Source organism: Macrotis lagotis, chromosome 4, assembly GCF_037893015.1.
Source record: "Macrotis lagotis isolate mMagLag1 chromosome 4, bilby.v1.9.chrom.fasta, whole genome shotgun sequence".
NCBI classification, from domain to species: Eukaryota; Metazoa; Chordata; class Mammalia; order Peramelemorphia; family Peramelidae; genus Macrotis; species Macrotis lagotis.
This window is the reverse complement of record NC_133661.1, coordinates 73,988,522-74,092,558: the sequence shown is the minus strand read 5'-3', so window position 1 is coordinate 74,092,558 and position 104,037 is coordinate 73,988,522. Positions and strand designations below refer to the sequence as shown.

Genomic DNA, 104,037 nt, shown 5'->3' with positions numbered 1-104,037 from the left:
TTTCTTGTTAAACACCCTCCCCCCAAAAAAGAAAAAAAAAGCAAGAAAAGTAAAAAAGGTATGCTTCAACCTCTTCAGTTCTCTGGATATGGTTATCATTTTTTCATTACAAGTCCTTTAGCATTGCTTTAAATAATGAGATTCTTTTTTTTTTTTTTTTTTTAGGTTTTTGCAAGGCAAATGGGGTTAAGTGGCTTGCCCAAGGCCACACAGCTAGGTAATTATTAAGTGTCTGAGACAGGATTTGAACCCAGGTACTCCTGACTCCAGGGCCAGTGCTTTATCCACTGCACCACCTAGCCACCCCTTGCCTTAAATAATGATATGGCTCAGAATAGCCAAGTCATTTGCAGTTGATCATTGTGATATTGCTATTATTGTGTATAATGTTCTCTTGGTTCTGCTCGCTTCATTTTGCTTAGTACTGAAAAGTCTTCTCAAGTTTTTCTGAAATCATCTTGCTTGTCATTTCTTATAGTATAATAGCAATCCATCACAATCATATAATACAATTTGTTCTGCCATTCCCCAGTGGGTGGGCATTCCATCAATTTCCAATTCTTTGCCACCATTAACAGCTACTTACAAATATTTTTGTACTTAAACATCCTTTTACTTTTTTTTTATCTCAGGGATAAAGACCTATTAGTGGTATATGGGATCAAAAAGTAGACAAAATTTAATACCTCTTGGGTGTAGTTCCAAATTACTCTCTAGAATGGTTGACTTAGTTCACAGTTCTACTAATAGTACATTAGTATCCCAATTTTTCCACATCCTCTTCAACATTTTGTCATTTTTCTTTTCTGTCATATTAGCCAATCTGATAGGTGTGAAGTGATATTACAGAGTTGTTCTAATTTTCATTTTTCTAATCAGAAGAGCATTTTTATATGACTATAGATGTGTTTGACATTTTTTATCAATTACTTTAGTAAAAGCAGAGATGGTAAGCATCAAATTTACAGATGACACCAATCCAGGAGGGAGAGCTAACACAGTGAATGATAGAATCAGTATCCAAAACAGTCTTGACATATTAGAGCATTGACTGAATCTAATAAGATAAATTTTAATAGTGATAAATGTTATTTTACATTTGAGTACAGAGAATCTATTTCACATGAAAATCATTTTAGATGAGACATAGTGAGATAGTGGTTATTCCAAAAAAGAGCTAAGGGTTCTAGTAGAATCCATAATATAATATGGTGACTGAAAAAGCTAATGAGATCTTGGATTGCAGTAGGAGGAGCCTAACTCCCAGGGGAAAACAAAGGTGATTCCTTCCAGTGGACTCTACCCTCATCAGATCTCATTTGGAGTACTGTGTTCATCTCTGGGTGCCATACTTCAAGAAAGACATTAAGAAGTTGGCCAGCATCTAGGAGGCTAACAAGGATGGAGTCTTGAGTCCACCAGGCATGGTTTTTTTTTTAAATAGCATTTTATATTTTTCTAATTACATATAAGGATTGTTTTCAACATTCATTTTTGTAGATTTTGAGTTCGAAATTTTTCTTTTTCTCCCTCCTTCCCTCCTCCCTCCTAAGACAGTAATCTGATATAGGTTATGCAAATACAATCATGTTACACATATTTCTACACTAGTCAAATCATGAAAATCATGTGAAGAATTGTCTTTGATCACTGCATTACTGAGAAAAGAGCTATCAGAGCTAAGTTTATCATAGCTGATCGTCACACAATGTTGCTGTTACTATTCACGACATTCTCCTGGTTCTGTTCACTTTATTCAACATCAATTCATGTGATCCTTTTCAGGTTTTTCTGAAATCTACGTGCTTATCATTTCTTATAGAACAATGGTATTCCATTACATTCTGTGAGAATGTGGAGAAAGGATCAGACTCATTCTGTTTGGCCTCTGAAGGCTGAAAGTGAAGAATGGATGGAAATTGCAAAAACAACCCCCCCCCCCAACACCTATGTAGGTTTCATGTCAAGGAGAACTTCCTAACAATTAGAACTTTAACAAAGTGGAATTTACTGTTTTAAGAGGTGGCAGGTTTCCCTTCCTAAAGTCTTTAAAAGAGACTTAACCATTTGTTAGGTAAAGTTAGTGGGTATTGCTTTAGATGGCTCCTGAGGATCCTTGCAGCGAGGAATGTACTGCTAAATACTGAACAACCAGCTTGTGGGGAGAGGAGTAAAACATGACTTGTCTTTAGGATAATCATTAACATATTTTTCCATCACCTTCTTAGGTCTGGATAGTCAACCAACTATAAATCAAACTACGATGGGTATCATTTGCTAATTTATGAGATCTAAATGCTTATATAATTTAACAATCAGCTCTCAAAAGATAGTTCAAACTAAGGGGCAGCTAGGTGGCGTAGTGGATAAAGCACCGGCCTTGGAGTCAGGAGTACCTGAGTTCAAATCAGGTCTCAGACACTTAATAATTACCTAGCTGTGTGGCCTTGGGCAAGCCACTTAACCCCATTTGCCTTGCAAAAACCTAAGTCAGTTCAAACTGACTCCAGAATATTCTTGTTCCTAGGTTTCAAATATGTGATTCCATGATCTAGATCAATTTATTCATTTTACTGATGAGGAAACAGAGTATCAAGGGGAAGAGTAACTATCAAAAATATACAGAAACTAGGACCAAGACTGAAAATGAGATCCTTCAACTCCAAATGCAGTCATATTACAATTATTCCATAAGGCATTCCTATGTTAGATATAATTTTTTTTTTTAAAATATTGTTTTAGTGGGCAACTAGGTGACGCAGTGAATAGAGCATCGGCCCTGGAGTCAGGAGTACCTGAGTTCAAATCTGACCTCAGACACTTTATAATTACCTAGCTGTGTGATATTGGGCAAGTCACTTAACTCCATTGCCTTGCAAACCCTTCCCCCAAAATATTGCTTTAAATATTGTTAGAAATCAAACAATTTTAGGTACATTAAGGATATTATCATTTAAAGTTAACCTTTTATTAATCCTTTGTCTATGTAGATTTTTATTTGAGTTTTCTCTATGTCTTCTAAATTAGATCCATAATCACTTAAAAGAATTCAGTTGTTAACTGTACTAGAAAAAAGATGAGTGGACAATAATAACTCATTATTTATATAATGCTTCAAAGTTTGCAAAATGCATTATGTGTGTATTTCATTTTAATCTAACAAAAAATCTGAGAGTTTTATTATTATCCCCATTTTATTGATAAGAAAACTGAGGCTGAGAGAGGTTGAATGAATTACCATGCATTCTTGAGGTGGGATTTGAACACAGTCTTCCTAACTCCAGTTTTAATGCTCTATCCTTACCTTACTTCCTAGCTACCACTAAATGGTGATATGATGAAAAAAATGAAAAAGATCTTCTGCCCAAATTATATAGTTGAATGACAACTCATAGTGTAGAACAATCAGAATATCTCTCTTTGACCAACATGTATCTTGGGCGTAAAATTGGACAAGATGAACATAACTGGTTGTATTTACATTGGAAAGGTTGCACGGTGATCTTAAGGACCACCACCTTCAACCCACCCTATGTTCTCCAATCCCCTCAAAATTCTTCCTGAACCCATCTTTTAAAAATCCATCTGCTTTAGGTGAGATTCTATGTCTTTGAGTCATAACATCAGCATCTGAATAAAGGTTTACAGGGCTAAGAAGAAGGGCAAGGTAAGTGTGATATGAGTTGTACTATATTACTAACCATTTGTTTTCACAAATGAAATGGTGCAAAGGATATCAGCAGAGAGATCTATGAACAGAAAGGAAGATAGGTTAAAAATGAAGAAAAAAATTAGTTTCAGCTCTTATACTTCCTTGGTGTCCACACATTGAGAAGAAATCCAACACATTAGGTGAGGCTGGGTGTCTTCTTCTTTCCAGCTTAGTCCTCAAATTATCCTCATAATAATATTTCAGATTATCCTCACAAAAGAATTCAAATACACATCTACGTTTGTTCTCTTAGGGAATATCTATGGGATAATAGGGATCAAATTTGCCCCAGATGAGCGAACATGGATGGAGTATTGTTGGAAGAAACACTCACATTGGGGAGATTCTAGGTCCACATAAGATTTCTGAAGTTAAGGCAAACTTATTGGATAGACCTATTTTGGAGGGAATTTCTAACTGAAGTTATATAAGTAGTCCCCACTTCACATTTTAAAGTCCTAATCATTGAATACTGCATATTAAATACTGTATTTTACTTCTTACCACCTCCCCATCCCATTCAATGGCTACCCTAATGTTTCAGTAGGCATAAGCAGGTTCTTTTACACATAATGAGGATATTATTTTAAGATGTAGTTTCCTGGAACATGTCGATTCTAAAAGTGGGAACCACTTATGTCAGCAAGTTGAGTCTTATGAGACAGCCTTTCAGTCCTTTGTATTCCATATACATAAGCCCACTTTAAAAAAAAATCAATAATAGCCATAAAGGACTCGGAGATGTCTGCCCCCACCCTTCTTTAAATCACTGGGGATTTTTCCAACTTTTTGTTTATATGACTCTGGCATTAGTCCCTGCCTGCCAGATGAAAGATGAGGGGTGGGTTCAATATTCATTTGGGATTGTGTCAGCTATAGCAATGAGTAAATCAAACCCTGGTCTGGGATCCAAGTCAGGAGCTATTGGTTGCTACAAATTCAAGCAATCTTGACAATCATTAATTAAAAAGCTTCAACAGAACAATGAGCCTTCTGGTTGCTTCTTATCCCCCATCCATGATTGATTTTTAAAGTAGTTAGTAATCAAAGGAAGGAAAATGTTCCAGGGGTTGCATATTCTATGGCTTAAAGAAAAAACAACTCAGTACCCAGAAGTATCCTTTAGGTATTCAAATAATGTTTCAAAAAATTAAATATTAAGCAGAAGGAAAGGGCAGTCACTTCCAATTGCCTAATGTATTTGACCAGAAAATAATTAATTTGAAGTCTCTTGGGGGCCTTTAAACAAAATCTAAAATGAAACGATACTTTACTGGCATCTTTCACCTCCAGGAAGGATGCTGTCATCTAAGGCAAACCACACAATTTCTGCTCAAGGCTTAGTCTCTCCCTCTGGGCTGGCAGCAAGCTCAGAGGCTAGTCTTACAGCCTGCTTTACTCTATTCCTAAGGGCATATATGGTTCATGCTTCTAAATAGCCCAAGAAACCTCATTATCTAATGTGTTAAAATGATGACCCTTATAATTGGAGATTTGCATTATCCTTTGAGAATTATGTCCCTTAGTCTAGATAGAATTCTGAACTATATAGATTTTATTGCTTCTAGGAGAAAGTATATATTCTTCAGTCTGGCATTTAGATCCTCTATTATTTGGTTCCCTCCATCACTTTCATTATTATTTCATATTTGCTTACTCCATTGCAATCAAGTTGACCTTCTAGTTGTTCCTAGTACATGACCCATAAAACTCAATTTCCCACTACTATACCTTTGTAGAAGTAGTCATATCTGAGGAGCCACTTTTTATGAAACCTGATGTCTATTTCTTCTGGGTGCCCCTGCCAGATATTAACTCTGTTTCCCTCTTTAAATTATTTTTGAATTGTAAAAATAATTATCTTTTTTTTATTCATATTAGTTAGTTTTACTTTCTTAGGAGCTTCTTCGTGCTCTAAGATGGAAACTCCATTATCTTTACCAAGAAAAACCCAAATGGGGTCATGAAGAGTAGGATATGACCAAAAAGACTGAAAAACAACAAATGGTGCAGTGGGTAGAGCACTGGACCTAGAGTCAGGAAGACATCTTTCCGAGTTCAAATCTGGCTTCAATCGCTTACTTTCTGTGTGACCTCTGTCAAGTCACTTAAACCTATTTGCCTCAATTTCCTCATCTGTAAAAAGAGATAGAGAAGGAAATGCCAGCCTACTCCAGTCTTTTTTTTTTTAGGTTTCTGCAAGGCAAATGGGGCTAAGTGGCTTGCCCAAGGCCACATAGCTAGGTAATTATTAAATGTCCGAGGTCTGATTTGAACCCAGGTACTCCTGACTCCAAGGCCAGTGCTTTATCCACTACGCCACCTAGCTGCCCCCTACTCCAGTCTTTTTAACAAGAAAACCCCAATGGAGTCATGAAGAATTGGACATGATTAAAATGACTGAACAACAAAATTATTTGAGTAAAAAGTTCCAGGTTGTGTCTGCTGTTACACTTCTCTTGAGACCATAGGTTCTTTTTCTAGGTCATGGTTCTTAACTTTTTTGTAATATGGATTTCTATGGCAGTTCAGTAAAGTTTAGGAACCCTAATAATATTTTTAGATGCATAAAATAAAATACACATAATTACAAGAAAACTAATTGTGCTGAAATACAGTTAGCAAAATCAAATGCAAAAATGCCTTCACATGAAACCTATCATATGATAGTATCATAGATTTAGATAAAATCATAGATAAAAAAAATCAAGTTCATGGACTTGAGGTTAAGAATACCTAGCCTAGAACCTCTCATGGTACTCTATCTGCTGCGCTATTAAGCTGCTTCTGTATGCTAAATCTTAAGTGGCATTTCCATTCATTGGAGTTTATAGTTCAACTTACTCTTAATTTATTTCATTTTTTATTTTCATATTCATTCTTAAAGTTTTTGAATTCCAAACTTTTTCTGTCTCTCCCCCAAACCTCCATTGAGAAGGCAAGCAATATGACATTAATTATACATGTGAAGTTATGTAAAACGTATTTCCATATTATCCATGTTTGAAAAAATCAAGAAAAATAAAGTAAAAAAAGTATGCTTTGGTCTGTACTGAGAGTTTATCAGTTCTCTCTCTGGAGATGGATTGCATTTTTTCATTCTGAATGCTTTAGAATTGTCTTGGATCATTTTCTTATTCAAGGTAGTTAAGTTTTTCACAACTGAAGTTTTGCTATTACTGTGTACAGTATTCTCCTGATCTAGGTTACTTCCCTTTGTGTTAATTTATACACATCTTCCCAGATTTTTTTGAAACCATCCTGTCCATCATTTCTTAAAGCAAAATAACATTCCATCATAATCTTATACTATAACTTGTTTAGCCATTCCCCAATTGATAAACCTTCCCTCAATGTCCAATTCTTTGCCAAAACAAAAAGAATTGCTACAAATATTTTTGTACAAATAAGTTCCTTTTTCTTTCCTTGTTCTTTTTTGGATACAGACATAGTAGTATTTGGATCAAAGTCTATGCACATTTTGATTGCCCTTTTGACCTGGTTCCAAATTGTTCTTCAGAATAGTTGGACCAATTCACAACTCCACCAACAATGCACCAGTATCTCAGTTTTTACATATCCCCTACCAACATTTGTCATTTTCCTTTTCTGTTGTGTTAGGTAATGTGAAAGGTATGAAGTAGTACCTCAGAGTTATTTTAATTTGCATTTTTCTAACAATAGTGATTTAGAGCATTTTTTTTTCATGTGACTCTCGATATCAGCTTACCCTTTCAGAAAGGCAAAAGTACTATATTTTGCCCCTGTGGTTATGGTATTATTTTTTAAGGTACTATTTTACTTCCTTGGGTTGCTTTCACAATGACTCATACATCTTGTAAATTAGAATGCAGATGCAAACAAGCCATGGTGTTCTCAAAACACAGGAAAGGGGACAATAATTCATCAATGCAAAGAGGCACCTTGCATTGTCCACTTTTCCATATCAGAAGTGATTTTTCCTCAAAGATAGAAAATCATGGCTCACATGAAGATTACATCCTTTTCTTATCCAAAGCACGTAAACTGTTTATATCCTGTTTTACTTTTGGGGAAAACAACCTCAAAGTATGGAAAGCGAATGAATAGTACAGGTGAGACTCATTTCAGATTTTGACTCCTCCTTTCAGTTTTTTATTCAAATATACCTCTAATGATAAAGCAATAGGAAACAAATAATATTTTGAATAGAGAAAACTGGTTTCTATACTTTCTATAGGAAAATTTAGTGCTACTTTTTTTTTCCAGTAAGATCTTGAGCAAGTAATTTTAAATGAAAGGATTGGATTCATTTGTATCTGAGATTCTTTCCAGTTCTAGGTCCTATGAATTCTTTAGTTAGTATCTCTCACTGTAGAAAGTAATATACTTCAGGAGATGACAGTGCCAAATATTCATTTATCTGCACTTTAAAGGGGTGTGCGTGTCTGTGTGTTTGTGTGTGTGTATGTTGTGAGGAAGAGAGATGTTGATGCCACCATGGCATAAGACTAGTGACTAGATACACTCAACAAAAGCTAACCCCAGCAGTTTTTAAAAGAAGCAAAATGTTACACTGTAAATTATCAATTAATAACTTAATATTAATTAATAGTAGTTTAGGCAGGAAAAAGGTATAAAGATAGGAGATTAAGGGGAACAAAAGATAACTTCCTGGCTTTACAATTTTGCCCAGAGATAGTCCTGACTATGCCACTTAATCGTTCTATATACCACTTCTGGTATGCATATCCTATGTTTTTCAGTATCGGCCAGATTCACATGTAGAATACATATACTGAAAGTGTATGTAATTTAGAACTGAAATGACCATGTGATAATGTACTCTAGCATCTTTAGTTTAAAGCTTAGGAATCTGAGGCTCAAAGTATTCCAATGGTCTTCCTTTGGTCATAGATGTAATAAATAGCAGAACCAGGCTTCAAAGTCAAATCTTGATTCCAGATCCATTAAGTTTTCCAGGAGAACTTGCTATATGCATATATTTGCATACACAGAGAGCCTTTTGATTCCTAGCCTTTTGGATATTTGGTCTGTGATATGATTTATTTTTATAGCATGTATCAACTATATTATGATATTACTTTATGGAGTTTTAAAATTTATATTAAAGAGAATGAAAGTTATCTTTTTGAAAATTCAATGATATCTTTTGATATATGTATGCATATATATGTATTTATATGTGAATGTGTATAAATATATTTTTAGAGAGGGGAGAGAGAGAGAGAGAGAGAGAGAGAGAGAGAGAGTTCTTATTGCAAATTCAGAAGTGAAAAGTCACTGCTGTAATCACTAGAATTATGCAGAACTAAAGGTTGTGTAATATGAAAAGGGCCTCAGAATTGGGGTTAATAACCTGGGTTCTATTCCAACTTTTGCCTACATAAAAGTGGTTGGACACATCACTTCTTTGAACTTTAGCTTCTTTGTCAAATGGTAACAACAACAAAAACAACAATGAGGATGATGCTTGCACCATTTAATTCAGAGCTTTCTTGATTATCAAATGAGATAATACAGATAAGAGTGCTTTGTAACCTTATCATACTATCTAAATGCAAGCAGCTGGCTGTTAAAGCACTGCTTGAGCTGTCCACGGTCCTGAAAGTTAAATTGTACTTTAGTGCACATTTAGGTAAGGGAGATATATACCTAGAACAACAACAGTGTCCACCCCAATTTTATCTCAGCTTTCATTCTTGCTAGGAGCCCTCCAAAGTGTGATGTAACAAAGTTCTCTTGGCCCATTACTGCGTCTGCAGTTTACTTGCTTGTCCAACTCACGGTAATACAATTTGGGATATATTCATTGTAAGGGAAGAGGAAGAAGAGGAGGAGGAGCAGGACGAAAGAGAAGAATAAAAAAGAAAAATCAGGAGAAGGAAATAGACATAGACATTTTAATAAGTAATAGTAATGAGATTTTATCTTTAAAATTGATTGGAATGGGGCAGCTAGGTGGTGCAGTGGATAGAGTACTGGCCCTGGAGTCAGGAGTACCTGAGTTCAAATCCGGCCTTGGACATTTAATAATTACCTAGCTATGTGGCCTTGAAAAAACCACTTAACCCCATTGCCTAGCAAAAAAAAAATTGATTGGAATCAAATGATATTGTTTACATAAGTATTATATACAGATACTGTCACCCTACCTCCCCTCCCCCTTTCATGTCTATTATGGAGACTGTTACCTTACTCCATCGTTGGATGATTTTGGAAACATGAATTCTTCTGTGAATAAGTAACTCATCATAACTCATTCAATTTAAGGTTGCCAAACTGTTTTCCCTGCATCAGTCCTATAAGGTAGGCAATGAAAGTATTATCATCCTTACCTTTCAAATTGAAACTGAGAAGTCATAGGATCAAAAATCAATCAATGAGCATTTATTAAGTCCTTACTTTATGCCAGGCATTGTATAGTTCTAGAGTTAGAAGTGACCCTGGAGGTCATCTAGTTCAATCTCTTCAGTTTACAGATGAAGAAACTAAAGTTTAGAGAGAAGTGACCTCTCCAAAGCCACACAGGTAACAAGCGGCAGAGTTGGATTTTGAACTAAATCCTCTACCTCTAGTTATCTAGTGCTCTAGTGCTCTTTCTACTTCAGCATACTCTCTTATCTATAATCACAAAGCTAGAAAGAGTAAAAACTGGAACACAAACTCACATATAGCTAACAGAAGTGAAAATACTCTTGAAGTATAGGAATTCAAGTGGAATTATTTATGCTATTTGTGGACTAACAATTTACATAATCATGAATGGAAGACAGTTTGAATCTGCTCCTTTTAAATATTCCTTTGATTTGTAGTATTAGCTTGAATAGAAATCCCCTTCAGAATGCAAAGAGAGCTTTTATGTTTGCACAAGAATAACAGTATCAGATTGATAAAAGAAGTTTATCAAGTCCTTTGTGCCCTCATTGGAGAGCATAAATGGCTGGGACTGATCTTCATAGAAAATGCTCTGTAAAATCAACATGGCACCAAATGTCAAAAACTCTGAATTAGATATCTTTTTAGAGAAGCATTTTGATTTATGGCAGAGTTTAGATATATTCCTTATCCCCGTTACAAAAGCTGGGGATATGTTGGAGACTTTTATTCCCCCAAATTGAACAATTAGAAATTTTTGGTAAAACCTACAAGTTGCAATATCTCAGTTTCTTTATGAAATTCATCAATGTAAAACCAAAGTGGTATTGATTATTGCAATAAGACAGTTATCTCCAGCCCACATACTTCTGTACTAGACAAAAAAACCTTCTCCAGTTCCCATCATGAAATTACCTGTCTCTTCTGTACACTGGGAGGCAATTATATTTTGGGGGTTTCTAAGTTACTGTGCTTGCAGTTGCTTGAAGATAGTTTAAAGAAAGAATGAGGATTAATAAGATGCCAGGAAACCAGGTTTCTCAGCTTTATCTCTGTCATCATGCAGGAGGCAGGCAGGCCAAGTAGCATTTTCGTTCATAACTGCTAAACTCACTAGAGTAGCAAGTAAGGGAGAAGAGACTAGGATGACCTAACAGTAGAAGTTTGAAGGCAATTAATGAGTATCCAGTCATGTGGCTGATCTGATGGTTGCCCTATGGCCTGATGGGAACCAGAATATTTAATAACTATTTTAATAACTATTCCTTCCAGGAAGTATAGGTCTGGAAAAATGACCAACAATAACCCCCATCTTGTTAGCCTCCAAATCTAGGGCTGCATGTTTCCTTTTAAGCTTTCTTTATGTTTTTCTTAACCCTGCAACTTCACCCTCATGGCAGCAGAGTCCCCTGGGATCTGTCTAGCTGGTGATCTCATCTCTGTCCTTGAAGTGATATTCTGTCTGCTAGGAAAGCTATACACAGTCTCTGCTGTGTGTTTCCATCTGAACCTCAAAGGAATAAAAAATTCCATTCCTGGCTGAACAATCCTTGTTAAATGATGTTAGCTATGCCAATCTTAGTCCTAAGAATGAAGGAGGGAACTGTGATTCTTGTACCCTTGAAGAGCAGAAAGAACATTCTCTTCCTATGCTCCTTGACTCCTCTCCAATTTTTGTCCCCTACAGTTATGGACATCTTACTCAGGAAAGAGTCATAGAATTGTAGATAGAGAGTTGAAAAGGACTTTAGAAATCATTGAGTCCAAAGTTCTTGTTTTTTCAGCTATCCAGCATTTTTCTATGCTATCACTCAACCTCAAGAAATATAGTGCTGTCAGGACCTCATTTTAACCATCCAAACTAATAGGTAAAGGCAACTTGACATAGGGAAAAGAATAGTAGATGGAAGCCCATGAACCTGGATTCAGCTTCTGATTATGTTACTTACTACCTGTGTGAAATGGGTCAAGGAACCTGCTCTCTCTGGTCATCTCTTCTGTACAATGGGAACTCTGGATTCAATAACCTCTAGGACTTTTTCCAACTCTGAGTCCTAGAATTTCTTATTTTAAAAAGCTCCCTTGATAATCATAACCCATTTCTAGGATAGAAATTGTGATTTTTTTTTTTCAAAACCTGAGGAGGGAGGACTAGAACTGCTACTAGTTCAGGAAATGGGTGACCCTAAGGGAATATTCCTGAAATGTGAAAAACATTTTCAGAAAGCCTGAGCAAACAAAAATAGGATTCCTCTTATTACTTTTCTTCATTCTGTGTTTCAGCCAAAGTGGTCTTTGTGGCATTCCATCTCCTCTTTGTTTTTTTATAGGTCATACCCTAAGCCTATTCTGCTGTCTCTCCTCAGCCTTATCTCTTGGATATTCTCACTCCCTTTGAAGCTTAGCTGAAGTGCTATCTTTACAAGAGGCATTTACTGAACCTTCCAATTCTTAATGCTTCCCTCCCTCCATTATTTTTTATGTTTATTTTTTATACATATATTCATCTTGCTTCTTCCTAGGAGAATGCAAACTCTTGAGGGCATAGAATATGTTGTTTTTGTCTCTGTTCCCTGATGCCTTGAAAAGTACCTGGCATATAATTGTTGTTCATTGGATTGAAGTAAGTTGATGCTTCCTTTGTATCACCACCAATCTGATGCCAACTCAGGAAAAAAGAGTAAACATGATTATAAGACTGTTAGGGGTGTTTTCTTAGCATCAGTCCTATGTGATGGATTTGTCTGTTCTTCCCTAAGACTGATCCTGAGTTATAAAACTAAGGAGTTGTGATGATACATCTGACTACATCTGACCCCCATAACTTGCTTGGTTGCATCTATATATTCTTCTCTCAATTCTTAATCTGTTTTATGGAAAAATCTTGCAAAACTTATCAAGGAGGGGAAAGGAAATCCAAAATGTTAACAAAAACAAACAGAAAACCAAAACTGGGGCGGCTAGGTGACACAGTGGATAAAACACCAGCCCTGGAGTCAGTAGTACCTGGGTTCAAATCCGGTCTCAGACACTTAATAATGACCTAGCTGTGTGGCCTTGGGCAAGCCACTTAACCCCATTTGCCTTGCAAAAAAAACCCTAAAAAAACCCCTAAAAACCCAAAAATTAAATCATGACTTCATATAGGTAGAAGAGTTCTATAAAGTCTGCTTCAAAAGTGTCCATTAAGAGAATGAATGCCTATATACACACACGTGTGTGTGTGTGTGTGTGTGTGTGTGTGTGTGTGTGTATAATACTTTTATATATAAATGAACAAATAAATAAATGACCAACAGCTCCAAACTCCTCCATCTTCAGAACAAAAGTTGACAGTGAAAGCTGCCTAGTAATTGCTGGAGGAGCCAGTGGGGGCCTGGCATCTGAAAGCTCTTTAGCTTTGAGACACAACATGATGTTGATTAGTGCAAAGCCAGTCCCCTTTCAGTAATTATAATCAGACACTGCCTCTGGGGCTTCAAAAGCTTCATTAAAGGGACCCTCCAAAGGGAGCCGGGAAACATAGGCATGGGAGAAGTTAGACAGATTGAGAATACTTCCTTTGGAGGACAAGGCTGACATGGTTATTTGCTTTCAAATAATGACAAGGGGCTTAAAATGTATCCATCCTAAATTTCCTAGGACAGATTTATCCTCCTGGGAAGGATATCCTAACAGCTGGAAGCAAGTCTTGGTTTTCTGTACACAGAAATCTTGAGAATGTGGGGATGAATCCTTGGAGTAGAAATGGTGAGAATTAATTCATTCATAATAATAGCTAAAATTTCTATAGCTCTTGACAAAGTCAGCTTGAAATGGTGGACAGAGAACTCATCTTGATACCAGACTTCAAGTCCTGGCTCTGATTTATACTGGCTATGTGACCCTAGTCACTTGGGTTTTCAGTGCTTTAGGCAGTTCTCCAAAATCAGAAGTTTCAGAGAAGGTGCTGACCTGCATTACTGGAGGGAATTCCTCACAGGGAGCTCTGTATTACTGATGAAATCACAGGTCTAGTCTTTATCCCTGGACAATTTACAGAACATCTATTTCCTGACTTGTTTGATGTTTCCAGCTCCATAATATCAAGTACTATTGTCAACATTTTACAGATGAGGGGAAAAAAGCTCTAAGAGGATGAATGACTTGGCCCAAATACAGACTAGTAAATGGCAGATATAAACCAATGTCTTCAGACTTTTCAATCCCAGCTATTTTTCTACTGTTCCACCTTAAGGTGAACTCAAGAGAAGTCACAAGGATTTATGGCAACATCAAGGAAGGACACAATCACGTATTAAGAATCTGTTTTGATCCAAATCCTGTGCTAAATACCATAAATATTATTTCATTTGATCCTCACAACAACTCTGGAAGATTGGTGCTATTATCATTTTCATTTTATAGCTGTAGAACCTGATGCAAACAGATTAAGTAACTTGACCAGGATCATGGAACTAGTAAGGATCTGAGCTTGCCTTTGATCTCAGGTCTTCCTGACTTCAGGTCCAATGGATAGACCATTGGATATCTTGCTGCCTAGCTAGGGAAGAAGATAGTAGAATTCTGCAGTTGGAAGTCTATCAGGAAGAGCAAGAAGGTTATGTTTCCTTTACAGACCAATCAGCCCAAGATCCCAAACTTTGTCCATTCTTTTCTCAGGCACATTACACCTGCTATTGTTATGATCTGGATATGCACATTCTCACCACTATCTTTTAGCAGCATTTTGTATATTATCATCATTTTGTTGGTAGAAGAATGTGTATCTTTCAGCCACTGGGAGGCCTAATTGAGTTGAAAGCAAGAGGCAGGCACACAGGGGGAAATCAGGAGGAGGCATAGCCAGGGGTCAGGTACTGAGGAACACAGCTAGCTAAGTGGCTGTCATCCACTGCTTGACCTAATTCTATTTTGTAGAATTGTAGGCAGTAATTGTGTTAGCTCTAGGGTGGATGCATGCCCCAAGATGGATGGCTTCTTTCATTGAAACTGACACGGAAAAGACTGGGACCATCTTGGGGTATGAGAGAGACTGTGACAGATATAATAGACTTGCCTAGAGAATGTAAGGGAAAAGCTTGCTTTCAGGGTAAGGAGTGGAGAAGAAAGCCTTTTTATGAAAAGCATTTTGGGATTTGGAGAGAGTTGGATTCATCCCTGAGAATGTAGAATCCCAGAATTTCAGAGTTGAATCTCCAAGGCCATCTACTCCAATTCACACATGTCCAGAATTCCCCAAAAAGTAGCTATTCAGTTTTCAGTTGAAGTTTTCTATTAAAGGATAACCTACTATTTCTTTAGGGAGCTCACTCTATTCTTGGGGTTTATGGGACATTCAAGGAGGACTAGCATCTGAGGGCTTGCTGAGTCCTTTACAGGGCTGTCCTTTGATGTCCTTCTTATACCCAACTCTCACCTGTGGCTCCAAGAAGTTGTAGCATGCTTGGTGGTTCCATTCCAATTAAACTGATGAGCTAAACCAGGTTGAGGGTAACTGACAGGCATCAAATTCATGAGTGATTTATGGGAGTGTTTACCCAAGCATGTGAAGACTTCCTTGGTGGAATGGGTGGTTGAGAACAATTTGCTCTAATGAACATCAAAGTGGCTAAAGCAGGTGCTGTGGTGCCTTTAGAATATGAAAGATATGGAAGATGCCAAGGCCACCCACTGCATCTAGAGTCATCACCAGTCATCTTGACTTTTGTCCTGCCACTGAACTTAAATTATTCTGGAAGAGAGAGTGAGGCCAACAACTTTGTGCAACTCTGCCTCACTTAAATCTGACTCATACCCAAGTTAAGATATCACCCCATGATGTCACTGTTACTTTCTAAAAAATGAACAAATAACAATCACTCTGACAAAACTCTAATTATTAAAAAAGCTTTTTAGATACTCTACATCTCAACAGAGCCTAAGATCATATTAGTTTTTTTGTTTGATGTGTTATATTGCCTTAAATTGAACTGTTAGTTTACTAAAATATCCATATCTTTTCCATACAAATTGTTTTTCATCCCCACTCCCCATATACACACATTCTTAAAAGGATGGGGTTGATTTTTGAGCCCAAGTGTGGGATCCTATGTTTCTCTCTATTGAATTTCATTTTTACAAAGTGCACCTCATCATTTTATCACATCTGAGGTCTTTGGAGCTCTGACTCTTTTATCTGATGTTTTAGCTCACCCTCCCATCTTTGTATCATCAGTGGACTTCATAAGTAGCTGTCTTCTTCTCTTCATTCAAGTCATTGATAAGAATTAAGTTCATAGTATGACCTCAGAGACCAACTTCTAGTCCCAAAGCATAAATCCTATCAAAAATATTTTCAGCAAATGAGTTTTTATTCAGCCTCTGCTTAAATATATCTAGTTGGGAGAGGAGAGGAATTCACCACCTCACAAGGTAGACTTTTAGGCTTTTGGACAGCTCTCTTTAGGAAATTTCTTTCTCCCAGGAACTTCCAGTCATCTGTCCCATATCTCTTCTCTTTGACTAATCAGAATAGGTGCAGTTTCTCCTCCATTTAACATTTCTTTGAATATTTGGAAACAGGTGTCTTATCTCCTCCAAGGAAGGAAACAAGTATGCATTATAATGTGTATTATGTGCCTGAGACTGTGCTAAGCCCTTTATTAAGATTATCTCATTTGAGACTCACAACAACCCTAAGAGATAGGTGCTATTATTATCCACATCTTAAAATCCAGGAAACCGAAGAAGAGAAAACTAGCTAGGGTCACACAACTATTGAGCAACTCAGGTATGGATTCCTAACTTCAGACCTACTGAACCAGTTAGCTACCTCCAGTCTTCTCTTCTCCAGGATATATGTAATAAATATTATGTAGCATTTACCTCAAGAATTTCGTGAGAGCAATGGCTCAAATGTTATGCCCATTTTGTAGTTGAGAAAATTGAGCCCCTAAAAGAGTCAAGTTCAAACTGATGCTATGGCTCCAAAAGAGACTTTCTGATTTCAAGGTCGCCAAACCACCCTTTAACTGTTAGTTAAAGGTAATGATGACATTTTTATAGGAGAGAAATTAAATAATCTAAACTTTTAATTGTCCTAAATGTTCTGTTTTAATCAGCAAAATTAACCTGATGCATCAGTTAAATTAGAAAGCATGATCTCATTCCCTGCAGGAGCCAACAGCAGTTGATCCATTTACTCTGTTTCCTGGGCTTTTTCTCTATCTCTCTTCTCTATTATTAAGAACACTTTCGGGAAATGGAATCTTTTTTTTTTTTTTTTTAACCATTGAAACCTAGCCAGACAGTTTCCCAGAGAATTTCATTAAATTTTCTAAATTGCATGGTCCAAATGATGACTTCTGCCCTTCTTGTCCTCTCTAGCTTTCACATTACTGTCAGGACAATGGGTGGTCCAATGCTGAGATAATATCATCAGATTTCTTTTGCACTTAAGAATCCTGAGCTTGTTAAACACTTGAATTTAGGTCAAGTAAGCTTCTAGGGCTAAACTAGGCAGTTTCTATCTGATGAAGGCAAAATGCTATCTTCCCTTCTAAATGGATTTTGCCTGAAAAAAAAATGAAGCTAAGTCTTATTGAAATTAGGTATTAGTTATTATTAGTTAACTTTAAACTTTAAAAATGTGAACCTCTGATTTTCATCTGCATAGGAAATTCTCATTGTCCAAACTCCTTCTGCTGAAGCACGCAGTAATTTAGTCTAGTTTGGGGCCCTAAGAGTTTAAGTGACTTGTCCAGGGTCTCAGAGTTAGCAGTATCCACATTTTAAAGGGAGCACTTGAACCAAGACTTCTATTATTTCAAGACTGATCCTCTATTTACTAGATTAGGTTTTCTTTGTCACATAAATGCTGAAAAATCTACACTGTAACTGTCACTTCACATGACACTTGAAGCCATCTTTGCCTTAACATCATCCAGTTTGGAAATGAGGGGCAATGTGGCACAGCGAGTAGTCAACAAATTGGATCCATAACTTCAGGATAAGGATTGGTTCTCAAGAGACAGGTTAACCAAAATGCATTGTCAAAAAAACTGTAAATGCACTGTGCTGATGATTAGACTATGGAGAGAAAGTTAGCTATACATGTTGTCACCAATTTATTGCCAGAAATCAAATATTGGTGTTGCTGGAGCACCATAGTATCTGACATGGGAGGAAACTATATCCAAAAGATTAAGGTCTCCCACAGCAATCAGAAGTTCTTTGTCTTATCAAATCAGGGCAAAAGGTGGGTAAAATGGTTCTGGAGAAGGCAGTAAAAAGGATGTCTTTGCACAACATTCCCTTTACTATAATAAACATTATTGTACAAGTCATACCATTATTCACTAGATGTCATGGTCTTCTTTGACACTGAAGGATGACAACAAGAAGCAGCAGTCAGGAAGGCCTGAATTCAAATTCTGACACTAATAGGTGTGTGAATATGTACAAATCATGATATCAAGAATTTTCTAAGTGAGTATGTTACAAATGAATTACTGATCTGTAAATGTGGAGATTATTTCCATACCACAAGTTTCCCATAATGATGATCTTGACCAAATGTGAAAAAAAAACAGAGCTGAAGGAACTGTGTTTTGTTTGATATTTCTGGGAATCTGTCTTTTAAACTTTCAGCTTTATTCAGTAACTTTCCCAAATTCTCTGATGGGAACCATTCTTGAAAACATTTCTAGTTGTTACTGATTCATTCTTGCTTTATCTTCTTTTATGAATCATCTAAATGATTCCTATGCCCTCTTCTGAGGGTTTGGGCTTTGATGATAAATCCCTTTAAGACCCATCTGTTTCCTGGAGCCTGCAGACAGAGAGGGCAACCTTATCTCTCAACACTTGGAATTTACCAGAATATCTAACTCCACTAGCTTACACTCATAAATAATTGTGGGAGACAAATTCTCAATGTGTAATGAGCAATCTTAATGTTTAGGTTTCTTTGATGAAAAGAATTGCTAATAGCCAATATTTAAATCACTTCCCTGTCTGATAGGTAGAACATACATTAATACTTCCATTCTAATCAGGAAATCCTAAAGGAGTCAATGTGGTAGAATGGAACACTGACCTAGGAGCTAGTTAGATCTGGTTGAATTCAAGTCTCACCTGTGAGACTTATTGTGTGGGACCCTAGACAAGATACTTCTTGATACCTCATGATTCTCAATGATAAACTAAAGAACAGATGCTGACTTTCTTTAGGGTGGGGTAGCAGAACTCTCCATCTAGGAGTTCCATTTATCAGTATAATCCAAAATCCAGTTCCTATCCATTGTTTGGTGAGGACACAGACTCTTGACAGGTTAAGTGATTTGCTCTGTGGTCACACAGCCAAGAAATGGGATTCAAAACAGAACATGGATAGACATGTGGTGAAGAGTTGGCAGGTAAAGCAGAACTGAGTCTCAGTTACCTCTGTTTGCATGGATTGAGTCCAGACACCTGGATCCCTGTGGTGAGGGGGTGGCAGGTGAGGCAGAACTGAGCCTCAGATACCTCTGATAATGATAGGTTGAGGCCACACACCTGGCTGCCAGTGGTGAGGGAGGTGGCAGGTGAGAAAGAGCTGAGCCTTACCTCTGATTGTGATGGGTTGAACCTAGGAGTATGGACTCAACCCATCCGCTTCGGAGGTGAAGCTCAGCTCTGCCTCACCTGCCACCTCCTCATATGTCCCTGCTAAAGACTACTAGGAATGGTACTGAGGCCTTAGCTCCCCTCATTTCTCAAATTCTTCCAAATGTTTGGAGAATTCCTGTGCTGGTCTCTGGTTGCTACAATGTGATTTCTCCAAATAAATAAAAGTCAATTGGTGTAAACTGTCCTGGGAACAAGCATTTGAAGGTGAAAGGTCGATAGCAAATTTGTGAATGAATTTCATTTGTCACTAGTAAGTGAAACAGGATTTTTCTCCATCCCAGAGAATAAGCCAAATCATTGATTTCCCCTTTCATCTTCCCCAACCCCAACCAAGAATCAGTCATCTCTTTACATCCCATTTGTAGTTCATTTACTTTCCTGAAGTTCTAATGTCAACAATTTAAACCTGGTTTGTCTTTTTAATGCTGTCCAATTTTGTAGCTGGGACAGCTAAGTGGTGCAGTGAATAGAGGATACAGAGTGAAGTCTGAAGTCAGGAAGACTCCTCCTCCTGAGTTCAAATATGCTTTAGGCACTTACTCTGTGACCCTAGGCAAGTCACTTAGCCCTGTTTACCTCAGTTTCCTCATCTGTAAAAAGAGCTGGAGAAGGAAATGACAAATAATTCTATTATCTTTGCCAAGAAAATCTCAAATTGGGGAGGCTAGGTGGCACAGTGGATAGAGCACCAGCCCTGGAGTCAGGAGTACCCGAGTTCAAATCCGACCTCAGACACTTAATAATCACCTAGCTGTGTGGCCTTGGGCAAGCCACTTAACCCCATTGCCTTGCAAAAAAAAAATCTCAAATGGGGTCAATGAAGAGTCAGACATAACTGAAAACACCTGAACAACAAAACCTATTTTCGTTCTGCTTTATGCCTCCTTATGGGACAAACCTAATAAAGGACATATACTGAAAAAACCTCAAACCTTTTTCTGTGCATACCTGTGCCAAAAATGTATTGTGCAATTCATTCTTCTTTTTTAGGTTTTTTTTTTTTAACAAGGCAATGGAGTTAAGTGACTTGCCCAGGGCCACACAACTAGGTTAATTATTAAGTGTCGGAGTTTGGATTTGAACTCGGGTTCTCCTGACTCCAGGGCTGGTGCTCTATCCACTGAGCCACCTAGCTGCCCCACAATTCATTCTTTCATGAAAATCTTGATTTTACAGTTCAACAATCCAATATAATATCTCTGTCGATATCTATACATCTATTGATCTATCTGTCCACTGATTTATCAATCTTAGATAGCTCTATCTAAGCTTCTGGCTGACTATCTCATGAACCTCAGCCTGCCAGGCCTTTCTCTCCTCCACTATATCTTAGAGTCTGACAAGTTCATATTCATTGTTTCCAAGACACTATCTATCCATCTTATTCTCTGCCGTTTCCTTCTCCTTTTGCCTTCAGTCTTTCCCAATACCAAGGTCTATTTGTTCAAGTATGGGTCTTCTCATTTTGTGGCCAAAGTATTTAAGTTTCAACTTAAGTTTTTGTTCTTTCAGAAGTGAATAATCTGAATTAATTTCTGGCACAGTAAGAGTGTGTGCTCCAGTCCATTTTATTCCCTGCCTCCCCTTCTTTTGCCTTCAGTCTTTCCCAACATCAAGGTCTATTTGTTCAAGTATGGGTCTTCTTATTTTGTGGCCAAAGTATTTAAGCTTGTTTGTTCTTTTAGTGAATAATCCGAATTTCTTGGGACAGTGAGAGTGTGTGTGCACGTTTACATTGAGGATCATAGAGTTAAAGCTGTGATGGCTGAGGAAAAGGAGGTGCCATGATTTCATCCCTCCCCCTTGTATTTCCAAAGCGATAGATGATGTCCTTGGAGGATCAGCAAGAAAGCTCAGCCGCACACCATCTCCAGATAATGGTCTTTTTTCCTTTGTGACTAGAAACGCTTTGACGCCAAGGGGTGATTCATTAGCGCTTTCCCTGGTGGTTTATTCCTGGGCCGGCCCTCAAAGCTTCCCATCTAGGTCGGCCTTTTCAGTGCTCAAGAGTCGCTCCCAGGCCTCGTTAGTACAGCTTCTGGCGCCCTAGGGTCACGGGCAGCTTCGGTGGGTGCTCCTGGGTTGGGGTGCGGACGATGATGCTCCGACGGCAGGGCCCGTTGAGGAGTCGCCTGCCGGGACGGCAGAGCGGAGGAGGGTGGAGGCCGGCCCCGGGGATGGAGGCCTTCTGGCCCGCCTGGCCCGGCCCGCCCGGCCCGGCCCGCCTGGCCCAGATGCCCGGGAGCTCGCCCCTTCCCGCCCATCTCTCCCTGGAGCGGGAGGAGGGGCGGGTCCTCCGACGCGGCCCATTGTGACGCCACGACGCCGAGAGCACCCGGAGAGCCGGCTCTGCCCGGGCCGGAGCTGCCCGCCGCTCCCAGAGATTGGCAATGGCCACGTGACCCAGGTACCTCTCCCTCTCCCGGACTACGCCCCCCCCCCAGCTCCCGGGCCCCCGCAGCCCCCCGCGCCCGGCCCGGCCGCTGCCATCCCCCGGGGCTGAACCCCAATGTGCCGCCGTCCCCGCTGCCGCTGCGCATCAGCCGGCCTGGTGGCGCGCCTCTTCCCCCGGCTCTGGGGGAGCCCCTGTGGGGGGCCCCAGGCGGGAGGAGGAGAGGGGGGCCAAGGCTTGGAGGACCCGCGGTCAGCTCGGCCCGGCGCCTTCAAGTCACCCCCCCCCCCCATCTTCCATCCCCGCCCCCCGTCCCTGTGGACACAGCTTCCTTCTCCGGTGGCTTTGGGAAGGTCACTCTCCCCCACCCCCCAACTTCGAAGCCTGGGGAAAGGCAGGGTGGGCGGGTGGGCAGCAGGGGCTCTGCGCGCCTGGCGCCGGAGGAGGATGCCCCTACCCCTAGAAGGCTGCTGCATGAAGACAGGGCAGGTTACGTCCACCGGCTCCTCGGCTAGGGGAGCCGATAGCCTCGAGGGGCCCTTCCAGAAGGGACGCTTGGAGGCCTGAAGAAGGGAGGAAGGAGAGAGCCCACACATCCCTGTTAGGCTTGGCGCGGGGAGGCTTTTGACCCTCCCCTTTGATCCTCCCCCCCACCCCCAAGCTGTATTTACTAAGTTTTCTTTTGATGGTTCCCCTTTCCCAAAGGACCAGAGGCGGAGTTAGCTCGGGTTCTGGGTCAGGCTCTTGCAACAGGATCCCGAAAATGTATCGAGGTCAGATCTGGAGGGCAAGGAAAGGCGGAGTCATCTATTAGCATACTGAATAAGGGATTGGCTGAGACCTTGGGAAGCTTCTGGGAGATGGAGAAAATTCAAATAAGCATGAACCCCAAAGAGTGCATGTGGAACATCCTGGGCTCCTCCTCGTATACCCTCAGACAGTTATTTCCCATAAACACCCAGCCAGCCAGTCACTCGTCCGAGGCTAACCTTGAGCTCTGCCATGTGCCATCCTTTCCAGTAGTAGTGATATCTTCTTTCTGGTGAAGCACAAGAGACTTTTCTTGGGCTAAGCAGAAAAGCCCTCTTGTTTTGGTGCCAGATCTCCCCTCCACCTGCTTCTCCAGCAGAATCAAGGAATCTGGAAATGTAGAACAAAACAGAATAGCTCGTTTCTGGATAAAGAAAACACAACAAACCATCCATTTAACAAAAATCAGTTCAGTATGGATAAGGTCCAAGGGAAGACATCATTCTTATTCTCTAAGAGCTAGCTATAGTTGCACTCATAGGATCACAGAACTGGGACTTAAATGGTCCTTAAAGACTGTCCAGATCAAAAACCCTCATTTTACAGATACTGCCTCAGGTGGTTGTGGTTTGTCCAAGTGTCAAAAGTGAGATTTGAACCCAGTTCTTCAGACTCCTATGTCAGTGTACTCTCTACTGGAGTAACTTTCCTCCCTGAAACAATACAATTGGCCTTCCTAAAATTCAGATCTGACCCAGTCGCTTTCCCTTTTTTCCCACCTTTCATTCCTCCCTCCAATGGCTTCTATTACCTCCCAAATCCAATATAAAATTTTCTGGCTTTTAAAACTTTTAATAATTTGATCCCTTTCTATTGTTCTTTCCAGTCTTCTTTAGCTTTACTCATCTTACGAACCCTTTCACTACCCCTCCTACAAAAGGTTCAATCCCCTTACTTGTGGCATTGCTCTTGGCTGTACCCCATGCATAGAATTCTCTTCCTTTTTATCTTTTTTTCCTGATGATTTCACTTTTCTTCAAATTTCAGTTAAAAAATCCAACCTTCTGCAAGAAGTCTTTTCAGATCCACTTTATTCCAGTGCCTTCCCAAATTCATCTTGTCTGTATTTTGTTTATACACAGTTGTTTGCAGGTTTTCTTCCATATTAGAATATGAACTACTTGAGGACAGGAACTGTTTTTAATCTTTTTTTTTCTATCCTCCTACTTAACATATAGTAGGTGCTTAATAAATTCTTTTTGATTTGATTGGGCTGATACTGACACAATTGTTCCACCTTGTGAGATGTTTCACTACTGCCAATCTCCTTGCTCATAAACCTTCTCAGTCTCCCCAATTGTTTATCAAAATAAAGTTTCTTCATTTGTTTTTCACAAACCTATTTGACAACACATTCTTTTGTTTTTAAGCAAGCAATGAATATTATTTTTCTTTTGAACCTTTTAAAATCAGGACCCCAAAATATACTTCCTATATTTCATTTTATACAAACACTAGGCAAACTGAGCTCTTTCCTGCCCCAGCTTAGGTCTTCCACATTCCTGTATTGACAAATTTGTTCTTAACTCCCCTGTTTTGGAAGGCTCTCCTCTCTCTAGCCAGACTTTACCCTTCTTTTACAGTTTGGAGACAGTTGTCTCTTCTTCCCTTCTCATGGGATCTTCCCAGACTTCTCATTCATAGCAAATCCTTCTTTTTGAACTCATAGTTTATTTATGACAACAACACGTAAATATAGTACAATCCACAGTGTTAAAAGTCATTAAAAATCTAGCTAGCATATTTTGGATGGCTGTATCACTTAACTAAATTGTCCCTATTTAACTTCCATGCTTGTCCAAATCTCAGTCTCTACATGTCCCTGGGTCCTAGCGATATATCCTACAGACCAGTTCTCTCATGAAACAAATTTAGACATTTTTCTATGACCTTGGCTTCCTTTTAATTTTATTTGAAGCTTTACTGATAACTGTTTTTCCTTTAGTCATTTCCTTTTATATATTCCCTACATTTCTCCTGCCTGTGGCAGTCTTTGTAACAAAAACAAACTAATTAACCATAGCAATAACCAGTATCCATTGTTTTCCATTCTCCATTCCAGCAACTGAGTGGAGAGAAGCATATTTCATCATTTGTCTTCCAGGACTAATACTTTTGTTGTTGTTGTTCAGACATGTCTTATTTTTCATGACCTTATTTGGGGTTTTCTTGGCAAAGATACTGGAGTGGTTTGTTTCCTTCTCCAACTCATTTTACAGATGAGGAAGCTAAGGTAAATAGGGTTAAGTGATTTGCCAGGCTCACACAGCTAAAAAATATCTGAAGTCAGATTTGAACTCAGGAAGATGAGACTTCCTGACTCCAGATCTGACACCCTATCCACTGTGCCATCTTGGCTACTCTTAGAACTAATGTGGACCAAAAGATTTAATCTGGGTTCAAGTGACTATTAGCCAGGTCTTCATCTGCAATATTATGCTCATTGTGTGTAATGTCTGACCTCTTGGTTCTGCTTTCTTTGCTCTCTATCAATCAGCTCATACAATACCTCTAGTATTTCACTGAATTCCTCATATACTTTGTTTCTGACAGCACAATAACATCTCATTATATTTGGAGATTGTAATTTGTTCAGCTATTCCCTACTCTTTCTCACTTTAAATGTAACATTCCTAAAGTTACTCCTTCTTTGACCCTCCACCATTAAATGCCTCTAATCTTTTGAGAATGATAGTCTTTTAATATACTTGTCTTGGGTCTGGAAAACTAATAGATAACAGAATCTATGGAATACTCTGGAATCCTCAGGATTTTCTGGATTTAGCCAATCTGCTGAAGAAGAAGCTTAGTCTCAGTCTAAACCAGTCAGGGCAACTCAGTAGATAGAGGCCAGTCTTGCCAGACCTGATACATACTAAGTGTGGACCCTGGGCAGCAAATCACTTAACCTTGTTTGCGTCAGTTTCCTCATCTATAAAATGGACAGAAAAAAATGGCAAACCCCTCTAGGATCTTTGCTAAGAAACCCCAAAAGGGTTCACAAAGAGTTGAATACAACTGAAAAACAGCTAAACAACAGCAAACACTTTGAATAACTTTGAATATCTCTCAAGCCTAGCACATAGTGGAATATACAGTAGATAATAAATATTTATTGAATTGAAAATCAACTAATCAATAAATATTTATTAAATGTCTCCTATGTGCCAGACACTATCCAAGCACTGGGGATATACAGAGTCAAAAGATAGTCCCTGTTCTTAAAGAGCTTATAATTGAGATAGGAAAGGGGAAACCTAAATTTGCAGGTCATCCTTAGGATCCATTCACATCTAGGTCTCTGTTTTGTGTCGGAAAAATTCATATGATGTTATGTGGATATGCCTGTCTCTTCCATTGATTCAGGCTCTGTTTCCTTAAGTATTGGCTTCTAAATTGCACCCACCAGTCAAGTCAATAAGGAGGTTCCTGGGGAATAGTACAGAGAATTACCTCCAGATATTCCCTACTCCTAGTTACCTTGGGAAAGTCACTTAATTTCTCTATAAAATGAAGGGACAGGGTGGGACTAGATGACTTTAAGGTTCCTTCTAGGTCTATGATCCTATGATCTTTCGTGTCAATCTAGTTGTGGAGAGAAGACATTTACACACATGTTTGACTAGTCAAGATAAGGTGCCAAATGAGTGGTTTACAGGGCAAATGCTCTGGGAGTTCTGACAGGGATGTGATAGTAGCATTTCAAGATCTATAAAGATTTCTGGATTCAAATTCTGTCTTTGTCACTTAGCAACTTATGTTGCTCATAGGGACCTAGGATTTCAATGGCATAGGGAAGACCCTTTATGAGGAATCAACCTCCATCAATACAGGTCTTCAACTTTTCTTCTATATGGCATTTCAGAGACTGCTTAGAGCAATGGAAGCTCACACAAATTCCTTGCAATTGCAGGATATGGGGCTTGAATCCAGGGAAGACCTAAGTCTTCTTGGCTTCAAAGTTGGCTTCTTGTATCATTTCTGTGTCATTTGAGTCATATTCAAATAGTATTCCCTGCAGCCCTATATTGACTTAGAAAACCACAAATAATCATTATCTATGTTATATTATATTGTATTCAACATTTTACAAATACATTTAGTCACTATTTTGAGACCTCTGCTCCAACACAAGTTATTCAGTGATATGCCCTGATCATACTTCTCTGTAAAATGGGGTTGATAATATTTATAGCAGTTAAAAGAGATCATGTAAGTGAAGAACTTTGCAAACCTTAAAATGCCAAGGAAATGTCACTTGTTAGTGTTATTAACCTTGTGATGGGAAGTAGGAGGGAGAGAATTCAGAACTAAAAATAAATAAAGTTGAATTTTTAGAAAACCCTATAAAACAGATTCTATTGCCATCTACATTTTTTTTAGATTTTTTCAAGGCAATGGGGTTAAGTGGCTTGCCCAAGACCACACGGCTAGATAATTATTAAGTATCTGAGGTTGGATTTGAACTCAGGTACCCCTGACTCCAAGGCCAGTGCTCTATTCACTGCGCCACCTAGCTGCCCCACCATCTACATTTTACAGACAAGCAAACTGATGTCCATAGAGGTTAAGAAATTTGTTCAGGATCACAAAGCTAGTGATTAAGGTGGAATTTGAACTCCATCTTCTAACTCTTGAGTCCAGCTTCCTCTTATTCCCTCTATATAATGAATAAAACAATGCTTTGTAGAAATAGAAGTGATCTATGTTCTCAGGGGCAGCTAGGAAGTTAGGAAGACCTGAGTAACCTCAGACATTTACTAGCTGTGTGATCCTAGTCAAGTCACTTCACTCTGATTGCCTCAAAAATTATTTTATTTTTAAATTAAAAAATGGTAAAGTGAATCCAAGATAGGTCAGATTGGGAGAAAGGATATTTCAGGGAGAGTTGTAATCTGACATATCCTCCTCCTTCCATCCCCAGAGACCAGTTAAAGGAGTTGGGGGTCTTTGATAAAGTTCTTCTTATCTCAAGGTTACATCTAGAGGAAACTTTGACATCTGGCACTTGTTTTCTAGTCAGAGAGGTTAATTTATTGTTGGGAGGGATGGTTGGCTGACTGGGTGATTCAACCCAATGGTACCATATGGCAGCAAGAACAGGCAAAAGTGATGATACCTTTTGGGTTGCTCTCTGTCTCTATCTGTCTCTGTCTCCCTCTGCCTCTTTGTATCTCTGCCTCTGTCTCTTTCTGTCTCTCTCTCTGTCTGCCTCTGTCTCTCTCTCTCTGTCTCTGTCTGTCTCTCTCTCCCCACCTTACCTCTAGCCCTCTCCTCTCTCCTCTTCTGTCTCTCCCCATCTCATTGTGTTTCTCTTATCTCTCTTAGTCCTCTCTTTCTTCCTCTACCCATCTTCCAAAGCCCTTTTAAAAATCTGAGCCAGAGCAGAGTCCTGGAGGGGAGCCTGGCCTTGTGAAGCCTGGATGACCCCTGCTCAGTACACAGAATCTCCTGCTGAGTTTGTGAAGGTGAATGCCCCAGAACTGTGTGATTCCCTGGTTTGCTGCAGGTGCCAGCTGAGGTCATTCTCTAGTTGATATGTTTTCAAAACAAAATGTTCCCACAGCTGACATTTATGGTAGTCAACTCTTTTCTGAGCTCAAAGATCTATCCTCTGATTCTCCCAGAGCTTGGAGAGCTACTTTTGCCTGAACAGGCTGATATTTCAGCTAGTTTTTCCTTGTCTATAGTTGGAATGCTTGGATCCCATCCCTGGGTCATGATTCTTATCAAAGGGAAATTCTAGAACTTCTAGGTATTGAGGCTTTTGAGGCTCCAAAGCTAGTCCTTGTTTTGGGGTATGATAGACCTTTCATTTGAATGACATTATATATTTTTCAAAATTCTTTTATCTCCATTCTCTCCTTTGATCTGTCCACCATTCCTGAGAAGTAGGTATTATAATCTCCATTTTCCAGATGAAGAAACTGAGGCCCACAGAAATCCAGAACTTATTTGCTTTTTGTTTGTTTTTTTTTAGAAAGAGTTTGAGTATTAGTTGTACTAGAAGGCATCAAAGGTTAGAGTCAGTTCTAGAACCTACTTCTGACTTTGAATCCAAAATTCTTTCCTTTTTCCTGTTTGTGACCCCTTTGGGCAGCTAACCCTGTAGAGCTGCTTGGCGTCTCTTCTTTCTGTTGCCTTTTTATATACACATGTTCTCTGCCCAGTTGTACTGCAAGGTCTGTGAAGTCAGTTTTTTTTTTTTTACACTCTCCAAATCTCCCATAGCATTTTACATGAACACGGCAAGTTCTCAATAAATGAATGGGTGAGTCCATCATTGAGCTGATGTAGTCAGCTCTATATTGATGTCTGTGTGTTTGGGTGTTTAGAGTGTATGTATGTATGTTTAGAACCCATGAAAAAAGAGGACTTGGTCAGTCACCAGAAGGTTTTACAGCAAGAGGACTGAATGGCCTCCTTACTGGACTGTGCCCTGGCTCCATGCTTGGTGACTTAGTCTCTTTCATTTTGGGCTCTGATTGACTCTGGCCTTTCCTTCCCTTTTCTCCAGGCGTGCCATCCATTGCTATTCGGATCTCGTCCTCCCCTGCATGAGAAGACATTCCTGTCTGTTCCCAGGGGATCCAGGACGTCCTGGACTCTGGCCCTGCTGACCTCTGAGTTTTTGACAACTGCTCAGCCTCATGTAAGTAAGGAGGGCAGAAAATACCCTTGCCTGTCTTCTGTCATTCCTTTCTAGGTCCCGTTCTTCCCAGAATGTCTTTATGAGGACATTCAACATTTGTTTCTGGTGATCAGCCCTTTTCTTGCATGTTTGGTTTGGGCAGGAATTAGATGGGATCACACATCTCAACCGGAGCCCACGGATAAAGCAAGGTCCCAATGAAGCAACTAACAACTCAACATTTGAGCCAAAGAAGAAACAGGGTGTACCCCGAGAGACATATGGGCATGGAAACCCTAGGGGAAGCCAACAAGCAGGCAGAGATGGTAACTAAGGAAGAAGTAAGAGGCTGGAGGCAGAATGGAAGGCAATGGTTCTTAGGAACTTAGGACTTGAGAGTTGGAAGGACCTTTAGATGTACTGGAGTCTGACCCTCTCATTTTACAGATGATGAAACTGAGGTACAGTATGTTAAGTGCTTTGCCCAGAGTCACAAAAATAGAGAGTAACAGAGATGATTTTTGAACTCATTTATTCATTCATTCAAACATTCTGACTTGGTCGTAAGGGTAGGCAAGAGATTACATTATGGCTCAACGGTCAAGGGGATGCAACAGGAAACACATTTTTAAGATATTTGTTTCTTAAAAAATAAATGCACATTTCTTTTAAAATTAAAACATTCTGCTCTCCATGGCTTGTAGGAATTTATTTTGTGATAAAATCACGGGCTTAAAATTAAAGGCTTGAAAATTTCAAACCTTGTCTTGACTCTAGGAAAAGAGCAAAGGCTGGGGTAATTGTGAACACTATACCTTTCAGAGAGTAGAGGCTCAGGAAATGCCTATCTTAGGTAATAATGAATGACAGTTGTTCATTAGGATTTCATTGACATTGTTTGCTTCTTTACCTGTAGAAAAGAGAAAACACCAACTGCTATTATTCAGTATAATTATAAAGCACCTACTGTATATAGGGCACAGTCTGAGAGGTCCTCAGTGAATTGGAATTGTACTGTTATTGGGAAAGTGCTTTTCTTCTTCAGACTCATCTATACCTAACTTCATGAATACAGGCAGAGTGGTGAAGTGATTCTAGCATTAGACCTGAAGTCGGGAGGGCTTGTGCCAGACTCAGATATGTATGACTCTGGACAAGTCAGTTCTAAGTTCTATAATCCTGGGAAAGGAGGACAATATGAGCATAAACATGGAGGTAGGAATAAGGATGTCACAGAATGACACAACAAGGAGACAACTTAGGCTGGAGCAAAGGTTTTATACATACATACATGCATGTAGGTGCCTAATAAATGCATGTGAAGTTGAACTAGTACTTTTCTCTGTAAATTGTCCATCTGGGGCATTCTCAATCCCTCTTTTCTCTGGGTTTATAGTATATCTCCTCTTGAGTTTATAGTATATCTCCTCTTGAGATATTGTTGAAGGAATTCACAGATCACACACACATATAGATAGATGGATATAGATGCATATATATATGTATATATACATATATATATATATACATATATATATATATATGGAAAGAGAGGCAGACTTGAGCATATTAGCATTCCATTCTGGAAATTCTAGGTAGAGCCAATATCTCTTATACTTTGACTTAGGGCTGTGAGTGTTATATTACTGGGGAGTCCCTGTGCCCTAGCTGTAGAACCTATTGCTATCTCCACCCCACTCCACCCCCAAGCTCTTTAAATTTGTTTGTGCCTCAGAAATAGTCATGGGCCTCCCCTCCACTAACATAAAGCTTCCATTTATAGTCTAGCTTCAGCATCTCCTGAGATGTTTTCTATTATGTAATCTCTATCATCCACTAGCTCTAGATATTTTTCTTAGGCTACATCTCAATTGGTAGCACCTATATCAAAATCTTTCCTCTTTGTTTTCCTTTCAATGAGGGTGGGAATGGGAGTGGGGGTTCATTTGTCTCTAGATCGCTAGGGTCATGGACTCTACAAGGATAGGGAAATTCAGAGCCAGTTTTGAGTTTAGCTGACTAGGGTGGTAGGATTTGTTTTCCCACCTAAATAGATGGGGTTATGTAAGCAGGGTGCCAGGTCCCTTTTCAAATCCTAGAATCAGAAACTGTCCACTCTTTAATTATTAACCCTGTTGGATTTTGAAAGTACAGGCTTGAGCCTGGGGCTGGGCAGAGTTGCTGACCATAAATGGACACTCATCCTGAACCCACCCCTGGGGTTTCCTTGGCAACAAATTGTAAAGCAGGGCTAAAGGAAGTTCTGTTAAGGGAAGGGCCCCTAAAGATGTCTTTGTAGTAACGGGGCTTTCTTCTTTGTTTGAAGCAGTTAAGCCCATAAGCTTCTGGGATGATCCTCTGCATCCGGGAGTGTTGTCTGTAGGGATGAGTAGAGAGTGTGTTTGTGTGTGTTTGTGTGTGTGTGTGTGTGTGTGTGTGTGTGTGTGTGTTTGTGCAACATTAGTAAAACAGTTAATCACAAGTCAGTGGCCAACTGTCTTCTACTGTCATCATTTTCTCCCATTATTTATTACTCCCGCTGTGCTCTGGATACTGGGTGGGGGTGGGGTGGGATGGGGGTGGAGCTCCCAGACTTCCCTGGACCTGCAAAGCTTTACCTATGGACCTCATAATCACTGCTTTCCTTCAAGGCAGTATCACCTGTTCCCTGTCCTTTAAGTCCTTTCCAATTAATGCAACAGCCCTCCTCCCCCATGCTAATGACGTTATATTTACTTTCTAGGCATTTTTTTATTCCCTGGTAGAATATATAGAGTCCCTGCTGTTTTTCTCTAGTAGAATATAAACTTCTTTTAAAAAAAATTGAAAAAGATTTGATTTATTTTGAGTTTTACAATCCCCCCTGCCATTCTTGCTTCCCTCCCCACAAGAAATTCTTGTGAATGAAATTGTGAATTGAATTGAAATACTTCCCTAAAAATGAAAAATCCCTTGATTCTCCCCAGATTGCTGGGAATCTTGATTCTCTTGCATCCTTAGACTATTATCTTGTTTTCTCTTTCTCTTCATAGTCAGACCTTTAGAAATAATAGTCAGTGTTTAATGTATTCATTTCTTCAATGCCTTCCAATCTGACTTCAGTCCTCACCTTCCTACTGAAAATGCTTTCTCAAAGGTTACTTAGCCATCAAATCCAGAGCTGTTTTCAGAGAAGGTTGATTGCCATTGTGGAAAGAGTGCCAGTTATGAATCCAACTCAAAACCCACCTCAGACACCTACTATGTGACCTTGGCCAAGTCTCTTAACTTCACCTTCTATATTCTACCCTTTGGTGAAAGTCCCTTCTTCCATGCTCATCTAACCCCAACCTTTTTTGGCTGACCCTACATCCAGACTATAAAATGAGGAGAGAGGAGGGATGGAGTTTGGATCAGATGTCCTCTGACTTCCCTTCCAGTTATAGATGCATAATCCTATGACTTCAAAGGTCATATGGTTTGATCCATATGATTGTGCATCCCCTTTGAGACATATCTGACAGATAGTTATCTAGAATTTGCTTAAAGACATCCAGGGATGGGGGGAATTCACCACCTTTCCTTGGACAACTCATTCCACTCTGGGAATACTCATTACTGGGAAGACTTTCATCCACTGTTCCTAGTTCTGCCTTCTTGGGCAAAGCCGTATAAGTCTATTAGTTTTATATAACTGTCTTTCTAATACAGGAAGACATCCTATGGCTTCTCTGTAGACAAACGTCTCCACCCAGTTCCACTGACTGTTCTTTATATGGCATAGTTTCCAGTACCCTTCATATCTTGGTCATTCCACTCCACACATTTTCTCATTCAACAGTGTTCTTCCTAAAAGCTGAGCATCATTCTTCAAGTGTGGTTGGACTAGGGCAGAGTGAAGATGAGTTATCACTTAGCTTATTCTGTTTTCATCTCTTTCATTACCATGTTACACTATTAACTCATATTGAGTTGGATTTGCATTAAACCCTCTCTCCTCCAGTTCTTATTTCATCTTGTATTTATAAAATTTATTTTTCTTAATCTCCTAAGTATTGTATTTATCTCCACTGAATTTTATCTTAATAAATTTTGCTCACTGTTCTGATCTAGCCTGTTTAGATTTTTTGAATCCTATCCATGTCAGTCAGTTTGTTGGTTTCAAGCTTTGTGTCATCTGCAGATTTGATTAGCATGCCATCTAGTCTTCATCTGTCACTAATAAAAATGTAGAAATAGCATAAGGCCAAGTGCAGATTGATGGGGTTTTCTCCCACATGCCTTCCTCCAGGTTGATAAGACCCTCATTAACCCTTGTCAAGATTTGCAGGAATCTCCTATATTTTCTCCCTGATTTTCTCCCAGAGTTTGGAGGTTCTACTTTGACTAGCCGATTCTTTATATTGCCATCATAGCAGTCTTCTTAACACATCAGTGGGGTCGGAACACAGCCTTGTTCAAAAACCTTCAGAGACTTCTTACAGCCTTAAAAAATCTGTCTTATTAGGGTATTCAAGATTTTGACTCTCTTCCAACCTAATTTTGTAGCACTTTCCATACATCCTATATTTCAGTTGATTTTTAAAGATTTTAAAATATAAGAATATTTACTGAGAAGATATAGCAAAACCAGAAATGCCAAATATATCCTCTCTATGATGGACACCCTCTCAGTCTGAACCCAGGAAATGCAGACTCATTCATTCATTCATTCATTCATTTGTTTGTTTGTTTGTTTAAGTTTTTGAAAGGCAATGGGGTTAAGTGGCTTGCTCAAGACCACACAGCTAGGTAATTATTAAGTGTTGGAGGCTGGATTTGAACTCAGGCACTCCTGACTTCAGGGCCGGTGCTCTAGCCACTGCACCACCTAGCTGCCCTATTTATTTATTTTTAAATTTTATTTATTTATTTTTGAATTTTACAAATTTTCCCTTAATCTTGTTTCTCTCCCCCCACTCCCCACAGAAGGCAGTCTATTAGTCTTTACATTGTTTCCATGCTATACATTGATATAAATTGAATGTGTTGAGAGAGAAATCATATCTTAAGGGAAAAAAATAAAATATAAGAGATAGCAAAATTACACAAGATAACATTTTTTTAAATTAAAGGTAATAGTCTCTGGTCTTTGTTTAAACTGCACAATTCTTTCTCTGGATACAGATGGTATTCTTTATTGCAGATACCCCAAAATTGTGCCTCAATGTTGCACTAATGGAATGAACAAGTCCATTAAGGTTGATCATCACTCCCATGTTGCTGTTAGGGTGTACAATGTTCTTCTGGTTCTGCTTGTATCACTCAGCATCAGTTCATGCAAATCCCTCTAGGCTTCTCTGAATTCCCATTCCTCCTGGTTTCTAATTGGATAATAGAGTTCCATAACATTCATATCCCACATTTTGTTCAGCCATTCCCCAATTGATGGATATTCACTTGATTTCCAAATCTTTGCCACCACAAACAGGGCTGCTATGAATTTTTTTGTACAAGTGATGTTTTTTACCTTTTTTCATGATCACTTCAGGGTATCGACCCAGCAGTAGTATTTCTGGTTCAAAAGGTATGCACATTTTTGGCCATAATTCCAAATTGCTCTCCAGAAAAGTCAGATGAATTCACAGCTCCACCAACAATGCATTGGTTAGACTCAAGTTTAAATTAGTAGTTACTCAACTTTCTTCTGAACTAGGCCTAACCAATGATAGAAGTCACTTTCTAACTGGTAGAACTCAGTATGTTGGCTGAAGGGTAGGGCCAGTCCCAGTTGCTTCTCGACTCTGCTGGATCAGGATCAGCTAGCTACAGGTGTTTTCCTGAACTTAAAGTTCAGGACCACAACCAAGTTTTACAGATGAGGAAACTGAGGCAAATATGATTAAGTGATTTTTTCTAGGATTACACAACTAGTGAGGGTATGAGGTTGGATATGTTGTATATAGTGTCCCCATCTTTGGAATTGTTTGTTTTTTTCAGTCAGGTCCAACTCTTCATGATACTACTTGGAGTTTTCTTGGCAAAGATACTGGAGAAGTTTGCCATTTCCTTCTCCAGTTAATTTTACAGATGAGGAAACTGAGGCAAAGAGTGATATGACTTGCCCTGCATTTGAACTCAGGAAAATGGTTCTTCCTGAATTCAGATTCAGCACTCTCATCTAATGAACTACTACCTAATAGGACAGTTGGATGGTTTTAGAACTGGTTGAATTGATCAGAACCAAAGAGTCTCTGTTACCCTGGGGATTTGTGTTTATCCATTTGCTGTTTGACATTTTTCATCAGTGACTTGGATAAAAGCAAAAATGGCATCTTTTTGAAATCTGTGAATGACACAAAGCTAGGAGGGAAAACCAATGTGCTGAAAAGGCAGAATCAGAATCTCAAAATATTTTGACAGATAGAACACTGGACTGAATCGAATATATTCCAGTACAATCAATCTCAATGTAAAGACTCAAACTTGGGGGGGGGGTGGAGCCAAGATGACGACATGAAGGGATTGAGCCTTAGGAGCTCTCTGATAAAAACTCATAAACTAAGGACTCTAATTAAACTTTTGAGAGACAGAACCCACAAAGGGACCCAGTGAGGCAGTTCTCCTACTCAAGGTAACCTGGAAAAGAGCAGAAAGGCTCTGCTCCCCGGGCGGAGGGGTGGCCGCCAGAGCCCACCAGAGCGAAAGAACTTTAGCCTCCTGGAGGCAGCCCCAGGGCGCTGGGAGCTGTGGCTCACAGCAGCGGGGGAGTCTCCTGAGCTGCACCCCGGGGAGCACCGGGCACAAAGTGGGGGAACAGCTGGGGACCTCTACCAGAGCGAGCATGGGGAGCCCAGCCCTCAGGGCACACAGCAAGCAGCCCAGACCCTGAAACAGAAGCAGGTGGAGCCCGTAAGCAGGAGCCCCCAGGGCATGAGCCCATTGAGCTGAGGGAGGGGAGTGAAGAGAGAGAGACTGCAGAGCTCTGTCCTCTGCCCCTGGAACAGGACTCTGGGGCTCTGACCACATTCAGATCCTGATCCCAGTCTAGCCCCCCCCATAGAACAACAGGGCCCCCCCACCTCAGCCCCGTGGCAGAGGGGGGCGCTTATGGTCATTCACAGACCAGGAGGGAGGACAGAGCCTCACACACTGAGACCCTTGTGGGAGTGTCTCAAAAGCTCAGGAAGCACCCCAAAAAAACAGGCTTAGGCTGGGAAAATGAGCAAGCAAAGAAACGAGAGGAAGACCATTGAGAAATATTTTTACAAATGAGCCCAAGAAGGATCAAAATATTCAGTCTGAAGATGAGGAAGCACAAGCTCCTGCATCTAAAGAAAAACAGAAGAAAGAAAAACAGAAATTGGGCTCAGGCTATGACAGAGCTCAAAAAAGATTTTGAAAATCAAATGAGGGAGTTGGAAGGAAAACTGGGAAAAGAAAGGAGAGAGATGCAGGAAAAACATGAAAATGAAGTCAGCAGCTTAGTCAAGGAAATCCAAAAAAATGCTGAAGAAAATAGCATGCTAAAAACAGCTTAGGTCAAATGGATAAAACAGTTCAAAAAGTCATTGAGGAGAAGAATGCTTTAAAAAGCAAAATTGGCCAGATGGAAAAAGAGATAAGAAAACTCTCTGAGGAGAACAAATCCTTCAGACAAAGAATAGAATTCAGGGAGATTGATGAATTTACCAGAAATCAGGAATCAGTAGTTCAAAACCAAAAAAATGAAAAATTAGAAGAAAATGTGAAATATCTCATTGAAAAAACAACTGATATGGAAAACAGACTTAGGAAAGATAATTTAAAAATTATTAGAATACCTGAAAGTCATGATCAGGAAAAGAGCCTTGACATTATTTTCAAAGAATTACTACAGGAAAATTGCCCTGATATTCTAGAAGCAGAGGGCAAAATAGAAATGGAGAGAATCCACCAATCCCCCCGAGAAAGAGATCCCAAAAAACCAACCCCCAGGAATATTATAGCCAAGTTCCAGAACTCCCAAGTCAAAGAGAAAATATTACAAGCAGCCAGAAGGACACAGTTCAAATATCGTGGAGCTGCAGTCAGGATCACACAGGACTTAGCAGCAACTACATTGGAAGCTCGTAGGGCTTGGAATACAATATACCAGAAGGCAAAAGAGCTTAGAATGCAGCCAAGAATGAACTACCCAGCAAGGCTGAATGTCCTCTTCCAGGGGAAAAGATGGACTTTCAATGAACCAGGGGAATTTCAAATGTTCCTTTTGGAATGGCCAGAGCTGAACAGAAGGTTTGATCTTCAGATACAGGACTCAGGTGAAGCATGGAGATTGGAGGAGAGGGTGGGAAATATGAGGGACTTAATGAGGATGAACTGCATGTATAGAAAAATGATACTGATAATATTCATATGAACCATCTCAGTTAGTAGAGCAGGTAGAGGGAGCTTTTATAGTTGAAGCACAGGAGAAAGCTGAATTCGAAGATAAAATATGGTGTAAAAATGGAGTCAATAGGAAAAAAAGGGAAATGGAATGGGAGAAAGACAAAGGAGAGGGGGAATAGTCCAAGATATTTCACATAATAAGATTTTTTTTATTACAATGAGCTATTGCAATGATATGGAAGGGGGGAGACAAGGGGGAATGAGGGAAACTTTGCTCTCATCAGAAATGGCTAGAAGAGGAAACAGCAAATATACTTAATGGGGTATAGACATCTGGAGTAAGAAGGAGGGGGGGAGCAGGGGGAAGGGGTGGGGATGTGAATAAAGGAGGAGAGGATGGACCATGGGGGAAGAGTGGTCAGATATAACACATTTTCTTTTTTACTTCTTGCAAGGGGCTGGGATTGGATGGCCTGCCCAGGACCATAGGGCCAGGTGGATTCTGGGCCTAAGGGGTGGTGTGGGGGCTCAGGGCTTCTTGGCCCCAGGACCAGGGGTCTGTCTGCTGTGCCACTCAGCGACCCTACAGCAGAGTCAGAGTGAAAGGAGAGAGAAAATATAGTACATGGTAGTGGAGAAATAAGAAAGGAGGGAGTTGTGATCAACAATGGCAAGGTTGGAAAAATGTGGAAGTAACTTTTGTGATGGACTTACCATAAAGAATGTGATCCACCCATGACAGAGTTATTGGTGTTGGAACAAAAACTGAAGCACATTTTTTGTTATTATTATTTGGGGGAGGGTGCAGGGCAAGTGGGGCTGGGTGGCCTGCCTGGGGCCACATAGCAGGGTGATCTTTGTGTGTCTGGGGCCGGATTCGGACCCAGGTGCTCCTGGCTCAAGGGCCAATGCTCTGTCTGCCACCCAGCCACCCCTACTATTATTACTATTTTATTTTATTTTGGGTCTTTTGTTTTTTTCTTCTTTTTGGTTTTTGCAGGGCAGTGGGGATCGGGTGGCTTGCATGTCACATGGCTGGGTGATTATTGGGTTTATGAGGCTAGATATGGACTCAGGTGCTCGTGGCTCCAGGGCTGGTGCTTCATCCATTATGCCACCTGGCCATACCTACAATTATTACTATTATTTTTTTAATTTTAATTTTTTTCTCTCCCCTTTACTTTTTTCACCCAAGCAAGTCTATCTATATTCATGGGGGGAGGGGTATTTTGTTTACTTGTAAACAAGAATATTTTATTAATGTAAAAGAAACATTTGTACAAAATGAGAATAAAAATAAATTTTTAAAAAAAGACTCAAACTTGAGTTCAAAAAATTGACTTCACAAATGAAATATGAAGGAGGTATACATAGACACCACTTAGTCCAAAAAAGATGGGAGGGTTTTAGTGGATTGCAAATTTAGTGGTGTGACATAACACTTAAAAAAGCATATATGATCTTGGACTTCATTAGGAAAGGCAGAACTTCCAGGGATAAGGGAGTGTCCATTTTATTTTCCTCTGCTCTGGTCAGACCACTTTTTTTGGGCACCACAGTTTAAGAAGGATGTAAGCTAAAGAGCATCCAGCATGGTAAGGAACTCAAATCCATGTTCTATGAGGACTGGTTGAATTCTGAATGTTCAATGAAGAGAAAAAAAGACTTGGGAGTGGAAATAGATATGTAGTCATCTGAAAAAGCTGTCTTATGTGAAGCAGAAATTGTGTCAGAACTGGAATCTGTGGGTGGAAGTTGCAAAGAAGTAAATTTAGGTGGGATAGAAGAAAAAGGTTTAATATGTTTTTTACTTTTTTGATATTCTGTACTTAAACACCAATTATAAGTTCTTTGAGGATGAGGATTGCCTTTTATATTCTCTTTTTGTATCCTTAGCACTTTTGTACACAGTAGGCACTTAATAAATATTTATTGATTGACCAATTAGCATGAGAATTTCTATGTACAAAGACTAGATAAAGGAAATTTCATAGGAAACCTTGGATTTTTACTATAAACAGTTTACTTTTTAAAAAAGTAAAAATTCAGTGTGCTAATTTTAAAACCATCTAACTTATTGGTATTGCCTTCTGAAGTTCCCTCTATTCTTTTCTATGTGTCTTTTGGTACTTCACCACTTTCCAATAACTTCTCTTCTCCCCAAATCCTTATCCCAAATTTAAAAAATCCATAAAATAACAGCAAAAAAAAGCAAACAAAAACTCTTCCCTTGATTAAATAACCCTCTTTACAGTAAAACAAAACTACACACATCAACTGTTCCTGAAAAAGAATCTTTGATTCATTATTTCACATCCATCATCTCTTTGTAGAAGGCAGGCAACACTTTTCCTTGTAGGTTCTCGAGAGTTAAGGTTTGTCATTGCATCAATCAGAGTTCTTTTAAAATAGGAAAATCTTGCTAATAAGAAGCAAGGAGATGCCAAGGAAAGGATGAGTCCCCTCAGGAGTTGTAGCAGATACACCCTCAATGAAAATATTCAGTTGGAGGCAAGAAGATTCACCTGTTGAGTGTATTGTAGTAGTCTTATTCTTTTAGTTATTTTTTTAATTAACCAGATTTTGATGTCCCCCCCACTTTAACTCCATTTTATCCAATGGAAAGGGGGTTTCTTTTTCAAATATGATTTGTAGAAGCTTTCTGAAGTCCCTTCAAACTCAGAAGGGCAGCCAAGGAGCACAGTGGCTAGAGCACCAGGTCTAGAGTCAGGAAGATTCACCTTCTTGAGTTCAAATTTGGCCTCAGACACTAGCTGTGTGGTCCTGGGCAAGTCACTTAAATTTGTTTGCCTTAGTCTCCTCATCTGTAAAGTGAGTTGGAGAAGGAAACAGCAAACCACTCCAGCATTTCTACCAAGTAAGCTCATGGATAATCATACAACATGACTGAAACAACTGGAGAATTCCAACTCAGAAGTTCTTTGACTCTGAGATTCTTAGAAATGTCAGCTCTTATTGCTCACAGGTTGCTCATAGGTTGCTCATAGATCCAGTCCTGGTCTCACTCTCCTATTCCACAGTCTTACAATACCAGCTGCCTTTTAGACACCCCAAAGCAGATGCCCATAGTCATCCCAAACTCATGCTTTTTGGCTTGGTCTGTCTTTTTCATTCTAACTTGTATTCATGTATGTGTTCCATCACCCTATTAAATTTAAGGAGCTGTCATTTTTCATCCCTAGAGCATAGCCCGTAACACAGGAGAAGTAATGACTTGATGGGTGAAATAGCATGTAAAAAGAGCTTAGAAAACTAGTAATAAAGAGTTTCAAAAATGTAAGAAAATTACTTCCCTCCCCCACGTAATGAATGGTATAAGTTCAGATTGTAAATGTTCTGGGAATTCAAGGAAAGGCAGATTACCAAGGAATAGTGTTCAAGGAAGGCATTACGGCAAAGACAGAGAGGACAAGAGCACAAGATATGGTTGGGAGCAATATAGATTACTTAATCAACCAATCACCCGGAATGGAAATAGGATTATGCCCAGCTTTCTTCGGGGGATAGTCAATTCAATTTAGCAGATTGATTTTTTTTAAAAGATAATCTGGCCAGGCTTTGCCTTATTGGTTTTGGTAGCAGGGTTAGAAGGGTTCTGTTTCCAATAAGGATAGAACAGGATGGAATAATAAATTACATCATGGGGGATTTTGGCTAGGTATATGGAGAAGTATTTTATGGTAACTCATAGACTCAGAGAATCATCAATTTAGGATTGCAAGGAGATAGATGGAAGTAGAAGAGATTCTAGGAGCATTTCACACATTTTTGTCATCTTACAGCACTTAAAAATGTGAGAGAGAATCTCAACTGTCTGAGGCAGTTGAAGTGTGTCTGAAAGGAGGATGGATGAGATGACATTTCAGAGGTTTCCAAAAGTCTAGAATAATAACAACTTGAAATAATATTTGTAAAGAGTAGACATCATCTAAATATTATTTATTGTCATCATTATGTCTACTATGTGCAAAGTCCCTCATTAGATGCTAGGGAAGATCCAAAGAGAGATAAGACAGCTTCTGAGCCCTTGTAATAATTATAGCCTGCCTCTGACACTTTCTGTTTGTATGAGCACTTTGACAAGATTCTTCACCTCCCTAGGCCTCAGTTTCTTTATTTGTTAAATGAAAGGATTGAACTCAGTGGCCTGTGATCTAGATCTGGGATTCTTTGAATTGTCACTTAAATATCTGTATGACCCAACTAGCTGTGGGGAACCCAGCAGGGTTCTGTTCTAGGTCCTCTTTTCTTTTTGTTCTGTGCCATCATCCCTTGAGTGATCTCAGAAGCTGCCTTAGGTTAAATAATTATTTCTATGGAGATTGCTAACAGATCCAGTCCTGGTCTCTCTCAAATACTACAGTCTTACAATACCAGCTGCATTTTAGACACTCCAAAATAGGTGCCCATAGACATCCCAAACTCAACAGATATATCCAGAACAGAAACCATTTTCTCTTTCAGTCCCTGCCTCCCTTCTTTAGAACTTTCCTATTTATTGTTAAGGCTACCACTATTTTACTAGTCCATCAGGTTAGTCACCTTGGTGTCTTCTTCCATTCCTCATTTCCATTTACCCAACTATCAAATCCAGTGCAAAATTTTGTTTATGCTGTTATAAGATCTCTGGTATACATTTCCTCTTCTCCCAGCCTCCACCATAGTTGAGGTCCTCCTTGCCTCTCACCTGTAATATTGCAATAGCCTACTAATTGGCCTCCCTGTCTCAATTGTCTCCCTGCATTAATTTCCTTTGACACTTGGCCACTAAGTGATTTTCCTTAAATATATGTATACACACACACAAATACACACTAAATATGTAAAAGATCTATGATATGGATGATATATATATATATATATGTATATATATATATATATAGTTAGTTAAATTTTCCCAATTATTTAACTATTTCCCAATTCAGAGTGTTTTTATTAGAGCATCAATTTGCCCTAAATAGTAAATTTCAGTGTCTCCCCTTTCCCCAGGATCAAATGCAAAGTCTTCTGTTTGGACCTAGAAAGAAAGCTCTTCTTAACCTGGCCCTTTCCTATACTTCTTTTTCCTTATACTTCTTTCCTTTCCCCACACTCTGTGATCAGTTTGCTGTTTCTCCCTTTGATGGCAACCCCTGATGTAGATCCCTCTCTCTGGTCTCCATGCCCTCTCCTCTGCCCCCTTAGTTTCTGTCAAGACTCAGTTCAACACCTATTTTCTGCAAGAGTTTCCCAATTTCCCAATCTGCATTTAACAACTTTGTATATATTTGCATTTATTGATTTAATTTTTGTATTGTATATATGTATACTTGTAGTTTCTCCAAATAGAAGCTTAACTTCTTGTGGTCAGATATTGCTTCTGTCTTTGTACTGAATTTGTTGACAAGGTATTGATTCAGAGCCATATTGTTCAGTCACCAGGTTGGAGGGCAACTGAATTCTATGGTATTTTTTTCCATTCCCAGGATGAATCAACTGAAGACCCTGGCTAGTAGGCTTCGACCTCAGGCCACCCAGCTTCTGGTGAGGCTCAGTGTCCCACAGCGAGGTATGTCCTCCAGGCCACCTGAGACTTTCCTAAGTGGTGCCAACAACAACTATGTGGAGGAAATGTACTATGCATGGCTGGAAAACCCAGAGAAGGTGCACAAGGTTGGTGAACCCAAAAGATTCTGGAAATGTACCATGCTGCCTCCCTTTTTCCCTCCAGGGGAAGTGTTGAGCTTTACATGGAAGAGGATCTGGGTCGGGGGCGGTGGTCTTGCTGTGCCTGTATATGTTCCTCTCTTCTCAAAGAATCTGATCACTAGGGTGTTTGTGGGAGACCTTGATTCTAGTCCATTTCTGCCAATGACTTGCAGTGTGACCTTGGGTGATTTGCTTAATTTCTCTGCATCTTGGTTGACTCTGTGAAGAAGTCTGTTATGTCCCAAACCTACATAACTATCTCCATTTTAGGAGCACAAATAGTTTGTTAAAGTGTTTTTTGGGAACGTGCCATTTGCATAGGTAGGGTAGATATTTGATCCATACAGTGATTTAAAGGAAGCTTTCCTAACCCAGAATATTTCCCTTACTCTTTTATTAGTTATAGACCTGAAATATTTACCATAAGTGTTTTATTTAATTGCATATCCTAGCTGTGGGATCTGGGGTATCTGCTCCCTTCTCTCAACTTCTTTCTCTATAGAACTTGGAGGCTAGATTATATGACTTCATATTTCCTTTAGCTCCAAATCCAATGATAATGTTTTAGGAGCCTCCTGGTATTTTGGGCAAGAATTCTTGGTTTAGAAATCACCAAATAAAGTGATATTTGATTTATAAAAGTGACTAGTTGACAACTCTCTTAACCTGTGACCACCACTGATGCATAAAGTCCTATGGTCAACAATGTCAATATCAGATTTTCTATTTCCATTTTATTTCCTTTTCCATTCCTATTTTCCTATTCCATTCTATTTCCATTCCACATGTCTCACCAACATGGCCCAACTAGGAATCTGAGGGAAGACCCCAGGTTGAGATCACAAATAAATGCTAGGAGAGTGTTTTTTTTTTTAATTGTAGAACAAAAGTCATCCAGCAAGTGTTTCTTGAATGATTAAAAACTCAATATACAGAATAATATTCTGAAAAAATAGTTATGTTGTGATCTATTAAAAAAAACAACAGTCCACCAACACGAAAGCCTTTAAGACAAAAAACAGTGAAGAGATATAATCTTAGAAGAAAAACCAGCATTCATAATTAGGTTCCATATCATTTATCAGTTCCTCCCATCATCTCTGGGATAAAAAGATAGCATGGATTTTACTTCCCATGTTAGAATTGAAGCTATGACTCAGAGGAAAATGCCATTCACAGGAAACAGTTGTGTTGGCAAGCTGGAAAGTACTGAGAAGTAAAGTAGGCAACCTATGAGAGAGAGAGAGAGAGAGAGAGAGAGAGAGAGAGAGAGAGAGAGAGAGAGGTCTCCCAGTAGATATTACTTTCCAAGGTCTAGACTGAGAAGTCGTCTTCCTTCCTTCTTGTCTTTTTGCTCTTCCCCAAACATACCTCTCCATTTCTCATTTCTGTGCCTTTTTATATCCCCCATGACTGAGACTCCCACCACTCTTACACTCCCTAGTTTCTTTCAAAACTAGAGACCATTTCCTACAGATCTTTGTTGACCACTTCAGATATTAGTGGTCCCTCCCAAGTTAACTCATATAGATTTTGCGTATGTCTTGTATATAATTATATATCTGGCATGCCTCTCCCTATAGAATGTAAGCTCCTAGAGGGCTTGCACTGTTTCAGTTTTGTCTTGGTATCCCTACTAACTAGTACAGATCTCTGCTGATGCTGAGCTGGGCCAGATTCAAGGAATAGTGAGGGATGTCCTTTTTGAGGACAAAGGATTAGATTTACTCTAATGGTCTGTGGTTGGCATAGAAAGTTAAGGGGAGTTTGGCAGTAAAGGCATAAATTGCAACCTCAACCAGGATTATTATGTCCAGGATGTTTGCTTTTTTTAAAATTTTGTTTTTACAAGGCAATGGAGTTAAGTGACTTGCCGAAGGTCACACAGCCAGGCAATTATTAAGTGTCTGAGGTGGGATTTGAACTCAGGTCCTCCTGACTCCAGGGCAAGTACTCTATCCACTGCACCATGTAGCTGCCCCCATCCTTCATTCTTGAAGAAGACCAAGACAACAGGGATGCCATGACAAGCACATGATTTGGATTTGAGTGAGGGAGATGCTGTGCTAGGTCACACAACTACTCTTTAGTTACTGAGCTATGAACAACAGGTAGAAGTTATAGGGAGGCTCATTTTGCCTCGAGATTATAAAAGAACATCCTAACAATTAGAGATGACCTAAAACAGACCTCCTCTATGGCATTAGGGAAGTCCCTGCAGTTAGGTTTTAAAGCAGAGGATATGATCTATTATGTGATCTATTAAAGACAGGATTGACCCTTCAGGCAAGGTTACACTGTATGATCTTGGAAAGGACATTGGTTTTGAATCCCTTTGGACACTCACTATTTATTTATGTGTCACCAGAGGGACAAAGACCCTTCTAGCTCTTTATGAATGCCAAAGTTCCCTGAATTGGGGAAATTAATTGAGTGAGGCTGCATGTCTAGAGAAAAGAAACTTTAGAAAATGGTGACCATAGAAAGGCTAAAATAGGGTCTGGAAAATGTCAGAGTGCCTCCCATTCCCCACATGCATATATCATGCCTCCAAGGTTCCACCATGACTGTTTCTGTATTGCTTAATGCATCCTCCAGTAGACTGGTTGAGCAGCGCATGATGGTGGTGGTAGGGTGTTTCAGGGGGCTGAACTAGGATAGTTCAGGGAGCATGCAAAGAAAGTAGGAGAAAATGAGTTAACTCATTTGCAAAGGGTTAGACATTCTAGACAGTGGGAACAGTGTGAATCTTAAATGAAATAAATGGAAATATTTAGTCAAACTTAAAGTACCAGTTAGAGCACTCTAAGGCTGGCTACACTACTTAGACTTTACCCATTGTCTTATCTCTATTGGATTCTCCATTCATTCATTCAATCAACAAACATTTATTAAATGATTACTCTATGCAAAGCACTGTGACCAAGACCCTGATAACTACATAGTTAACTAAATACATAATTTTGCATGACTGATATGGATGTCCCAAAAATCTCAGTGTAACTCTAAGCTCTTAAATTTTAAAGTTCCATTAAGACCTTTTGAATACCTTGTTAATATTAATTATGCAATATTGTATGTTTTAACATAGTGGTCTTAGGTATATGTTTATAATATACATGTGCATATTTGTATTTTATGTGTATTATATTTTATAACATATTCATATGTTATACAAATATATAACATATAACAATATATAATGCATGCATATGTGCAATACATACATATAATCATGCATGTATGTATATGTACAAATCTTATTTTCCTAAAATTTTCAAACCTAAAAACTACACTAACATTTTTCTGGGCACTAGCTATATTGGAATAATAAAACAAAGTATTATATGAAGTTCAAGGGGGGAGAGTAGTGAGAGAAATCAGAGAAGGCTTTTTGGAGAAAGTAGCCTTGAGTTAGGTTTGCATTGTCCAGGGTCCTGCTTGATTGCCCCCCTCCCTCATTCTTTTGAATGATATAGAAGAGATTTTTTTGCTTCTTTTCTTTCTTACCTGCCTTAATCATTGAGAAACCCTGAGTGTCTTACCCTCCCAGTTTCATTTTTTTTTCTTGGAGTGGTCCTTCATGGCTTCTTCCTCATCTTTGTCTTATCTCATCTTAATCACTGGAGGGATTTTGCTTCAGTCAAACTAAAGTTTGGTAAAGATTTTAGCTTTAAAAGGCAAGGTTTTTCCACTGCATCCAAGGCCATCTCCAGTCATCCTGATCCATATCTGACCACTGGACCCAGATGACTCTGAAGGAGAAAGTGTGGCTGGTGACCTAGCACAGCATCTTCCTCACTCAAATCTAAATCATGTGCTTGTCATGGCATCACCTCTCTGTTGCCATGGTCTTCTTCAAGAATGAAGGACAAACATCCTGGACATAATAATCCTGGTTGAGGTTGCAATTTATGCCTTTACTGCCAACCTCCCCTTAACTTTCTATGCCAAAATCAGCCCTTTTTGCATATCTCTTGCCTTCCTAATTGCTCCTTAGGACCCTTAATTTAGCTTTAAGGTGCTGTCAATTCTTATGTAGTGTTATTGTTATATTAATAATGTTATCATTATCCTCATGGCTGCTATAACCTGTCTACCCAATTTCCCCATTTTCTACCTCTAGTCCTGGGATACCTTTTTTCGAACTGCCAGCATGGGAGTAGCCCCAGAACATGCTCAGTCAGGACTTCCATCAGTTATTCACCCAACTACTGCCCAACAAGGCTCTGGACACATCAAGAGCACAGCCAAGACAGATAAATTGGTGGCAGATCACTTGGCTGTACAATCTCTGATCCGGGCCTATCAGGTAAGAGCATTAAGATGGAGAGAGAGAACACATACCTTTAGGGAGAGCGAGAAGGGAGGAGAGCCATTTTTCTAATGGGGGGAACAGTTTCCACCTTTAGAGAAATTTGGAAGAGGGGACAAAATAAGCCCATCTTATACATTCCCTATTGTGTGGTAGCTTAATCATTGTCATCATCTCTTGGGGCAATGTGGTGTAGTGGGAAGGACACTGGACTTGGTAGGCAGAAGACCTGGAACTGATTCCTAGATTCTGTCACTTAATAACTATGTGATCATGGACACCTTAAACTCTCTTAACTGCTGTTTTCTAACCTCTAAAATGTAGATAAAAACATCTGTATTACATATTAATATCTGAGAGAATTTTTTGTAAGTAGCGAATCTATTATTGTAGCATCATTACTAGTGCCTGGAAGGAGAACTGATTTTGGACTAGATTCAGAGGGAAACTGAGGAATATCTGGTCTCCTACCCTTTCATTTTACAGATGAAGAAAATGGGGTCCATGGAGAGGATGTGATTCAACCATTATAACTCACATCTTCTGACTCCAAGTCTAACCCCTTTCTACCTATGTACTACCCTACCAAGGAGTCTTGTTTTGTATTCCCAAAACTCAGACCAGTTCAAAAGAAGAGATAATCCAGAAGTCCTGTGAGTGGTGGAGGGAACTATTTTGAAATAAAATTTTTGCAGTGGATAACCCTTCCTCCATAATGCATTGTATTGAGACCCTTTCTTTATTAGGAAGGAAGACAATTCTGATATGATTCTTCCTGGGCCATTGGTCCACAAAAGTTCTGCAGCTCCTTGCAAAGTTGTGTGCAAGTTGAATTTTTGTGAATTAAATAATAGAAATGCACTACGGATGGAGAGAACTAGCATTTTGAAAGGAGCCTTACAGTCATTCATTTTTTTTCTATAATAGAGTCCTTTTGCTAAGACTTCTAAATTATCTGAGATTTTTGAATTGTGGAATCTTTGGATGGAGGGAACCTCATCTAGATTAAGATCTTGGATAATTTCTTGCATTCTTGGTCTTGACCAAACATGGCAAATTGCAAAGATGCTCTGTGGGGTTTACTAGGTAATGAGCTTAATCATATTTGAACTTTTTAGTAATTAGTGACAGTCAAGGTTGCATCATATCTTCATGGAAACTTCTCCCTTGGAGGAGATTCTTAGACAAAATGAATGTGGGAGTAGTGGTGATTTGGGTTGAGGAGGGAAAGAAGGGTGATGATTAGGTTATGTAAAATCACCATAATATCATCCAATTAGCAAATAAAAAATTGGTAGGGAGAGTTGTTCTAATTGTTGATTCCCAGGGGCTGTTTCCATGTCTTAATTTGATTCAATAATTAGTTATTTTTTTAAATCTGGGAATTTTTTTTAGAGGAATACCAGATTTATTTAATTATTCTTTATGTTTACTCTATTAATGTGCATTTTTTGCAATAAAAATATCTTTCATATAAAATATCTTGGCCTATTTCACCTCTCCTTTCTTTTACTCCCAATACATTTCCCTTTTAGCCATTGATTTCATTTTTACAATATATTATATCTTCAAATTCAGCTCTCTCCTGTGCTTTATCTATATAAATTCCTTCTACCTGCTCTATTAAATGAAAGGTTTCATGAGTATTATCAATATCATTTTTCTATGCAGGAATACATGCATTTCATCATCATTAAGTTCCTCATATTTTACCCTTCTCCTCTGCTCTCTATGCTTCACCTGAGTCCTGTATTTGAAGGTCAAACTTTCTGTTCAACTCTGGTCGTTTCAGCAGGAACATTTGAAATTCCCCTGGTTCATTGAAAGTCCATCTTTTCCCCTGGAAGGGGATGTTCAGTTTTGCTGGGTAGTTGATTCTTGGTTGCATTCCAAGCTCTTTTGCCTTCTGGAATATTATATTCCAAGCCCTATAAGCCCTTAATATAGTTGCTGCTAAGTCCTGTGTGATCCTGACTGCAGCTCCACGATATTTGAACTGTGTCCTTCTGGCTGCTTGTAATATTTTCTCTTTGACTTGGGAGTTCTGGAACTTGGCTATAATATTCCTGTGGGGTTTTTTTTGGATCTCTTTCTAGGGGAGATCGGTGGTTTCTCTCAATTTCTATTTTGTCCTCTGCTTCTAGGATATCTAGGAAATTTTTCTGTAGGAATTCTTTAAAAATGAGGTTAAGGCTCTTTTCCTGATTATGACTTTCAGGTATCCAAATAATTTTTTAAATTATCTTTCCTGAATCTATTTTCCAGATCAGTTGTTTTTTCAATGAGATGTTTTACATTTTCTTCTAATTTTTAATTCTTTTTGTGTTAAAGTATTGCATCTTGACTTCTCATAAAATCATCAGCTTCCTTTAGCTCCATTCTGTATCTGAAGGATTTGTTTTCCTCAGAGAGCTTTCTTATCTCTTTTTCCATCTAGCCAATTCTGCTTTTTAAAGCATTCTTCTCCCCAATAACTTTTTTTGAGTTGTTTTATCCATTTGATCTATGTTGGTTTTTAACATTATTTTCTTCAGCATTTTTCTCCTTGACTAGGCTGCTGACTTCTTTTTTCATGTTTTCCCTGCATCTCTTGCATTTCTTTTCCTAATTTTTCTTCTATCTCCCTTACTTGATTTTCAAAATCTTTTTTTGAGCTCTGTCATGGCTGGAGTCCAACTTCTGTTTTTCTTGGAGTCTTTAGATGCTGGAGCTTGTACTTCCTCATCTTCAGATTGGGTATTTTGATCCTTCTTAGGATCATAGACAATGTATTTCTCAATTCATTGTTTTTCTCTGTTTACTCATTTCTCCAGCCTGTGTCTGGTTTTGGGGTGCTTCCTGAGCTTTTGAGTATTATTGTGACACCCCCCCCCAACAAAGATCTCAGTTTGTGTGAAGCTCTGACTGACCTCCTGGTCTGCAAATGACCACAAACACACCCCTCTTTCACAGGGCTGAGGTGGTGGTGGTGGGGAGGCCCTGTTCTATGGGGGGCCTAGACTGCCATCAGGATCTGAATGTGGTCAAAGCCCCAGAGTCCTGTTCCAGGTACAGAGCACAAACCTTGGAAGTTTCCCCTACCTTCAGTGGGGCTGATCACTCAGGGCTCAGTTGCCTGGAGGCTCCTGCTTGCCGGGCTCCATGCCTGCTTCAATTTCCTGGATCTGGGCTGCTGTGGCAGCTGCAGCTGTGCTGACCTTGCTGACTGCTGTAATCACTCTGAGAGCCTGGGCTTTGGGTGCTTGCTCTGGCAGAGGTCCCCCACTGATCCTTCAAGTTGTGCCAGGTGTTCCCGTGGTGTAGGTCAGGAAACTGCTCCCACTGCCATGAGCCATGGCTCCCAGACATCCTGGGGCTGCCTCTGGGTGGCTGAAGTTTCTTCACTCTGGTGGGCTGCTACTAACCCCATGGGGTGGAACTTTCCACTATTTTCCAGGTTACCTTGGTCTGGAGAATTGCCTCACTGGATCTTTCTGTGGGTTCTGTCTCTTGAAAATTTAGTTAGAGTCATAATTTTAAGATTTTTTAAATATTATGGAGAGAACACCTAGGAGAGGCTCTTCTCCTGTCTCCATCTTGGCTCTGCCTCAATAATTAGTTATTAAAATGTTGACCATGTTCAAAAGCCCTGTGTTTAGGTTCTGGAGAAAATTAATATACAAACACCAAACAGTTCTTGTCCTTAAAGAGTTTGCATTCTACTCAGGGAATCAAAATGTACATACAATTACATATACATATATGTATATATTTTTTTATGTACTCTCATTTGAGGGGAAAAAAAGAGCACCTTTTATTAGAAGTGGTGCCTATATTGAGTCTTGATGGAGGCTAAGATGTTTAAAGGACAGAGGTAAGGAAGAAGTGTGTACCAGGAATTTACCTGGTCTCAATTCCTTTTCTCTCCTAAAAGTCAAATATCCACAAGGGCCTCAATTTCCACATCTGTTAAATGAGGAAAGATGACTCTAAGATTCCCCTCCCAGCTATAAATCTATGACCCTACAAGCCAAACGGGGGGGTTGAAATGAACAGCCTTTCTGAAGGAACCAAGATAGGCAATGGAATGAGTTTGGAGGATAATATGGCCTATTTGACTGGAATGTGGAATGTGTGAAGGAAAAGTGGTAGGGAATGAGTCTTAAAAGGGAGGTTAGAACCAGAGAGTGAAAGACTTTTTAAATCACCATGCTAAGGAGTTTGTGTTTTATCCTGGGATACTTGTAGACACTGTTGAATTTTGAGGAGGGGGAAACATGGTCAGCCCTGTGATTTAGGAAGATTATTTTTGACAGTTTTATAGAGGAGTTGATTTTAATTGGCATTTCTTCATTTGAGAGTCATCAACTTATAGATGTAATCATTTTGATTCTCTGCATATGTATAAAGCAATTTAATATGATTGTACTAATATTTATATTTACTTTTTTTAAAAAAGAAAGTCTTTGACTTTTAAAAGTAAAGAACAAGGAACAAAACCCCACCCAAAATTATACACACATATGCATGGTTATGTATTTTATTTGCTAATATATGATAGAATCACATATTTGGGGATTTGAAACCTACCAATAAAATTAGGTTATGGGGAAGGCCTGTTGGGGTGATAGTAATGTTTTATCATATTTATTAATATTATATATAACACATATATGTGTATATATATGTATATAAATACTTTTAAATCATTTTAAGCCTACTTTGTGGGAGGCTGCTGCTCCATATGCTTAAGTGATTTAAGTGATGTTCATGGGAATAAATTGCATCATCTCTCTCTATTGGATGTTAAGTGGAGGGAATTACCCCCCCCCCCCCAGTTTTTAGAGGCATTAGAGGTTGCATCCCCCTACTCACTTCCAATCTTCTTCCTCAACAGATCCGGGGCCACCATGTGGCCCAATTGGATCCCCTTGGAATTTTGGATGCTGACCTAGACTCGTTTGTACCCTCAGATTTAATCACCACCATCGATAAGCTGGGTGAGAAGCAGTAGCCACTTCTTGAAAGAAGGTTCCCAGGCACCAGTGGATTTAGTGTGTGCTGTGTTAGGGGGGTGATCGTCATCAGCTTGGGAAGTCTTCCTCCCTTTCTCGCTGTCATTGCCAATCAATCAAGTAGCATTTATCAAGCATTTACTATTTTCCAGGCAATGTGCTAAGTTCTGGGAATACTGAGAGAAAGAAGCTCATGGCTCAACAGGGGAGACAATTTGTAAATAACTCTATACAAACAAGATAAATGGGGAAAATTTGGAGTTAACTGACTGAGGGAAGGCATTAGTAGTGAAGGAGGTCAAGAATGCTATCCTGGGACTTTAGATGCTAAAGTCTGTGACTCAGAATTCAAAAAAGACTGGAGATTCAAACCCTGTCCCTGTCCTTGGTCTTCTGCTCACATCTGAGACATTACATCTGGCATGGGTGTGGATTAATAACTGAATTTCCTGCTCTCTAACTCTCCCCCCCCCACCACGTCACTAACTTCTAGAAGAGGAAAGGTATCTTTAGACCAACAGGACAGTGGTTGTCAGCATACTGTTTGTTCTGTGAAGATCAAAAGGATTCTGACTATAAAATTCTAGTTTGGGCCATTTTGAATCTTATACTAGCATAATATAATCCCTACTCTCTTAGAGTCTTTTGTTCTTACAGTGTTCCTCAGAGGAAGGGGCAGAGACGAATCTAAGCATTTTTACAAAGGAAGAAAATAAAACCTAAGAAGCTAGGGGATTTACCCCCAGTTATACAGTAGTAGCACTAGGAATATAATCAGGGACCTAAGAGCCATGACTAGTGAGTAGTATTCTCATTAGAGCACAGTACTTGGGTATCATCTTCTTGGTCATGATTCCATGGTTGAGAGCTATTCTGAGTGTTAGAGTACCATTGTATTCTCTAGGTAGCACATTGTTCTTCTCCTTCCTCTCCACTCATTGTCATTTCACTGTAGCCTTTCACCACACGATCTCTTTAATGAGTCTCTATGCTTTTTCTTTTGTATAATCTCATTACATCAGCCTTCTATAATCTTCACGAATCTGACCTGGACAAGGTTTTCCATTTGCCCACAACCACCTTCATTGGAGGAGCAGAAAGTACCCTGTCTCTGAGAGAGATTATCAAACGCTTGGAGGTAAGCAAATCATATCATTCTATCAAAAGGTCTAAAACCTGAGGAATAGGTAGATTTTAGTCCAGAAAGAAAGTGAGAGGGAGATTTGCTAAGGCCCTTGATATATGAAGGGAAAGAAGCATAGTTTAAGTGCTTTTTTTTAAAAGGGAGGATAATCCTCAGAGGAAGTGGGATGGCTTGAGTCTTCTAAAAAGCTACACAGGATAGTCTATAATTCTTACTCCTAAGTAGTTTGTATGCTCCCTGTCATTAATTAGCAAGTAATTTGCTGTCTCAAGGTTCAAAATGAAATTTAGAAAGAAATGAAATTTTGACAGCATCTTTTTGAGAATGCATCAGTCAACTGTGGCTTTCCAAGATTCTGTACTAATCTCTTGAAGGCTTGTTCCCATTTCCCTTTCCCCTTAGTTCTCTGTTTGAAAGGAATGAGGTCGTGGTTTGCCAGACTTGTAGAGTTCCCCAGGCCCTTCTCTTCTCTCCAGAACACTTACTGCCAGCACATTGGCATGGAGTTCATGTTCATTAATGATGTGGAGCAGTGCCAATGGATCCGGCAGAAGTTTGAGACTCCTGGAGTGATGAAAATCACCAATGAGGAGAAGAGGACACTGTTGGCGCGGCTGGTGCGGTCCATGAGGTGTGATTTCAAGGGTCAGAGGGGGCCCTGGGAACATTTAAACCTCCTGTGTTTGGGGACTATTTTGGGTTGGCTCTCTCTGTGAGGGGAATTAAGTACCATCCTGTCTAGCCTGTGGTGTTCAGGGGTTGAAAACCCAACAATGAATGGATTAAAAGCAAGTACCAGAACAATCTTGAGAGAAGACCCCACAGAAATTCCACTGGGATGGACCTTACTTTGGTGGCTTAGAAAAGTGAGGAAAAATTCATGGAGAAAAAAAGTCCTGGGATGAGAGGAGCATTTGGGATTGGAAATAAGGCGAGAGTGTCAACTGAATATGGGGCATTGAGGCAGTTTGCCCTACAGTAGATCTCACATGGCAGGAACATGGACCAGCAATAGAGCAAATACTCACTCTCTAAGGGAGGATCAGAGAACACCTTCAACTGATACCCCACTCATTTTCCAAGTGAATTTTGTTAATTAAGCAGAGGTGACTAGATCAAGTATTTCTGTTGCTACACAGGTGAGAGGAGGAGTTGTTTTTGGTGGTGGTTACATTTAAAAGGACTATTGAGACATTTGGTAAAACTACAAATTCCCCTTCCTCTTGCGTGGGGTGGGGGGGGCAGATCCCAGCATGCCCAACATTTGAGTTGTATTCAGGGACTAAGGCTGGTGCCACTTGATGTTACTAAAGAGTCAAAACTACAGTCCTTCCTAGATTCTCAGTGTTGGGTTTTATTGAGTGTCTCCTGCTTACTGGTGGCACCTCCTCTGCGGAGAGAAAATTTTGGACTAACTATTCCAAACTTTTGCTCCTTTGACCTCTTGGAAAAAGACAAGTGAGCTAGGCAACCATTGGCTTCTCCCATATTTCTTGAAATGAGACAGATTGACCTTGGATCTTGGATTCATTGGCTCATAGAGCTGCTGTCTGAGCTTAATTAGAAAAAAACATTTTGATAACTTTATTTCAGTATAATTGGTTTCCTTTGTAATCCTATACATTTTATTTTATGCTTTTAAAAACACTACTCTGGGAAGGGATCCATAAATTTTATCAGATTGTCAGAAGGGTTCACAGCACAAAAATTTTTAAGATCCCTCTCTGGTTTAGTAAAGACTGTCTGTCTCTTTCCCCAAGATGAATAAGCTACATTCAACTTAAATTTTGACATTTTGTCAAAAGATCTACTTCTCCTTGGCACAGTTAAGAGTAGGTCTCCTCCTGTTGACACTCATGATTGTATCTGTTCTGTAGCAGTTAATGACCCTTCTCTTCCCCCACTCCCTATGGCAGATTTGAGGACTTCCTAGCCCGGAAATGGTCCTCAGAGAAGCGATTTGGCTTGGAGGGTTGCGAGGTCATGATTCCTGCCCTCAAGACAATCATCGACAAGTCAAGTGAGATGGGAATTGAGAATGTGATTCTGGGAATGCCACACAGGTGCGAGCTGGGGAAAAGGGCAATGATTCTGGGAGTGATTGGGTTTATGAGGGCTGATGAAACTCTTTGGTAAGACCAGATTATTAGTTCTCTTTGGCAGGCCCACTCTCAGAATGTCTAGCTCTTGAGTTGTGTCTAGGGTCTACAGCTAATAGCACTGGTTAGTGTCATTTGGATGTTACCAAAGGGCAAAAACTGAAAGGACCTTTCTATGCCCTAGGTTCTTGGGCAGATCTTCTTACTATTCTTGGATAAAGAATGAGCCCAAGGGGTGGCTAGGTGGCGCAGTGGACAAAGCACTGGCCCTGGAGTCAGGAGTACCTAGGTTCAAATCCGGTCTCAAACACACCTAGCTGTGTGGCCTTGGGCAAGCCACTTAACCCCATTGCCTTGAAAAACCCTAAAAAAAAAAGAATGAGCCCAAGATTGCAAACAGTTTTCAGTATGACATTAATCAGTCAAGAGTTGCACTGTTATTTAAAAAATTTCCCTTAATACACTCTGGTCCATGCCTAACTATCATCTGGGGCTTTTGCTAAAGAGAAGACAATATTATAACTTATTTACTATTGGTAAGAATGAAGAAAGGTACAGGAGCTGGTAGGAGTAAACCCAAAATTTTTATTATATTCATATCTTTAGGACTTTACTCTAGAAGCTCCTTCCTTTCCTTCATTTGTCCATCCATCCATTTGTCCCTATGTCTATCCACATACTCATCCACCATTATCAACAAAGATCTCTTCCAATTCTCAAAGTTAGAAAGGAATTTGAAATCATTTAGTATTATTCTTAGCCATCACATGAATACCTTCAATAATATCTCCAACATGATGATGTCTGCTCCTCTAAAGTCCAGTGATGGAAAATTTCCTATCTCACAAGGAATTCATTCCATTTGGAGGAATTGTTAAGAAATTGTTAATAAATTTATATCAAAAGAAAAGAATACTGGATTTGGATTCAAAAGTCATGGGTCTGAATCCAGACTCTGTACATTAATAGATATGTGAAAGGAAGGATGGAATAGTGGATAGAGAGCTAGCCTTAAAGCCAGTAAGATCTGAATTCAAGAATTCTGCCTCTGATACATATACTAGCCAGGTGACCTTAGACAAGTTCCTTAACTTCGGTTCCTTCAGTTCCATCTGAAGTCTTGTTTTTTTTTAATCTGTAGACTGGATTGTATCACACCAAGGTCTCTTCAAACTCTCTATCTCTATTCCTGTGATCCTTAAACTGGGTCAAAATATGCTGTTATAATTTCCACCCTTTGGTCCTAATTTTCCTTTCTAGAGTCATTCATACAAGTACAATCTCTCATGATACAAGTTCAAACATTTGAAAATCTTTACCTCTTTTAGCTTTCCCTTCTCCGACACTCCTAGTTCTTGTTTTTTTCTTCTCCATAACCTATCCTTATGGACATGGTTTTAAGTTCAAGTCCATTCACAAGTTTTGTGGGCAGCAAATTAGACTCCTCTGGCAAGAAAAGTTAAATGACTTGCCTAGGGTCACACAGGCAGAATGTGTTATCATAGGCAGGACTTGTGACCAAATCTTTTAGGCTTTTGCAGCTGGTTCCCTTTTAACTACATGAAGCTACCTCTCATATATCTATTAAAATAGCATAAAATTTCATTGACTTTTTAGCTGCCAAGGTACTATTGCCTCATATTGTGTTCCTAATACCCCTTTGTCTCTTTTTCATATGAATCACCCTCAAGTTTCACCTTCTCCATCCTCTCCTACACATTTGATATTTTTTAATCCTTTCCTTAAATTCAGGACTTTACATTTATCCTTATTCCATTTCATCTTATTAAATTCAGTGCATCATTTCAACCTAAGGAAATCTTTTTGGAACCCTGCTTTGGTCATTTATTATTTTAGCTTTCCCATTCAGTATAATGTAACCCACAAATTTAATGGATAGAGCCTTGCAGCATTCCACATCTTTCTGGGTTGATATTGATTCATTAATCAGCACTCTTAATGTCTGACCATTCAGTCAGTTCAGAATCTTACTAACTATAGTATCTTCTAGGATATGCATTTCCATCTTGTCCATAAGAATATTATAAGAGATTTTGGTGTGTGCTTTTCTGAAATTCAAGTATAATACTTTGACATTTCCTTGATTTACTATTAAGTAATTTATTAATTTTACAAAGTTACAAAGATAAGTCTAGTATGGCATCATTTGTCATTAATAAACTCACATTGATTTTTATTTCTAATAGTATTTTATTTTTTCAGTTACATTTAAAGATGATTTAATTTTTTTGAATTCTAATTTTCCCCTCCTTTCCCTCCCCCTTCCTTGAGACATTAAGCAATTTGATATTTTATATTTGTCTAATCATATCAAACATCTCTTCATATGAGTCATGTTGTGAAAGAAGAAATAGATCAAAAGAAAAAAATTAAGTGAAAAATAGTATACATCAAACTACAACCAGACTTCATCAGTTCTTTTTCTGGATATGGATAGCATTTTTCATGATGAGTTCTTTGGTATAGTCTTAGATCATTTTTTTTTTTTGCTGAGAATAGAAAAGTCATTTATAGTTGGTCATCCTACAATGTTACTGTAACATTGTTCTCCTGGTTTGGCTCACCTTACTTTGCAACAAGTCTTCAGAATTTTTCTGAAATCAGCCTGCTCATCATTTTTTATAGCACAATAGTATTTCATTCAATTCATATGCCACTTAGTCCCCCAATTGATGGGTATCTCCTCAATTTTTAAATCTATGCCACCACAAAAAGAGTTGCTGTGAATATTTTTGAACAAATAGGTCCTTTTCCCATTTTTTTTATCTCTCTGGGATACAGACTAGTCCTCTACTGACTTTTAGTGATCCCTTCCTAAAAGTGCCTCCTAAGTACAAATCAGTCTTTTAATAATTTATTTAAAATTTTTTTGCTAGGATCATTGTGAAGTTTATCAGTTAATGGAGTATACCTGTTTCTCTTAAAAAAATGTAAGGTCACATTTTGTTATCCTTAAGCTCTGTCATTTTTTTCCTCCATGATTTCTTAAACACCCACTAAGGACAAATTAGCTATTATATGCAGAAGTTTTTTTTTCCTCCCCATTTCCTTCAATATAATTTATCAAAGGCAGATGATCTGAACATTTAAAGGCAGGTAAACACTTTTTTTGCTATGTCTTCATTTAAGGTTTCAATTTATTAATCCTTTTTATTGTATCTTTTTATGCATTCTACTGAAACACAGGAACTAATGGAAACCGAATAGCTTGACTGTCTTCTTGTCATCAATCATCATTATTTCATCTACCTCAACCTCTACCCCCTTCTTCTTTGTTTTTCTGGCACCAAGAGAGTGGAAGAGAAAATGTTCTTTTTATTTATTTCCATTGGCATCTTTCAAAAGCCTTAGCTCATTCTGGGCTTTAACCTTCCTGACCCTGTTTTTACAGGAATATGCCACTCAGAAAGAGAATATAAAATATTCATCCTTTGTTTATATGTCCTTGCTTCTGTTTTAAAATCATTCAGTCAATCAGTGAGAATTTATTCAGCCCCCACTGTTCATCAGACACATTGCTTGGCACTGGAGATATATGGAAACTAAACATAAAGCCATGTTAGTGTTTCTTGACATGTCCACTCTCACTTCTTTTTCAATTCATAGATTTAGAGCTGGAAGGGACCATGGAGATCATCCAGCTCAGGGGTCCTTTAGCTGGGGTCTATAGACCCTCAAGACTTCTGTGGATATATTTCAGATGGGAAAAAATTGCCTTTATTTTCACTAACCCCTAAATGAAATTGAGATTTTCTTTTAATTATATAGCCACTCATTATTCTGAACAGCAATTTGTAGACTTCACCAGAGTAGTAATAACAATAGCTCTAGCACTGTGAGTTTCTCTTTTACTTTAGAAGCTCCATGAGGGCAGGGACCAGAGGTTGGGCTTTGTTTTTTATTTGACCTTTGCATCTCCAAAGGTAAATGCCTGGTAAATGCCACCTCTCACATAGCTCATTTAGTCCTTAAAACAATCCTGTGAGAAAAGTGCTGTTATTTTATCCCTGTTTTACAAAAGAGGAAATAGAGGCTCAATGAAGACATACCCAGGGTCACACAGCTAGTTAAGAGTATGAGACAATAATTGAACTCAAATCTTCTTGACTCCCAAGTTCACTGATCTTGGCCCGGCATAGTCTCTATATCACTGGCTGGCACATAATAGGCATTTAATAAAAAAACTAGTTGACTGACTGTATTGTCTAGATAGCAGTTCATTGACATTGTCTTCATTTTCAGATTAGGAAACTAAGGTTGAGAAATAAAATGATTTGCCCAAGACAGCACAGGTAAAGAGTGGCAGATAGAGGATTTGAACCCAGGTCCTATGATTTAAAAATTCAAAGTTTTCCCACCATACTGCTTGTCATCACATTGGAATTTTGTTTTGAGAACCTACCATTCCTCTTGAATTGACTTCCCTTTTGCAGCATCAGACTGTTGAGAGTTTCCCACAATATACTCTTCTGTCTTCAGGGGCCGACTCAACGTCTTGGCCAACGTGATCCGCAAAGAGCTTGAGCAGATTTTCTGTCAGTTTGATCCCAAATTAGAGGCAGCAGATGAGGTTGGTGGTTGATGGTGGCATGGATCAGGGGAGAGACTTCTGGGTATGATTTGGGGGAGGTTGAGGTGGGTATTCTCAGCCTCAAACCCAAACTTTGAGGAATTTTCAAATAAAAATATACTTAATAAAGTAGTGGGATGGGGCAGCTAGATGGTGCAGTGGATAAAGCACAGACCCTGGAGTCAGGAGTACCTGGGTTCAAAACCGGTCTCAGACACTTACTAATTACCTAGCTGTGTGGCCTTGGGCAAGCCACTTAACCCCATTTGCTTTGCAAAAACCAAAAAAAAAAGTAGTGGGAACCTCATTAGAACTGTTCCCTTTGTGTCCTTGTCACCTGGATGCTCTCTGGGCATCATGTACAGACTTAGAACAAGGGGTCTGAGGGAGACATCTTCAACATAGATGATAGATGAGGTTTTACATATTTGCTATGATCCTTGACACAGGGGTGGTATCCCCTTTTTTGCTATTGTTCTAGTTTTAGCCTTTATGGGACAGAGAATGGCAAGGTAGCATGTTTCCACTGGGAAAAAGAAGAAATGGTGTTCCCAGTGGGGACAGTAAAATAATGAAGGTTCAAGAGTAAAAGTGACCCACCACCTGGCTTTCTCATTGTGATGGGATGCTATAAACCTACCAGGGGAGGTTCACTGATATGCTGTTGGTTTCCAGGGATCTGGGGATGTAAAGTATCACTTAGGCATGTACCATGAGAGAATCAACCGAGCTACAAACAGGAATATTACACTGTCTTTGGTGGCCAATCCCTCCCATCTGGAGGCCGTGGACCCTGTGGTACAGGGGAAGACAAAAGCTGAGCAATTCTATCGAGGAGATACAGAGGGCAAGAAGGTAAAGGGTATTTGGAGCAGAGGCAGGGGGAGCTTGGATTGTGGATGGGGAGAGGAATTAGATGAAGGGGGAAGTAAGTAAGAACCAAAATGAGTTTTGTTGGGGAAGATGGAACTCTCTGTGAATCATCTTGTCCCCATACCCTTCCTCTTTCCCCAAGCTGATGAGCATAGAAAATTGAGATACATATCAAATAGCATGAAATGTATGTAGGTCAAACAGCTGTCAAAGACCTAGAGCAGAGCCAGAGACTTCAGGAACTATAAGGAAATTCAGTCCTATCTGTCTGGCAAAAATTTCTCTTCTATTAAGGTCATGTCTATCTTGGTCCATGGAGATGCAGCCTTTGCGGGGCAGGGTGTTGTATATGAGACGTTCCATCTCAGTGACTTGCCATCCTATACCACTAATGGCACTATCCATATCGTGGTCAACAACCAGGTGAGGTGAGGTGGGGGTTGGGGAAGCAACCCAGATGGCCCCAGGGCTGGCCAACTTTTCCATCGCCAGAGTCTTTCATTTACCCCAAGACCCATCCCTGAAAACCTAGTTCAGTCATCGTGACATTTTGGCAATGGGGAAAATGCTACAAAGAAAAAGTTAAAAGAGTCTTGAATAGCATCACACAGGAAATTGGTATTAGATAAAGGACTGGTATTCTGAGGAGAAAATTATTTTTTCAGGTTGTCATTTGAGTGATGGTGATTTTGACTTCCAGGATTTAAGATTCACAATTGAAAAACAAAATCAAATTCATGGTTGATCCATCTAGCATCTGAGAATAATCTATATTCCACTATATACAGGTTTCCAGACAGGTGGAGTTGATTTGTTAGGTGTACTCTGCTCATGATGGATAAAACCTATAAGGTTTTAATAGAAAGAGTGAAGTAGAATTGAACTGGTGAACAAGGTTTGAGTTCTAGTTTTATGACTAATTAGCTAGGTGACTGTAAGGAAGTCATTTGACCCTCTGTGAACCTCTGAATTCCTAACTATACCAAATGAAAGGATTGTACTATCCTGGTTCAAACATTCTTGGGTTCTAGACTTCCATATTCTACTGGATAGTATATGTTAGAATAGTCTGTATGGTCCAGTGCAGGTCTTCTGTCTGATTCAAGTTGGCTTTTTGGATCCATTCAGCTCACTGGGTATAACAGTTGATTGACTATGAGATACCCCAAAACTCATTTCAATCTACCAGGTACAGCCAACCTATAGGCCCATCTAGCAACACTTGACCTAGGCTGTATCTTTTGTGCTTGGTTCTTTGGCAAACCTCTTTGAGAGGAGGTTTCATTATTGTCCCCTCTCTCCCCAGATTGGATTCACTACAGATCCTCGAATGGCCCGCTCTTCCCCCTACCCCACAGATGTGGCTCGTGTGGTCAATGCACCCATTTTCCATGTCAATGCAGATGACCCTGAGGCCGTGATCTATGTCTGCAGTGTGGCTGCTGAATGGAGAAACACCTTTAACAAAGATGTTGTTGTAGACCTGGTGAGAGCTGGATGACAGGGTTTGCCTCTCTGAATGAGTCTCTTGAGTCAGCTGGTGAATGCGGTGTGACACATCCCTCACCAAACCTCTCTCATAGGTATGTTATCGCCGGCGTGGTCACAATGAGATGGATGAGCCCATGTTCACGCAACCTCTCATGTATAAGCAGATTCACAAGCAGACAACAGTTTTGAAGAAGTACGCAGACAAGTTGATTGCTGAGGGCACCGTCACCCTGCAGGAGTTTGAGGTGGGCTTGGAAAGGTGGGGGGATTCTGGGCTCTGGGGTCCAGAGGATGGGAGATGACTGGTAGATAAAAGCCCCTGGCTCTCACTATGAGTAAGTTACTAAACTCTGCTCTAGACAATTCTCTAAGTCCATGAGTGGCAGAGAGAAGATGGCCATCTGCATCAAGAGAGGGAATTTCTTTACTTGGAAGTTCCTTGTATGAATGAAATCTTGGGCCCAGTCCCTATCCCCTTTGTATCTGTATACATGGTCCTGCCCTCAGGAGACTCAAAGTTCCTTAAGGCAAAGGACTCCTTCTTTAGCACATGAGCTAGCACATAAAGTTGCTTACTAAATGCTTGTTAAATTAAATTGAATCATTCCAGAGGACCAGGAATCAGGTTTGGCTAGAATTTCCAGCTCACTGTGCAATCTTGGACAAGACTCTTCTTCCCTACCTTTCCCAATATACATGGAGTTGGAGGATTACAAATTAAATAATAGTCTGGAGTGTTCTTTGAACATTCTCCAAGGGAGAGAAAAAAGGCAAGGATGGTTTTGAAGACTTGCCACTATTATTCAGGTTCCCATGTGGCCCACAGATGAGGGCTCACTTGTTCGGTGCCTTGCTTTCTATCCTGTGTGCCCCTGAGACTCTTGGCCAGAGGGCACTAAGTGAGGCAAGGATGAAGGTTTCCTGGCCAAGAGAGGCCCCTGGGAACTAGGGTCTTTGTGGGGAATGTGTGCAAGCCTTCTTTGTCTTTACTGAGCATGTTCATCATTGCCATAGGAGGAAATTGCCAAATATGATAGGATTTGTGAAGAAGCTTACACCAGGTCCAAGGATAAGAAGATTCTTCATATTAAACACTGGCTGGATTCCCCATGGCCTGGTAAGGCTGGAGATGAGTGAGGATAGCCATAGTAGTGGTAGTATTTCTGTGATCTCTGAGATATGCTGAGAGGCAGCTGAGTTTTTTCTCCTTTTACTTTTCTTCCCTGTATTCTCCAGATAGTCTCTGATCAACTTTTTTCTCTTTCAGGTTTTTTCAACATGGATGGAGAACCCAAGAGCATGACATGCCCTGCAACGGGCATCCCTGAGGACATACTATTGCACATTGGTAATGTGGCCAGCTCGGTACCCCTTGAGGATTTCAAGATCCACGGAGGTGAGCTGGGATCCAGAGGCCATGATGGGTTAGGGTATGGTTCCCCCAAAGGATGGGAGAGGATCATGTCACCTGTCTAGTCTCCACTCCTTACCAGTGAGAAGTCTAGGGTCATGGATCAGGCAGATGAGAGATGCTTCCTTAAGCTTGCCATAGAAGCCCCTCTACTCATTGCTCAAGACTGAATCCCAAATGAGTTCATTTCTGTAAATATGGAAAGAAAAAAATCAGATAATGTATTAATATTTTCATAGTGCCCAATATCAGGTCACACCAGTGCCAAGGAAATGGTATAGATGATGGGAACAGGAGGAATTCAGGAAAGAGAGAGAGCCTGGAGGAGGGTTCGTGGTGGATGTAGGAATTGAATCAAGCCCTGGAATCTGTGCAGGCATTAGAAAGATGGAGAGATGGATGATATTCTTGGCCGGGAGAACAGCACAAATTTCAAGCAGAAGTGGATATGAGAAGCCAGGGTTTTTAAGAAGCTTTTTTTTGCAGGCCCTTGAGTAGAACAGAATTTCTCTTTCCCTGATTTCTTGGCCTGGGAGTCACTCCCCTCTTTGAGGTCTAGTGTACAGTGGTCTTGACTGGACTTAAGACGTGACATGAGTGTAAAAACTCCATTGAGTCCATTCCCTCCGCCCCTTAAGAAATATTCTTCAGCTCCCTTAAGAGCTGTAATGATTCCTGGTAATGGGCTTATTAATTGTTGCTGGCATCAGCTTATTGGATGGAAGGCCTCCTCGTGTTATTAATGGAAAGGGTCTGGTGTATTTTATGTTGGTGGCTTTGGATTGGCTGTGACACTCCAATTACATTTTCAAATGAAACTAATCCAAAGAATTAATTTAAGAAGGATTAACAGCTGTTTTAGCACCTTCTGAGAAAACCTGATTCCTGACTATGGAGCAAGGGCAGGATGTGTGAGGTGGTCATATTGGGGAATGGACCACAATAATTGGGAATAGATATTAAAACTTTTGATTTAATATCATAGTAAGCCCATGGGGAGTTCTCTTTATAGCATAAAGATGGGAAGAGGAAGAGTCATGCCTTTGAGAGCTTATATCTTTGTACTGGGTCCCAACTGCCCAAGTCTGGGTGTGCTGGTACCAAAGTTGCCTTCAGTGTATTTGTGGAGTGACAATTATGTAGGAAGATTACATACCAAGCAGCTAGGTGGTGCAGTGGATAGAGTGTTAGAAGCACTGAGTTCAAATTCAGCCTCAGATACTTATTAGCTATGTGACCCTGGGCAAGTCACTTAACGATCTTTGCTTCAGTTTCCTCACCTGTAAAATGATCTGGAGAAGAAAATAACAAACCGTTCCAGGGTCTCTGCCAAGAAAACCCCCAAAAGGGGTCACAAAGAGTTGGGTACAACTGAAAAAGACTAAACAACAACAGGTAAGGTGCTTACTCTGTGCAAAACACTGGCAAAAAAAATGGGAAACCAAGACAATACTTCCTGTCAAGGAATTCACATTGTAATAAGGAGAGACAACTCATTTAAGGTTTCAGCAACAAATCTGATGGGAAGGCCTGCAGTCCTTGGATGCAGCAGCAAAGCAGATGGTAACGCACATTTTAAAAATGTTATTTCCACCAATAAAACTACATCCATTTCTAATGTTGAACCATTTTACAGTGCCATGGATTTGGGGAATAAGAACACAATTTTCTAGATCTTTAGCATCTGGGGCTACTAAGGAGGCAGCTGTTCACTTTCCACAAGTGTTTATTCCCTGGTCAATGGCTGGAGAGACTGAATGAGAAGTAGGGGTGCTGTTATTTCTGGGGCTCTTGGGATCAGATACTGGTTTGCCTCCATCTGGGTCTGATGGGAGTTGTTGTAATAGTTTGAATTGCCTGATTGTTGGACTGAGTGATGATTTTGGGATCAGAAAGACCCTTGATTGTTGCCTAAACGGTGACCTTGGAAAAGTCATTTAACCTCTTAGTGCCTTCAGGCAACTTGATTAGACTGTAAATTGGAGAAGAGATCTGCCTTGGTAAAATAAATTTCCTCACTGGGACCAATAAAATGGCTGGTTCAGTCCTATTTCATCCCATGTCCTTTGTAGTACTTCATTTCACTGTCATTTGGGATCTCCTGGGGTTTCTTTCCTTTTATATGTAGTGTGTTTATCTACATATATGCATGTATATTATAGGTAGAAGATATAACAGAGGTGAATATAGGCAGGCTATAAAGTACAGAGAAAGATATCCAAGAAAGTAAATGCGTGCAAACTTGGTAAATGATCATAGGCTCATAGATCTAAAGCTAGAAGGGACCTCAGAGGCCATCAAGTCTAGTGCCTTCACTTTACAGATGAGAAAACTGAAGCTCAGGGAGGTTGTGAATTACTATAAGGTCATCCAGAAGCATCAGAGGTAGAATTTGAATTCAGATCCTCTGACTCCACAGTCAGTGTTCTTCCCACTGAGAAAGAAGCAGAGTAGAGCTCCTTCCCCCTCCCCAAACACAAGGCCACTGGTTAACCCATAGAGCCTTTCTGTGCCTGGGTTGGTGACCTCCAAACTATCCTGTTTACGTGGAGATGGAGATGGCCTCAGTCTTGGTCCAGCTGCAGTGCTCTGGGCTGGTCTCAAAGCTGTCTGTGGGAGGAAGCCATCCTGGTCCTCTCATTGACCTTCTGCCCCTTCCCCAGGCCTCTCTCGTATCCTGAAAAGTCGGGTGGAGCTGGTCAAGAGTCGGATGGTGGACTGGGCCCTGGCTGAGTACATGACCTTCGGCTCCCTCCTGAAGGAGGGGATCCACGTGCGGCTGAGTGGGCAGGATGTGGAGAGGGGCACCTTTAGGTGAGGAGTCCTTGGGGGGGGGGACTGAAGAGGGTCACTTTCCTTTCTCTTGGATAAAATGAACTGTGGAAATAGTGATGTAGTTACAAAGAGTTCATGTTAACCTACCAGAACTAATATAGTAATACCTAACCTATCCTGAATATATCTAAGATTCAGAAAGTAATCAGAGATGACCTTGAGTAGTAACCAAAGCAAGTATCATTTTACCATTCGAGGTCCATGTGTTCCATAATTTGAAGAGTTCTTTGAGCCTACATTCAAGATCCATTAACTCTTACTTTGTTTACATTTATTAGATAATCTAATTTTTCCAACTCATTGTAAATCAGATGCAGCAAATTAGAGGGGGGGGAAGGGAAGGTATTCAGTTAGGTATACTGACAGAAGTGATAAGTGACTTATAAGAGTAATATCAGAAACTATAAAAAAAACTGAAACAAAAAATAATCCTTCAAAAGCATGATAATCCAGTCTAGTAACATCTCAGTAGCTTCAAGGATACTCCTGAATTATAGTTCAATTATAGTCATGAGTTTGAATCATTAAGAGAAGATAAATTTATGCTTAGCTTATTCTGTTTAAGAAAGTAAGAAAGATTTTTTTGTTGTTTTTAATCATTAAATGCAGCACTATCCACTCTTTATTATTACTGATGATGATGTTTATCCTCCATTCTTTTGTTTTAATGTTTATTTGTCCAATTATATGTAAAGTAGATTTTTATCAATTTTTTTCAAGATTTTGAATTTTACGTTTTTTCCCCTCCCTCCCCTTCCATCCCTCCTCCCTCTAACAGAAAGCTAACTGATATAGGTTCAAAATTTACAACTGTGCTAAACATAAATCCATATTGATTATGTTGTAAGAAAAGAATCAGATGCAAAAGGCAGAAAGAAAACATTAGAGATAAAAATGACATAATACATAGGATAACTTTAAAAAAAATTGAAGATTGGTCTTCATTTAAACTCCACAGTTCCTTCTCTGGATACAGATGGTATTTTCCATCACAAGTCCTTTAAAATTGTCTTTGATTATTGTGCTATTGAAATGAACAAGTCCATCAAGGGTTGATCATGGCCCCATGTTGTTGTTAGTGTATATAATGATCTTCTGGTTCTGCTCTTTTCACTACACATCAATTCAAGCAAGTCCTTCCAGGCTTTTCTGAAATCCTGTCCCTCATGATTTCTTATAGAACAATAGTGTTCCATCACATACATATACACAATTTGTTCAGCCATTCCCCCATTGATGGACATCCCTTCACTTTCCAGTTCTTTGCCACTACAAACAGCTGCTCTAAATATTTTTGTACATTTGAGATCTTTACTCTTTTTTCATGATCTCTCCAGGATACAGACCCAGTAGTTATTGTTGGATCAAAGGGCATGTACATTTTTATTATCCTTTGGTTATAATTCCAAATGGAAGTAGGAAACTTTTTTAAATAGGTTTTTGCAAGGCAAACGGGGTTAAGTGGCTTGCCCAAGGCCACACAGCTAGGTAATTATTAAGTGTCTGAGACCAGATTTGAACCCAAGTACTCCTGACTCCAGGGCTGGTGCTTTATCCACTATGCCACCTAGCCACCCCAGTAGGAAACTTTTAATGTATCTTCTAAAAAAATTATTCAGAGTTAAGAAATATTTTTGGTATTCAAAGATATAGTTGACTTATATGAATGATTCTGAACAGTTCAGATTTTACTGTAATAAAAATTCCTTATGTTTGTAAAGTACTTTAAAAACACTTTCTCACATTAATCCTCATGCTAACCCTCTGACCATTATTCTCCCTCTCTGCAGATGAAGAAATTGAGGTCTAGAGGGTTAAGTGACTTTCCCAAAGTCTGTAGCAAAGCTAGGACTCCTGATTCCCAGTCTAGGTCTCTTGACCCCCTTCTACCCACACCCCATCACTATAGTAAGCACTTTCGGTTCCCTGCCCCTGCATTCTTTTTCACCTTCTGTCCCAATTCCCAAGTCTTCTTTTTCTGAAACAGGGTCTGGGGGTGCTCATATGACACCTTTACCTCCCATGAGGCAGCTCATTACCTGACTGAGATGTTAACGAGAGCCACTGCTCTCTTCTGCTCAGGGGGTGTGCAGTCTCTTTGCTGTCTCCACTGAGCTGACAGAATGTCCAAGGGGCCCAATAATCCTCCCTGCTTGGGCAAGTGACCGAAGAGCTGACCATATTGGAAGGATTCACTCAGTTAGTCTCAATCATTATTCGGGAAACTAATGGGTTCCAGTAATTGCTTCAGGCATCTCTGTTTGGATAATGGGCTCTTGAAATGCTGATAAATGGAGCTAAACAGCAGGGTTGGGGCACGAGAGGGGGATGGATGAGGAGTGGACCAGTCAAGGATTAAAACATAGTTGGTCCTAAGAGAAGACTCTTTGGGTAGAAGATGGTACCAAGGAAACAAATTTCCAGCCTCAGGCAGACTAGATGTCATTTGGGCTTCTAATGTCCCTGCTTGGAGCACTGGTGTACTTGTCCTTGTAAACAATGGCAGAGTAGGAGATGTGATGGTGACTTTGACCTCATTGATAGGATCACAGGACCATGGACAGGGTTGGGGGTGTATATAAGAGGGAATCAGTGGGGGGAGGGGAAGATGTTGTCTGCATAACTGAACAATGAGAAAAAAGGCTTTTCAGGGCCAGAACTATAGATCTATGCTGCTGGGCAGTACTATTCATTTATATGGCATCCTAGAGACTCTATGGGCTACATTGAGTGCATTTGTGCATTTTCTTTTTATTCCCCCCTCACTTCCTCCAAAATATTCCTCTAGTAATTACTCTTCTCCATTGAATCTTTGATTTCCCCCTTCCACATAAACACAATCTAATTTTTCTTATTCCTAAAACAAAAAATGACCATTTCCCTCAACTCCAGTTACTCCTCCAAGTTGACTCCCCCCCCCACTGTATCACTCTTATCCTCTTTGCTGCCAAATTATTGGAAGAAATATTCTGCACCTGATTTTCTCCACTTCCCCTATCCACATATTTCCTTAATTTAGCATTAAATGGTGTTTTAAGGGTTTCAAAGTGCTATACAAATATTAACTTATTTTATCCACATAACAACCTTGTGAGGAATGTTGTGAGGAATGTTATTTTTTCCCATTTTAGACAGGGGCTAAGTGACTTGCTCAGGGTCACACAGCTGGTATGTTTTTGAGACTGAATTTGTACTCAGTGTTCCTGATTTCAGGTTTGGTGCTCTATCCATTGCACCACCCAGACACCTCAGCTTATTGGATGAAAGGTTCCTTGTAATATTAAAATAATTAAATCAGTACTAAGTGGATAATTAAATAATTAAAATAATGTTCTTCTTTAACCCCATTCAGTATGGCTAACATCTATTTTATTGAATAGATTCCCTTGATAATTGCCACTGACCCCTAATAGCCCAGTGGTGCCATTATCTCATGATCCTCAGTTCTCCTCTTCCCTGATCTCTTGGCAATACTGATAGAATGACACTCTTCCCTTCTGGGTCTTCTCTCCTCAAGTTTATCCCCTCCCTTCTTCCAACTTTTCATTTCCTTTTATTCATAATTCCTGGATGGAGAGCCAGGACAACTTAGATGCAAGTTCCACAATTAACACATCAGCTGTTTGACTCTGGACAAGACATTTAACTTCTTGGTCCCCTGAAGAACTCTCTAAGACAAGAAGTTACTGAGAAGGTGCCTACCTGCACTGGTAGAAGGCTGAACATTTCCCAACATTTAAAAACCCACCAACAGACAAAACCAACCAACCAAAATGAACAAGGGTCTGGTCCTTAATCTCAATTTTTCCATTCACCCAGAGGCTAAAAACTGCAGAACCATCTCTGACTTGCCCTCCCTGCTTTCTCTCATTTCTCTTATGCAAATAGCTGCCAGATTCCGTGAGTAATACTCTTGGCTCCATCCCTACTTTTCCATCCCCATATGCCATTAATGTAGTTTTGGTCCTCATCGACTCCCATGGAGACTTCAATTTCTTTCATTTCTTCACTCCCAGGATACCATTCCTAAATTCATTCTAAGCTCTTCTTTCATCTCCCCCAGCCTTAGATGTGATCACACCAATTCTTCATGGACCTACCTGAAATGACTTGCCATGGTATTTTAGGGTTTTTTTTTTGCAAGGCAATGGGGTTAAGTGGCTTGCCTAAGGCCACACAGCTAGGTCATTAGTAAGTGTCTGAGGTCGGATTTGAACTCAGGGACTCCTGACTCCAGGGCCAGTGCTCTATCTACTGTGCCACCTAGCCGCCCCACCATGGTATTTTAAATAAGGACTAAACACCATAGCACAGCATCAGGAGCCCTCTACTCTGTCTGATTTTCTGTTCTTAGCTTATATCACTTTATCCTTTTTTATATGAATTGCTCCTCCCCATTCAAAATATAGGTGTATCTGACTTTTTAAAACCAAAGGGTAAGATACAGCAGTCATTCCTAGCTTGCTGGTGTTGATTGGTTGTCCCAACCTATTGAGATATCTTTGAATAACAATAACAACAACCTTTCACTTTTATTTGACATTTCAGCTTATAGTCTATTAGAGGAAGCATGATATGGGAAAAGTATTGGGTGAAGGGTGCTATAAATAGCCCTTGATATTGGGAAGGTCAGAGAATGTTTCTTGGAGAAGGTAAGAGTCTAATTGAGTTTTGAAGGTAAGTGCATTTGGCTCCTGTGGTCTTCTAACCATGGCAGCTCTTATTTTAACACCCTTATACAAGGAACCTCCCCAGTGGTAAAGGAGGAAAATGGTGATATTCTAGTAGCTAACTTTCCTGAAGCCAGGGGATTCTATCCATACCATCCAGGGGAATCCATCCTGTGTTTATATAGGAGGCAATGAGGAGGCAGGGAAAAATATCTGGTTTAATCAATGAGCATCTTTTGATAACTTGTCACATTCTCAAGCCCTGAAAATGGATTGGATGAGAAGATAGGAAAAATGATAAGATTTGATCCCCAATATCCAAATCTCTTTCTGTTTGTTTGCAGTCACCGGCACCATGTGCTACATGACCAGGAAGTTGACCGAAGGACATGTGTCCCTATGAATCACCTCTGGCCTGACCAGGCCCCCTATACTGTGTGCAACAGTTCCCTCTCAGAATATGGAGTCCTGGGTGGGTCTGAGCTCTTCTTTTGAATGAGTTGTGGAAATGGTGTGGTGGGAGGGGAGAAACTCAAGGTAGAAAACCAGTTAAAAGGCACTGAAATAGTTACTATAGGAAATGATGAATCACTTCAGAGATGAAAAGGTGGGGATGGGACCAATAGAATGTTCAAGTGCTATTGATTTTGGCAACTGTTTGAATAGAAGAGATAGGCAGGACATTGTGATTTTCAGCCAGAATAAATGGAAAAATGATGTTATTCTTAATAGAGATAAGGTTGTTTGAAGGCAGAACTGGTTTGGGGAGGGGGAAGATAATAAGTCAGGATTAGATAGAATACCATTTTTCATTTCTAGAATTGTCTTTATGAGATTTCCAGTATAGTGGAATCAACCCTGGTTTTAGACTTGGGAGACCTTGGTTCAGTTCCTCCCTTGTGACCTTGGTGATCAGGTGTAGCTAATGTTCATCAGTAATTTATCCATTTACACAAATGAATGCCTCTTTGAAAGAAGATTAGTAGCGTGTTAGAGCCTAGAGGTAAGGATCACTCACCACCACTGGGGTTGGGAATCTCTTCTTGTGCCATCTAGGCAGAAGGGGTTAGAGTAGGAGCTGATAGGGAGTTTAGATTAGGGAAAATCAAGAAAGGGGAAAATAGGTCCTTCCTTCATGACTCTTGTCTTCATGTCTTTACTATTTAGGGTTTGAGCTTGGCTTTGCCATGGCCAGTCCCAATGCCCTTGTGTGTTGGGAAGCCCAATTTGGTGACTTCTATAACACTGCACAGTGCATCATCGACCAGTTCATCAGTTCTGGCCAGACCAAATGGGTTCGACATAATGGCATTGTATTGCTCCTCCCCCATGGCATGGAGGGCATGGTAAGGCAACTGGGTCAGGTGGGATGGGGGGCATGTCAAGGGCTTTTTAGAGACCACAATGGGGCATATGTTCACTCCTAGGTGCTTTTTATCACAGACTATAATACTGCACAAACCCTATAGCAATTGCATAAAAACAAAACAACAGTGTTTGGCAGCAACTAGAGAGCCAAGACTTCAAATCAGGAAGTTCTAGGTTCTAGTCTGGTCTATGACATACATAGGCTTTGTCACTCTAGGAAAATCACTTAATCTTTCAGTGACAGAGTTAGCACTAAGACTAAAAGTTACAGAGAAAGTAACTTTGGTAAAGGGAATTTCTTCACCTGGGAGTTCATTCTAATGTGGAAACCACAGTCCCTATCCCATTCTGCCTGAAAAATGTTTTGTTTTGTTTTGTTTTCTCACAATTTGGTAAAACACATATTAATTTGTACCCCTATAATGAGATCTCTCCCTAAAGAAAAAAATAATTATATTTATATTCAAGTTATATTTATATATTACATATTACATTGTATATTGTAAATAAATATATTTATTATGTTTATAAAGTTATGTCAATGTAGATATATGTAACTATAATAGTCACTATGTGATTATTATACTATAGCATATATTATGTGTTACTATTGATCTATTATCATATATAGTTGTTATAATATATAATTATATATTTAGAATATATTGTTATGTGCAGCATTATATGTGATTACATCATATAAAGCATATCTTATATAACTTTATATTACATACTTATAAATTATATGTTGTTATGATATGTGATATATTATGTTATATATGACTATAATGATGTAACAATTTTACATGTAGCAACTATCATATTTTAGCCACTATAGAATATTTAACTATGTGTAACACAATGTATGATTTTCTAAATAATTATATTTCTGTATAACTCTAGGATGTTATATATAACTGAATGAATCTACTATGAGACATTAAAAATAAGGGGTGGCTAGGTGGTGCAGTGGATAAAGCACTGGAGTCAGTAGTACCTGGGTTCAAATCTGGTCTCAGACACTTAATAATTACCTAGCTGTGTGGCCTTGGGCAAGCCACTTAACCCCGTTTGCCTTGCAAAAACCTAAAAAAAAATACTATGAGAGCATGTATATATTACAAAGTATAGCACAGAAACAAATATAAAAAACTTTTTATAGAACATTTATTACCTTTTTTATGTAGACACATGAACACTTTAGTGCTTTGTTGGCTCTGAGATCTTTGATGATCCCCTTTAAAGAATATTTTAAAAAATAACCACAGTTACAAAGGCTACATACAATACAGAGAGGAGGAGAATGTTGAGAAAAGGAGAAATTTTTTGAGAAGCCTTCCTTCCCCCTTCACCCCTCCCAGCTTAGTTTGGTCACTGGGAATAAGAGATAGAAAATGTGATTCTGCTGAGGGCTTCAATGACTCCAAGAATAACTCCAAATTGATTGATCAGGAGACAAATTGGACTTTCAAGATACCCTTATTCCCTTTCCTGCTCCCCTGCTGGAAGCATCTGTCATAGGACAAGGCATGTCATATCCTCCTTTGGGAGTCTGCTGTCTAGATCCCTTTTCAGAGAATGCATAAAATAAAATATGTAAGATTACAAAGAGAACATCTTGGAATAGTAAAAAAACCCATGTACAATTTGTCCATCACACTCACATACATATACATATGAACATAAGTTCATCAACCCCCATATTAAGAACCTTTGCTCTAGGTAGCCACAGATTTGAGCAAACTCTTTGGATTCAATGATTCCCATCCCTACCTTGTAAGAGGAGGGGAGGGCACTTTCATTAATTGGTACTTGCTTGGTGAGACTTACTGATGATTTAAAAGGAGTTTCTGTGTTTAACTGAAGCTTGACTGTGTAAGACCAGTTCTTTTTGGATAGTTCTGATAGAATTGAGGTTGGAGGTGGTAGAATTTGGTGGTGGTGAGGGGTTAGGGGTCATTGGTACAGACCTTGGAATCTGGAACATTTAATTCTATCTATCTTCTCTGGCTGGAATGATGCAAATGACAGGCCTACCTTATTTACACCAGTTATCTGTTCCTCTTTACCTTAACCTCCCTATACCCCCCTAAGTGATAAGATTACTTTGATTAGTCCAGTTAGTGACTAATCTCTCTTCTCTGAGCTCCCATGCCCCAGTTATCTTTCCTTGTACATTATCATAGTCCATCATCATAGCTGCGATACTATTGCTCTTAGTTAGCAATCACAGAGCACTTAAAGGTTTGCAAGTCTTCAACGTATCTTTTGTCATCCCTTAATGGTGGTGCCCTCCCTCTGTTGCTATTTTCATTTTTATCCTGTCTGAATAGACTTGTTTATCTGTCATCTCCCCATTAGAAGATGAGTTCTCTGAGAGCTCATTGTCTTTTGACTTTCTTTGCATTTTTGCCATTTACCACAATGTTTGTACATAGTTTGAGCTTAATAAATGTTCATTAACTAAATGACTGACAGATTCTGACAACAACCTTATGAAGAGAAAATGGGCTAAATGATTTGCTCAGGGTCACACAGCTAATAAGTATGTGAGACAGGATTATGAACTTGGGTCTTCTTAATATGAAGTCCAGTATTCCTGTTTGCAATATTCGCTTAGCTGTGTGACCTTGGGCAAGTCACTTAAACCTGCTGAGCCTCAGTTTCCTTATTTATAGAACAGGGATAACAACAGCATCACAAGATTGTTTTGTGGATCAAATGAAATATATATGCTATCATTATTATTAGCTTTAAAAATGATCATCATCACTATATTTATTAGTACCAGTATTATTAGTGGTAGCAGTAGCAGCAGTACTAACAGTAGCAACAACAACATCAGCAGCTCTTGTTTCTTATTGGGAGACATTTAGAGCAAAAACGCCTTCAGGTGAGAGTTCATAACCTCTCTCCCAGAAATTAGTTCGTCCATTGCTCTAAATGGACACAAACAGTTCTACTAAGCCAGTGCTTAGTAAGTCTTAGGTGAATGAATGACTGTTATTTTCAGGGCCCTGAACACTCCTCCGCCCGACCAGAGAGGTTCCTGCAAATGAGCAATGATGATTCAGATGCCTATCCCGTAAGTCATGAGCCCCCATGGGCTACTTTACCTCTCTTTACTCCCTGGGGTATTTTGTGGTCATTGGGGACCACTGGGTTTCCTTCCTTTCCAAGATCTCTGATTCCTGCCCTGTGCTGAATTTATCTGGATGCAGGTTCCCCACAGGTTAGGTTGAGACCCTAAATATGCTAATAGGGAAGAGAGAGATTCCATGAAGAAGGTCAAAGGGAAAAGAGACAGGGGAATGTGGGAGGCAAGCTGTCATTTTTTTTTCAGTTTTGCATCTGCTTGGACCTGGCTGGGGAAGGAGTTGACCTGGCTGGTTTCATGGGAAGGCAGGGGAGTCCAAAACTAGGAGGGAGGGCAAGTCCAAGGCTAATGACTTAAGTATAAAAGGTTGGGATGTTTTGGGATAGCTTTGCAGGTGAAACTACCTGGGGTTGGGAGGGAATGGGGAGAGATGATTAGTAGACCTCTCCTAGGAGGGAGGTTGTGGGTTCTAGTCTCCTTCCTTCAGCTGGATCCCCTTTATCTGAAGAGAGGTGAGTATGTGGGGGCTTCTCAGGTGGATCTTCTGCTCCCAGGAGTTCAGTGATGACTTTGAGGTGGGACAGCTCTATGATTGCAACTGGATTGTGGTCAACTGCTCCACACCTGCCAACTACTTTCATGTACTCCGAAGGCAGATCCTCCTCCCTTTCAGGAAACCGGTGAGTCATGGGTCCAAGGTTTTCTCAGTGTCTTTGTTTGATGAACTTAAAGTGGTTAGAACCATTTGAAAATTTCTGAGGTTTTTATGGGTTCTCTTTTTCAGAGCTCTAGGGAGGAGCTTATTCTATGAGTTTTTTAAAAAAAAGTTATAATTATATTTTGTTCTTAGATCTGAATATGAGCCTTTCCTCCTTCTTCACTCAGAAAACCATCCCTTTTAACAAAGAATAAACAGGAAAGGAGGGGGGAGGGGGAAGGTCAATTAAGCAAAACTAACCAATGCATCAGCAGAGTCTGATAGTATATACATACATACATATATATATATGTATATATATGTATGTATATAACATGTTTCCCACTCATAATCCCTTAGCTCTGCAAAGGAGGGACATTTTTCTCATCTTTGGGGCTAAGCTTGGTCATTATCATGACACAGGGTTCAGTTTCCTTGGGCTTGATGAAATGTCCCTAGCTGGTGTGGAATTGATATAATCCGGTTCTCCTTTAGAAGCTTTCCCTGAATTCCCCTGAAATTATCCCCTGCCTGCCCTGATCAATCTTTTCTTTTATTATACTGTCATTGGGGCAGGGAAAGAGTGGAGAGAGAGGATAAACTCCTGCCTAGAATAAAGCTGTTGATAGACTATGAGTGTCCCCCTCACATAATAACACCTTGCAAGAATTGCAAGGTGCAAAGGTTTTCACATCCATTATCATTTCATTTTCACAACAGTGTGGTTACGAGACAGGTAGGAGGGTGCTGACAAATAACAACCAACTCTCTCTACAAAAAACAAAAACTAAACACATAACACATCTTTAAATTTCATCTGTATTAATAATACTTCACCTTCCGAAATCTAGACAATCAACAAAACAATAAAATCAAGCCCTGATTTCTAGGGTCTCTTACTTTTTGAAATCTAAATGGCAGACATTTTAGGTCGCATAGAATGGTAGTGGGAAAGCACAGCTGATTACATTTTGCTGGTTTGTAGAGGTCCCGAATAATTAATTAGACTCATAGAACAATAGAGTTCAACTCCCAGCCCATAGACCTCATAGCTAGAGAAGTTGGGTGGGAAGTTGGAAGGAAAAGTGATTTGTAATTCCCACTCCTGAAAATTTCATGGAAATAGCCTTGCCCCTGGCTGCCAATTTATATAGAGTTTGAGAATGGCCTTCGAGTTTTCCCATAATGATGTTTCTCAGTTGTAGGCATAGGCTATTAACAGAGGGGGATGTGTCATTGGGTTGGCCCCAGCCAAGGTCTGTTGGGAGAGGGGTCAGAAAGAGGCGGTCTGTATCTTCTACCCCAGCGAGATGGAACCTAGTGGGATGAACAGTGGTTGGGAGATCTGAATTCTAGTCAGCTCCTGGGTGACACTGGGCAAGAAGACACTGAATCTCTCCAGGTTTCAGTTTCTTGCTTTGTAAAATGAGATTAATTGCTATTACCTCCCTTCCCTACCATGCTTGAGATATAATGAATGTGCTTTGAAAACATTCATCTTAATCCAAGTGCAACATGGGCCATTGGGATGTGGAGAGCAGGATCCTCTCCTCCACTCAACAGATGGGGATGGAAATGACAGAGGAGTGAGGGAAGAGTTAAAAACTTTTACAAAGTACTTGCTATATCCCAGTGCTAAGCACTTTACGAATATTATTTCATTTGTTCCTCACAATGACTCTGGGGTTAGGTGCTATTATCATCATTTTGCAGTTGAGGAAACTGAGACAGAGAATGGTTGTGATTTTACCAGGGTCATGCAACTAGGATATGTCTAAGGCCAAATTTGAACTTGGGTCTGCAAGCCCAGTGCTCCATCCACTGGCCCTCCTAACCTTCCAACATTTCTTTTCCAGCTGATCATCTTTACTCCCAAGTCCTTGCTGCGGCACCCTGAGGCCAAGTCCAGCTTTGATGAGATGGTATCTGGTAAGCACCTTTTTCAGAGTATGAGGGAGGGAGAGTGGGTATCCTAGAAGATGGACTGAGTTGGGGGTAAACCTTGCCATGAGGATTCTCAAGGAAATGATTTTGCACATTGTCAATGTGGCAAACTCAGTGTCTCGGGGGAAGGGGCAGGGAGCCTCAAGTCATAAAAGACCCCCCCAAATCACTTGGTCTGGCACTGCAAGGCAACCACAGTCAGGATTCGAAATTCAATAAATCTAGTAGTTTTTTAGGGTTAGGATTTTTAAGTTGTTATAAATATCCAAATGACTTTTGGTAGAAAAAAGTTTCCCTACCTATGCTCTAGGGGATTTCAGAATCCCCAGAGGTGAGTTGGGCTCCTGGGGTCATGGTGAGCTCTACTGTGGTTCCCCAGGTTGTGCCCAGGAGATGGAGAGAAGGATGTTGGCTGTCCAGAACCTTCTGCTGATAATGAACAGACAGGAAAGATGGTTGCTTGAGTCTGCCATAGAGAGCCCCCATTCATAGCTCAAGACTATATCTAAGAAGGTTTTCCTCTTAGCAAGGGGAAAAAAAGTCAGCCTACAAATTGTTACATAGGGACACTCATATCAAATACCAATAACACCAAGGCTAAACAAGTAACCCAGACAATGGGCACAGAGGAATTTAAAGGAGGTGATGATTAGTCAACAGCTTCACGGAGGAGATGGGATTTAAATTAGGCCTTGAAGGCTTCGTAGGCTTCAGGGAGGTAGAGAGGAGGATGGTGTTTCTAAGATGAAGTGGGCCAAGTCTAAGCTAAAGTGGGAATGGGAAGCCAGGGTTGTAGAAAGATCAGGTCTTTGGGTAAGATAAGAATTCCTCTTGTTCTCTTAGTCTCTTTGGCCTGGGGGTCACCTCTCTCTTGCTGACCCAGTCCTGACTGAGCTCAAGAAGGGATGTCAATGAGAACTCTCTATTTGACCCCTGAGTCCCTCTTCTATAAATCTTCTTCAGGTCCCTTAAGAGCTATAATGCTCCTGGTAATGGGTTTATTAATTGTTGCTGACATCAGCTTACTGAACGTGTTATTAATGAGAAAGGCCTGGTATATGTTGTGAAAGGAGCTTTGGATCGGCTGTGACATTCCAATTACATTTTCAAAGGATCTGGAAACCTTTCTCCCAGGGCCTGGTAGTAACTAACCCCCAAGTCTAATTCAATATGTATTAAAAGTTATTTTTTTATGAATTCTTAGGGCTTCTTTGCTGAACTACAGCATATAACTGTGTACTGATTGTGACTTTCCCCTTTCCTAATAGAACCAGAAATTTGGCAAAGTGATCAATAAAATTCTTGAGTGCCTATACATCCATGTTGGGGTCTGTGGGACATTACAGGACCACCAATCTAGAGCCAGAAGAGACTTTAGGGATTAGCTGGGCCAACTCATTCCCCCCCCCCTTTTTTTTTAACAGATGAGTAAACTGAATTTCAGAGAGATTTAAATGACTAAGAAAATCAGGCAGACCTATTTTTCTTTCTTTTTTAAAAAAAATATTTATTTTGAATTTTACAATGTTTCCCCTAATCTTGCTTCCCTTCCTCCCACCCCCCACAAAAGGCTGTCTGTTATAGACCTATTTTTCTTTGTCTTTTTGCCTTTCATACAGTGCCTGGTTTGTTCAGTAGCTGTTTAGTAATGTTTGTTGAAGTGAATTGAATTGACTTAGACAAAAGAAACAGAGGACAGGATCAGAGCTGTAAGGGAGATTCCATTCTAGTCAGGGAATCAAGACCTCCCTATCTCTCAGAAATGTCTCAGAAATAAAAGTTGACTTTACATAGTCAAGTACTAAGTATTGGGGTTCTTTCCCCTTTGGGCTGACTGGTGAGAGAGCAGAGAATGGAGAGGTCTCCATGGACTGGATCTATTAGGGAATCCTTTATAAATCTGCCTCTGAAAGAATGGCACCATATTTGAAAAAAAAATGAGTCCAGAATGACTGGAGAAATAGACTCTTGTCAGTAGTAATTAAAGAAGAAATCTTTGAGGGAATAGCAAGAATAGTCTCTTATCACAAAGACAAGGCCTATAGTTGTGTTTTGAAGATATCTTGGTTATGTTCCTTTTCCTTATTTCCTCATTCCTCTATAAACTATCACTTCCCTTCTCCCTTCCCCCTTTGTCTAGTTTCCAAGGGCCTGCTACTTGAAGGCCACCTCTGGCAGCTCACAAATCTATATGACTTACAATCTTGGGGAGGAAACGAGCCAAGTGTGGGTCTAGGGTTATTGCTGGGATCTCTGTCCCCATGGCCACAGAGGCAGGATTTTTCCCCCCTCTTCTCCAGTTGATATTTAAACCAATATTGGCCATGAATGATGGTTTCTTGAAGGGACCAGCTTCCGACGGGTGATTCCTGAGGAGGGGTCAGCTTCCCAGGTCCCTGAAGATGTAAAGCGGCTGATATTTTGCACTGGAAAGGTATACTATGATCTAGTAAAGGAACGAAAAAACCAAGATTTGGACAAGCAAGTAGCCATTACTCGGGTAGAACAGGTAAGGATGATCCTTCCTCCCCCACCTGTCTAAGACACACACCAACATTTTTTAAATTAATTTTTATTAAATATATTATTTGAGTTTTACAATTTCCCCCCCATCTTGCTTCCCCACCCCCACAGAAAGCACTCTGTCAGTCTTTACTTTGTTTCCATGTTTTACCTTGATCCAAATTGGGTGTGATGAGAGAGAAATCATATCCTTAAAGAAGAGAAGTCTAAGAGGTGACAAGATCAGACAATAAGATATCTGGTTTTTTCCTAAATTAAAGGGAATAGTCCTTGAACTTTGTTCAAACTCCACAGCTCCTTATCTGGATACAGACGGCACTCTCCTTTGCAGACAGCCCAAAATTGTTCCTGATTGTTGCACTGATGGAATGAGCGAGTCCTTCAAGGTTGATCATCACCCCCATGTTGCTGTTAGGGTGTACAGTGTTTTTCTGGTTCTGCTCATCTCACTCAGCATCAGTTCATGCAAATCCCTCCAGGCTTCCCTGAAATCCTGTCCCTCCTGGTTCCTAATAGAACAATAGTGTTCCATGACATACATATACCACAGTTTACTAAGCCATTCCCCAATTGAAGGACATTTATTTGATTTCCAATTCTTTGCCACCACAAACAGGGCTGCTATAAATATTTTTGTACAAGTAATGTTTTTACCCTTTTTCCTCATCTCTTCAGGGTATAGACCCAGTATGGTATTGCTGGATCAAAGGGTATGCACATTTTTGTTGCCCTTTGGGCATAGTTCCAAATAGCTCTCCAGAAAGGTTGGATGAGTTCACAGCTCCACCAACAGTGTAATAGTGTCCTAGATTTCCCACAACCCTTCCAACAATGATCATTATCCTTTCTGGTCATATTGGCCAATCTGAGAGGACACACTAACATTTTCATACTGTTCCTGGGTATCCTGGAAAATTCTAGCCTGGGAAACCTGGGTTTTATATTAGTTTATCACTAAATTCCTGTGTATACTTAAGTAAGCTATATCCCCTCTATGAGCCTCAGTATGAAGAAGGTGGATAAGGTGAAAATAGCTAGTTATATAGAGAGTATTTTAAAGTTTGCAAAGCACTTTATAAACATAATTTCATTTGATTCTCATAACAATCCTGAAAGGTAGGGTGTTATTATCCCCATGTTATCATCCCCCAAAAGTGATTTGCCCAGGGTCAGACAGTTGGTAACTGATGGGTTGGATTGGAACTCAGAGTCTTCATGATTGTAAGCCCATCTGCTGAGTTACCCAGCTGCTAAGACATGTTAGCATGAATATTATCCCCCTCCCCCTCGGACCAGCAGGAATCTGGGTTTAAAGTGAATGGGAGATGTTTTGACCATACAGAATGGTAGTAGAGGGGAAGGAAAGCCAATTGCATTTTGCTAGTAACTGGATTTTCACTGGTAATAAGAAAAGATTTTTTGTTTTTTTAAACTCTTTTCTCATCTTTGGCCATGTGGTCCTCTCCCACAGATCTTTCCCTTCCCTTTTGACCTCATAAAACAAGAAATTGAAAAATATCCAGGCGCTGAACTCATTTGGTGTCAAGAAGAACACAAGAACATGGGCTACTATGATTACATCAGCCCTCGGTTCCTCACCCTCAGCCGGACTCGGCCCATCTGGTATGGAGCTTGTGACAATAGAAGAACAGTGGGCTGGATTTTGTTGGGCATTTCCATTTATAGTTTCTACATGTGCAGGCAGTTCACTCAGAAGTGGAAAGAATTTTTTTAATTAAAATTTTTTTTTGTTTTTGCAAGGCAATGGGGTTAAGTGACGTGCCTAAGATCACACAACTAGGTAATTATTAAGTGTCTGAGGCCATATTTGAACTCAAGTCCCCCAGGGCCAGTGCTCTATCCACTGTACCACTTAGTCACCCCAGTGGAGAGAATTAAAAGTTGACATGATATAGTCAAGGACTAAGTTGTTGGGGTTCTGACCCTTAGACAAGGTAGGAGGGTAGAGGATGGAGAAGTTACTGTGGGCTGGATCCATTGGGGAAATCCTTTGTAAAACTTGAAGAATGAATAAAAGAATCTTGAAACAACTTGGGGTGGGGAGGAAGTACAATAGACCTATTAGGAGATTTAATAAACCTCAAGATGACCCAAAGGGAGGAGGGATGGCTGGAGTCAGAATCCATAAAAAGATCTGACAGTCCAGAACAGGGTGATCTCATGAGATGAAATTCATTAGGGATGGAAGTAAAATCTAGTACTTGACTTCAAGAGATGAACTGTACAGAAAAAAAGGTTGGATGGGGGGAGACAGAGTTAGTATAACAGCTTTCTTGATGAAGATCTGGAGTTCTTAGTGACTACAAGTTCAGTCTGAATCAATGATGAGATGTGACTGCCAAAGAAGGGAGCTGATCTTTGGTTATGTCCAGAGCAGCATGATGTCTAGTACTAAAGAGGTGACCTCTTGGTCAGTCCTCATCTGCAATGGTATGTTTAGTTCTACTACGACAGTTTGAAAAGGGTCCTAAGAAGCAGATTTTCTGATTCCCATCTTCTTTGAAGGCTGCTCTCTCTCGACTTCCGACCTTAAGAAACTGCTGGGGTGGGGTAATCACTGGTTTCTTGTTCTCCAGGTACGTTGGTCGTGACCCAGCTGCTGCTTCTGCCACGGGGAACAAGAATACCCATCTGGTGTCTTTGAAAAAGTTCCTGGACACAGCCTTCAATCTGGAGGCATTCGAAGGAAAGACATTTTAGAGCTGAGGGACAGGACTGCCATCTCTCTAGCTTTCCCTCTGGGTGACTGAGTGATGATGAGACGAGTGACTCCCAAAGACTGTGAGAAGATTCCAAGGAAACACAGGGAGTGGGTGGAGGGCCATCCTTCTGTGGATTTGATTTTTTTCCCTTTTTCTGGTGAGGCCCTGAGGAAGGAAGAGAGTCTGGGACAGGTGCAGGACCTTGGGCTGGGGTTTCATTCAGGGTTAAATATTGCCTTTCCCTTCCAACTTGTTGGTTTAAATCTCTCTTCCTAGGTTCTCTTCTTGCCTATTTAATTAGGATTTTATCTCTTTGTGAAGCCAATGGAAAAGACTCATTGGTTGAGACCAGCCTGCCTGTCTCTTTCCCTTTCTTTGCAACCTGATGTCATGGAAAGAATAGGCAGTAGATGAGAAGAAAATATTATTTTGTGTTCTTCTAAATGGGGATTTCAGCAATAAAACTGGGTAAAGCTAAGTAATATTGGAGCAACTGGATTTTTTTGGACCCTGTTTTACAGGGCCACATAATATGAAGTTTGTCTGTCCCTGTGATCTGTATGCCCAGGACTCAATGTGTGTACCAAAGTAGAAAACAAAATTAATGTAGAAATAAACAATGATAAAACTGATCTCCTTGCTACTTTGTGTGTGTGTGTGTGTGTGTGTGTGTGTGTGTGTGTATGTATGTATGTAAAGAGAGACATAGATAAAGGCAGCGCTTCTGTATATATTTCTCAGTGCTAGGTAAATAGATGATTAATAAATGTCTGTTGACTGGAAATGAAATATAAACATATATATGTATATAATACATATATTATATACATATATATAGCTGTCCACCCCTCATAGTTCGCAACAGGACAATAACACATGCTCTGAGCTTTGAAGGTTCTTCCTCTGAGAGCCAGAGTTTATGAGATATTGAAAAATCTATTGGTATCTCTGTCCTTGACTTCTGTTGGTTTTACTCCTTAGTAACATTACAAAAGGAGAGGGCTTATAAAACTCTTTAAAATAGTTTTTAGAAACCCTTAAAGGGAAAAATAAAACCGGACTGCAATCAGGCATTTTAAATCTTTAAATCTCAAAAATCATTACACCCATGAGTGTTTCTGAATGATCTGAAAGAATGTTTTCTTCATTAATTACTTAACCTCATGGAACCAAATCTTTTCAGGCAATTTTTGCTAATAAGTGATATAATTAATTTTTAGAACTGAGGAGTTGTTTTCAGGTGAGGTGTTTATGCTTTTATCTTTTTTGTTGGTTTTTTATGCTTTTATGCAGGGGAACTCTTGGTTTAAAAATTCCCTCCCCTGATGCAGGGAGATTCTTCTGTAACTTTATAATTTTAGGGAATTGCTTGGGGCCCTGAAAGGTGATTCACCTAAGTGGATGTGTCAGAAGCTGGATCTGAATCTAAGTACTTCTGACTCTTAAGGCCATTGTTCTAGCTCTTTATACTCTGTTGTAGGGGACCGAGTGTTGGGTCTGAAATCTGGAGGACTTCAGTTCAGATCCAGGCTCAGACACTAGCTGTATTCCCCTGAGCCAGTTAGAGCCTCTGTTTGCCTCAGTTTTCCTCATCTTGAGGTTGTTGTTGGAATCCAATGAGAGATTTGTAAAGCAATTGAACCCAGTAGCATGCTATATAAATGTTAGTTATTATTCTATTTCTATTACATTGGGAAAAAGTAACACCTGTAGAACTAGGAAATCTGGTTCAAATCCTGCCTCTGATACTTAATGCTTTTGTAACCTTGGACAAGTCATCGTCTCCCTGTGCTTCAATTTCCTAATCTGTAAAAGGAGGGGTTTCTGAAGCCCCTCCCAGCTCTGCATCTAAAAACCCTGCCATGCTGATGAGGCTGTAGTCAGTCGATAGGACCTAGAGCTTAGAAGGGTTCTCAGAGACCTTCTAGTCCAATTCCCTCTTCTTACAAATTAGGAAACTGAGGTCCAGGGAGGTTGTGACTCAGCAAACATCATACTGCTTCTTGGTGTATCTGGAACCAGCTCCTTATGTTTCAAAAACTCTGGCCCTAATTAAAAACACCGAACTTTAGAGCCAAGAGCTAGCACGTTCATTTCTAACTGTTTCCTGATGGTTGCATTTGCTGTGTTTTTAAGCCATTGTCACTAAATATGAATTCATAATTAGCCACAGAGAATTACCCTGTGTCCCACTTAACAGAAGTGTTTGCTTCATTAGTGACACAACCAGCTGGTAGCTGGCTCTTTGAAATCAAAGCAAGCCCAGTTGTTTGCCATGAGGGACACATAGCAACCTGGGTGAGCTGCTGACATGCTCTTGGACTTGATTTGAATTGAGAAAGAATTGGTTTCCCTAGAACACCCTGAATTGTATCTCAGTTGGATAACCCTGTTTGATTTTGAATGCTTGGACTTTGGAAAATGTGCATAATTAGAGACTGCCTTCTGTGGAAAGATCATTCCAGTTTCACTGCCTCCTCTTATGTGTGGCAAGTTGTGGAGGCAAACTGATGAATTTGTCTTTGCAGAAAATGCCATTGCAGGCTATGGGTGTGGGACTGTGTTCAGGTGAAGGAAAATCCCACTGGGACTGGTAAACAGAAGAAGAAATTAGAACCAGTCTTCCTGATTCCAATGGTTATCAGGAGTGAACTTCAATAAGACTCCATTAAACTGGTCTGGAAAACAGACCTGAATCAACTTAGAGTTCCCCAAATTAAAGTTAGTTGGAAATGTGTACTTAACCCAACCATTATGAGACTGTGGAAACTGGAGCCAGGGGATCTCTATTTGATTTTGGGCTAATCTCAACCTCCCCAACCCTCAGTTTTCTCAGCTGTATAAAATGAAGGGATCTATGAGGTCCCTTTCAATTCTAGGTTATGATCCTATAAACATCTGAAAGAAGCCTTTACCTCTGGTAGATCAGCAGTTTGCCATAATCAGCTCTGTGCTATTGGTTTAATATATTGATAGATCAGCATTTCTCTTCATCAGTCTGGTGCTGCCTCTAGCCCTCAATCAAGATGATTCATAGTAATGAGTGTCAAATAGTTGATGCATTAATCCCATTAGCTAAATTGGGCTGGAGAAAGATGTCAGTTCTGCTGCTGGCTGTGGCTTTTATAAATGTGCTGTGGAGAGAATGGTGTTATTTTTCTCCTTCAATTGCTCTGTTTTCCAGGGGAACTTTGAACACAGCCAGAGTTAATTCCGTAAACCTGGATGGCAGAGTGGTAAAATAGAGCAAATTATCAAAATTAGCATGTGGTATTTGTTGTTGTTCTTCTTAGCTAAAGTGCAAAATGAAAATATCCTGTGGAGGTTCTGTCCTCAAAACTAGGGGCACCAAACTGGACAAGTTCCACCCCCCATATTCTCCTCTCCCTGACCAAAATGTGAAGTCAGAGGACCACATCCCTCACTTTTTTTTGCAAATACATTTTATTGGAAGACTTGATATTTAATTGTTTCCTATTAGTGATAATTCTTTTTGAACCCCCTCTTATGTATCTGGCCTCAGGAACATGGGTGGTCTCAGCTCCTACTGTCTCATTCAGTAGCCAGTGGCTCATTCTCAATCTTACGTCCTTAGTTGTATTTAATTTTGTAAAAATACAAAATCACAGGATTTGGACCTAGGGTTGTGCAAATCAATTTTCAAAGAGCTGCTGGGAAAAAACCCCTCCATGATAGAATTCTTGTCATAAGTCAGATGTGTTGTGATGGGACTGATTTCTACCACTGTATCTTTGCATGTTAGAAATGTTATGCACTAAATAGTGGATTTATATTTTATTAAGAGGCTATATTAGAGGAAGCGAATGGATATTAGAAGCAGCAGCTAGGTGGTGCCATAAGGTACAGAGTGCTACGCTAGGACTCTAAAAGACCCATTTTTCTGAATTTGAATCTGGTCTTAGAGACTTATTAACTGTGTGATCCTGGGCTAGTCATTTAGCCCTATTTGCCTCAGCTTCCATATTTGTAAAATGAGCTGGAGAAGGAGATGTCAAACTCCAGTATTTTTGCCAAGAAAACCTCAAATGGGGTCATAGAGAGTTGGGTATGACTGAAATGAATGAAAAATGAAGAACAAAAATAATGTGTAGAGGGCTGGATGTGGAATCTGGAGGAGCTGAGTTCAAATTCCGTCTCAGATACTAGCTGGGCAAGTCATTTAGCTTCAGTTTTCTCATCTATAAAATGAGGATAATGCAAGGATCAAATGAGATAATGTATCCCAAAGTCTTTCCAAATCTTGAAGCAATATCAATGTTAGCAATTAAATAGCAATGATTTTTTAAAAGCTTTAATCTAAAGAAAAAAGGGTGGATTACTAGAAGGAAAAGTAAATTCTAAAAACAGAACAATCCATAATGGTCCTGAAGAACTGATAATGAAATTCACCTCCTTCCTTCAGCAGAAATGCAAGGGATTGATTACCAGGGCAAAATGCTGGACATGTTGACAGACATGGTCACTGTACCTGCTGTTTTGCTTAACCTTTTGTTATAAGGGAAAGTTGCATTTCAAGATGGAGCAAGGAACTGTTTCCTGAAATGACTGGAATATAAAAACAAAAGACATTGATGAAATTTATTTAAAGCAGTAATTATAGGAGGAAAACAGATTTATCTTTCCAAACTTTCCAATGTGTTTATCATAGTTTTTTTCCCATTCAACTCAGCAAACATTTGTAAAGTGCTTACTGGTTTACCAAGGATATAAAAGTGACATTGTCCCTGCCTTGAAGGAGCTTACAATCTAATGTAAAGGGTGGGGAGAAAGATGGAGTTTGAGAAAGTATGATACAAGGTGAAATGCACCAGGGACAAAAAGAGAACCAATGAAAAATTGGAGACCCTCTTTACCTGGAAGGGTCAGCAAAGGCTCTGTGATCAAAGTATCTGAGTAGGGCCATGAAGGAAGGGACTTTGGTAGATGGAGATGCTTGAAGAGTCTGTTCCAAGTTAAACAAAGGCTCATACATAGGAGAGAGAAATATGAGAACAAGAAGGAAGGTGTAAGCTAGCTTGGCTACAATGTTGAATATGTGAAAGTGAGAGGTATGAGATAAGGCTGGATGGGTAGATTGGAGTCAGAGAGTAGATAGCCTTGAATGCCAGATTCAGGGATTTTAGGAAAACAGGGAGTTACTGAAGTATGTTAGTAGTATGGTATGAGCTGGAGGTACATTAGGAAGATCATTTGAGTGGCAGTATAGAGATATGTTGGAGAGGAAGTAAACCAAAGACAAGAAAACCAATTGAGGGATACTGGCAACAGTTAGGGTGGGAAGATATAAACTTGACAAAACTAGGGTTGGCAGATAAAAATTGACATGTTGCTTGGATCATCTGAATGTTCTCTGGCATTTATAGATTCTTTCCTAGGGATATGTGTTTTCTGTTTCTTGACACACAGTAATTTTTGAATCAGGATATTTAGAGATTATTTTGTTTAACCCACATTATGATCTAACAAGGGTAGATGACTTGTCTATGGTTGCACAGTGATTTTCCCATTCCCCAGTGTTCTTCACCTTGTACTTGTTTGTAACTCTTCCCTTTCCTATACTGCATGTTTTCATTTATGTTGTTTCTGCTTTTGCATCATCTCTGGTAAACTGTTCTTCCCAGTGCAGTCCACCCCAGTTAGGTCTTCATTTTGACTCTTATAATAGCCTCCTAACAAGTCATTCTGCCTTTAGTCTCTGCCTCTTCAATTCATTTTCTATCTTATGGCTCAAGTAACTTCTAACAATCTGCTATGGGCAAGTCGTGCCTCTGTCTACAAACCTTCAGTGGTGCTTCCTACTGGCTTTTTTTTTAAGTGCCTACTATGACCAGGGACTGTGCTAAGTGCTGGAAATAGAAATGCAAAAAAAATATTTTTTTCTCTGTCCTCCAGTAGCTTATGATCTAATGGGGTAGAGGGAAGATGACACAAAAGGAACTAAACATGGGAGGAGTGGAGTGGGTAGGAGAGATACCAGTCTTGGGCATAAGGTAGAAAAACCAGAAAACTAATAGTATAATGCAATCAAGTGAGAAATGAGATGTTCTGAGCTGAGCTTCCTCCTGAAATGGAGCTTCTGGAGTTCAAGTCCCTCCTTCAATCAAAGGGACAGAGCCATTTTAGAGTCCTAAAGCTGATGATCTCTTGTAGGATAATGAGATTTTCCAATAATGAACTTCCTGGGACATGATATACTCAAACTACTACTCATACTCTTCAGCTGCTCTTCAGCCTCAGTTTCTATGCTTGGCCCATACGAATGCTTATTATAGTTAAAACTTTTATACATATATATCTTACTTAAAGGGTTCCCCTTTCCCAAATTAGCTTATAGATTCCTTGAAGAGAGAGCTAGTGCCTGCTTTCTTCTCAGTTTCCCCAATTCCTAAAAGAATTGTAGATGATTAAATACTTAATCCAAAATTACTAAATTGAATTGATGGAAGTTTTAAATACACATCATTATGCATGCAAGAGATATGATTTGACCATCACAGAAAATCCATTTCTTCCTTCAAAGCAATGCTTCCCTCATGTTTTTTTGCTATAATGGCAGGAGTTTGTACTTAGCACTCTTCCCCCCAAGGAAAGCTAAATATATTAAAAAGAAAGCTATAATGCTAAAATAAGTCACTGAGGTCAAAAGATTAAGCCAAAGTTACGTGATAATGGAGAATCTAGTAGGGAGAATCTATTATTCTACCCCCTGGACAACACAATGAATAGACTATACTGTGTAGTAACACAAAACCTGGAAACAAATTGGCCTGAGCAGAAAGGGAGCAGGCTCTTCAAGTTATAGCCCAGAACAAGCCATAGGATACTTTTTTTTCTCTTTAACATGTGAGAACAGCCGCGGAATATAAGTCACCAGTTTGAACTGCCAGTTGGAGGAAGACAGAGATCTAGGATGATAAAGGAGTAAGAAAAACCTCTGGTTCCCTGAGTGCTATTTCCTTTCTTACCTGCGGTATTCTTTACACAGTTATATACTACAATATATAAAGCGTTCCAAAAGCCTTGGTGTAGTTTTGACTTTATTAGTTTAAGAACTAGTTCTTAGGGGCCGCTAGGTGGTGTAGTGGATAAAGCACCGGCCTTGGAGTCAGGAGTCCCTGGGTTCAAATCCGGTCTCAGACACTTAATAATTACCTAGCTGTGTGGCCTTGGGCAAGCCACTTAACCCCATTTGCCTTGCAAAAAAACAAAAAAAAAAAACTAGTTCTTTTAAAAGGTTAATAAAACTGAAAACTACACTAAGACTTTGGGAACATCCTGCACAATTATTCTTCTTTAAAATTAAGCTTTGATTCTTTGTAACACAGTAGCCAGGACCCAGCATATCTGGAGAAGAAACCTATAAGAAACATAACTCTAAAATGCTACTGATGGAATGATATTTAAATAGCAAATAAGTTTGAATTTTAAGTGAATGTTTAGGATAGTGAAAGAAAAACAAATGGGTGACCTACCTGAAAAAAACTGTTGGAAATTTTTCATAGATTTTGACAGCATTTTGAAACCTGTGACAAACTAATGCATCCCCCATAATTGCCTTAATCATGAGAATTATCCCAGAAGTACATAATTTAAATTCCATTGTACTGGCCCATTAGTACCACTTTCCTACTAGCTTCAAAATGCAACCCCACAATTGACTGGTATTTTTCCATATTTTCCATTGTGAAAGTAGTATGGGTAAAGGCTGAGAGGTACTTAACTCTATAATTCCTCTAATGATTTAAAATCCTTGACAGCTATTTCCATGATCTGAGCATATTTTAAAGGAGAGAATTAGTCATAACTTTCAGCTTTAATCACAGGCTGCTTTGGGCCACTTTTGGTTTTGTGATTTGGTGAACTTTGAAATGGGCTCTACACAAGTTTTTTTTATGACATGGTATATGCTCTCTCTGCAAGCCACAATCAACTCAGACTCCAAAATGATGAGTTTGGGGAAATGACACTGTTTAAATTTGTGTTCATGTATAAAATTGTTTAAATAAATTTCAATTTAAATTGAAAATATCATGAGAATATGTCATTGACTCAATATTGTGTTGTTTGTCCTTGGTTCTGTAGATGATGCCATGACATGCAAGTGATAAACAAGTATTTGTTTATGAGTATAAACAGATTAAATACAGGATGATTGATGATAATCAGTGGAGGGGAGGCACTAGCATTAAGGGAGATCAGGAAAGGCTTCTTAAAGGTGAGATTTTTAATTGGGATTTGAATGAAGATAGGGAAGTCAGGGAGTGGAGATGTGGAGGGATAAGATTTCCAGAATATGGGATAGTCAATGAAAATGCCATGAGTTGAGATATAAAGTGACTTGTGCCAAGAACAGTGGCCATTGTCACAAGAACCAAGACTATATAAGTGGGTGAATGAGGTGTAAGGGTACTGGAAAAGTAGGTAGGACTGGATAATAAAAGGCTTTGGATGATAACTGGAGCATTTTATTTTTGATGCTGGAGGTAAAATGGAATTCATAGAATGGGGGAAGGAAGTTGACATGGCCAGATCTGCACTTTAGGAAATCTATTTGACATTTGAACAAAGGATGGAATGGAGTAGGAAGAGACTTGTGGCATGGAGACCAACCTTTTCCTATTGCAATAGTCCAAATGTGAAGAATTGAGGGTCTATACAAGAGTGGTGGCAGCATCAGAGGAGAAAGGGAGTATAAATACAAAAGATATTATAAAGGTAAAAATTGACAGAACTTAAGATACAGGTTTAGACAGGGTGTTAAGAGAGAGTAAGATGGCACCTATATTGTGAATCTAAGTAATTGGGAAGATATTGTTTCTCTCAATAGTAATAGGGAGGTTAGGAAGAAGAGATTTGGGAATAAAGATAATGAATTTTGTTTTGAACCTACTGGGTTTAAGATGTCTTTCAGATATTTATCATTTGAAATGTTCAGTGTACAGAGATGTGTGAGTAAAGGTCAGGAGAGAGGTTAGAGTTGGATAATGTCTGAAAGTTATTGGCACAGAGATTATAAATGAATCCTTAGAGTTGATAGGATCATTAAACAAGATGCTATAGAGGGAAAGATAAGATTGCCCAGGAGAGAATCTTAGAGGAACATCTGTTTCTAGTATGCATGACCTGGATGAAGATAATAGCAAAAGAGACTAAGAAGGCCTATTTAGACAGGTAGGTGGAGAGCTAGGAGAGCTTATCATGGAGAAGTTTTACTGACAGCATCAAAAACTTCAGAAAGATCAGAGGATGAAGATTGAGAAATAGAAAAAGATGAAGATTGAGAAAAGGCTGCTAGATTTGGCAGTTATGAGATCACTGGTAATTTTGGAGATGGCAGTTTTAGTTGAATAAACATGATAAAACAAAATAAGTCTAATACCACATTTCAGGAAAGCATAAGCTAGAAGAGTTGGAATCACAGAGTAAAATGTCACTATGTGGTCACCATGCTCCAGAACTTTCATGAGAATTAGAAACTTTCATAATCAGCTGTGCCATGGAGTTTCAATGAGAATCACTCAGGACTACTTATAAATAAGTTTTTGAAATGCAAACTATATAAAAAAGAAAAGTAAATAAAATTCAAAATAAATATTGTTGAGATAAAACAAGAAGTTTTTTCAAAAAATTTAATTTTTAATATTAATCCAAAATTCTTGGAATAAAATATTAATAGAGGATAAAACTTTATATTTTGAAAGTTACTCACTATGACTAGGTTGGATTTATACTAGAAATGCAAGAATGATTCAAAATTAGGAAAACTAAAAGCATAATTAATGAAAAAATTTAATATGATAATACTTTGACAAAAAATAGCAGTGATTTCTATTGAGAACAGAAACACAGGAAGAAAGAAAATCTGACGGTTTTAGGGGACTCAAAAATGAAACTATAGTATGATTTGGCAGTCAAAGATCTGATCTCATTTGCAATATTGAGTACCCTAATCAGATCTCATTTGGAATACTCTATTCATTTCCAGATACTATATTTCTGAGTGGGTGTTGATAGTTGAAAAGAAGCCAGTTGAAGGAGAGTAAGATACTTAACACTTCTAAGGCCATTCCCATGGAAGAATTAATAGAGGGATTTGGGGATGATTAACCTAGAAAAGACAACTTCAAAGATGACATAGTAGCTATATTCACATATTTGAAAGTCATTTGGAAGATAGAGGAGACTTCTACTTGGCCCCAGAAGGTAGAGCTGAGAGCAGTGAGTGGACATAGAAAAAGATTTTGTCTTGATGTGAAAAGCTATCCCTTGGGGCAGCTAGGGAGTGTACTGCACAAAGCACCAGACCCGGTTCAGAAAGACTCATCTTGAGTTCAAATCTGGCCTCAGACATTTACTAGATAATGTGACCCTGGGCAAGTCACTTAACTTTGTTTTCCTCAGCTTCCTCATCTGTAAAATGAACTGGATAAGGAAATGGCAAATCACTCCTGTATCTTTGTCAAGAAAACCCCAAGTAGAGTAAGGAAGTGTTGGATACAATTGAACAGCAACAATGAAGAGCTATCCCAACAACTTGTTAGGATAACAAGTATTTTCATAAAGTGAAGTTGGTTACCCTTGGAGACAGAGGGATTCCCCCCTTCACAGAGAGCTTTGAGCAAAAGACTAGATAAACACTTGACCAGATATGTTGTAGAGGCTTGGCTTGTTTAGCTATGGGCTGGCCTAGACAGCCTCAAATATCTCTTCCAATGCTAGGCTTTTGTGAAACCTGAGAGTCATTAAGAAGTAAACAATGTTTACCCCAGTGCACAAGAGTTATTCAAAAATGTAAATTTGAAAGTTTTTTTTTTAACAGAAGCTGATATTGTAACACAATGATTTATTAAAATCACAGTACTTCCTAAAAATCTCTGTGTAAGCATTGAATTAACTCCTCAGTGGGTTACAAAGACAACTAAAATGTATCCCTGACTTTGTTCTTGAACTTACAATTTGGCAAGAAGGATAAATGGGGCATAATTACAATCCAAAACAGAATATGCTAAATGCAAAAAAAACCCAAAACAAAACTTTGAGAGCTCAAAAGAAGAGCTGGAGGTAGTGGGGTGGTGGGAAATGTTGACAGTTAAGTCTCTTGGTATGACACACTTTTAAATTTTATTTGAACCATTAATATTTTCTCCATTACTTTCTTAAGTCTAGACAATCAATCCTGTAGCATTTGCTGATTTCTAAGGTGTAAATACTCACACTGAACATTTAGCAATTTGATCTTGAAAGCCAGTTTGAGTTTGTTCCAGTAAACCTGAAGCTGGTGTGTGTGTGTGTGTGTGTGTGTGTGTGTGTGCATGTGTGTGCTTTCATAGAGGTGACCATTGATCCAGGCATTGAATGAAACAAGGGCACAGAGGGTCATTTTCTGGCACAACTACGAGTCCTCAACCTACCTTTCATTACTCCCATCTAAATCATCTCCTATTATGTCAGTTCTATTTTGGCTTTTATCTTGATACTTAAGGATTCAAGTTACTACAGAGGAAACTGTGGCAGTGGGGAGAGGAAGAGATTAAAGAGGTTAGAGATTGGCCCTCCTGGAAGTCTAAATAAGGAGAGTTTGGCAATGAATATGGAAAGAATGGCAGTCTGCTGTTCCTCAGTTTGTCCTTCTGTGTATTTGTGATTCCTGCCCCCCCTTCCTCTGCAAGTTTATGGGAGAGATCAGGAAGATATTTTCCAATGTAATTAGTGGGTTGGGAAGCATTTTCCCTGGGAGAATGTAGGGTCCTTTCTTGAGGTTTTTAAGAACAAGGGTAAGGGAGCAGGACACTCTCTATAGCTGATGTCCAGAAGGTTGTTGGCAATATGGGTCTGGACCTCAGGAAGAGATTTGGCCTAGAGATAGGCTTTTGGTATCAATCTTCATGGAGCTGACAGCTGAAGTCCACAAATAATGGATAAGAAGATAAAGAAGAATCATCTAAAGAGATAGGAACCACACCTCAAGTAATAAGAGGTGGATCAGAAGAAAGGATTTTCATAGAAGCTACTAAAGGAGACAAATCAAGAGGGGAGAGCTATTCCATAGTATTGAATGTGAAAAATCAAGAAAGATGAGGATGGAAGTGGGGAAAAGCCTTTTGGGAAGTCATTGGAAGAATCTTTGAGAAAAGCACATTTAGGAAAAGGAAACCAGATCGCAAAGAGAGAGTAGTGAATGAATAAAGGCATTGGGTATACTTTTTCAAGCAGTTTGTCAATAAAAGTGAGAAGAGTTGAGAGAAGTCTTCCTTTAATATAGGAAAGACCCAAACATGCTTTTAGGTACAGGGGAAGAAGCTTTTGTGTCAGGGAAATTGAAGGTACAAGGGAGAGAGATGATTGAAAGAGAAATGACCTGAAGGAGGGACTGAGATTTAAAAACAAAACAAAACAAAATACAGGTAGAGGGCTGAACCTGAGTGAAGGAAGGACCAACTCAGAGAAGCCTTGGAGGTCGAGGAAATTCATCTTTATGATTCTGGTTTTAAGAGTGTCTATGTGGGAAGAGTGAATGGCATAAGGCTGGGTTGAGGTCTTGGGTGAAATGGCACAGTTACTGTGGGATATATGACAAGGAGTCAATAAGAGGAACAAGGAAAAATTATTCCTCGTCTATAAACAACATGCTTTTGTTACATTTGAACACAATTGTGGGCAAGTTGTGGGGGCAGTGACAAGCACAGTCCTAGAGATAACCAAAACTGGAGGAGTACCAGGCAGTTAGCAAGTGAGGGTTGCTGTCAGAGGAAGAAGCATTTATTAGAATGACAGTTGGCTCCTTCTAAGGACAAGGCAGGCGGAAACCTAATGTGAAACCAGATGTGAAAAACACAAACTATCCAATTTTGGCTGATACATATTAGCAAACCAACACTTAATGGATTTCTCTGTGTGTGTGTGTGTGTGTGTGTGTGTGTGTGTGTGCATGCATGTGCTTTCATAGGGGTGACCATTGATCCAGGCAATGAAATGAATGAAACAAGGGCACAGAGGGTCATTTTCTGGCACAACTACGAGTCAAAAAGCAAATGTCTGGCAGCAAACCTGGCTTCTTGCAAACCCCTCAGAGTTCATCTCCATTAACAGTGAATTCATACTTCTCCTTATACTTTAAATCAACCTATGATTATTAGATATCAGATACTTGGCTTGGCATTGTTATTGGCATAACAAAAATGAACCTGTCCCCGACCTCAAGGATCTTCCATTCTGTTGGGGAGACAATGTGTAAATAAGTAACTATGTTATTACTTGCCTTTTTTTGGTAGATGCCTCTGATCTGTTTTTTTTTAATAGCAATTTGAACCAGTTATCACATTCTTATGCTCTCACAGACTCATTTCTTGGCCAAAAAAAAAGTCAGTGCCTTAAAGCTGTTAATATTTTCCTTTATCAGTACCTCCCCCAAAACCTCTTTTATTGCACTGGGGATTAATCCTCTTAGCTTCCGGGATCACTAGGAGTCCCAGGTGAGAACTGTTCCAATGCCATAGCACCATCTTTTATACCAGGAATAATTGCTGGCTCCCCTCCCCACTGGCACCACAGTCCAGTCATAATGCTCCTAAGAGCAAGCTTTGGGACAAACCTGTTCATAGGTAAGTAAAATGGGATGACTTTGGTTGACCTTGACTGGTATTCTATTTCACCCAAGCACCCTTGGGACTTGGTCTTCCATTCTCAAATTCTTCCACCATGTAGATAGTCATAAAACATTCCCAACATGAACTATAGTATGCAGAATCTAACAGCAGATTCTCAGCCCCGTGTGAACACATGTGAAGTTCTGGGTTTAGCTTAGATTCCCAGTTCATAATAAATATTTATATAGTATCTACCATGTACAAAGCACTGTGGTAAAAGTTAAGTTCAACCTAGAGCCCAATAACTTAATGATGAATTTCTCCATATTTTTGATATTTAGACATCAAAGAATCATCAAAATATTTAAACAACACTTTCTAAAGTACTTAAGAATTGGGAATAAAGTCAATTAGAGAATGACTAAATATATTCTGGTACATGAACAAGAAATAATATTATTGTGCCATGAAAAGAGATGAATTTGAAGAATGGCTTCAGTTCACTTAGGACTACAGAGAAGTCTGGGAAGACTGTTATGAACTAATGAAAAGTAAAGAAAAAAGAACCAGGAAAACAGTTTAATGACAAAAGCAATATAAAAGGAAAGATAAGGAAAGGGACTGGACTTGTGATTTTAATTGATATAGGGCACTCCCAGGGAAAGATTCTCTCTTCTAACACAGGTCATAGGGCTTTGCATCTTCTATTTAACTTAATGTATAAAGAGAGTTATCTAGGACAGCAGTTCTCAAAGCACGGTTTAGGGATATCTGGGGAACCCTGATGCCCTTTCAGGGAATCCATGAGATTAAAATTATTTTTACAATAATACTAAGATGTTTTAATTTCTATGGTAAATATTGAGCAGTTAGATGGTGCAGTAGATAGAATGCCAAGTCTGGAGTTAGGAAGATTCTTGAATTCAATCTGATTTCGGACACTTCCTAATTTGTGTGACCCTGAACAATTCAATTAACCCCGTTTACCTCAGTTTATTCATCAATAAAATGGTCTGGAGAAGGAAATGGCAAATCATTCTGGTATGTCTGCCAAGGAAACATCAAATGGGGTTCATGAAGACTCAGACATGGACTGAAACAATTGAGCAACAACAAAAAAATATATTGATGGATATAACCTATATAAATAAAAGCTCTATGAGGTATTTTTAAGAGTATAAAGGGATTCTAAGACCAAAAAGTTTGAGGATTGTTGATCCAGGGCACTAATCTCTCTGCTCAGAGTCAAAGTTAATAAGTGTTAGAGCCAAAACTTGAATCTAGATCTCCCTGACTGGCTCTCTAGCCATTACCACACACTGCCTCTCACAAGTGGGAATAAGAACAAAAATTTAAAAGTGAACACTATATGTAACCTTGGTCTGAAGAAGATATATGAATATAAACACCCCTTCTCTCTTGGCAGATTTGGGGGGGCTGTGGGCATTAAATACTCTGTACACTGTTGGAGCTAACTGTTGTATTGGTCAGTTTTGGAAAGCTGCTTCTCCTCCCCTTTTTATTTTTGCTGCTTTGTAATAGAGACTGCTCTCTGAATGGAGGAAGGACAATTGATATACTGGAAAATAAAAATGATGCAATGCCAGAAGATCGCAATAAAAATGAACAGAAAATCCAAGAACTACAGACACTTGATCTTCAAGTCTAGGAAAGCTATGTTTTTAAACTACACCAGAATTACAGTGCTGTCACACAAACCTAATAAAACAATATATGAGTGAATGAATGAAAAAATTCTATGGTATTAATGACCAACCACACAACTTTACAATGGGGAATACCCTGCAAATTGGTCTTGATAACTTAATTTTTGAACAACCTTCATGCAGATTAATGTATCTCTAGACATCAAGGCTTATTTAGACATTAGTTGGGAAGGAGATGGAAAATAATTATACTGTCAGATAAAATCTGTATGTCCTGGGGTTTTTCAAGCAACATTGTTTGTAAGAGACAGGGGATGAATCATAACAGACTGGGAATGGAAAGAGTAATACCTCTGGAGACAGAAGATCCAGGTTCATATACCACCTTTGATGCTTTCTACTCAAATGATTTTGGACAAGTCACATAATTTCCCTAGGTCTCAGTTTCCTCACATGTAAGAAAGTAGAGTTGAACTAAAAGATCTCTGGAGTTCCTTTCAGAAGTCACAGGATTCAATGACCATTGTGAATTGAGGTTAAAAAGGGAAACCAGACTGAGAATCCAGGGACTTCAGCAGAATACACTTTGGCTTAAAAGCTTTCAGCAATCATACTTTGTTTTTCAACTGCAAACAATGGAGGGTTTAATAAAAAAAAGATTTGAAATGGAGAGCAGGTCCCTGGAGTCATGAGGAAATGGTAGAAGAAGCAAGTCTACTCTGGGGTCACTAATTAAAAGCTGAAGGAATAGAGGCGGGGTATAATTGAGTACAACATAGGACAGGGTTTGATTCTAAGCTTACAGAAACCCCAGGATTGGATAGCAAAGCCCCCTTCAGAGGACAAATTTGGGAGGCCATGATAAGGTTAGGAAAGAAAATGAGTCTTGGCTGGGGATGGGCAGAATGATGAAAAAAATGCAGAGGCAGAACCACTTAATTTATATCTCACTTCTCTCACAAAGAGAATAATGTTCAGAATGAAGACAGAAATAAAATCATTAAGAGGTAATTGAAACTCAAGATAAATGAGGAAGGGGATGGATAGTAAGAGAGGCTCAAAGTGTCCTTAATGACTTCACATCACCTGATTCAGTCAAATTACATCTAAGGCACTCCAAGTAGATTCCTAGAACATATTAGTCAGATATTTTTGAGGAAGTCATGGAATGCAGGAGATAACATGGGACTGAAGACATGCAAATTTAAGGGGAAAAGGTGGAATTTTTCAAACTATAAAAATCACTGTTTAAAAAATCTGAGAAAGAAGCATTTTTATTTATTTAATTTAATTAGGTTTTTTTTGCAAGGCAATGGGATTAAGTGGCTTGCCCAAGGCCACACAGCTAGGCAATTATTAAGTGTCTGAGGTTGGATTTGAACCCAGGTACTCCTGACTCCAGGGCTGGTGCTCTATCCACTGAGCCACCTAGCCACCCTTGAAGGAAGCATTTTTAAAATAATAGGATTTTTATTTCAAATTGCATATAAAGATACTTTTCAACATTCATTTTGGTAAGATTTTGAGTTCCACATTTTTCTCCCTACCTTCCTTTCTTCCACCTCCCCAAGACAGCAAATCATCTGATAAGGTTATACATGATGATAGGGTGGCTAGGTGGCATAGTGGCTAAAACACTGATTCTGGAGTCAGGAGTACCTGGGTTCAAATCCAGTCTCAGACACTTAATAATTACCTAGCTGTGTGACCTTGGGCAAGCCACTTAACCCTGTTTGCCTTGCAAAAAGAAAAACAAAAAACCCCCTAAGGTTATACATGATGTACAATCATGTTTAACATATTTCCTAGATGACACAGTGGGTAGAGCACCAGACCTGAAATCAGGAGAACCTGAGTTCAAATCCAGCCTCAGACACTTAGTAACCTAATTACCTCATACCTAGGGCTATCTTTAGTTGCTCTGATTCATATCTGTCTAATGGACTCAAATGTCTCTGGAGGAGAAAGTGAGGTTGGTGACTTAGCACAGCAGCCTCCTCATTCAAATCCAATTCATGTACATGACATGGTCTTCTTCAAGAATGAAGGACAATGGGGTGGCTAGGTAGCACAGTGGATAGAGCACTGGCCCTGGAGTCAGGAGTACCTGAGTTCAAATCTTGTTTCAGACACTTAATAATTACCTAGCTGTGTGGCCTTGGGCAAGCCATTTAAACTGTCTTGCAAAACCTAAAAAAAAAAAAAAAGAATGAAGGACAAACACCAGCATCATCATTTCCATATTAGTTGTATTGTGAAAGAAGTACCAGAACAAAAGAGAAAAATCGCAAGAAAGAAAAAAATTTAAAAAGTGAAAATAATATGCTTTGATCTGCATTTGGACTCCATAGTTTTTTCCTCTGGATGTGGATGGTATTTTCTATTACAAGTCTTTTAGAATCATATTTGATCACTATATTTCTGAGCATCACACAATGTTACTGTTACTGTGTGCAAAATTCTTTTGGTTCCACTCACTTCATTAAGTTCATTTTAAATCTTTTAAAGTTTTTCTGAAATCTGCCTGCTTATCATTTCTTTTGAAACAATAGTATTCCATTATATTCATATATTACAATTTGCTAAGTCATTCCCAAAGTGATGACCAATGTCATCACAAAAAAGAGCTGCTATGAATATTTTATTTATTTATTATTTTAAATTTTACAATTTTCCCCCATTCTTGCCCCCTCCCCCACAGAACACAGTCTGTTAGTCTTTACATTGTTTCCATGGTATACATCAAATTAAGTTGAGTGTGATGAGAGAGAAATCATAACCTTAAGGAAAAAAAATAAAGTATAAGAAATAGCAAAATTACATAATAAGATAACTTTTTTTTGAATTAAAGGTCTTTGGTCTTTGTTCAAACTCCACAGTTCTTTCTCTGGATACAGATGGTATTCTCTATTGCAGACAGCCCCAAATTGTCCCTGATTATTGCACTGATGGAATGAGCAAGTCCATTAAGGTTGATCATCAGCCCTGTGTTGCTGTTAGGGTGTACAATGTTCTTCTGGTTCTGCTCATCCCATTCAGCATCAGTTCATGCAAATCCTTCCAGGCTTCCCTGAATTCCCATCCCTCCTGGTTTCTAATAGAACAATAGTGTCCCATCACATACATATACCACAGTTTATTAAGCCATTCCTCAACTGATGGACATTTACTCAGTTTCCAATTCTTTGCTGCCACAGAGCTGCTATGAATATTTTTGTACAAGTGATGTGTTTACTTTTTTTATGATCTCTTCAGGGTATAGTAGTGGTATTGCTGAATCAAAGAGTATTCACATTTTTGTTGCCCTTTGGTCATAATTCAAAATTGCTCTGCAGAAAGGTTAGACGAGTTCACAACCCCACCAACAATGTATTAGTGTTCTAGATTTCTCACATCCCTTCCAACATTGATCATTGTCCTTTCTGGTCATATTGGCCAGTCTGAGAGGTGTGAGGTGGTACCTCAGAGATGCTCTAATTTGCATTTCTCTAATAAGTAATGATTTAGAGCAATTTTTTTTCATATGACTATGGATTGTTTTGATTTTCTCATCTGTAAATTGCCTTTGCATATCCTTTGACCATTTGTCAATTGGGGAATGGTATTTTTTTTTAAATTGACTCAGTTCTCTGTATATTTTAGAAATGAGTCCTTTGTCAGAAATACTAGTTGTAAAAATTGTTTCCCAATTGAATAAATTTCTTTTGATCTTGGTTACAGTGGTTTTGTCTGTGCAAAAGCTTTTTAATTTAATGTAATTGAAATTATCAGTTCATTTTTAATAATGTTCTCCATTTCTTCCTTGGTCATAAATTGCTTCCCTTTCCATAGATCTGACAGGTAAACTATTCCTTGATCTCCCAATTTGCTTATATTGTTTTCATGTCTAAATCCTGTATCCATTTTGATCTTATCTTTGTATAGGGTGTGAGATATTAATCTAATCCAAATTTCTGCCATACTAACTTCCAATTTTCCCAACAGTTTTTTATCAAAGCTGGACTCTTTGGGTTTATCTGAGAGCAGATTACGATAATCATTTCCTGCTATTGCACCTAGTCCATTCCATTGATCCAACACTCTATTTCTTAGCCAATACCAGACAGCTTTGATGATTGATGCTTTATAATTTTAGATCTGGTAAGGCTAAGCTACCCCCTTTTGCACCTTTTTTCATTAAATCCCTGGGAATTCTCGACTTTTTATTTCTCTATATGAATTTACTTACAATTTTTTTCTAACTCATTAAAGTAATTTTTTGGAATTTTGATTGGTAGGACACTAAGTAGTTTAATTTTGGTAGAATTGTTATTTTTATTATATTAGCTTGACTTATCCATGAGCAGTTGATATTTACCCAGTTATTTAAATCTG

At 39.4% G+C, this 104,037-nt stretch overlaps 1 protein-coding gene across 1 annotated transcript; it reads left to right on the top strand.

Annotated features, from left to right (window-relative positions):
* The first annotated feature begins 22,043 nt into the window (after positions 1 to 22,043).
* Positions 22,044 to 85,021, top strand: OGDHL (oxoglutarate dehydrogenase L). Its single transcript, XM_074233139.1, has 24 exons — positions 22,044 to 22,148; positions 29,461 to 29,595; positions 43,392 to 43,578; positions 47,741 to 47,926; positions 52,806 to 52,908; positions 53,946 to 54,061; positions 54,544 to 54,698; positions 55,984 to 56,130; positions 60,667 to 60,757; positions 61,433 to 61,612; positions 61,925 to 62,053; positions 62,937 to 63,116; positions 63,214 to 63,366; positions 64,136 to 64,238; positions 64,389 to 64,517; positions 67,196 to 67,346; positions 72,382 to 72,509; positions 73,205 to 73,383; positions 76,419 to 76,490; positions 77,057 to 77,182; positions 79,056 to 79,128; positions 81,489 to 81,652; positions 83,138 to 83,289; positions 84,264 to 85,021. Coding segments are annotated over exons 2-24 (3,030 nt in total). The 5' UTR covers positions 22,044 to 22,148; positions 29,461 to 29,593; the 3' UTR covers positions 84,388 to 85,021.
* The last annotated feature ends 19,016 nt before the right edge of the window (positions 85,022 to 104,037 follow it).

Excerpts from the sequence above, each read along its gene's own strand:
- OGDHL (XM_074233139.1), top strand. Across the intron at positions 52,909-53,945 it reads CACCACCATCGATAAGCTGG|CCTTCTATAATCTTCACGAA; the intron begins GTGAGAAGCAGT and ends TCATTACATCAG. Across the intron at positions 60,758-61,432 it reads AATTAGAGGCAGCAGATGAG|GGATCTGGGGATGTAAAGTA; the intron begins GTTGGTGGTTGA and ends GTTGGTTTCCAG.